Below are 144,179 nucleotides of genomic sequence, written 5' to 3'. Positions count from 1 at the left end.
TCGTCGAGAAAATGCGATTTAAGCAATAAAATTAAAAATGCACCTAAAACCTAAACCAAACTATGCAGGTGCTTATTTCTTCATGTGCAGTGGTCAACGCGGCACTCTCTAGCTGCCAGGAGCACTATTTACTATGCGCGCACAACCAGAGCGACGGGAGGAGCACATTTCAGAAAACGTGCTCAGCTCATCGAGGAAATGCGATTTAAGCAATAAAATTTAAAATGCACCTAAAACCTAAACCAAACGTTGCAGGTGCTTATTTCTTCGTGCGTAGTGCTCAACGCGGCACTCCCTAGCTGCCAGGAGCACTTTTTACTGTGCGCACCCAACCAGAGTGACGGGAGGAGCACATTTCAGAAAACGTGCTCAGCTCGTCGAGAGAATACGATTTAAGCAATAAAATTAAAAATGCACCTAAAACCTAAACCAAACGTTGCAGGTGCTTATTTCTTCGTGCGCAGTGGTCAACGCGGCACTCCCTAGCTGCCAGGAGCTCTTTTTACTGTGCACACCCAACCAGAGCGACGGGAGGAGCACATTTCAGAAAACGTGCTCAGCTCGTCGAGAAACTGCGATTTAAGCAATAAAATTAAAAATGCACCTAAAACCTAAACCAAACGTTGCAGGTGCTTATTTCTTCATGCGCAGTGGTCAACGCGGCACTCTCTAGCTGCCAAGAGCACTTTTTACTGTGCGCACCCAACCAGAGTGACGGGAGGAGCACATTTCAGAAAACGTGCTCAGCTCGTCGAGAAAATGCGATTTAAGCAATAAGATTAAAAATGCACCTAAAACCTAAACCAAACGTTGCAGGTGCTTATTTCTTCTTGCGCAGTGGTCAACGCGGCACTCTCTAGCTGCCAGGAGCACTTTTTACTGTGCGCACCCAACCAGAGCGACGGGAGGAGCACATTTCAGAAAACGTGCTCAGCTCGTCGAGAAAATTCGATTTAAGCAATAAAATTAAAAATGCACCTAAAACCTAAACCAAACGTTGCAGGTGCTTATTTCTTCATGCGCAGTGGTCAACGCGGCACTCCCTAGCTGCCAGGAGCACTTTTTACTATGCGCGCACAACCAGAGCGACGGGAGGAGCACATTTCAGAAAACGTGCTCAGCTCGTCGAGAAAATGCGATTTAAGCAATAAAATTTAAAATGCACCTAAAACCTAAACCAAACGTTGCAGGTGCTTATTTCTTTGTGCGCAGTGGTCAACGCGGCACTCTTTAGCTGCCAAGAGCACTTTTTACTATGCGCACCCAACCAGAGTGACGGGAGGAGCACATTTCAGAAAACGTGCTCAGCTCGTCGAGAAAATGCGATTTAAGCAATAAAATTAAAAATGCACCTAAAACCTAAACCAAACGTTGCAGGTGCTTATTTCTTCATGTGCAGTGGTCAACGCGGCACTCTCTAGCTGCCAAGAGCACTTTTTACTGTGCGCACCCAACCAGAGCGACGGGAGGAGCACATTTCAGAAAACGTGCTCAGCTCGTCGAGAAAATGCGATTTAAGCAATAAGATTAAAAATGCACCTAAAACCTAAACCAAACGTTGCAGGTGCTTATTTCTTCATGTGCAGTGGTCAACGCGGCACTCTCTAGCTGCCAGGAGCACTTTTTACTATGCGCGCACAACCAGAGCGACGGGAGGAGCACATTTCAGAAAACGTGCTCAGCTCGTCGAGAAAATGCGATTTAAGCAATAAAATTAAAAATGCACCTAAAACCTAAACCAAACGTTGCAGGTGCTTATTTCTTCATGCGCAGTGGTCAACGCGGCACTCCCGAGCTGCCAAGAGCACTTTTTACTGTGCGCACCCTACCAGAGCGACGGGAGGAGCACATTTCAGAAAACGTGCTCAGCTCGTCGAGAGAATGCGATTTAAGCAATAAAATTAAAAATGCACCTAAAACCTAAACCAAACGTTGCAGGTGCTTATTTCTTCGTGCGTAGTGCTCAACGCGGCACTCCCTAGCTGCCAGGAGCACTTTTTACTGTGCGCACCCAACCAGAGTGACGGGAGGAGCACATTTCAGAAAACGTGCTCAACTCGTCGAGAAAATGCGATTTAAGCAATAAGATTAAAAATGCACCTAAAACCTAAACCAAACGTTGCAGGTGCTAATTTCTTCATGCGCAGTGGTCAACGCGGCACTCTCTAGCTGCCAGGAGCACTTTTTACTACGCGCACCGAACCAGAGCGACGGGAGGAGCACATTTCAGAAAACGTGCTCAGCTCGTCGAGAGAATGCGATTTAAGCAATAAAATAAAAAATGCACCTAAAACCTAAACCAAACGTTGCAGGTGCTTATTTCTTCGTGCGCAGTGGTCAACGCGGCACTCCCTAGCTGCCAGGAGCTCTTTTTACTGTGTGCACCCAACCAGAGCGACGGGAGGAGCACATTTCAGAAAACGTGCTCAGCTCGTCGAGAAAATGCGATTTAAGCAATAAAATTAAAAATGCAGCTAAAACCTAAACCAAACGTTGCAGGTGCTTATTTCTTCGTGCGTAGTGCTCAACGCGGCACTCCCTAGCTGCCAGGAGCACTTTTTACTGTGCGCACCCAACCAGAGCGACGGGAGGAGCACATTTCAGAAAACGTGCTCAGCTCATCGAGAGAATGCGATTCAAGCAATAAAATAAAAAATGCACCTAAAACCTAAACCAAACGTTGCAGGTGCTTATTTCTTCGTGCGCAGTGGTCAACGCGGCACTCCCTAGCTGCCAGGAGCTCTTTTTACTGTGTGCACCCAACCAGAGCGACGGGAGGAGCACATTTCAGAAAACGTGCTCAGCTCGTCGAGAGAATGCGATTTAAGCAATAAAATAAAAAATGCACCTAAAACCTAAACCAAACGTTGCAGGTGCTTATTTCTTCGTGCGCAGTGGTCGACGCGGAACTCCCTAGCTGCCAGGAGCTCTTTTTACTGTGCGCACCCAACCAGAGCGACGGGAGGAGCCCATTTCAGAAAACGTGCTCAGCTCGTCGAGAAAAGGCGATTTAAGCAGTAAAATTAAAAATGCACCTAAAACCTAAACCAAACGTTGCAGGTGCTTATTTCTTCGTGCGCAGTGCTCAACGCAGCACTCCCTAGCTGCCAGGAGTACTTTTTACTGTGCGCACCCAACCAGAGTGACGGGAGGAGCACATTTCAGAAAACGTGCTCAGCTCGTCGAGAAAATGCGATTTAAGCAATAAAATTAAAAATGCACCTAAAACCTAAACCAAACGTTGCAGGTGCTTATTTCTTCATGCGCAGTGGTCAACGCGGCACTCTCTAGCTGCCAAGAGCACTTTTTACTGTGCGCACCCAACCACAGTGACGGGAGGAGCACATTTCAGGAAACGTGCTCAGCTCGTCGAGAAAATGCGATTTAAGCAATAAAATTAAAAATGCACCTAAAACCTAAACCAAACGTTGCAGGTGCTTATTTCTTCGTGCGCAGTACTCAACGCGGCACTCCCTAGCTGCCAGGAGCACTTTTTACTGTGCGCACCCAACCAGAGTGACGGGAGGAGCACATTTCAGAAAATGTGCTCAGCTCGTCGAGAAAATGCGATTTAAGCAATAAAATTAAAAATGCACCTAAAACCTAAACCAAACGTTGCAGGTGCTTATTTCTTCATGCGCAGTGGTCAACGCGGCACTCTCTAGCTGCCAAGAGCACTTTTTACTGTGCGCACCCAACCACAGTGACGGGAGGAGCACATTTCAGAAAACGTGCTCAGCTCGTCGAGAAAATGCGATTTAAGCAGTAAAATTAAAAATGCACCTAAAACCTAAACCAAACGTTGCAGGTGCTTATTTCTTCGTGCGCAGTGCTCAACGCGGCACTCCCTAGCTGCCAGGAGCTCTTTTTACTGTGCGCACCCAACCAGAGCGACGGGAGGAGCCCATTTCAGAAAACGTGCTCAGCTCGTCGAGAAAATGCGATTTAAGCAGTAAAATTAAAAATGCACCTAAAACCTAAACCAAACGTTGCAGGTGCTTATTTCTTCGTGCGCAGTGCTCAACGCGGCACTCCCTAGCTGCCAGGAGTACTTTTTACTGTGCGCACCCAACCAGAGTGACGGGAGGAGCACATTTCAGAAAACGTGCTCAGCTCGTCGAGAAAATGCGATTTAAGCAATAAAATTAAAAATGCACCTAAAACCTAAACCAAACGTTGCAGGTGCTTATTTCTTCATGGGCAGTGGTCAACGCGGCACTCTCTAGCTGCCAAGAGCACTTTTTACTGTGCGCACCCAACCACAGTGACGGGAGGAGCACATTTCAGGAAACGTGCTCAGCTCGTCGAGAAAATGCGATTTAAGCAATGAAATTAAAAATGCACCTAAAACCTAAACCAAACGTTGCAGGTGCTTATTTCTTCGTGCGCAGTACTCAACGCGGCACTCCCTAGCTGCCAGGAGCACTTTTTACTGTGCGCACCCAACCAGAGTGACGGGAGGAGCACATTTCAGAAAATGTGCTCAGCTCGTCGAGAAAATGCGATTTAAGCAATAAAATTAAAAATGCACTGTTGGAAATTATATACTTTTTATCATTGGATTCTATGAAATTACTATTGTGTGCAAGATTCTCTGCAGTATCTGGCCTCGTGAAAATGACTTGGGGGCATATGGCAGTCATTAGCCGCGCTATACAATAAGCCCCACAGTTAGCTAGACATGTACAGATCATGAGATTGTCATGGGATGGCTGAAGCAGACAAAGGTCTTATTTAAGATGAAGTCATGAGTACGGCACAGCGATGTATTCCCTAGCGATGTATTCCCTACGTCTTTGTTAAGCTAATGGTCATGAGACGTCCATACTGCCCCGTCCATAAGAGTATCCCCTTTGTTCTGTGGGAATGGGATATAACTATGGAATGTTTTTCCTGTCTGGAAACCTACTCGACCACGTACACTTGCCCCTTTGTTTCTCTCTCAATAAATGGCACGGCCGAAACTCAGAGCAGACTGCGAATCACTGCCACACTTGCTGTGTGTCTGTGATCCGTCCTTCTGCGCAGGAGAAAACGCTAAGCCAAGAAAGACCTACCGTCTCTGAGATTGATTTCTGATAAATGTTGTCAACCCAACATTTTTGGGGGCTCGTCCGGGATTTCCTGAAAATCTGCTCGCTGATCCGAAGGGTGTTGAAGACGCCGAACCCGTGCACGGCAGAGGTCACAGGACGCCTGAAGGAAAGCCCTGGGGAGCAATGTTCATCCACCAGGCCGGCGTCCAGTTCAGCATCTCTCGGCAGCGACGATTGACGGAATCTTCAAAAGAAATCTCTCAGAGACTCGGTGAGACCTCTTTGTTGGCCGCGTGGTTGGGGTATTTTAGTCCCCTGGAAAAGGGTACCCGGGTAAGGACGGCGGAGTCCTTGTTGTGAATTCCAAGTGATAGGAATTCGGTCTACAGATGGAACTTGTAGACGGAAATACACCTCGTTGTGTTAAGAAAATTCCGCGGTGTGAATGTGTGTGTGAATGGTAGCACGTATCACTCGCTATTGTGCTGCATGTAACATGGTGGGAAGAAATGGCAAATTTCTGTGGAATTCCTCACCAGAAAACTGGTCGAAGCAGGAATTACCTCAGAAAGTTGTTATTGCACTAAAGAAACATTCCATCTTTAGAAATCCCTATGATTTAAATGTTGAACTAAATTGATTAAAATGGGGGGCCGTCAAAGTGTTACTGACAATGTATCAGGGGATGAGAAGTATACGTTAAATAAGTTACCAAACTTGAGGCTGCAAGTATGATTGTCAGACAATGAAGCCATAGTGCGTAGGCACTGTTAGGCGTGGCTCAAGAAGAGGAGCCTGAGGCAGAAGCTCCTTCTGCTCCTATGCAAAACATGCATCTAATTAAAAAGACCTGAACCCCCCCCATATAATAGCGAAATATGTCATGGTCAGTCAATGAGAACTCCTGTACAAACAAGAAGCATGACCAAGGCTGTTAAATTTCCCCAAAGTATAAATGACGCTGATGTATGCGAATGATACAGTTGTCAAACCTTATTGAAAGGCCACTAATGTGAGAAAAAATAAATAAAAATAGTAAAACCAAAACATCAAATAGAGGAAGACGTTTGCGCAGCATTGTTTGTTGATGTTGTTTGTGCACTGTGTTTTTGTTGTGGGCCTTTGTTTTGTCCTTGTGTTCTCTGCGTGTTTATATGTGTTTATGTGTGTCTATGTGTTAAAATTTTGAAATTGGCTAAAATAATGTGCAAGGAAAGTTACTAGACTGGGGTCTATTTGATTTGCACCGCAAGAAAAAGAAGGAGACATTGAAACTGGAAAATGCATTTTTTGGAGAAATTGGTGTAAAGACAGGCGAAAAAGATGAATAAATACTTAGGAGATGCAACAGGATGATGTTCGAGCAGAATTGAATCAGTTGAAACATGTAGAACTTGGAGGTGAAATATGAATTTTATAAAATTTTGCAGAAATTTTAATCAATCTTTTATTGGCCAAGTTTGAGCATGCCATACAAAGAAGTAATAATTTAACGTAAAAACATGATTTTTTAATTTTGCAATTTCGGGAATGTTGAAAAACTTTCCCAGTGTGATTTGAATGGGCTGAATGATGTGAATTTCAAACTGGGACAATGTAAAGGTGTAATGTAGAATTTGCCTTTAAGAATGAGTGGAAGGAAAATTGCCCTAAATTTGCAAATTTTGTGGAAATGAAAAGCTTATGGAATTAATTGAATGCAAGCATCTCTTGAGTGAATTTTTGGAATATGTCAAAATCGGAATGAGAGGGTTGTATTATCAAGAACCTTGAGATAGGACAGATTCAAATGAGGACTGTGAATTAAAAATGATGTAGTATGACTGTGTGGACAGCTTGAAGAGAGCTCGAGGAGAGTGAGACCAGTGCCTGCGTGCCTGTGTGTGTGCGCGTGTGTGAGATGCAAATGAGCAGGAATGAATGACAACATACAGGTTGAATGGTTGACGTTGTTGGAGACTACTATGTGAAAAGTAGTAGAACAATTTTGAAGAAAGAGTGATTTTGAGCATATTTAATGCTAAGAAAAGAAAATAGGCTTATTTCACAGTGGTTGACTGATTATCATGAATTGAATGGCTCGTTTTACGCTTTCATCTAAAAGTCAAGTCAAGTTTATTTGTATAGCCCTAAATCACAAACAGTCTCAAAGGGCTTCGAATAGACAAAAATTCAAGTTTTTGTCTACAATGATGATAATTGCTTTTTAAACAAAGGAAGTGTAAGGATGAGATTCCTTTCTCCTCATGCAGCATCTAGGCCAGAGAGGAAGTGAAGTCAAGTAACAGAAGTTAGGATGCGTAAAAACCAGAAGTAAACTATCTTGGTTTACTCTCAGCGAAAGGGAGAGCAGGGAACAGGTTATATTAGACACACCACGACCTGTCACAAAGAACAACTGATGTTTTTTTCTGTCATTACTGCAGAGCTTGGGCTCCACGCTATGCTGAAATTGCTAAGCCACTAACAGGAGTGGCTCATGGACAGCCGTTAGCAGTCAAAGATACATTCGCGTGGACACCAAAAGTAGAAGGATTGACAAGATTGAAAATGATATTAGTTCAAACAACAAAGGGTGTGATAATGGATAAGGTGTTATTGACAATGTCAATAACAAAACTGTTTTGCCAAAATGACTTTTAAGGCAACGCCTGTTGTGTCACTTATGTGACAACAGGGGGGAGATGAGTTATTAGTTACCTATTAGTTACCTTTGGTTTAGATTCTTGAAAAAAAAAATTAATTTAAGCATGTCCTGTTTGTGTGAAACATGATCCACATAGGAACCTAAAAGAGACTCTATATGAAAATCACATCCTAGATTCGAATAGTGGAGCCTAACAGGAACATGGAAAAAGTGAACAGCTGAGAAATGGCCTTCGATGTAGTGGCAGTGAATTATAAATTCAGGACAGTTCAGTAATATCTGTAAAGTGAGCATAACACCATTAATACTGAGGTCAAAATAGAGATGATACTAGGCAAAATTTGGAAACTTTATCAGAAATTGAAGGCTCAAATCAGGAAAGGTGGAAAGGTAATAGAGAGAATTGCAAGAAATCAAAGTTAGGAAAACAAAAGATAGATAGTAGCCTGAAAATAGGAGGAGCTTCTAGAAATTACAGTATAATTGAGAGAAATCACAGTTAAGACTTGCAATTTAAGTTTAGGGTAATCTGTCAATTTAAAATGGTTCAAATGAGGTCCATCGCAATACATCCGAGCGCTCATGAAGGAAAAGCGCTGTCCTTCTCAAGTAGATTAGATTATTGATAACAGTAGAATTTGAAGTTTGATTAACAGAAGGCACTATGAAATTTATGTCAAATTGGAAGATGATATTTAAGTTTGGTATCCCAGTCTGTCTTTTTCAGTATCCATCAGTGACTCTGAAACTCGATCCCGAGACTCCACCGACAGCTGAGAACATCAAGAAAAATGGTACATGGCTCTAAGGCACCTTTGACCTTTGCAAGAGCAAAGAAGGACTATATTTGTGCTTGGGGGGGAAGCACAACGCCCTGGAGGAGAACGGCATCCTCGGAGGCGGAGTACAAAGAACGAAGGAACTCACAAGATGAGAATGGACTCAGTTGAAAATGGACTCATCCAAGAGTGAGGGATGAGTTGACTCTGAGACTACAACCAAAGATAACAACAACCTGACAATGAGGTGCGGCGAAAGACACACAAGACCTGAAAGATGCATCAAGCTGCTGAGACGTTATCAAACTTGGTGGAGCTTGGGTCAGAGTGGATGGAAGCTTGCTTGGGCACTGAGTTTGACACAACTGAGGAGTCTTGCTAAAAGATAAATAAATAAATAAGGAACAAAGTGTGTAGTGTTACGAAGAAAGAAAAAGTATCATAATCAGAGGATAAATTTGGATAAAACAGATAGGCTAAAATTGCAAGAAATAAGAGTAGAATCACATTTAGCCCATCCAGCTTAACAATTAGACATTCAGTCATTGACAGTTTGGAGAAGGGAAATAGGGCATTAGGATCTACTAGGATGCAGTCAAAAGGTGATTAGATTGTTCAATGGAGGTAATTAATAAAGTAGAAGTTAATCACACCTCACAGGAAAATTCTGGTGTCAAAACGAAAAGTCTGATAAGATCAAGGAATAACAGCCATGAAAACTTTTGACAGTTAAGAATAACACTACATGAGACTCACACCAAGTGACAGTGAACGCGATGACAAATGTGATAGGACTCGGAAAACAAATGCCTTAACATGGCAAAGTGAAAATAATGTAGTAGAGTAGACTGTTGGAGGAAGACTTTTGAGTATCTCTACCCAGGTGCTCGATCAGAACGATGGAGTAGGACAAGATTATTTAAGGACCTGCTGAGGCTGCTTCTTTCCCCATGCTCATCCATGAACATGCTCAGCAGAACAAATAACTGAATTTTTAGGCATTTAATTGGCAATTTTACGGTAAAGGTCCGGTACGAATGTACGAAATATTCACTTGGGAAGAACATCCAGAAATGAAGGATTTACCGTCAATATTCGCTGATTGCCCGTTCACTTACACATACTAAATTTGTTTGTTGTTGTATGAGTGATAGATGCAAATGGATTGGCGCTTGTGTGGTTAGGAACATGTGTGTGTGTGTTGAGGGCAGTATGAAAGGCCAAAATATTTTGGAGTTGGTATGAAAGGGTCACAGTTGAGGGTAAGATTCCTCTCACCTGAGACGGAAACACCCAAGCGTGATGACTAACAGCCGATGGTTAATCAAAGGCACCATGAACAACAAAAATAGTTCATGGAGAAGGCCGAATTCAGCAACACGGATGGACAAGACAGGACGGATATCGAACACTAGGACGATGGACATATGACATGACGAACCTGGACTCACCCGACAAGGTGACAGACTATGTAGATGACAACCATACATATTAACCATTAAGCTTGCTTGTGGCAAGTGCGAGCTTTGCTTTGTTTCTGTGTGCCACTTGACTTATTGCAGCATCAACCGCCAGCCGAGGAGCAGATTGCTGGTTGTTTTTTTAACTTGCATTACTTTTGCAGGTTGTCGATTGCAGTCTTGGAAAGGTTATGTTGAAGTCACGTGAAAATGTTAACCCTAACCCTATTGATTTTTATGATGATTGAGAAGTTTCAGGACGGAATCCTCGTGCGCCATGATTCATTGTGTGTCCATTTTCATTTAGTAGATACACGTTGCCTGTGTGGTTTTGTGAGTACAAGTGTCCGTTGTTGGTATTGCCGAGTGTGAGGCGCACAGTCAATTTTCAGGAACTTGGGGATGACGGTCCTGGATGAGTGCAAGGTTCGACAGGACTGGCTGCAAGACATATGATGATGTGGTAGGACATTTGCCGGTTCCTTTTTGGATGCCTAATGACACATTGGGTGAATGTGTCAAAGGGGGGTGGGGTTACGTTTGAATGAGTAAGTAGATATAAAATTTAATTGTGACATTCAATGTTTTTCGGATTCACTTGTTTTGAGGCTTTAACAGGACGTGCCAGAATTCAACAGGCAGTGATGGAAGGAGCAGAAGAAGCATCTCGAAAGCAAAGTTAATGGGAGATAACAATCTGGAATGGAAGCAAAGCGTGGTAACAATCTAGCGACAGTAAGGGTTAAGGTCTATCAACGGAAAAGCATGAATGATGACAAATCATAAAGCTAATAGGGATTAGACTGCAGCACAATAGACAACAAATGTTTGAAAGGTAATTAAATAAAATAGGAAATTGGATCAGAAACAAGGAATAGGGAAAATTTCTTAACACATGAATACATTGAAGCTGCTATTAAAGGGAAAGTATTTAAGAACACATTTCGACGAAGATAAGGTACATACACAAATTGGTTGGACAAAACTGACGAAACTGGTACCAATTTGACGATATTGAGAAAAAACCTAAATCAAAGAGGAAATTTGGAGAGAAAATTAGTATTTGGACTGGGAAAGAGTGATTGCTGAGATGTGATTGACAGGACTTCAGACAGTGACAGCTGCAGCAGGAAAGGCTAACTTGAACGGCTAGCAGTTACTCTGCTACAGGAGAAATCGTGCGAGACTGACAGCATGATGAGAAATAAGGGAGATAATTCATAACTCCTGGGGGGAGTGTTGTTTGTTTGTTTGTTTGTTTGTTTGTTTGTTTGTTTTAGGTTCACGCGGGCTTCTGGATCATAGGAGTAGCAGGGACGCTCGGAGGTTCTATTGAACACTCCGATGAGACGACAACCACCAATCATCCCCGTGCCCCGAACAACCCCAAAGGAGAAGAATTGTTTGCTGACGACTGGTTATGGAGATGTCGTTTACTAGGGAACTCCTGAACGCTGACCGGGGCCTGGGAAGAGACTCTGAGGACGGTGAAGTGGACATAAAGATCTTGGATGGACAGCATGCCCTGGGCAGTGATCCCAGAGCAATTCACGACTGAACATTCAGTGGACTGGACTTTGCATCGACAGACACATACATATGCAAGGGGGGCAAAACTAAGAGCATTTCAACTTTGCAGTATGCTGTGATATTGTGTCAATATTATGTCCTTCATCACTTTATCAAATGACCACATGTGGCATTATTTTAATTTGTCACATGACTAAAAGATTCACATCAGCGCCTGCTGTCCAGAATATCAGGTTGGCCCAGCGTGAACAAGATGAGTGGGATCGCCTTGCGTAAATCGCCTACCTGTCTATTTTTCTTGACGATCCAGAACAAAATACATTCCATTATAACGAACATAGCCAAAGCCAGATGAAGGGCTGTAGTTCTGATAAACTCTGGAATGTAAACTTTCATGTTTTTCGATGGTGCTATACTATATTGTGTAAGCATATACTCATGTATACACATATGTACTTATTAGTTGATGTTTTGTTTTCCCAGAATTCCAATGATAAACAGGGGGGAATGTTGGAAATTATATACTTTTTATCATTGGATTCTATGAAATTACTATTGTGTGCAAGATTCTCTGCAGTATCTGGCCTCGTGAAAATGACTTGGGGGCATATGGCAGTCATTAGCCGCGCTATACAATAAGCCCCACAGTTAGCTAGACATGTACAGATCATGAGATTGTCATGGGATGGCTGAAGCAGACAAAGGTCTTATTTAAGATGAAGTCATGAGTACGGCACAGCGATGTATTCCCTAGCGATGTATTCCCTACGTCTTTGTTAAGCTAATGGTCATGAGACGTCCATACTGCCCCGTCCATAAGAGTATCTCCTTTGTTCTGTGGGAATGGGATATAACTATGGAATGTTTTTCCTGTCTGGAAACCTACTCGACCACGTACACTTGCCCCTTTGTTTCTCTCTCAATAAATGGCACGGCCGAAACTCAGAGCAGACTGCGAATCACTGCCACACTTGCTGTGTGTCTGTGATCCGTCCTTCTGCGCAGGAGAAAACGCTAAGCCAAGAAAGACCTACCGTCTCTGAGATTGATTTCTGATAAATGTTGTCAACCCAACATGCACCTAAAACCTAAACCAAACGTTGCAGGTGCTTATTTCTTCGTGCGCAGTGCTCAACGCGGCACTCCCTAGCTGCCAGGAGCATTTTTTACTATGCGCGCACAACCAGAGCGACGGGAGGAGCACATTTCAGAAAACGTGCTCAGCTCGTCGAGAAAATGCGATTTAAGCAATAAAATTTAAAATGCACCTAAAACCTAAACCAAACGTTGCAGGTGCTTATTTCTTTGTGCGCAGTGGTCAACGCGGCACTCTTTAGCTGCCAAGAGCACTTTGTACTATGCGCACCCAACCAGAATGACGGGAGGAGCACATTTCAGAAAACGTGCTCAGCTCGTCGAGAAAATGCGATTTAAGCAATAAAATTAAAAATGCACCTAAAACCTAAACCAAACGTTGCAGGTGGTTATTTCTTCATGCGCAGTGGTCAACGCGGCACTCCCGAGCTGCCAAGACCACTTTTTACTGTGCGCAACCAACCAGAGCGACGGGAGGAGCACATTTCAGAAAACGTGCTCAGCTCGTCGAGAGAATGCGATTTAAGCAATAAAATTAAAAATGCCACTAAAACCTAAACCAAACGTTGCAGGTGCTTATTTCTTCGTGCGCAGTGGTCAACGCGGAACTCCCTAGCTGCCAGGAGCTCTTTTTACTGTGCGCACCCAACCAGAGTGACGGGAGGAGCACATTTCAGAAAACGTGCTCAGCTCGTCGAGAAAATGCGATTTAAGCAATAAGATTAAAAATGCACCTAAAACCTAAACCAAACGTTGCAGGTGCTTATTTCTTCATGTGCAGTGGTCAACGCGGCACTCTCTAGCTGCCAGGAGCACTTTTTACTATGCGCGCACAACCAGAGCGACGGGAGGAGCACATTTCAGAAAACGTGCTCAGCTCGTCGAGAAAATGCGATTTAAGCAATGAAATTAAAAATGCACCTAAAACCTAAACCAAACGTTGCAGGTGCTTATTTCTTCATGCGCAGTGGTCAACGCGGCACTCTCTAGCTGCCAAGAGCACTTTTTACTGTGCGCACCCAACCAGAGCGACGGGAGGAGCACATTTCAGAAAACGTGCTCAGCTCGTCGAGAAAATGCGATTTAAGCAATAAAATTAAAAATGCACCTAAAACCTAAACCAAACGTTGCAGGTGCTTATTTCTTCATGTGCAGTGGTCAACGCGGCACTCTCTAGCTGCCAGGAGCACTTTTTACTATGCGCGCACAACCAGAGCGACGGGAGGAGCACATTTCAGAAAACGTGCTCAGCTCGTCGAGAAAATGCGATTTAAGCAATAAAATTTAAAATGCACCTAAAACCTAAACCAAACGTTGCAGGTGCTTATTTCTTTGTGCGCAGTGGTCAACGCGGCACTTTTTAGCTGCCAAGAGCACTTTTTACTGTGCGCACCCAACCAGAGCGACGGGAGGAGCACATTTCAGAAAACGTGCTCAGCTCGTCGAGAAAATGCGATTTAAGCAATAAAATTAATAATGCAGCTAAAACCTAAACCAAACGTTGCAGGTGCTTATTTCTTCGTGCGTAGTGCTCAACGCGGCACTCCCTAGCTGCCAGGAGCACTTTTTACTGTGCGCACCCAACCAGAGTGACGGGAGGAGCACATTTCAGAAAACGTGCTCAGCTCGTCGAGAAAATGCGATTTAAGCAATAAAATTAAAAATGCACCTAAAACCTAAACCAAACGTTGCAGGTGCTTATTTCTTCGTGCGTAGTGCTCAACGCGGCACTCCCTAGCTGCCAGGAGCACTTTTTACTGTGCGCACCCAACCAGAGTGACGGGAGGAGCACATTTCAGAAAACGTGCTCAGCTCGTCGAGAGAATGCGATTTAAGCAATAAAATTAAAAATGCACCTAAAACCTAAACCAAACGTTGCAGGTGCTTATTTCTTCGTGCGCAGTGGTCAACGCGGCACTCCCTAGCTGCCAGGAGCTCTTTTTACTGTGCGCACCCAACCAGAGCGACGGGAGGAGCACATTTCAGAAAACGTGCTCAGCTTGTCGAGAAAATGCGATTTAAGCAATAAAATTAAAAATGCACCTAAAACCTAAACCAAACGTTGCAGGTGCTTATTTCTTCATGCGCAGTGGTCAACGCGGCACTCTCTAGCTGCCAGGAGCACTTTTTACTATGCGCACCCAACCAGAGCGACGGGAGGAGCACATTTCAGAAAACGTGCTTAGCTCGTCGAGAGAATGCGATTTAAGCAATAAAATAAAAAATGCACCTAAAACCTAAACCAAACGTTGCAGGTGCTTATTTCTTCGTGCGCAGTGCTCAACGCGGCACTCCGTAGCTGCCAGGAGCACTTTTTACTGTGCGCACAAAACCAGAGTGACGGGAGGACACATTTCAGAAAACGTGCTCAGCTCGTCGAGAAAATGCGATTTAAGCAATAAAATTAAAAATGCACCTAAAACCTAAACCAAACGTTGCAGGTGCTTATTTCTTCATGCGCAGTGGTCAACGCGGCACTCTTTAGCTGCCAGGAGCACTTTTTACTATGCGCGCCCAACCAGAGCGACGGGAGGAGCACATTTCAGAAAACGTGCTCAGCTCGTCGAGAAAATGCGATTTAAGCAATAAAATTAAAAAGGCACCTAAAACCTAAACCAAACGTTGCAGGTGCTTATTTCTTCATGCGCAGTGGTCAACGCGGCACTCTCTAGCTGCCAGGAGCACTTTTTACTACGCGCACCCAACCAGAGCGACGGGAGGAGCACATTTCAGAAAACGTGCTCAGCTCGTCGAGAGAATGCGATTTAAGCAATAAAATTAAAAATGCACCTAAAACCTAAACCAAACGTTGCAGGTGCTTATTTCTTCGTGCGCAGTGGTCAACGCGGCACTCCCGAGCTGCCAGGAGCTCTTTTTACTGTGCGCACCCAACCAGAGCGACGGGAGGAGCACATTTCAGAAAACGTGCTCAGCTTGTCGAGAAAATGCGATTTAAGCAATAAAATTAAAAATGCACCTAAAACCTAAACCAAACGTTGCAGGTGCTTATTTCTTCGTGCGCAGTGCTCAACGCGGCACTCCCTAGCTGCCAGGAGCACTTTTTACTATGCGCGCCCAACCAGAGCGACGGGAGGAGCACATTTCAGAAAACGTGCTCAGCTCGTCGAGAAAATGCGATTTAAGCAATAAAATTAAAAATGCACCTAAAACCTAAACCAAACGTTGCAGGTGCTTATTTCTTCGTGCGCAGTGGTCAACGCGGCACTCCCGAGCTGCCAGGAGCTCTTTTTACTGTGCGCACCCAACCATAGCGACGGGAGGAGCACATTTCAGAAAACGTGCTCAGCTTGTCGAGAAAATGCGATTTAAGCAATAAAATTAAAAATGCACCTAAAACCTAAACCAAACGTTGCAGGTGCTTATTTCTTCGTGCGCAGTGCTCAACGCGGCACTCCCTAGCTGCCAGGAGCACTTTTTACTATGCGCGCCCAACCAGAGCGACGGGAGGAGCACATTTCAGAAAACGTGCTCAGCTCGTCGAGAAAATGCGATTTAAGCAATAAAATTAAAAATGCACCTAAAACCTAAACCAAACGTTGCAGGTGCTTATTTCTTCATGCGCAGTGGTCAACGCGGCACTCCCGAGCTGCCAAGAGCACTTTTTACTGTGCGCACCCAACCAGAGCGACGGGAGGAGCACATTTCAGAAAACGTGCTCAGCTCGTCGAGAGAATGCGATTTAAGCAATAAAATTAAAAATGCACCTAAAACCTAAACCAAACGTTGCAGGTGCTTATTTCTTCGTGCGCAGTGGTCAACGCGGAACTCCCTAGCTGCCAGGAGCTCTTTTTACTCTGCGCACCCAACCAGAGCGACGGGAGGAGCACATTTCAGAAAACGTGCTCAGCTCGTCGAGAAAATGCGATTTAAGCAATAAAATTAAAAATGCACCTAAAACCTAAACCAAACGTTGCAGGTGCTTATTTCTTCGTGCGCAGTGCTCAACGCGGCACTCCCTAGCTGCCAGGAGCACTTTTTACTGTGTGCATCCAACCAGAGTGACGGGAGGAGAACATTTCAGAAAACGTGCTCAGCTCGTCGAGAAAAAGCGATTTAAGCAATAAAATTAAAAATGCACCTAAAACCTAAACCAAACGTTGCAGGTGCTTATTTCTTCGTGCGCAGTGGTCAACGCGGCACTCCCTAGCTGCCAGGAGCTCTTTTTACTGTGCGCACCCAACCAGAGCGACGGGAGGAGCACATTTCAGAAAACGTGCTCAGCTCGTCGAGAAAATGCGATTTAAGCAATAAAATTAAAAATGCACCTAACACCTAAACCAAACGTTGCAGGTGCTTATTTCTTCATGCGCAGTGGTCAACGCGGCACTCTCTAGCTGCCAGGAGCACTTTTTACTACGCGCACCCAACCAGAGCGACGGGAGGAGCACATTTCAGAAAACGTGCTCAGCTCGTCGAGAGAATGCGATTTAAGCAATAAAATAAAAAATGCACCTAAAACCTAAACCAAACGTTGCAGGTGCTTATTTCTTCGTGCGCAGTGGTCAACGCGGCACTCCCTAGCTGCCAGGAGCTCTTTTTACTGTGTGTACCCAACCAGAGCGACGGGAGGAGCACATTTCAGAAAACGTGCTCAGCTCGTCGAGAAAATGCGATTTAAGCAATAAAATAAAAAATGCACCTAAAACCTAAACCAAACGTTGCAGGTGCTTATTTCTTCGTGCGCAGTGGTCAACGCGGAACTCCCTAGCTGCCAGGAGCTCTTTTTACTGTGCGCACCCAACCAGAGCGACGGGAGGAGCCCATTTCAGAAAACGTGCTCAGCTCGTCGAGAAAATGCAATTTAAGCAATAAAATTAAAAATGCACCTAAAACCTAAACCAAACGTTGCAGGTGCTTATTTCTTCGTGCGCAGTGCTCAACGCGGCACTCTCTAGCTGCCAGGAGCACTTTTTACTACGCGCACCCAACCAGAGCGACGGGAGGAGCACATTTCAGAAAACGTGCTCAGCTCGTCGAGAGAATGCGATTTAAGCAATAAAATAAAAAATGCACCTAAAACCTAAACCAAACGTTGCAGGTGCTTATTTCTTCGTGCGCAGTGGTCAACGCGGCACTCCCTAGCTGCCAGGAGCACTTTTTACTGTGCGCACAAAACCAGAGTGACGGGAGGACACATTTCAGAAAACGTGCTCAGCTCGTCGAGAAAATGCGATTTAAGCAATAAAATTAAAAATGCACCTAAAACCTAAACCAAACGTTGCAGGTGCTTATTTCTTCATGCGCAGTGGTCAACGCGGCACTCTTTAGCTGCCAGGAGCACTTTTTACTATGCGCGCCCAACCAGAGCGATGGGAGGAGCACATTTCAGAAAACGTGCTCAGCTCGTCGAGAAAATGCGATTTAAGCAATAAAATTAAAAATGCACCTAAAACCTAAACAAACGTTGCAGGTGCTTATTTCTTCATGCGCAGTGGTCAACGCGGCACTCTCTAGCTGCCAGGAGCACTTTTTACTACGCGCACCCAACCAGAGCGACGGGAGGAGTACATTTCAGAAAACGTGCTCAGCTCGTCGAGAGAATGCGATTTAAGCAATAAAATTAAAAATGCACCTAAAACCTAAACCAAACGTTGCAGGTGCTTATTTCTTCGTGCGCAGTGGTCAACGCGGCACTCCCGAGCTGCCAGGAGCTCTTTTTACTGTGCGCACCCAACCAGAGCGACGGGAGGAGCACATTTCAGAAAACGTGCTCAGCTTGTCGAGAAAATGCGATTTAAGCAATAAAATTAAAAATGCACCTAAAACCTAAACCAAACGTTGCAGGTGCTTATTTCTTCGTGCGCAGTGCTCAACGCGGCACTCCCTAGCTGCCAGGAGCACTTTTTACTATGCGCGCCCAACCAGAGCGACGGGAGGAGCACATTTCAGAAAACGTGCTCAGCTCGTCGAGAAAATGCGATTTAAGCAATAAAATTAAAAATGCACCTAAAACCTAAACCAAACGTTGCAGGTGCTTATTTCTTCATGCGCAGTGGTCAACGCGGCACTCCCGAGCTGCCAAGAGCACTTTTTACTGTGCGCACCCAACCAGAGCGACGGGAGGAGCACATTTCAGAAAACGTGCTCAGCTCGTCGAGAGAATGCGATTTAAGCAATAAAATTAAAAATGCACCTAAAACCTAAACCAAACGTTGCAGGTGCTTATTTCTTCGTGCGCAGTGGTCAACGCGGAACTCCCTAGCTGCCAGGAGCTCTTTTTACTCTGCGCACCCAACCAGAGCGACGGGAGGAGCACATTTCAGAAAACGTGCTCAGCTCGTCGAGACAATGCGATTTAAGCAATAAAATTAAAAATGCACCTAAAACCTAAACCAAACGTTGCAGGTGCTTATTTCTTCGTGCGTAGTGCTCAACGCGGCACTCCCTAGCTGCCAGGAGCACTTTTTACTGTGCGCACCCAACCAGAGTGACGGGAGGAGCACATTTCAGAAAACGTGCTCAGCTCCTCGAGAAAATGCGATTTAAGCAATAAAATTAAAAATGCACCTAAAACCTAAACCAAACGTTGCAGGTGCTTATTTCTTCATGCGCAGTGGTCAACGCGGCACTCTCTAGCTGCCAGGAGCACTTTTTACTATGCGCGCACAACCAGAGCGACGGGAGGAGCACATTTCAGAAAACGTGCTGAGCTCGTCGAGAAAATGCGATTTAAGCAATAAAATTTAAAATGCACCTAAAACCTAAACCAAACGTTGCAGGTGCTTATTTCTTTGTGCGCAGTGGTCAACGCGGCACTTTTTAGCTGCCAAGAGCACTTTTTACTATGCGCGCCCAACCAGAGCAACGGGAGGAGCACATTTCAGAAAACGTGCTCAGCTCGTCGAGAGAACGCGATTTAAGCAATAAAATTAAAAATGCACCTAAAACCTAAACCAAACGTTGCAGGTGCTTATTTCTTCGTGCGCAGTGGTCAACGCGGCACTCCCTAGCTGCCAGGAGCTCTTTTTACTGTGCGCACCCAACCAGAGCGACGGGAGGAGCACATTTCGGAAAACGTGCTCAGCTTGTCGACAAAATGCGATTTAAGCAATAAAATTAAAAATGCACCTAAAACCTAAACCAAACGTTGCAGGTGCTTATTTCTTCGTGCGCAGTGGTCAACGCGGCACTCCCTATTTGCCAGGAGCTCTTTTTACTGTGCGCACCCAACCAGAGCGACGGGAGGAGCACATTTCAGAAAACGTGCTCAGCTTGTCGAGAAAATGCGATTTAAGCAATAAAATTAAAAATGCACCTAAAACCTAAACCAAACGTTGCAGGTGCTTATTTCTTCGTGCGCAGTGCTCAACGCGGCACTCCCTAGCTGCCAGGAGCACTTTTTACTATGCGCGCCCAACCAGAGCGACGGGAGGAGCACATTTCAGAAAACGTGCTCAGCTCGTCGAGAAAATGCGATTTAAGCAATAAAATTAAAAATGCACCTAAAACCTAAACCAAACGTTGCAGGTGCTTATTTCTTCATGCGCAGTGGTCAACGCGGCACTCCCGAGCTGCCAAGAGCACTTTTTACTGTGCGCACCCAACCAGAGCGACGGGAGGAGCACATTTCAGAAAACGTGCTCAGCTCGTCGAGAGAATGCGATTTAAGCAATAAAATTAAAAATGCACCTAAAACCTAAACCAAACGTTGCAGGTGCTTATTTCTTCGTGCGCAGTGGTCAACGCGGAACTCCCTAGCTGCCAGGAGCTCTTTTTACTGTGCGCACCCAACCAGAGCGTCGGGAGGAGCACATTTCAGAAAACTTGCTCAGCTCGTCGAGAAAATGCGATTTAAGCAATAAAATTAAAAATGCAGCTAAAACCTAAACCAAACGTTGCAGGTGCTTATTTCTTCGTGCGTAGTGCTCAACGCGGCACTCCCTAGCTGCCAGGAGCACTTTTTACTGTGCGCACCCAACCAGAGTGACGGGAGGAGCACATTTCAGAAAACGTGCTCAGCTCGTCGAGAAAATGCGATTTAAGCAATAAAATTAAAAATGCACCTAAAACCTAAACCAAACGTTGCAGGTGCTTATTTCTTCATGTGCAGTGGTCAACGCGGCACTCTCTAGCTGCCAGGAGCACTTTTTACTATGCGCGCCCAACCAGAGCGACGGGAGAAGCACATTTCAGAAAACGTGCTCAGCTCGTCGAGAAAATGCAATTTAAGCAATAAAATTAAAAATGCACCTAAAACCTAAACCAAACGTTGCAGGTGCTTATTTCTTCATGCGCAGTGGTCAACGCGGCACTCCCGAGCTGCCAAGAGCACTTTTTACTGTGCGCACCCAACCAGAGCGACGGGAGGAGCACATTTCAGAAAACGTGCTCAGCTCGTCGAGAGAATGCGATTTAAGCAATAAAATAAAAAATGCATCTAAAACCTAAACCAAACGTTGCAGGTGCTTATTTCTTCGTGCGCAGTGGTCAACGCGGCACTCCCTAGCTGCCAGGAGCTCTTTTTACTGTGTGCACCCAACCAGAGCGACGGGAGGAGCACATTTCAGAAAACGTGCTCAGCTCGTCGAGAGAATGCGATTTAAGCAATAAAATAAAAAATGCACCTAAATCCTAAACCAAACGTTGCAGGTGCTTATTTCTTCGTGCGCAGTGGTCAACGCGGAACTCCCTAGCTGCCAGGAGCTCTTTTTACTGTGTGCACCCAACCAGAGCGACGGGAGGAGCCCATTTCAGAAAACGTGCTCAGCTCGTCGAGAAAATGCAATTTAAGCAATAAAATTAAAATTGCACCTAAAACCTAAACCAAACGTTGCAGGTGCTTATTTCTTCGTGCGCAGTGCTCAACGCGGCACTCCCTAGCTGCCAGGAGCACTTTTTACTGTGCGCACCCAACCAGAGTGACGGGAGGAGCACATTTCAGAAAACGTGCTCAGCTCGTCGAGAAAATGCGATTTAAGCACAAAAATTAAAAATGCACCTAAAACCTAAACCAAACGTTGCAGGTGCTTATTTCTTCATGCGCAGTGGTCAACGCGGCACTCTCTAGCTGCCAAGAGCACTTTTTACTGTGCGCACCCAACCAGAGTGACGGGAGGAGCACATTTCAGAAAACGTGCTCAGCTCGTCGAGAAAATGCGATTTAAGCAATAAAATTAAAAATGCACCTAAAACCTAAACCAAACGTTGCAGGTGCTTATTTCTTCGTGCGCAGTGCTCAACGCGGCACTCCCTAGCTGCCAGGAGCACTTTTTACTGTGCGCACCCAACCAGAGTGACGGGAGGAGCACATTTCAGAAAACGTGCTCAGCTCGTCGAGAAAATGCGATTTAAGCAATAAAATTAAAAATGCACCTAAAACCTAAACCAAACGTTGCAGGTGCTTATTTCTTCATGTGCAGTTGTCAACGCGGCACTCTCTAGCTGCCAGGAGCACTTTTTACTACGCGCACCCAACCAGAGCGACGGGAGGAGCACATTTCAGAAAACGTGCTTAGCTCGTCGAGAGAATGCGATTTAAGCAATAAAATAAAAAAAGCACCTAAAACCTAAACCAAACGTTGCAGGTGCTTATTTCTTCGTGCGCAGTGCTCAACGCGGCACTCCGTAGCTGCCAGGAGCACTTTTTACTGTGCGCACAAAACCAGAGTGACGGGAGGACACATTTCAGAAAACGTGCTCAGCTCGTCGAGAAAATGCGATTTAAGCAATAAAATTAAAAATGCACCTAAAACCTAAACCAAACGTTGCAGGTGCTTATTTCTTCATGCGCAGTGGTCAACGCGGCACTCTTTAGCTGCCAGGAGCACTTTTTACTATGCGCGCCCAACCAGAGCGACGGGAGGAGCACATTTCAGAAAACGTGCTCAGCTCGTCGAGAAAATGCGATTTAAGCAATAAAATTAAAAAGGCACCTAAAACCTAAACCAAACGTTGCAGGTGCTTATTTCTTCATGCGCAGTGGTCAACGCGGCACTCTCTAGCTGCCAGGAGCACTTTTTACTACGCGCACCCAACCAGAGCGACGGGAGGAGCACATTTCAGAAAACGTGCTCAGCTCGTCGAGAGAATGCGATTTAAGCAATAAAATTAAAAATGCACCTAAAACCTAAACCAAACGTTGCAGGTGCTTATTTCTTCGTGCGCAGTGGTCAACGCGGCACTCCCGAGCTGCCAGGAGCTCTTTTTACTGTGCGCACCCAACCATAGCGACGGGAGGAGAACATTTCAGAAAACGTGCTCAGCTTGTCGAGAAAATGCGATTTAAGCAATACAATTAAAAATGCACCTAAAACCTAAACCAAACGTTGCAGGTGCTTATTTCTTCGTGCGCAGTGCTCAACGCGGCACTCCCTAGCTGCCAGGAGCACTTTTTACTATGCGCGCCCAACCAGAGCGACGGGAGGAGCACATTTCAGAAAACGTGCTCAGCTCGTCGAGAGAATGCGATTTAAGCAATAAAATAAAAAATGCACCTAAAACCTAAACCAAACGTTGCAGGTGCTTATTTCTTCGTGCGCAGTGGTCAACGCGGAACTCCCTAGCTGCCAGGAGCTCTTTTTACTGTGCGCACCCAACCAGAGCGACGGGAGGAGCACATTTTAGAAAACGTGCTCAGCTCGTCGAGAGAATGCGATTTAAGCAATAAAATTAAAAATGCACCTAAAACCTAAACCAAACGTTGCAGGTGCTTATTTCTTCGTGCGCAGTGGTCAACGCGGCACTCCCTAGCTGCCAGGAGCTCTTTTTACTGTGTGCACCCAACCAGAGCGACGGGAGGAGCACATTTCAGAAAACGTGCTCAGCTCGTCGAGAGAATGCGATTTAAGCAATAAAATTAAAAATGCACCTAAAACCTAAACCAAACGTTGCAGGTGCTTATTTCTTCGTGCGCAGTGGTCAACGCGGAACTCCCTAGCTGCCAGGAGCTCTTTTTACTGTGCGCACCCAACCAGAGCGACGGGAGGAGCACATTTCAGAAAACGTGCTCAGCTCGTCGAGAAAATGCGATTTAAGCAATAAAATTAAAAAGGCACCTAAAACCTAAACCAAACGTTGCAGGTGCTTATTTCTTCATGCGCAGTGGTCAACGCGGCACTCTCTAGCTGCCAGGAGCACTTTTTACTACGCGCACCCAACCAGAGCGACGGGAGGAGCACATTTCAGAAAACGTGCTCAGCTCGTCGAGAGAATGCGATTTAAGCAATAAAATTAAAAATGCACCTAAAACCTAAACCAAACGTTGCAGGTGCTTATTTCTTCGTGCGCAGTGGTCAACGCGGCACTCCCGAGCTGCCAGGAGCTCTTTTTACTGTGCGCACCCAACCAGAGCGACGGGAGGAGCACATTTCAGAAAACGTGCTCAGCTTGTCGAGAAAATGCGATTTAAGCAATAAAATTAAAAATGCACCTAAAACCTAAACCAAACGTTGCAGGTGCTTATTTCTTCGTGCGCAGTGCTCAACGCGGCACTCCCTAGCTGCCAGGAGCACTTTTTACTATGCGCGCCCAACCAGAGCGACGGGAGGAGCACATTTCAGAAAACGTGCTCAGCTCGTCGAGAAAATGCGATTTAAGCAATAAAATTAAAAATGCACCTAAAACCTAAACCAAACGTTGCAGGTGCTTATTTCTTCGTGCGCAGTGGTCAACGCGGCACTCCCGAGCTGCCAGGAGCTCTTTTTACTGTGCGCACCCAACCATAGCGACGGGAGGAGCACATTTCAGAAAACGTGCTCAGCTTGTCGAGAAAATGCGATTTAAGCAATAAAATTAAAAATGCACCTAAAACCTAAACCAAACGTTGCAGGTGCTTATTTCTTCGTGCGCAGTGCTCAACGCGGCACTCCCTAGCTGCCAGGAGCACTTTTTACTATGCGCGCCCAACCAGAGCGACGGGAGGAGCACATTTCAGAAAACGTGCTCAGCTCGTCGAGAAAATGCGATTTAAGCAATAAAATTAAAAATGCACCTAAAACCTAAACCAAACGTTGCAGGTGCTTATTTCTTCATGCGCAGTGGTCAACGCGGCACTCCCGAGCTGCCAAGAGCACTTTTTACTGTGCGCACCCAACCAGAGCGACGGGAGGAGCACATTTCAGAAAACGTGCTCAGCTCGTCGAGAGAATGCGATTTAAGCAATAAAATTAAAAATGCACCTAAAACCTAAACCAAACGTTGCAGGTGCTTATTTCTTCGTGCGCAGTGGTCAACGCGGAACTCCCTAGCTGCCAGGAGCTCTTTTTACTCTGCGCACCCAACCAGAGCGACGGGAGGAGCACATTTCAGAAAACGTGCTCAGCTCGTCGAGAAAATGCGATTTAAGCAATAAAATTAAAAATGCACCTAAAACCTAAACCAAACGTTGCAGGTGCTTATTTCTTCGTGCGCAGTGCTCAACGCGGCACTCCCTAGCTGCCAGGAGCACTTTTTACTGTGTGCATCCAACCAGAGTGACGGGAGGAGAACATTTCAGAAAACGTGCTCAGCTCGTCGAGAAAAAGCGATTTAAGCAATAAAATTAAAAATGCACCTAAAACCTAAACCAAACGTTGCAGGTGCTTATTTCTTCGTGCGCAGTGGTCAACGCGGCACTCCCTAGCTGCCAGGAGCTCTTTTTACTGTGCGCACCCAACCAGAGCGACGGGAGGAGCACATTTCAGAAAACGTGCTCAGCTCGTCGAGAAAATGCGATTTAAGCAATAAAATTAAAAATGCACCTAACACCTAAACCAAACGTTGCAGGTGCTTATTTCTTCATGCGCAGTGGTCAACGCGGCACTCTCTAGCTGCCAGGAGCACTTTTTACTACGCGCACCCAACCAGAGCGACGGGAGGAGCACATTTCAGAAAACGTGCTCAGCTCGTCGAGAGAATGCGATTTAAGCAATAAAATAAAAAATGCACCTAAAACCTAAACCAAACGTTGCAGGTGCTTATTTCTTCGTGCGCAGTGGTCAACGCGGCACTCCCTAGCTGCCAGGAGCTCTTTTTACTGTGTGTACCCAACCAGAGCGACGGGAGGAGCACATTTCAGAAAACGTGCTCAGCTCGTCGAGAAAATGCGATTTAAGCAATAAAATAAAAAATGCACCTAAAACCTAAACCAAACGTTGCAGGTGCTTATTTCTTCGTGCGCAGTGGTCAACGCGGAACTCCCTAGCTGCCAGGAGCTCTTTTTACTGTGCGCACCCAACCAGAGCGACGGGAGGAGCCCATTTCAGAAAACGTGCTCAGCTCGTCGAGAAAATGCAATTTAAGCAATAAAATTAAAAATGCACCTAAAACCTAAACCAAACGTTGCAGGTGCTTATTTCTTCGTGCGCAGTGCTCAACGCGGCACTCTCTAGCTGCCAGGAGCACTTTTTACTACGCGCACCCAACCAGAGCGACGGGAGGAGCACATTTCAGAAAACGTGCTCAGCTCGTCGAGAGAATGCGATTTAAGCAATAAAATAAAAAATGCACCTAAAACCTAAACCAAACGTTGCAGGTGCTTATTTCTTCGTGCGCAGTGGTCAACGCGGCACTCCCTAGCTGCCAGGAGCACTTTTTACTGTGCGCACAAAACCAGAGTGACGGGAGGACACATTTCAGAAAACGTGCTCAGCTCGTCGAGAAAATGCGATTTAAGCAATAAAATTAAAAATGCACCTAAAACCTAAACCAAACGTTGCAGGTGCTTATTTCTTCATGCGCAGTGGTCAACGCGGCACTCTTTAGCTGCCAGGAGCACTTTTTACTATGCGCGCCCAACCAGAGCGATGGGAGGAGCACATTTCAGAAAACGTGCTCAGCTCGTCGAGAAAATGCGATTTAAGCAATAAAATTAAAAATGCACCTAAAACCTAAACAAACGTTGCAGGTGCTTATTTCTTCATGCGCAGTGGTCAACGCGGCACTCTCTAGCTGCCAGGAGCACTTTTTACTACGCGCACCCAACCAGAGCGACGGGAGGAGTACATTTCAGAAAACGTGCTCAGCTCGTCGAGAGAATGCGATTTAAGCAATAAAATTAAAAATGCACCTAAAACCTAAACCAAACGTTGCAGGTGCTTATTTCTTCGTGCGCAGTGGTCAACGCGGCACTCCCGAGCTGCCAGGAGCTCTTTTTACTGTGCGCACCCAACCAGAGCGACGGGAGGAGCACATTTCAGAAAACGTGCTCAGCTTGTCGAGAAAATGCGATTTAAGCAATAAAATTAAAAATGCACCTAAAACCTAAACCAAACGTTGCAGGTGCTTATTTCTTCGTGCGCAGTGCTCAACGCGGCACTCCCTAGCTGCCAGGAGCACTTTTTACTATGCGCGCCCAACCAGAGCGACGGGAGGAGCACATTTCAGAAAACGTGCTCAGCTCGTCGAGAAAATGCGATTTAAGCAATAAAATTAAAAATGCACCTAAAACCTAAACCAAACGTTGCAGGTGCTTATTTCTTCATGCGCAGTGGTCAACGCGGCACTCCCGAGCTGCCAAGAGCACTTTTTACTGTGCGCACCCAACCAGAGCGACGGGAGGAGCACATTTCAGAAAACGTGCTCAGCTCGTCGAGAGAATGCGATTTAAGCAATAAAATTAAAAATGCACCTAAAACCTAAACCAAACGTTGCAGGTGCTTATTTCTTCGTGCGCAGTGGTCAACGCGGAACTCCCTAGCTGCCAGGAGCTCTTTTTACTCTGCGCACCCAACCAGAGCGACGGGAGGAGCACATTTCAGAAAACGTGCTCAGCTCGTCGAGACAATGCGATTTAAGCAATAAAATTAAAAATGCACCTAAAACCTAAACCAAACGTTGCAGGTGCTTATTTCTTCGTGCGTAGTGCTCAACGCGGCACTCCCTAGCTGCCAGGAGCACTTTTTACTGTGCGCACCCAACCAGAGTGACGGGAGGAGCACATTTCAGAAAACGTGCTCAGCTCCTCGAGAAAATGCGATTTAAGCAATAAAATTAAAAATGCACCTAAAACCTAAACCAAACGTTGCAGGTGCTTATTTCTTCATGCGCAGTGGTCAACGCGGCACTCTCTAGCTGCCAGGAGCACTTTTTACTATGCGCGCACAACCAGAGCGACGGGAGGAGCACATTTCAGAAAACGTGCTGAGCTCGTCGAGAAAATGCGATTTAAGCAATAAAATTTAAAATGCACCTAAAACCTAAACCAAACGTTGCAGGTGCTTATTTCTTTGTGCGCAGTGGTCAACGCGGCACTTTTTAGCTGCCAAGAGCACTTTTTACTATGCGCGCCCAACCAGAGCAACGGGAGGAGCACATTTCAGAAAACGTGCTCAGCTCGTCGAGAGAACGCGATTTAAGCAATAAAATTAAAAATGCACCTAAAACCTAAACCAAACGTTGCAGGTGCTTATTTCTTCGTGCGCAGTGGTCAACGCGGCACTCCCTAGCTGCCAGGAGCTCTTTTTACTGTGCGCACCCAACCAGAGCGACGGGAGGAGCACATTTCGGAAAACGTGCTCAGCTTGTCGACAAAATGCGATTTAAGCAATAAAATTAAAAATGCACCTAAAACCTAAACCAAACGTTGCAGGTGCTTATTTCTTCGTGCGCAGTGGTCAACGCGGCACTCCCTATTTGCCAGGAGCTCTTTTTACTGTGCGCACCCAACCAGAGCGACGGGAGGAGCACATTTCAGAAAACGTGCTCAGCTTGTCGAGAAAATGCGATTTAAGCAATAAAATTAAAAATGCACCTAAAACCTAAACCAAACGTTGCAGGTGCTTATTTCTTCGTGCGCAGTGCTCAACGCGGCACTCCCTAGCTGCCAGGAGCACTTTTTACTATGCGCGCCCAACCAGAGCGACGGGAGGAGCACATTTCAGAAAACGTGCTCAGCTCGTCGAGAAAATGCGATTTAAGCAATAAAATTAAAAATGCACCTAAAACCTAAACCAAACGTTGCAGGTGCTTATTTCTTCATGCGCAGTGGTCAACGCGGCACTCCCGAGCTGCCAAGAGCACTTTTTACTGTGCGCACCCAACCAGAGCGACGGGAGGAGCACATTTCAGAAAACGTGCTCAGCTCGTCGAGAGAATGCGATTTAAGCAATAAAATTAAAAATGCACCTAAAACCTAAACCAAACGTTGCAGGTGCTTATTTCTTCGTGCGCAGTGGTCAACGCGGAACTCCCTAGCTGCCAGGAGCTCTTTTTACTGTGCGCACCCAACCAGAGCGTCGGGAGGAGCACATTTCAGAAAACTTGCTCAGCTCGTCGAGAAAATGCGATTTAAGCAATAAAATTAAAAATGCAGCTAAAACCTAAACCAAACGTTGCAGGTGCTTATTTCTTCGTGCGTAGTGCTCAACGCGGCACTCCCTAGCTGCCAGGAGCACTTTTTACTGTGCGCACCCAACCAGAGTGACGGGAGGAGCACATTTCAGAAAACGTGCTCAGCTCGTCGAGAAAATGCGATTTAAGCAATAAAATTAAAAATGCACCTAAAACCTAAACCAAACGTTGCAGGTGCTTATTTCTTCATGTGCAGTGGTCAACGCGGCACTCTCTAGCTGCCAGGAGCACTTTTTACTATGCGCGCCCAACCAGAGCGACGGGAGAAGCACATTTCAGAAAACGTGCTCAGCTCGTCGAGAAAATGCAATTTAAGCAATAAAATTAAAAATGCACCTAAAACCTAAACCAAACGTTGCAGGTGCTTATTTCTTCATGCGCAGTGGTCAACGCGGCACTCCCGAGCTGCCAAGAGCACTTTTTACTGTGCGCACCCAACCAGAGCGACGGGAGGAGCACATTTCAGAAAACGTGCTCAGCTCGTCGAGAGAATGCGATTTAAGCAATAAAATAAAAAATGCATCTAAAACCTAAACCAAACGTTGCAGGTGCTTATTTCTTCGTGCGCAGTGGTCAACGCGGCACTCCCTAGCTGCCAGGAGCTCTTTTTACTGTGTGCACCCAACCAGAGCGACGGGAGGAGCACATTTCAGAAAACGTGCTCAGCTCGTCGAGAGAATGCGATTTAAGCAATAAAATAAAAAATGCACCTAAATCCTAAACCAAACGTTGCAGGTGCTTATTTCTTCGTGCGCAGTGGTCAACGCGGAACTCCCTAGCTGCCAGGAGCTCTTTTTACTGTGTGCACCCAACCAGAGCGACGGGAGGAGCCCATTTCAGAAAACGTGCTCAGCTCGTCGAGAAAATGCAATTTAAGCAATAAAATTAAAATTGCACCTAAAACCTAAACCAAACGTTGCAGGTGCTTATTTCTTCGTGCGCAGTGCTCAACGCGGCACTCCCTAGCTGCCAGGAGCACTTTTTACTGTGCGCACCCAACCAGAGTGACGGGAGGAGCACATTTCAGAAAACGTGCTCAGCTCGTCGAGAAAATGCGATTTAAGCACAAAAATTAAAAATGCACCTAAAACCTAAACCAAACGTTGCAGGTGCTTATTTCTTCATGCGCAGTGGTCAACGCGGCACTCTCTAGCTGCCAAGAGCACTTTTTACTGTGCGCACCCAACCAGAGTGACGGGAGGAGCACATTTCAGAAAACGTGCTCAGCTCGTCGAGAAAATGCGATTTAAGCAATAAAATTAAAAATGCACCTAAAACCTAAACCAAACGTTGCAGGTGCTTATTTCTTCGTGCGCAGTGCTCAACGCGGCACTCCCTAGCTGCCAGGAGCACTTTTTACTGTGCGCACCCAACCAGAGTGACGGGAGGAGCACATTTCAGAAAACGTGCTCAGCTCGTCGAGAAAATGCGATTTAAGCAATAAAATTAAAAATGCACCTAAAACCTAAACCAAACGTTGCAGGTGCTTATTTCTTCATGTGCAGTTGTCAACGCGGCACTCTCTAGCTGCCAGGAGCACTTTTTACTACGCGCACCCAACCAGAGCGACGGGAGGAGCACATTTCAGAAAACGTGCTTAGCTCGTCGAGAGAATGCGATTTAAGCAATAAAATAAAAAAAGCACCTAAAACCTAAACCAAACGTTGCAGGTGCTTATTTCTTCGTGCGCAGTGCTCAACGCGGCACTCCGTAGCTGCCAGGAGCACTTTTTACTGTGCGCACAAAACCAGAGTGACGGGAGGACACATTTCAGAAAACGTGCTCAGCTCGTCGAGAAAATGCGATTTAAGCAATAAAATTAAAAATGCACCTAAAACCTAAACCAAACGTTGCAGGTGCTTATTTCTTCATGCGCAGTGGTCAACGCGGCACTCTTTAGCTGCCAGGAGCACTTTTTACTATGCGCGCCCAACCAGAGCGACGGGAGGAGCACATTTCAGAAAACGTGCTCAGCTCGTCGAGAAAATGCGATTTAAGCAATAAAATTAAAAAGGCACCTAAAACCTAAACCAAACGTTGCAGGTGCTTATTTCTTCATGCGCAGTGGTCAACGCGGCACTCTCTAGCTGCCAGGAGCACTTTTTACTACGCGCACCCAACCAGAGCGACGGGAGGAGCACATTTCAGAAAACGTGCTCAGCTCGTCGAGAGAATGCGATTTAAGCAATAAAATTAAAAATGCACCTAAAACCTAAACCAAACGTTGCAGGTGCTTATTTCTTCGTGCGCAGTGGTCAACGCGGCACTCCCGAGCTGCCAGGAGCTCTTTTTACTGTGCGCACCCAACCATAGCGACGGGAGGAGAACATTTCAGAAAACGTGCTCAGCTTGTCGAGAAAATGCGATTTAAGCAATACAATTAAAAATGCACCTAAAACCTAAACCAAACGTTGCAGGTGCTTATTTCTTCGTGCGCAGTGCTCAACGCGGCACTCCCTAGCTGCCAGGAGCACTTTTTACTATGCGCGCCCAACCAGAGCGACGGGAGGAGCACATTTCAGAAAACGTGCTCAGCTCGTCGAGAGAATGCGATTTAAGCAATAAAATAAAAAATGCACCTAAAACCTAAACCAAACGTTGCAGGTGCTTATTTCTTCGTGCGCAGTGGTCAACGCGGAACTCCCTAGCTGCCAGGAGCTCTTTTTACTGTGCGCACCCAACCAGAGCGACGGGAGGAGCACATTTTAGAAAACGTGCTCAGCTCGTCGAGAGAATGCGATTTAAGCAATAAAATTAAAAATGCACCTAAAACCTAAACCAAACGTTGCAGGTGCTTATTTCTTCGTGCGCAGTGGTCAACGCGGCACTCCCTAGCTGCCAGGAGCTCTTTTTACTGTGTGCACCCAACCAGAGCGACGGGAGGAGCACATTTCAGAAAACGTGCTCAGCTCGTCGAGAGAATGCGATTTAAGCAATAAAATTAAAAATGCACCTAAAACCTAAACCAAACGTTGCAGGTGCTTATTTCTTCGTGCGCAGTGGTCAACGCGGAACTCCCTAGCTGCCAGGAGCTCTTTTTACTGTGCGCACCCAACCAGAGCGACGGGAGGAGCACATTTCAGAAAACGTGCTCAGCTCGTCGAGAGAATGCGATTTAAGCAATAAAATAAAAAATGCACCTAAAACCTAAACCAAACGTTGCAGGTGCTTATTTCGTCGTGCGCAGTGGTCAACGCGGCACTCCCTAGCTGCCAGGAGCTCTTTTTACTGTGTGCACCCAACCAGAGCGACGGGAGGAGCACATTTCAGAAAACGTGCTCAGCTCGTCGAGAGAATGCGATTTAAGCAATAAAATAAAAAATGCACCTAAAACCTAAACCAAACGTTGCAGGTGCTTATTTCTTCGTGCGCAGTGGTCAACGCGGAACTCCCTAGCTGCCAGGAGCTCTTTTTACTGTGCGCACCCAACCAGAGCGACGGGAGGAGCCCATTTCAGAAAACGTGCTCAGCTCGTCGAGAAAATGCAATTTAAGCAATAAAATTAAAAATGCACCTAAAACCTAAACCAAACGTTGCAGGTGCTTATTTCTTCGTGCGCAGTGCTCAACGCGGCACTCCCTAGCTGCCAGGACCACTTTTTACTGTGCGCACCCAACCAGAGTGACGGGAGGAGCACATTTCAGAAAACGTGCTCAGCTCGTCGAGAAAATGCGATTTAAGCAATAAAATTAAAAATGCACCTAAAACCTAAACCAAACGTTGCAGGTGCTTATTTCTTCGTGCGCAGTGGTCAACGCGGAACTCCCTAGCTGCCAGGAGCTCTTTTTACTGTGCGCACCCAACCAGAGCGACGGGGGGAGCCCATTTCAGAAAACGTGCTCAGCTCGTCGAGAAAATGCGATTTAAGCAATAAAATTAAAAATGCACCTAAAACCTAAACCAAACGTTGCAGGTGCTTATTTCTTCGTGCGCAGTGCTCAACGCGGCACTCCCTAGCTGCCAGGAGCACTTTTTACTGTGCGCACCCAACCAGAGTGACGGGAGGAGCACATTTCAGAAAACGTGCTCAGCTCGTCGAGAAAATGCGATTTAAGCAATAAAATTAAAAATGCACCTAAAACCTAAACCAAACGTTGCAGGTGCTTATTTCTTCATGCGCAGTGGTCAACGCGGCAATCTCTAGCTGCCAAGAGCACTTTTTACTGTGCGCACCCAACCAGAGTGACGGGAGGAGCACATTTCAGAAAACGTGCTCAGCTCGTCGAGAAAATGCGATTTAAGCAATAAAATTAAAAATGCACCTAAAACCTAAACCAAACGTTGCAGGTGCTTATTTCGTCGTGCGCAGTGCTCAACGCGGCACTCCCTAGCTGCCAGGAGCTCTTTTTACTGTGCGCACCCAACCAGAGCGACGGGAGGAGCACATTTCAGAAAACGTGCTCAGCTTTTCGAGAAAATGCGATTTAAGCAATAAAATTAAAAATGCACCTAAAACCTAAACCAAACGTTGCAGGTGCTTATTTCTTCATGTGCAGTGGTCAACGCGGCACTCTCTAGCTGCCAGGAGCACTTTTTACTATGCGCGCACAACCAGAGCGACGGGAGGAGCACATTTCAGAAAACGTGCTCAGCTCGTCGAGAAAATGCGATTTAAGCAATAAAATTTAAAATGCACCTAAAACCTAAACCAAACGTTGCAGGTGCTTATTTCTTTGTGCGCAGTGGTCAACGCGGCACTTTTTAGCTGCCAAGAGCACTTTTTACTGTGCGCACCCAACCAGAGTGACGGGAGGAGCACATTTCAGAAAACGTGCTCAGCTCGTCGAGAAAATGCGATTTAAGCAATAAAATTAAAAATGCACCTAAAACCTAAACCAAACGTTGCAGGTGCTTATTTCTTCGTGCGCAGTGGTCAACGCGGCACTCCCTAGCTGCCAGGAGCTCTTTTTACTGTGCGCACCCAACCAGAGCGACGGGAGGAGCACATTTCAGAAAACGTGCTCAGCTTGTCGAGAAAATGCGATTTAAGCAATAAAATTAAAAATGCACCTAAAACCTAAACCAAACGTTGCAGGTGCTTATTTCTTCGTGCGCAGTGCTCAACGCGGCACTCCCTAGCTGCCAGGAGCACTTTTTACTATGCGCGCCCAACCAGAGCGACGGGAGGAGCACATTTTAGAAAACGTGCTCAGCTCGTCGAGAAAATGCGATTTAAGCAATAAAATTAAAAATGCACCTAAAACCTAAACCAAACGTTGCAGGTGCTTATTTCTTCATGCGCAGTGGTCAACGCGGCACTCCAGAGCTGCCAAGAGCACTTTTTACTGTGCGCACCCAACCAGAGCGACGGGAGGAGCACATTTCAGAAAACGTGCTCAGCTCGTCGAGAGAATGCGATTTAAGCAATAAAATTAAAAATGCACCTAAAACCTAAACCAAACGTTGCAGGTGCTTATTTCTTCGTGCGCAGTGGTCAACGCGGAACTTCCTAGCTGCCAGGAGCTCTTTTTACTGTGCGCACCCAACCAGAGCGTCGGGAGGAGCACATTTCAGAAAACTTGCTCAGCTCGTCGAGAAAATGCGATTTAAGCAATAAAATTAAAAATGCAGCTAAAACCTAAACCAAACGTTGCAGGTGCTTATTTCTTCGTGCGTAGTGCTCAACGCGGCTCTCCCTAGCTGCCAGGAGCACTTTTTACTGTGCGCACCCAACCAGAGTGACGGGAGGAGCACATTTCAGAAAACGTGCTCAGCTCGTCGAGAAAATGCGATTAAAGCAATAAAATTAAAAATGCACCTAAAACCTAAACCAAACGTTGCAGGTGCTTATTTCTTCATGTGCAGTGGTCAACGCGGCACTCTCTAGCTGCCAGGAGCACTTTTTACTATGCGCGCACAACCAGAGCGACGGGAGGAGCACTTTTCAGAAAACGTGCTCAGCTCGTCGAGAGAATGCGATTTAAGCAATAAAATAAAAAATGCACCTAAAACCTAAACCAAACGTTGCAGGTGCTTATTTCTTCGTGCGCAGTGGTCGACGCGGAACTCCCTAGCTGCCAGGAGCTCTTTTTACTGTGCGCACCCAACCAGAGTGACGGGAGGAGCACATTTCAGAAAACGTGCTCGGCTCGTCGAGAAAATGCGATTTAAGCAATAAAATTAAAAATGCACCTAAAACCTAAACCAAACGTTGCAGGTGCTTATTTCTTCATGTGCAGTGGTCAACGCGGCACTCTCTAGCTGCCAAGAGCACTTTTTACTGTGCGCACCCAACCAGAGCGACGGGAGGAGCACATTTCAGAAAACGTGCTCAGCTCGTCGAGAAAATGCGATTTAAGCAATAAAATTAAAAATGCACCTAAAACCTAAACCAAACGTTGCAGGTGCTTATTTCTTCATGTGCAGTGGTCAACGCGGCATTCTCTAGCTGCCAGGAGCACTTTTTACTATGCGCGCACAGCCAGAGCGACGGGAGGAGCACATTTCAGAAAACGTGCTCGGCTTGTCGAGAAAATGCGATTTAAGCAATAAAATTAAAAATGCACCTAAAACCTAAACCAAACGTTGCAGGTGCTTATTTCTTCTTGCGCAGTGGTCAACGCGGCACTCTCTAGCTGCCAGGAGCACTTTTTACTATGCGCGCCCAACCAGAGCGACGGGAGGAGCACATTTCAGAAAACGTGCTCAGCTCGTCGAGAAAATGCGATTTAAGCAATAAAATTAAAAATGCACCTAAAACCTAAACCAAACGTTGCAGGTGCTTATTTCTTCATGCGCAGTGGTCAACGCGGCACTCCCGAGCTGCCAAGAGCACTTTTTACTGTGCGAACCCAACCAGAGCGACGGGAGGAGCACATTTCAGAAAACGTGCTCAGCTCGTCGAGAGAATGCGATTTAAGCAATAAAATTAAAAATGCACCTAAAACCTAAACCAAACGTTGCAGGTGCTTAATTCTTCGTGCGCAGTGCTCAACGCGGCACTCTCTAGCTGCCAGGAGCCTTTTTTACTACGCGCACCCAACCAGAGCGACGGGAGGAGCACATTTCAGAAAACGTGCTCAGCTCGTCGAGAGAATGCGATTTAAGCAATAAAATTAAAAATGCACCTAAAACCTAAACCAAACGTTGCAGGTGCTTATTTCTTCGTGCGCAGTGGTCAACGCGGAACTCCCTAGCTGCCAGGAGCTCTTTTTACTGTGCGCACCCAACCAGAGCGACGGGAGGAGCCCATTTCAGAAAACGTGCTCAGCTCGTCGAGAAAATGCGATTTAAGCAATAAAATTAAAAATGCACCTAAAACCTAAACCAAATGTTGCAGGTGCTTATTTCTTCGTGCGCAGTGCTCAACGCGGCACTCCCTAGCTGCCAGGAGCAATTTTTACTGTGTGCACCCAACCAGAGTGACGGGAGGAGAACATTTCAGAAAACGTGCTCAGCTCGTCGAGAAAAAGCGATTTAAGCAATAAAATTAAAAATGCACCTAAAACCTAAACCAAACGTTGCAGGTGCTTATTTCTTCGTGCGCAGTGGTCAACGCGGCACTCCCTAGCTGCCAGGAGCTCTTTTTACTGTGCGCACCCAACCAGAGCGACGGGAGGAGCACATTTCAGAAAACGTGCTCAGCTCGTCGAGAAAATGCGATTTAAGCAATAAAATTAAAAATGCACCTAAAACCTAAACCAAACGTTGCAGGTGCTTATTTCTTCATGCGCAGTGGTCAACGCGGCACTCTCTAGCTGCCAGGAGCACTTTTTACTACGCGCACCCAACCAGAGCGACGGGAGGAGCACATTTCAGAAAACGTGCTCAGCTCGTCGAGAGAATGCGATTTAAGCAATAAAATAAAAAATGCACCTAGAACCTAAACCAAACGTTGCAGGTGCTTATTTCTTCGTGCGCAGTGGTCAACGCGGCACTCCCTAGCTGCCAGGAGCTCTTTTTACTGTGTGCACCCAACCAGAGCGACGGGAGGAGCACATTTCAGAAAACGTGCTCAGCTCGTCGAGAGAATGCGATTTAAGCAATAAAATAAAAAATGCACCTAAAACCTAAACCAAACGTTGCAGGTGCTTATTTCTTCGTGCGCAGTGGTCAACGCGGAACTCCCTAGCTGCCAGGAGCACTTTTTACTGTGCGCACCCAACCAGAGCGACGGGAGGAGCACATTTCAGAAAACGTGCTCAGCTCGTCGAGAAAATGCGATTTAAGCAATAAAATTAAAAATGCACCTAAAACCTAAACCAAACGTTGCAGGTGCTTATTTCTTCGTGCGCAGTGGTCAACGCGGCACTCCCTAGCTGCCAGGAGCTCTTTTTACTGTGCGCACCCAACCAGAGCGACGGGAGGAGCACATTTCAGAAAACGTGCTCAGCTTGTCGAGAAAATGCGATTTAAGCAATAAAATTAAAAATGCACCTAAAACCTAAACCAAACGTTGCAGGTGCTTATTTCTTCGTGCGCAGTGCTCAACGCGGCACTCCCTAGCTGCCAGGAGCACTTTTTACTATGCGCGCCCAACCAGAGCGACGGGAGGAGCACATTTCAGAAAACGTGCTCAGCTCGTCGAGAAAATGCGATTTAAGCAATAAAATTAAAAATGCACCTAAAACCTAAACCAAACGTTGCAGGTGCTTATTTCTTCATGTGCAGTGGTCAACGCGGCACTCTCTAGCTGCCAGGAGCACTTTTTACTATGCGCGCACAGCCAGAGCGACGGGAGGAGCTCATTTCAGAAAACGTGCTCAGCTCGTCGAGGAAATGCGATTTAAGCAATAAAATTAAAAATGCACCTAAAACCTAAACCAAACGTTGCAGGTGCTTATTTCTTTGTGCGCAGTGGTCAACGCGGCACTCTTTAGCTGCCAAGAGCACTTTTTACTATGCGCACCCAACCAGAGTGACGGGAGGAGCACATTTCAGAAAACGTGCTCAGCTCGTCGAGAGAATGCGATTTAAGCAATAAAATTAAAAATGCACCTAAAACCTAAACCAAACGTTGCAGGTGGTTATTTCTTCATGCGCAGTGGTCAACGCGGCACTCTCTAGCTGCCAAGAGCACTTTTTACTGTGCGCACCCAACCAGAGCGACGGGAGGAGCACATTTCAGAAAACGTGCTCAGCTTGTCGAGAAAATGCGATTTAAGCAATAAAATTAAAAATGCACCTAAAACCTAAACCAAACGTTGCAGGTGCTTATTTCTTCTTGCGCAGTGGTCAACGCGGCACTCTCTAGCTGCCAGGAGCACTTTTTACTATGCGCGCCCAACCAGAGCGACGGGAGGAGCACATTTCAGAAAACGTGCTCAGCTCGTCGAGAAAATGCGATTTAAGCAATAAAATTAAAAATGCACCTAAAACCTAAACCAAACGTTGCAGGTGCTTATTTCTTCATGTGCAGTGGTCAACGCGGCACTCCCGAGCTGCCAAGAGCACTTTTTACTGTGCGAACCCAACCAGAGCGACGGGAGGAGCACATTTCAGAAAACGTGCTCAGCTCGTCGAGAGAATGCGATTTAAGCAATAAAATTAAAAATGCACCTAAAACCTAAACCAAACGTTGCAGGTGCTTAATTCTTCGTGCGCAGTGCTCAACGCGACACTCTCTAGCTGCCAGGAGCCTTTTTTACTACGCGCACCCAACCAGAGCGACGGGAGGAGCACATTTCAGAAAACGTGCTCAGCTCGTCGAGAGAATGCGATTTAAGCAATAAAATAAAAAATGCACCTAATACCTAAACCAAACGTTGCAGGTGCTTATTTCTTCGTGCGCAGTGGTCAACGCGGCACTCCCTAGCTGCCAGAAGCTCTTTTTACTGTGCGCACCCAACCAGAGCGACGGGAGGAGCACATTTCAGAAAACGTGCTCAGCTCGTCGAGAAAATGCGATTTAAGCAATAAAATTAAAAATGCACCTAAAACCTAAACCAAACGTTGCAGGTGCTTATTTCTTCATGCGCAGTGGTCAACACGGCACTCTCTAGCTGCCAGGAGCACTTTTTACTACGCGCACCCAACCAGAGCGACGGGAGGAGCACATTTCAGAAAACGTGCTCAGCTCGTCGAGAGAATGCGATTTAAGCAATAAAATAAAAAATGCACCTAAAACCTAAACCAAACGTTGCAGGTGCTTATTTCTTCGTGCGCAGTGGTCAACGCGGCACTCCCTAGCTGCCAGGAGCTCTTTTTACTGTGTGCACCCAACCAGAGTGACGGGAGGACCACATTTCAGAAAACGTGCTCAGCTCGTCGAGAAAATGCGATTTAAGCAATAAAATTAAAAATGCACCTAAAACCTAAACCAAACGTTGCAGGTGCTTATTTCTTCATGCGCAGTGGTCAACGCGGCACTCTCTAGCTGCCAAGAGCACTTTTTACTGTGCGCACCCAACCAGAGTGACGGGAGGAGCACATTTCAGAAAACGTGCTCAGCTCGTCGAGAAAATGCGATTTAAGCAATAAGATTAAAAATGCACCTAAAACCTAAACCAAACGTTGCAGGTGCTTATTTCTTCATGCGCAGTGGTCAACGCGGCACTCTCTAGCTGCCAGGAGCACTTTTTACTACCCGCACCCAACCAGAGCGACGGGAGGAGCACATTTCAGAAAACGTGCTCAGCTCGTCGAGAGAATGCGATTTAAGCAATAAAATAAAAATGCACCTAAAACCTAAACCAAACGTTGCAGGTGCTTATTTCTTCGTGCGCAGTGGTCAACGCGGCACTCCCTAGCTGCCAGGAGCTCTTTTTACTGTGTGCACCCAACCAGAGCGACGGGAGGAGCACATTTCAGAAAACGTGCTCAGCTCGTCAAGAGAATGCGATTTAAGCAATAAAATTAAAAATGCACCTAAAACCTAAACCAAACGTTGCAGGTGCTTATTTCTTCGTGCGCAGTGGTCAACGCGGAACTCCCTAGCTGCCAGGAGCTCTTTTTAATGTGCGCACCCAACCAGAGCGACGGGAGGAGCCCATTTCAGAAAACGTGCTCAGCTCGTCGAGAAAATGCGATTTAAGCAATAAAATTAAAAATGCACCTAAAACCTAAACCAAACGTTGCAGGTGCTTATTTCTTCGTGCGCAGTGCTCAACGCGGCACACCCTAGCTGCCAGGAGCACTTTTTACTGTGTGCACCCAACCAGAGCGACGGGAGGAGCACATTTCAGAAAACGTGCTCAGCTCGTCGAGAGAATGCGATTTAAGCAATAAAATTAAAAATGCACCTAAAACCTAAACCAAACGTTGCAGGTGCTTATTTCTTCGTGCGCAGTGGTCAACGCGGAAATCCCTAGCTGCCAGGAGCTCTTTTTACTGTGCGCACCCAACCAGAGCGACGGGAGGAGCCCATTTCAGAAAACGTGCTCAGCTCGTCGAGAAAATGCGATTTAAGCAATAAAATTAAAAATGCACCTAAAACCTAAACCAAACGTTGCAGGTGCTTATTTCTTCGTGCGCAGTGCTCAACGCGGCACTCCCTAGCTGCCAGGAGCACTTTTTACTGTGTGCACCCAACCAGAGTGACGGGAGGAGAACATTTCAGAAAACGTGCTCAGCTCGTCGAGAAAAAGCGATTTAAGCAATAAAATTAAAAATGCACCTAAAACCTAAACCAAACGTTGCAGGTGCTTATTTCTTCGTGCGCAGTGCTCAACGCGGCACTCCCTAGCTGCCAGGACCACTTTTTACTGTGCGCACCCAACCAGAGTGACGGGAGGAGCACATTTCAGAAAACGTGCTCAGCTCGTCGAGAAAATGCGATTTAAGCAATAAAATTAAAAATGCACCTAAAACCTAAACCAAACGTTGCAGGTGCTTATTTCTTCGTGCGCAGTGGTCAACGCGGAACTCCCTAGCTGCCAGGAGCTCTTTTTACTGTGCGCACCCAACCAGAGCGACGGGGGGAGCCCATTTCAGAAAACGTGCTCAGCTCGTCGAGAAAATGCGATTTAAGCAATAAAATTAAAAATGCACCTAAAACCTAAACCAAACGTTGCAGGTGCTTATTTCTTCGTGCGCAGTGCTCAACGCGGCACTCCCTAGCTGCCAGGAGCACTTTTTACTGTGCGCACCCAACCAGAGTGACGGGAGGAGCACATTTCAGAAAACGTGCTCAGCTCGTCGAGAAAATGCGATTTAAGCAATAAAATTAAAAATGCACCTAAAACCTAAACCAAACGTTGCAGGTGCTTATTTCTTCATGCGCAGTGGTCAACGCGGCACTCTCTAGCTGCCAAGAGCACTTTTTACTGTGCGCACCCAACCAGAGTGACGGGAGGAGCACATTTCAGAAAACGTGCTCAGCTCGTCGAGAAAATGCGATTTAAGCAATAAAATTAAAAATGCACCTAAAACCTAAACCAAACGTTGCAGGTGCTTATTTCTTCGTGCGCAGTGCTCAACGCGGCACTCCCTAGCTGCCAGGAGCACTTTTTACTGTGCGCACTCAACCAGAGTGACGGGAGGAGCACATTTCAGAAAACGTGCTCAGCTCGTCGAGAAAATGCGATTTAAGCAATAAAATTAAAAATGCACCTAAAACCTAAACCAAACGTTGCAGGTGCTTATTTCTTCGTGCGCAGTGCTCAACGCGGCACTCCCTAGCTGCCAGGAGCACTTTTTACTGTGCGCACCCAACCAGAGTGACGGGAGGAGCACATTTCAGAAAACGTGCTCAGCTCGTCGAGAAAATGCGATTTAAGCAATAAAATTAAAAATGCACCTAAAACCTAAACCAAACGTTGCAGGTGCTTATTTCTTCATGCGCAGTGGTCAACGCGGCACTCTCTAGCTGCCAAGAGCACTTTTTACTGTGCGCACCCAACCAGAGTGACGGGAGGAGCACATTTCAGAAAACGTGCTCAGCTCGTCGAGAAAATGCGATTTAAGCAATAAAATTAAAAATGCACCTAAAACCTAAACCAAACGTTGCAGGTGCTTATTTCTTCGTGCGCAGTGCTCAACGCGGCACTCCCTAGCTGCCAGGAGCACTTTTTACTGTGTGCACCCAACCAGAGTGACGGGAGGAGCACATTTCAGAAAACGTGCTCAGCTCGTCGAGAAAATGCGATTTAAGCAATCAAATTAAAAATGCACCTAAAACCTAAACCAAACGTTGCAGGTGCTTATTTCTTCATGCGCAGTGGTCAACGCGGCACTCTCTAGCTGCCAAGAGCACTTTTTACTGTGCGCACCCAACCAGAGCGACGGGAGGAGCACATTTCAGAAAACGTGCTCAGCTCGTCGAGAAAATGCGATTTAAGCAATAAAATTAAAAATGCACCTAAAACCTAAACCAAACGTTGCAGGTGCTTATTTCTTCATGTGCAGTGGTCAACGCGGCACTCTCTAGCTGCCAGGAGCACTTTTTACTATGCGCGCACAACCAGAGCGACGGGAGGAGCACATTTCAGAAAACGTGCTGAGCTCGTCGAGAAAATGCGATTTAAGCAATAAAATTTAAAATGCACCTAAAACCTAAACCAAACGTTGCAGGTGCTTATTTCTTCGTGCGCAGTGCTCAACGCGGCACTCCCTAGCTGCCAGGAGCACTTTTTACTATGCGCGCACAACCAGAGCGACGGGAGGACCACATTTCAGAAAACGTGCTCAGCTCGTCGAGAAAATGCGATTTAAGCAATAAAATTAAAAATGCACCTAAAACCTAAACCAAACGTTGCAGGTGCTTATTTCTTCATGCGCAGTGGTCAACGCGGCACTCCCGAGCTGCCAAGAGCACTTTTTACTGTGCGCACCCAACCAGAGCGACGGGAGGAGCACATTTCAGAAAACGTGCTCAGCTCGTCGAGAGAATGCGATTTAAGCAATAAAATTAAAAATGCACCTAAAACCTAAACCAAACGTTGCAGGTGCTTATTTCTTCGTGCGCAGTGGTCAACGCGGAACTCCCTAGCTGCCAGGAGCTCTTTTTACTGTGCGCACCCAACCAGAGCGTCGGGAGGAGCACATTTCAGAAAACTTGCTCAGCTCGTCGAGAAAATGCGATTTAAGCAATAAAATTAAAAATGCAGCTAAAACCTAAACCAAACGTTGCAGGTGCTTATTTCTTCGTGCGTAGTGCTCAACGCGGCACTCCCTAGCTGCCAGGAGCACTTTTTACTGTGCGCACCCAACCAGAGTGACGGGAGGAGCACATTTCAGAAAACGTGCTCAGCTCGTCGAGAAAATGCGATTTAAGCAATAAAATTAAAAATGCACCTAAAACCTAAACCAAACGTTGCAGGTGCTTATTTCTTCATGTGCAGTGGTCAACGCGGCACTCTCTAGCTGCCAGGAGCACTTTTTACTATGCGCGCCCAACCAGAGCGACGGGAGAAGCACATTTCAGAAAACGTGCTCAGCTCGTCGAGAAAATGCAATTTAAGCAATAAAATTAAAAATGCACCTAAAACCTAAACCAAACGTTGCAGGTGCTTATTTCTTCATGCGCAGTGGTCAACGCGGCACTCCCGAGCTGCCAAGAGCACTTTTTACTGTGCGCACCCAACCAGAGCGACGGGAGGAGCACATTTCAGAAAACGTGCTCAGCTCGTCGAGAGAATGCGATTTAAGCAATAAAATAAAAAATGCATCTAAAACCTAAACCAAACGTTGCAGGTGCTTATTTCTTCGTGCGCAGTGGTCAACGCGGCACTCCCTAGCTGCCAGGAGCTCTTTTTACTGTGTGCACCCAACCAGAGCGACGGGAGGAGCACATTTCAGAAAACGTGCTCAGCTCGTCGAGAGAATGCGATTTAAGCAATAAAATAAAAAATGCACCTAAATCCTAAACCAAACGTTGCAGGTGCTTATTTCTTCGTGCGCAGTGGTCAACGCGGAACTCCCTAGCTGCCAGGAGCTCTTTTTACTGTGTGCACCCAACCAGAGCGACGGGAGGAGCCCATTTCAGAAAACGTGCTCAGCTCGTCGAGAAAATGCAATTTAAGCAATAAAATTAAAATTGCACCTAAAACCTAAACCAAACGTTGCAGGTGCTTATTTCTTCGTGCGCAGTGCTCAACGCGGCACTCCCTAGCTGCCAGGAGCACTTTTTACTGTGCGCACCCAACCAGAGTGACGGGAGGAGCACATTTCAGAAAACGTGCTCAGCTCGTCGAGAAAATGCGATTTAAGCACAAAAATTAAAAATGCACCTAAAACCTAAACCAAACGTTGCAGGTGCTTATTTCTTCATGCGCAGTGGTCAACGCGGCACTCTCTAGCTGCCAAGAGCACTTTTTACTGTGCGCACCCAACCAGAGTGACGGGAGGAGCACATTTCAGAAAACGTGCTCAGCTCGTCGAGAAAATGCGATTTAAGCAATAAAATTAAAAATGCACCTAAAACCTAAACCAAACGTTGCAGGTGCTTATTTCTTCGTGCGCAGTGCTCAACGCGGCACTCCCTAGCTGCCAGGAGCACTTTTTACTGTGCGCACCCAACCAGAGTGACGGGAGGAGCACATTTCAGAAAACGTGCTCAGCTCGTCGAGAAAATGCGATTTAAGCAATAAAATTAAAAATGCACCTAAAACCTAAACCAAACGTTGCAGGTGCTTATTTCTTCATGTGCAGTGGTCAACGCGGCACTCTCTAGCTGCCAGGAGCACTTTTTACTACGCGCACCCAACCAGAGCGACGGGAGGAGCACATTTCAGAAAACGTGCTTAGCTCGTCGAGAGAATGCGATTTAAGCAATAAAATAAAAAATGCACCTAAAACCTAAACCAAACGTTGCAGGTGCTTATTTCTTCGTGCGCAGTGCTCAACGCGGCACTCCGTAGCTGCCAGGAGCACTTTTTACTGTGCGCACAAAACCAGAGTGACGGGAGGACACATTTCAGAAAACGTGCTCAGCTCGTCGAGAAAATGCGATTTAAGCAATAAAATTAAAAATGCACCTAAAACCTAAACCAAACGTTGCAGGTGCTTATTTCTTCATGCGCAGTGGTCAACGCGGCACTCTTTAGCTGCCAGGAGCACTTTTTACTATGCGCGCCTAACCAGAGCGACGGGAGGAGCACATTTCAGAAAACGTGCTCAGCTCGTCGAGAAAATGCGATTTAAGCAATAAAATTAAAAAGGCACCTAAAACCTAAACCAAACGTTGCAGGTGCTTATTTCTTCATGCGCAGTGGTCAACGCGGCACTCTCTAGCTGCCAGGAGCACTTTTTACTACGCGCACCCAACCAGAGCGACGGGAGGAGCACATTTCAGAAAACGTGCTCAGCTCGTCGAGAGAATGCGATTTAAGCAATAAAATTAAAAATGCACCTAAAACCTAAACCAAACGTTGCAGGTGCTTATTTCTTCGTGCGCAGTGGTCAACGCGGCACTCCCGAGCTGCCAGGAGCTCTTTTTACTGTGCGCACCCAACCATAGCGACGGGAGGAGAACATTTCAGAAAACGTGCTCAGCTTGTCGAGAAAATGCGATTTAAGCAATACAATTAAAAATGCACCTAAAACCTAAACCAAACGTTGCAGGTGCTTATTTCTTCGTGCGCAGTGCTCAACGCGGCACTCCCTAGCTGCCAGGAGCACTTTTTACTATGCGCGCCCAACCAGAGCGACGGGAGGAGCACATTTCAGAAAACGTGCTCAGCTCGTCGAGAGAATGCGATTTAAGCAATAAAATAAAAAATGCACCTAAAACCTAAACCAAACGTTGCAGGTGCTTATTTCTTCGTGCGCAGTGGTCAACGCGGAACTCCCTAGCTGCCAGGAGCTCTTTTTACTGTGCGCACCCAACCAGAGCGACGGGAGGAGCACATTTTAGAAAACGTGCTCAGCTCGTCGAGAGAATGCGATTTAAGCAATAAAATTAAAAATGCACCTAAAACCTAAACCAAACGTTGCAGGTGCTTATTTCTTCGTGCGCAGTGGTCAACGCGGCACTCCCTAGCTGCCAGGAGCTCTTTTTACTGTGTGCACCCAACCAGAGCGACGGGAGGAGCACATTTCAGAAAACGTGCTCAGCTCGTCGAGAGAATGCGATTTAAGCAATAAAATTAAAAATGCACCTAAAACCTAAACCAAACGTTGCAGGTGCTTATTTCTTCGTGCGCAGTGGTCAACGCGGAACTCCCTAGCTGCCAGGAGCTCTTTTTACTGTGCGCACCCAACCAGAGCGACGGGAGGAGCACATTTCAGAAAACGTGCTCAGCTCGTCGAGAGAATGCGATTTAAGCAATAAAATAAAAAATGCACCTAAAACCTAAACCAAACGTTGCAGGTGCTTATTTCGTCGTGCGCAGTGGTCAACGCGGCACTCCCTAGCTGCCAGGAGCTCTTTTTACTGTGTGCACCCAACCAGAGCGACGGGAGGAGCACATTTCAGAAAACGTGCTCAGCTCGTCGAGAGAATGCGATTTAAGCAATAAAATAAAAAATGCACCTAAAACCTAAACCAAACGTTGCAGGTGCTTATTTCTTCGTGCGCAGTGGTCAACGCGGAACTCCCTAGCTGCCAGGAGCTCTTTTTACTGTGCGCACCCAACCAGAGCGACGGGAGGAGCCCATTTCAGAAAACGTGCTCAGCTCGTCGAGAAAATGCAATTTAAGCAATAAAATTAAAAATGCACCTAAAACCTAAACCAAACGTTGCAGGTGCTTATTTCTTCGTGCGCAGTGCTCAACGCGGCACTCCCTAGCTGCCAGGACCACTTTTTACTGTGCGCACCCAACCAGAGTGACGGGAGGAGCACATTTCAGAAAACGTGCTCAGCTCGTCGAGAAAATGCGATTTAAGCAATAAAATTAAAAATGCACCTAAAACCTAAACCAAACGTTGCAGGTGCTTATTTCTTCGTGCGCAGTGGTCAACGCGGAACTCCCTAGCTGCCAGGAGCTCTTTTTACTGTGCGCACCCAACCAGAGCGACGGGGGGAGCCCATTTCAGAAAACGTGCTCAGCTCGTCGAGAAAATGCGATTTAAGCAATAAAATTAAAAATGCACCTAAAACCTAAACCAAACGTTGCAGGTGCTTATTTCTTCGTGCGCAGTGCTCAACGCGGCACTCCCTAGCTGCCAGGAGCACTTTTTACTGTGCGCACCCAACCAGAGTGACGGGAGGAGCACATTTCAGAAAACGTGCTCAGCTCGTCGAGAAAATGCGATTTAAGCAATAAAATTAAAAATGCACCTAAAACCTAAACCAAACGTTGCAGGTGCTTATTTCTTCATGCGCAGTGGTCAACGCGGCAATCTCTAGCTGCCAAGAGCACTTTTTACTGTGCGCACCCAACCAGAGTGACGGGAGGAGCACATTTCAGAAAACGTGCTCAGCTCGTCGAGAAAATGCGATTTAAGCAATAAAATTAAAAATGCACCTAAAACCTAAACCAAACGTTGCAGGTGCTTATTTCGTCGTGCGCAGTGCTCAACGCGGCACTCCCTAGCTGCCAGGAGCACTTTTTACTGTGCGCACCCAACCAGAGTGACGGGAGGAGCACATTTTAGAAAACGTGCTCAGCTCGTCGAGAAAATGCGATTTAAGCAATAAAATTAAAAATGCACCTAAAACCTAAACTAAACGTTGCAGGTGCTTATTTCTTCGTACGCAGTGCTCAACGCGGCACTCCCTAGCTGCCAGGAGCACTTTTTACTGTGCGCACCCAACCAGAGTGACGGGAGGAGCACATTTCAGAAAACGTGCTCAGCTCGTCGAGAAAATGCGATTTAAGCAATAAAATTAAAAATGCACCTAAAACCTAAACCAAACGTTGCAGGTGCTTATTTCTTCATGCGCAGTGGTCAACGCGGCACTCTCTAGCTGCCAAGAGCACTTTTTACTGTGCGCACCCAACCAGAGTGACGGGAGGAGCACATTTCAGAAAACGTGCTCAGCTCGTCGAGAAAATGCGATTTAAGCAATAAAATTAAAAATGCACCTAAAACCTAAACCAAACGTTGCAGGTGCTTATTTCTTCGTGCGCAGTGCTCAACGCGGCACTCCCTAGCTGCCAGGAGCACTTTTTACTGTGCGCACCCAACCAGAGTGACGGGAGGAGCACATTTCAGAAAACGTGCTCAGCTCGTCGAGAAAATGCGATTTAAGCAATAAAATTAAAAATGCACCTAAAACCTAAACCAAACGTTGCAGGTGCTTATTTCTTCATGCGCAGTGGTCAACGCGGCACTCTCTAGCTGCCAAGAGCACTTTTTACTGTGCGCACCCAACCAGAGCGACGGGAGGAGCACATTTCAGAAAACGTGCTCAGCTCGTCGAGAAAATGCGATTTAAGCAATAAAATTAAAAATGCACCTAAAACCTAAACCAAACGTTGCAGGTGCTTATTTCTTCATGTGCAGTGGTCAACGCGGCACTCTCTAGCTGCCAGGAGCACTTTTTACTATGCGCGCACAACCAGAGCGACGGGAGGAGCACATTTCAGAAAACGTGCTCAGCTCGTCGAGAAAATGCGATTTAAGCAATAAAATTTAAAATGCACCTAAAACCTAAACCAAACGTTGCAGGTGCTTATTTCTTTGTGCGCAGTGGTCAACGCGGCACTTTTTAGCTGCCAAGAGCACTTTTTACTGTGCGCACCCAACCAGAGTGACGGGAGGAGCACATTTCAGAAAACGTGCTCAGCTCGTCGAGAAAATGCGATTTAAGCAATAAAATTAAAAATGCACCTAAAACCTAAACCAAACGTTGCAGGTGCTTATTTCTTCGTGCGCAGTGGTCAACGCGGCACTCCCTAGCTGCCAGGAGCTCTTTTTACTGTGCGCACCCAACCAGAGCGACGGGAGGAGCACATTTCAGAAAACGTGCTCAGCTTGTCGAGAAAATGCGATTTAAGCAATAAAATTAAAAATGCACCTAAAACCTAAACCAAACGTTGCAGGTGCTTATTTCTTCGTGCGCAGTGCTCAACGCGGCACTCCCTAGCTGCCAGGAGCACTTTTTACTATGCGCGCCCAACCAGAGCGACGGGAGGAGCACATTTCAGAAAACGTGCTCAGCTCGTCGAGAAAATGCGATTTAAGCAATAAAATTAAAAATGCACCTAAAACCTAAACCAAACGTTGCAGGTGCTTATTTCTTCATGCGCAGTGGTCAACGCGGCACTCCCGAGCTGCCAAGAGCACTTTTTACTGTGCGCACCCAACCAGAGCGACGGGAGGAGCACATTTCAGAAAACGTGCTCAGCTCGTCGAGAGAATGCGATTTAAGCAATAAAATTAAAAATGCACCTAAAACCTAAACCAAACGTTGCAGGTGCTTATTTCTTCATGCGCAGTGGTCAACGCGGCACTCTCTAGCTGCCAGGAGCACTTTTTACTACGCGCACCCAACCAGAGCGACGGGAGGAGCACATTTCAGAAAACGTGCTCAGCTCGTCGAGAGAATGCGATTTAAGCAATAAAATAAAAAATGCACCTAGAACCTAAACCAAACGTTGCAGGTGCTTATTTCTTCGTGCGCAGTGGTCAACGCGGCACTCCCTAGCTGCCAGGAGCTCTTTTTACTGTGTGCACCCAACCAGAGCGACGGGAGGAGCACATTTCAGAAAACGTGCTCAGCTCGTCGAGAGAATGCGATTTAAGCAATAAAATAAAAAATGCACCTAAAACCTAAACCAAACGTTGCAGGTGCTTATTTCTTCGTGCGCAGTGGTAAACGCGGAACTCCCTAGCTGCCAGGAGCACTTTTTACTGTGCGCACCCAACCAGAGCGACGGGAGGAGCACATTTCAGAAAACGTGCTCAGCTCGTCGAGAAAATGCGATTTAAGCAATAAAATTAAAAATGCACCTAAAACCTAAACCAAACGTTGCAGGTGCTTATTTCTTCGTGCGCAGTGGTCAACGCGGCACTCCCTAGCTGCCAGGAGCTCTTTTTACTGTGCGCACCCAACCAGAGCGACGGGAGGAGCACATTTCAGAAAACGTGCTCAGCTTGTCGAGAAAATGCGATTTAAGCAATAAAATTAAAAATGCACCTAAAACCTAAACCAAACGTTGCAGGTGCTTATTTCTTCGTGCGCAGTGCTCAACGCGGCACTCCCTAGCTGCCAGGAGCACTTTTTACTATGCGCGCCCAACCAGAGCGACGGGAGGAGCACATTTCAGAAAACGTGCTCAGCTCGTCGAGAAAATGCGATTTAAGCAATAAAATTAAAAATGCACCTAAAACCTAAACCAAACGTTGCAGGTGCTTATTTCTTCATGCGCAGTGGTCAACGCGGCACTCCCGAGCTGCCAGGAGCACTTTTTACTATGCGCGCACAACCAGAGCGACGGGAGGAGCACTTTTCAGAAAACGTGCTCAGCTCGTCGAGAGAATGCGATTTAAGCAATAAAATAAAAAATGCACCTAAAACCTAAACCAAACGTTGCAGGTGCTTATTTCTTCGTGCGCAGTGGTCGACGCGGAACTCCCTAGCTGCCAGGAGCTCTTTTTACTGTGCGCACCCAACCAGAGTGACGGGAGGAGCACATTTCAGAAAACGTGCTCGGCTCGTCGAGAAAATGCGATTTAAGCAATAAAATTAAAAATGCACCTAAAACCTAAACCAAACGTTGCAGGTGCTTATTTCTTCATGTGCAGTGGTCAACGCGGCACTCTCTAGCTGCCAAGAGCACTTTTTACTGTGCGCACCCAACCAGAGCGACGGGAGGAGCACATTTCAGAAAACGTGCTCAGCTCGTCGAGAAAATGCGATTTAAGCAATAAAATTAAAAATGCACCTAAAACCTAAACCAAACGTTGCAGGTGCTTATTTCTTCATGTGCAGTGGTCAACGCGGCACTCTCTAGCTGCCAGGAGCACTTTTTACTATGCGCGCACAGCCAGAGCGACGGGAGGAGCTCATTTCAGAAAACGTGCTCAGCTCGTCGAGGAAATGCGATTTAAGCAATAAAATTAAAAATGCACCTAAAACCTAAACCAAACGTTGCAGGTGCTTATTTCTTTGTGCGCAGTGGTCAACGCGGCACTCTTTAGCTGCCAAGAGCACTTTTTACTATGCGCACCCAACCAGAGTGACGGGAGGAGCACATTTCAGAAAACGTGCTCAGCTCGTCGAGAGAATGCGATTTAAGCAATAAAATTAAAAATGCACCTAAAACCTAAACCAAACGTTGCAGGTGGTTATTTCTTCATGCGCAGTGGTCAACGCGGCACTCTCTAGCTGCCAAGAGCACTTTTTACTGTGCGCACCCAACCAGAGCGACGGGAGGAGCACATTTCAGAAAACGTGCTCAGCTTGTCGAGAAAATGCGATTTAAGCAATAAAATTAAAAATGCACCTAAAACCTAAACCAAACGTTGCAGGTGCTTATTTCTTCTTGCGCAGTGGTCAACGCGGCACTCTCTAGCTGCCAGGAGCACTTTTTACTATGCGCGCCCAACCAGAGCGACGGGAGGAGCACATTTCAGAAAACGTGCTCAGCTCGTCGAGAAAATGCGATTTAAGCAATAAAATTAAAAATGCACCTAAAACCTAAACCAAACGTTGCAGGTGCTTATTTCTTTATGCGCAGTGGTCAACGCGGCACTCCCGAGCTGCCAAGAGCACTTTTTACTGTGCGAACCCAACCAGAGCGACGGGAGGAGCACATTTCAGAAAACGTGCTCAGCTCGTCGAGAGAATGCGATTTAAGCAATAAAATTAAAAATGCACCTAAAACCTAAACCAAACGTTGCAGGTGCTTAATTCTTCGTGCGCAGTGCTCAACGCGACACTCTCTAGCTGCCAGGAGCCTTTTTTACTACGCGCACCCAACCAGAGCGACGGGAGGAGCACATTTCAGAAAACGTGCTCAGCTCGTCGAGAGAATGCGATTTAAGCAATAAAATAAAAAATGCACCTAATACCTAAACCAAACGTTGCAGGTGCTTATTTCTTCGTGCGCAGTGGTCAACGCGGCACTCCCTAGCTGCCAGAAGCTCTTTTTACTGTGCGCACCCAACCAGAGCGACGGGAGGAGCACATTTCAGAAAACGTGCTCAGCTCGTCGAGAAAATGCGATTTAAGCAATAAAATTAAAAATGCACCTAAAACCTAAACCAAACGTTGCAGGTGCTTATTTCTTCATGCGCAGTGGTCAACACGGCACTCTCTAGCTGCCAGGAGCACTTTTTACTACGCGCACCCAACCAGAGCGACGGGAGGAGCACATTTCAGAAAACGTGCTCAGCTCGTCGAGAGAATGCGATTTAAGCAATAAAATAAAAAATGCACCTAAAACCTAAACCAAACGTTGCAGGTGCTTATTTCTTCGTGCGCAGTGGTCAACGCGGCACTCCCTAGCTGCCAGGAGCACTTTTTACTGTGTGCACCCAACCAGAGTGACGGGAGGACCACATTTCAGAAAACGTGCTCAGCTCGTCGAGAGAATGCGATTTAAGCAATAAAATAAAAATGCACCTAAAACCTAAACCAAACGTTGCAGGTGCTTATTTCTTCGTGCGCAGTGGTCAACGCGGCACTCCCTAGCTGCCAGGAGCTCTTTTTACTGTGTGCACCCAACCAGAGCGACGGGAGGAGCACATTTCAGAAAACGTGCTCAGCTCGTCAAGAGAATGCGATTTAAGCAATAAAATTAAAAATGCACCTAAAACCTAAACCAAACGTTGCAGGTGCTTATTTCTTCGTGCGCAGTGGTCAACGCGGAACTCCCTAGCTGCCAGGAGCTCTTTTTAATGTGCGCACCCAACCAGAGCGACGGGAGGAGCCCATTTCAGAAAACGTGCTCAGCTCGTCGAGAAAATGCGATTTAAGCAATAAAATTAAAAATGCACCTAAAACCTAAACCAAACGTTGCAGGTGCTTATTTCTTCGTGCGCAGTGCTCAACGCGGCACACCCTAGCTGCCAGGAGCACTTTTTACTGTGTGCACCCAACCAGAGCGACGGGAGGAGCACATTTCAGAAAACGTGCTCAGCTCGTCGAGAGAATGCGATTTAAGCAATAAAATTAAAAATGCACCTAAAACCTAAACCAAACGTTGCAGGTGCTTATTTCTTCGTGCGCAGTGGTCAACGCGGAAATCCCTAGCTGCCAGGAGCTCTTTTTACTGTGCGCACCCAACCAGAGCGACGGGAGGAGCCCATTTCAGAAAACGTGCTCAGCTCGTCGAGAAAATGCGATTTAAGCAATAAAATTAAAAATGCACCTAAAACCTAAACCAAACGTTGCAGGTGCTTATTTCTTCGTGCGCAGTGCTCAACGCGGCACTCCCTAGCTGCCAGGAGCACTTTTTACTGTGTGCACCCAACCAGAGTGACGGGAGGAGAACATTTCAGAAAACGTGCTCAGCTCGTCGAGAAAAAGCGATTTAAGCAATAAAATTAAAAATGCACCTAAAACCTAAACCAAACGTTGCAGGTGCTTATTTCTTCGTGCGCAGTGCTCAACGCGGCACTCCCTAGCTGCCAGGACCACTTTTTACTGTGCGCACCCAACCAGAGTGACGGGAGGAGCACATTTCAGAAAACGTGCTCAGCTCGTCGAGAAAATGCGATTTAAGCAATAAAATTAAAAATGCACCTAAAACCTAAACCAAACGTTGCAGGTGCTTATTTCTTCGTGCGCAGTGGTCAACGCGGAACTCCCTAGCTGCCAGGAGCTCTTTTTACTGTGCGCACCCAACCAGAGCGACGGGGGGAGCCCATTTCAGAAAACGTGCTCAGCTCGTCGAGAAAATGCGATTTAAGCAATAAAATTAAAAATGCACCTAAAACCTAAACCAAACGTTGCAGGTGCTTATTTCTTCGTGCGCAGTGCTCAACGCGGCACTCCCTAGCTGCCAGGAGCACTTTTTACTGTGCGCACCCAACCAGAGTGACGGGAGGAGCACATTTCAGAAAACGTGCTCAGCTCGTCGAGAAAATGCGATTTAAGCAATAAAATTAAAAATGCACCTAAAACCTAAACCAAACGTTGCAGGTGCTTATTTCTTCATGCGCAGTGGTCAACGCGGCACTCTCTAGCTGCCAAGAGCACTTTTTACTGTGCGCACCCAACCAGAGTGACGGGAGGAGCACATTTCAGAAAACGTGCTCAGCTCGTCGAGAAAATGCGATTTAAGCAATAAAATTAAAAATGCACCTAAAACCTAAACCAAACGTTGCAGGTGCTTATTTCTTCGTGCGCAGTGCTCAACGCGGCACTCCCTAGCTGCCAGGAGCACTTTTTACTATGCGCGCACAACCAGAGCGACGGGAGGAGCACATTTCAGAAAACGTGCTCAGCTCGTCGAGAAAATGCGATTTAAGCAATAAAATTTAAAATGCACCTAAAACCTAAACCAAACGTTGCAGGTGCTTATTTCTTCGTGCGTAGTGCTCAACGCGGCACTCCATAGCTGCCAGGAGCACTTTTTACTGTGCGCACCCAACCAGAGTGACGGGAGGAGCACATTTCAGAAAACGTGCTCAGCTCGTCGAGAGAATGCGATTTAAGCAATAAAATTAAAAATGCACCTAAAACCTAAACCAAACGTTGCAGGTGCTTATTTCTTCGTGCGTAGTGCTCAACGCGGCACTCCCTAGCTGCCAGGAGCACTTTTTACTGTGCGCACCCAACCAGAGTGACGGGAGGAGCACATTTCAGAAAACGTGCTCAGCTCGTCGAGAAAATGCGATTTAAGCAATAAAATTAAAAATGCACCTAAAACCTAAACCAAGCGTTGCAGGTGCTTATTTCTTCATGCGCAGTGGTCAACGCGGCACTCCCTAGCTGCCAGGAGCACTTTTTACTGTGCGCACCCAACCAGAGTGACGGGAGGAGCACATTTCAGAAAACGTGCTCAGCTCATCGAGAGAATGCGATTTAAGCAATAAAATTAAAAATGCACCTAAAACCTAAACCAAACGTTGCAGGTGCTTATTTCTTCGTGCGCAGTGGTCAACGCGGCACTCCCTAGCTGCCAGGAGCTCTTTTTACTGTGCACACCCAACCAGAGCGACGGGAGGAGCACATTTCAGAAAACGTGCTCAGCTTGTCGAGAAAATGCGATTTAAGCAATAAAATTAAAAATGCACCTAAAACCTAAACCAAACGTTGCAGGTGCTTATTTCTTCTTGCGCAGTGGTCAACGCGGCACTCTCTAGCTGCCAGGAGCACTTTTTACTATGCGCGCCCAACCAGAGCGACGGGAGGAGCACATTTCAGAAAACGTGCTCAGCTCGTCGAGAAAATGCGATTTAAGCAATAAAATTAAAAATGCACCTAAAACCTAAACCAAACGTTGCAGGTGCTTATTTCTTCATGCGCAGTGGTCAACGCGGCACTCCCGAGCTGGCAAGAGCACTTTTTACTGTGCGCACCCAACCAGAGCGACGGGAGGAGCACATTTCAGAAAACGTGCTCAGCTCGTCGAGAGAATGCGATTTAAGCAATAAAATTAAAAATGCACCTAAAACCTAAACCAAACGTTGCAGGTGCTTATTTCTTCGTGCGCAGTGGTCAACGCGGAACTCCCTAGCTGCCAGGAGCTCTTTTTACTGTGCGAACCCAACCAGAGCGACGGGAGGAGCACATTTCAGAAAACGTGCTCAGCTCGTCGAGAAAATGCGATTTAAGCAATAAAATTAAAAATGCAGCTAAAACCTAAACCAAACGTTGCAGGTGCTTATTTCTTCGTGCGTAGTGCTCAACGCGGCACTCCCTAGCTGCCAGGAGCACTTTTTACTGTGCGCACCCAACCAGAGTGACGGGAGGAGCACATTTCAGAAAACGTGCTCAGCTCGTCGAGAAAATGCGATTTAAGCAATAAAATTAAAAATGCACCTAAAACCTAAACCAAGCGTTGCAGGTGCTTATTTCTTCATGCGCAGTGGTCAACGCGGCACTCTCTAGCTGCCAAGAGCACTTTTTACTGTGCGCACCCAACCAGAGTGACGGGAGGAGCACATTTCAGAAAACATGCTCAGCTCGTCGAGAAAATGCGATTTAAGCAATAAGATTAAAAATGCACCTAAAACCTAAACCAAACGTTGCAGGTGCTTATTTCTTCATGCGCAGTGGTCAACGCGGCACTCTCTAGCTGCCAAGAGCACTTTTTACTGTGCGCACCCAACCAGAGTGACGGGAGGAGCACATTTCAGAAAACGTGCTCAGCTCGTCGAGAAAATGCGATTTAAGCAATAAAATAAAAAATGCACCTAAAACCTAAACCAAACGTTGCAGGTGCTTATTTCTTCGTGCGCAGTGGTCAACGCGGCACTCCCTAGCTGCCAGTAGCTCTTTTTACTGTGCGCACCCAACCAGAGTGACGGGAGGAGCACATTTCAGAAAACGTGCTCAGCTCGTCGAGAAAATGCGATTTGGGCAATAAGATTAAAAATGCACCTAAAACCTAAACCAAACGTTGCAGGTGCTTATTTCTTCATGCGCAGTGGTCAACGCGGCACTCTCTAGCTGCCAGGAGCCTTTTTTACTACGCGCACCCAACCAGAGCGACGGGAGGAGCACATTTCAGAAAACGTGCTCAGCTCGTCGAGAGAATGCGATTTAAGCAATAAAATAAAAAATGCACCTAAAACCTAAACCAAACGTTGCAGGTGCTTATTTCTTCGTGCGCAGTGGTCAACGCGGCACTCCCTAGCTGCCAGGAGCTCTTTTTACTGTGCGCACCCAACCAGAGCGACGGGAGGAGCACATTTCAGAAAACGTGCTCAGCTCGTCGAGAAAATGCGATTTAAGCAATAAAATTAAAAATGCACCTAAAACCTAAACCAAACGTTGCAGGTGCTTATTTCTTCATGTGCAGTGGTCAACGCGGCACTCTCTAGCTGCCAGGAGCACTTTTTACTATGCGCGCACAACAAGAGCGACGGGAGGAGCACATTTCAGAAAACGTGCTCAGCTCGTCGAGAGAATGCGATTTAAGCAATAAAATTAAAAATGCACCTAAAACCTAAACCAAACGTTGCAGGTGCTTATTTCTTCGTGCGCAGTGGTCAACGCGGAACTCCCTAGCTGCCAGGAGCTCTTTTTACTGTGCGCACCCAACCAGAGCGACGGGAGGAGCACATTTCAGAAAACGTGCTCAGCTCGTCGAGAAAATGCGATTTAAGCAATAAAATTAAAAATGCAGCTAAAACCTAAACCAAACGTTGCAGGTGCTTATTTCTTCGTGCGTAGTGCTCAACGCGGCACTCCCTAGCTGCCAGGAGCACTTTTTACTGTGCGCACCCAACCAGAGTGACGGGAGGAGCACATTTCAGAAAACGTGCTCAGCTCGTCGAGAGAATGCGATTTAAGCAATAAAATTAAAAATGCACCTAAAACCTAAACCAAACGTTGCAGGTGCTTATTTATTTGTGCGCAGTGGTCAACGCGGCACTCCCTAGCTGCCAGGAGCTCTTTTTACTGTGCGCACCCAACCAGAGCGACGGGAGGAGCACATTTCAGAAAACGTGCTCAGCTTTTCGAGAAAATGCGATTTAAGCAATAAAATTAAAAATGCACCTAAAACCTAAACCAAACGTTGCAGGTGCTTATTTCTTCGTGCGCAGTGGTCAACGCGGAACTCCCTAGCTGCCAGGAGCTCTTTTTACTGTGCGCACCCAACCAGAGCGACGGGAGGAGCACATTTCAGAAAACTTGCTCAGCTCGTCGAGAAAATGCGATTTAAGCAATAAAATTAAAAATGCAGCTAAAACCTAAACCAAACGTTGCAGGTGCTTATTTCTTCGTGCGTAGTGCTCAACGCGGCACTCCCTAGCTGCCAGGAGCACTTTTTACTGTGCGCACCCAACCAGAGCGACGGGAGGAGCACATTTCAGAAAACGTGCTCAGCTCGTCGAGAGAATGCGATTTAAGCAATAAAATAAAAAATGCACCTAAAACCTAAACCAAACGTTGCAGGTGCTTATTTCTTCGTGCGCAGTGGTCGACGCGGAACTCCCTAGCTGCCAGGAGCTCTTTTTACTGTGCGCACCCAACCAGAGCGACGGGAGGAGCCCATTTCAGAAAACGTGCTCAGCTCGTCGAGAAAATGCGATTGAAGCAATAAAATTAAAAATGCACCTAAAACCTAAACCAGACGTTGCAGGTGCTTATTTCTTCATGCGCAGTGGTCAACGCGGCACTCTTTAGCTGCCAAGAGCACTTTTTACTGTGCGCACCCAACCGCAGTGACGGGAGGAGCACATTTCAGGAAACGTGCTCAGCTCGTCGAGAAAATGCGATTTAAGCAATAAAATTAAAAATGCACCTAAAACCTAAACCAAACGTTGCAGGTGCTTATTTCTTCGTGCGCAGTACTCAACGCGGCACTCCCTAGCTGCCAGGAGCACTTTTTACTGTGCGCACCCAACCAGAGTGACGGGAGGAGCACATTTCAGAAAATGTGCTCAGCTCGTCGAGAAAATGCGATTTAAGCAATAAAATTAAAAATGCACCTAAAACCTAAACCAAACGTTGCAGGTGCTTATTTCTTCGTGCGCAGTGCTCAACGCGGCACTCCCTAGCTGCCAGGAGCACTTTTTACTATGCGCGCACAACCAGAGCGACGGGAGGAGCACATTTCAGAAAACGTGCTCAGCTCGTCGAGAAAATGCGATTTAAGCAATAAAATTTAAAATGCACCTAAAACCTAAACCAAACGTTGCAGGTGCTTATTTCTTTGTGCGCAGTGGTCAACGCGGCACTCTTTAGCTGCCAAGAGCACTTTGTACTATGCGCACCCAACCAGAATGACGGGAGGAGCATATTTCAGAAAACGTGCTCAGCTCGTCGAGAAAATGCGATTTAAGCAATAAAATTAAAAATGCACCTAAAACCTAAACCAAACGTTGCAGGTGCTTATTTCTTCATGCGCAGTGGTCAACGCGGCACTCCCTAGCTGCCAGGAGCACTTTTTACTATGCGCGCACAACCAGAGCGACGGGAGGAGCACATTTCAGAAAACGTGCTCAGCTCGTCGAGAAAATGCGATTTAAGCAATAAAATTTAAAATGCACCTAAAACCTAAACCAAACGTTGCAGGTGCTTATTTCTTCGTGCGCAGTGGTCGACGCGGAACTCTCTAGCTGCCAGGCGCACTTTTTACTATGCGCGCACAACCAGAGCGACGGGAGGAGCACATTTCAGAAAACGTGCTCAGCTCGTCGAGAAAATGCGATTTAAGCAATAAAATTAAAAATGCACCTAAAACCTAAACCAAACGTTGCAGGTGCTTATTTCTTCATGCGCAGTGGTCAACGCGGCACTCTCTAGCTGCCAAGAGCACTTTTTACTGTGCGCACCCAACCAGAGTGACGGGAGGAGCACATTTCAGAAAACGTGCTCAGCTCGTCGAGAAAATGCGATTTAAGCAATAAGATTAAAAATGCACCTAAAACCTAAACCAAACGTTGCAGGTGCTTATTTCTTCTTGCGCAGTGGTCAACGCGGCACTCTCTAGCTGCCAGGAGCACTTTTTACTGTGCGCACCCAACCAGAGCGACGGGAGGAGCACATTTCAGAAAACGTGCTCAGCTCGTCGAGAAAATGCGATTTAAGCAATAAAATTAAAAATGCACCTAAAACCTAAACCAAACGTTGCAGGTGCTTATTTCTTCATGCGCAGTGGTCAACGCGGCACTCCCTAGCTGCCAGGAGCACTTTTTACTATGCGCGCACAACCAGAGCGACGGGAGGAGCACATTTCAGAAAACGTGCTCAGCTCGTCGAGAAAATGCGATTTAAGCAATAAAATTTAAAATGCACCTAAAACCTAAACCAAACGTTGCAGGTGCTTATTTCTTTGTGCGCAGTGGTCAACGCGGCACTCTTTAGCTGCCAAGAGCACTTTTTACTATGCGCACCCAACCAGAGTGACGGGAGGAGCACATTTCAGAAAACGTGCTCAGCTCGTCGAGAAAATGCGATTTAAGCAATAAAATTAAAAATGCACCTAAAACCTAAACCAAACGTTGCAGGTGCTTATTTCTTCATGTGCAGTGGTCAACGCGGCACTCTCTAGCTGCCAAGAGCACTTTTTACTGTGCGCACCCAACCAGAGCGACGGGAGGAGCACATTTCAGAAAACGTGCTCAGCTCGTCGAGAAAATGCGATTTAAGCAATAAGATTAAAAATGCACCTAAAACCTAAACCAAACGTTGCAGGTGCTTATTTCTTCATGTGCAGTGGTCAACACGGCACTCTCTAGCTGCCAGGAGCACTTTTTACTATGCGCGCACAACCAGAGCGACGGGAGGAGCACATTTCAGAAAACGTGCTCAGCTCGTCGAGAAAATGCGATTTAAGCAATAAAATTAAAAATGCACCTAAAACCTAAACCAAACGTTGCAGGTGCTTATTTCTTCGTGCGCAGTGGTCAACGCGGCACTCCCTAGCTGCCAGGAGCACTTTTTACTGTGTGCACCCAACCAGAGTGACGGGAGGACCACATTTCAGAAAACGTGCTCAGCTCGTCGAGAGAATGCGATTTAAGCAATAAAATAAAAATGCACCTAAAACCTAAACCAAACGTTGCAGGTGCTTATTTCTTCGTGCGCAGTGGTCAACGCGGCACTCCCTAGCTGCCAGGAGCTCTTTTTACTGTGTGCACCCAACCAGAGCGACGGGAGGAGCACATTTCAGAAAACGTGCTCAGCTCGTCAAGAGAATGCGATTTAAGCAATAAAATTAAAAATGCACCTAAAACCTAAACCAAACGTTGCAGGTGCTTATTTCTTCGTGCGCAGTGGTCAACGCGGAACTCCCTAGCTGCCAGGAGCTCTTTTTAATGTGCGCACCCAACCAGAGCGACGGGAGGAGCCCATTTCAGAAAACGTGCTCAGCTCGTCGAGAAAATGCGATTTAAGCAATAAAATTAAAAATGCACCTAAAACCTAAACCAAACGTTGCAGGTGCTTATTTCTTCGTGCGCAGTGCTCAACGCGGCACACCCTAGCTGCCAGGAGCACTTTTTACTGTGTGCACCCAACCAGAGCGACGGGAGGAGCACATTTCAGAAAACGTGCTCAGCTCGTCGAGAGAATGCGATTTAAGCAATAAAATTAAAAATGCACCTAAAACCTAAACCAAACGTTGCAGGTGCTTATTTCTTCGTGCGCAGTGGTCAACGCGGAAATCCCTAGCTGCCAGGAGCTCTTTTTACTGTGCGCACCCAACCAGAGCGACGGGAGGAGCCCATTTCAGAAAACGTGCTCAGCTCGTCGAGAAAATGCGATTTAAGCAATAAAATTAAAAATGCACCTAAAACCTAAACCAAACGTTGCAGGTGCTTATTTCTTCGTGCGCAGTGCTCAACGCGGCACTCCCTAGCTGCCAGGAGCACTTTTTACTGTGTGCACCCAACCAGAGTGACGGGAGGAGAACATTTCAGAAAACGTGCTCAGCTCGTCGAGAAAAAGCGATTTAAGCAATAAAATTAAAAATGCACCTAAAACCTAAACCAAACGTTGCAGGTGCTTATTTCTTCGTGCGCAGTGCTCAACGCGGCACTCCCTAGCTGCCAGGACCACTTTTTACTGTGCGCACCCAACCAGAGTGACGGGAGGAGCACATTTCAGAAAACGTGCTCAGCTCGTCGAGAAAATGCGATTTAAGCAATAAAATTAAAAATGCACCTAAAACCTAAACCAAACGTTGCAGGTGCTTATTTCTTCGTGCGCAGTGGTCAACGCGGAACTCCCTAGCTGCCAGGAGCTCTTTTTACTGTGCGCACCCAACCAGAGCGACGGGGGGAGCCCATTTCAGAAAACGTGCTCAGCTCGTCGAGAAAATGCGATTTAAGCAATAAAATTAAAAATGCACCTAAAACCTAAACCAAACGTTGCAGGTGCTTATTTCTTCGTGCGCAGTGCTCAACGCGGCACTCCCTAGCTGCCAGGAGCACTTTTTACTGTGCGCACCCAACCAGAGTGACGGGAGGAGCACATTTCAGAAAACGTGCTCAGCTCGTCGAGAAAATGCGATTTAAGCAATAAAATTAAAAATGCACCTAAAACCTAAACCAAACGTTGCAGGTGCTTATTTCTTCATGCGCAGTGGTCAACGCGGCACTCTCTAGCTGCCAAGAGCACTTTTTACTGTGCGCACCCAACCAGAGTGACGGGAGGAGCACATTTCAGAAAACGTGCTCAGCTCGTCGAGAAAATGCGATTTAAGCAATAAAATTAAAAATGCACCTAAAACCTAAACCAAACGTTGCAGGTGCTTATTTCTTCGTGCGCAGTGCTCAACGCGGCACTCCCTAGCTGCCAGGAGCACTTTTTACTATGCGCGCACAACCAGAGCGACGGGAGGAGCACATTTCAGAAAACGTGCTCAGCTCGTCGAGAAAATGCGATTTAAGCAATAAAATTTAAAATGCACCTAAAACCTAAACCAAACGTTGCAGGTGCTTATTTCTTCGTGCGTAGTGCTCAACGCGGCACTCCATAGCTGCCAGGAGCACTTTTTACTGTGCGCACCCAACCAGAGTGACGGGAGGAGCACATTTCAGAAAACGTGCTCAGCTCGTCGAGAGAATGCGATTTAAGCAATAAAATTAAAAATGCACCTAAAACCTAAACCAAACGTTGCAGGTGCTTATTTCTTCGTGCGTAGTGCTCAACGCGGCACTCCCTAGCTGCCAGGAGCACTTTTTACTGTGCGCACCCAACCAGAGTGACGGGAGGAGCACATTTCAGAAAACGTGCTCAGCTCGTCGAGAAAATGCGATTTAAGCAATAAAATTAAAAATGCACCTAAAACCTAAACCAAGCGTTGCAGGTGCTTATTTCTTCATGCGCAGTGGTCAACGCGGCACTCCCTAGCTGCCAGGAGCACTTTTTACTGTGCGCACCCAACCAGAGTGACGGGAGGAGCACATTTCAGAAAACGTGCTCAGCTCATCGAGAGAATGCGATTTAAGCAATAAAATTAAAAATGCACCTAAAACCTAAACCAAACGTTGCAGGTGCTTATTTCTTCGTGCGCAGTGGTCAACGCGGCACTCCCTAGCTGCCAGGAGCTCTTTTTACTGTGCACACCCAACCAGAGCGACGGGAGGAGCACATTTCAGAAAACGTGCTCAGCTTGTCGAGAAAATGCGATTTAAGCAATAAAATTAAAAATGCACCTAAAACCTAAACCAAACGTTGCAGGTGCTTATTTCTTCTTGCGCAGTGGTCAACGCGGCACTCTCTAGCTGCCAGGAGCACTTTTTACTATGCGCGCCCAACCAGAGCGACGGGAGGAGCACATTTCAGAAAACGTGCTCAGCTCGTCGAGAAAATGCGATTTAAGCAATAAAATTAAAAATGCACCTAAAACCTAAACCAAACGTTGCAGGTGCTTATTTCTTCATGCGCAGTGGTCAACGCGGCACTCCCGAGCTGGCAAGAGCACTTTTTACTGTGCGCACCCAACCAGAGCGACGGGAGGAGCACATTTCAGAAAACGTGCTCAGCTCGTCGAGAGAATGCGATTTAAGCAATAAAATTAAAAATGCACCTAAAACCTAAACCAAACGTTGCAGGTGCTTATTTCTTCGTGCGCAGTGGTCAACGCGGAACTCCCTAGCTGCCAGGAGCTCTTTTTACTGTGCGAACCCAACCAGAGCGACGGGAGGAGCACATTTCAGAAAACGTGCTCAGCTCGTCGAGAAAATGCGATTTAAGCAATAAAATTAAAAATGCAGCTAAAACCTAAACCAAACGTTGCAGGTGCTTATTTCTTCGTGCGTAGTGCTCAACGCGGCACTCCCTAGCTGCCAGGAGCACTTTTTACTGTGCGCACCCAACCAGAGTGACGGGAGGAGCACATTTCAGAAAACGTGCTCAGCTCGTCGAGAAAATGCGATTAAAGCAATAAAATTAAAAATGCACCTAAAACCTAAACCAAGCGTTGCAGGTGCTTATTTCTTCATGCGCAGTGGTCAACGCGGCACTCTCTAGCTGCCAAGAGCACTTTTTACTGTGCGCACCCAACCAGAGTGACGGGAGGAGCACATTTCAGAAAACATGCTCAGCTCGTCGAGAAAATGCGATTTAAGCAATAAGATTAAAAATGCACCTAAAACCTAAACCAAACGTTGCAGGTGCTTATTTCTTCATGCGCAGTGGTCAACGCGGCACTCTCTAGCTGCCAAGAGCACTTTTTACTGTGCGCACCCAACCAGAGTGACGGGAGGAGCACATTTCAGAAAACGTGCTCAGCTCGTCGAGAAAATGCGATTTAAGCAATAAAATAAAAAATGCACCTAAAACCTAAACCAAACGTTGCAGGTGCTTATTTCTTCGTGCGCAGTGGTCAACGCGGCACTCCCTAGCTGCCAGTAGCTCTTTTTACTGTGCGCACCCAACCAGAGTGACGGGAGGAGCACATTTCAGAAAACGTGCTCAGCTCGTCGAGAAAATGCGATTTGGGCAATAAGATTAAAAATGCACCTAAAACCTAAACCAAACGTTGCAGGTGCTTATTTCTTCATGCGCAGTGGTCAACGCGGCACTCTCTAGCTGCCAGGAGCCTTTTTTACTACGCGCACCCAACCAGAGCGACGGGAGGAGCACATTTCAGAAAACGTGCTCAGCTCGTCGAGAGAATGCGATTTAAGCAATAAAATAAAAAATGCACCTAAAACCTAAACCAAACGTTGCAGGTGCTTATTTCTTCGTGCGCAGTGGTCAACGCGGCACTCCCTAGCTGCCAGGAGCTCTTTTTACTGTGCGCACCCAACCAGAGCGACGGGAGGAGCACATTTCAGAAAACGTGCTCAGCTCGTCGAGAAAATGCGATTTAAGCAATAAAATTAAAAATGCACCTAAAACCTAAACCAAACGTTGCAGGTGCTTATTTCTTCATGTGCAGTGGTCAACGCGGCACTCTCTAGCTGCCAGGAGCACTTTTTACTATGCGCGCACAACAAGAGCGACGGGAGGAGCACATTTCAGAAAACGTGCTCAGCTCGTCGAGAGAATGCGATTTAAGCAATAAAATTAAAAATGCACCTAAAACCTAAACCAAACGTTGCAGGTGCTTATTTCTTCGTGCGCAGTGGTCAACGCGGAACTCCCTAGCTGCCAGGAGCTCTTTTTACTGTGCGCACCCAACCAGAGCGACGGGAGGAGCACATTTCAGAAAACGTGCTCAGCTCGTCGAGAAAATGCGATTTAAGCAATAAAATTAAAAATGCAGCTAAAACCTAAACCAAACGTTGCAGGTGCTTATTTCTTCGTGCGTAGTGCTCAACGCGGCACTCCCTAGCTGCCAGGAGCACTTTTTACTGTGCGCACCCAACCAGAGTGACGGGAGGAGCACATTTCAGAAAACGTGCTCAGCTCGTCGAGAGAATGCGATTTAAGCAATAAAATTAAAAATGCACCTAAAACCTAAACCAAACGTTGCAGGTGCTTATTTATTTGTGCGCAGTGGTCAACGCGGCACTCCCTAGCTGCCAGGAGCTCTTTTTACTGTGCGCACCCAACCAGAGCGACGGGAGGAGCACATTTCAGAAAACGTGCTCAGCTTTTCGAGAAAATGCGATTTAAGCAATAAAATTAAAAATGCACCTAAAACCTAAACCAAACGTTGCAGGTGCTTATTTCTTCGTGCGCAGTGGTCAACGCGGAACTCCCTAGCTGCCAGGAGCTCTTTTTACTGTGCGCACCCAACCAGAGCGACGGGAGGAGCACATTTCAGAAAACTTGCTCAGCTCGTCGAGAAAATGCGATTTAAGCAATAAAATTAAAAATGCAGCTAAAACCTAAACCAAACGTTGCAGGTGCTTATTTCTTCGTGCGTAGTGCTCAACGCGGCACTCCCTAGCTGCCAGGAGCACTTTTTACTGTGCGCACCCAACCAGAGCGACGGGAGGAGCACATTTCAGAAAACGTGCTCAGCTCGTCGAGAGAATGCGATTTAAGCAATAAAATAAAAAATGCACCTAAAACCTAAACCAAACGTTGCAGGTGCTTATTTCTTCGTGCGCAGTGGTCGACGCGGAACTCCCTAGCTGCCAGGAGCTCTTTTTACTGTGCGCACCCAACCAGAGCGACGGGAGGAGCCCATTTCAGAAAACGTGCTCAGCTCGTCGAGAAAATGCGATTGAAGCAATAAAATTAAAAATGCACCTAAAACCTAAACCAGACGTTGCAGGTGCTTATTTCTTCATGCGCAGTGGTCAACGCGGCACTCTTTAGCTGCCAAGAGCACTTTTTACTGTGCGCACCCAACCGCAGTGACGGGAGGAGCACATTTCAGGAAACGTGCTCAGCTCGTCGAGAAAATGCGATTTAAGCAATAAAATTAAAAATGCACCTAAAACCTAAACCAAACGTTGCAGGTGCTTATTTCTTCGTGCGCAGTACTCAACGCGGCACTCCCTAGCTGCCAGGAGCACTTTTTACTGTGCGCACCCAACCAGAGTGACGGGAGGAGCACATTTCAGAAAATGTGCTCAGCTCGTCGAGAAAATGCGATTTAAGCAATAAAATTAAAAATGCACCTAAAACCTAAACCAAACGTTGCAGGTGCTTATTTCTTCGTGCGCAGTGCTCAACGCGGCACTCCCTAGCTGCCAGGAGCACTTTTTACTATGCGCGCACAACCAGAGCGACGGGAGGAGCACATTTCAGAAAACGTGCTCAGCTCGTCGAGAAAATGCGATTTAAGCAATAAAATTTAAAATGCACCTAAAACCTAAACCAAACGTTGCAGGTGCTTATTTCTTTGTGCGCAGTGGTCAACGCGGCACTCTTTAGCTGCCAAGAGCACTTTGTACTATGCGCACCCAACCAGAATGACGGGAGGAGCATATTTCAGAAAACGTGCTCAGCTCGTCGAGAAAATGCGATTTAAGCAATAAAATTAAAAATGCACCTAAAACCTAAACCAAACGTTGCAGGTGCTTATTTCTTCATGCGCAGTGGTCAACGCGGCACTCCCTAGCTGCCAGGAGCACTTTTTACTATGCGCGCACAACCAGAGCGACGGGAGGAGCACATTTCAGAAAACGTGCTCAGCTCGTCGAGAAAATGCGATTTAAGCAATAAAATTTAAAATGCACCTAAAACCTAAACCAAACGTTGCAGGTGCTTATTTCTTCGTGCGCAGTGGTCGACGCGGAACTCTCTAGCTGCCAGGCGCACTTTTTACTATGCGCGCACAACCAGAGCGACTGGAGGAGCACATTTCAGAAAACGTGCTCAGCTCGTCGAGAAAATGCGATTTAAGCAATAAAATTAAAAATGCACCTAAAACCTAAACCAAACGTTGCAGGTGCTTATTTCTTCATGCGCAGTGGTCAACGCGGCACTCTCTAGCTGCCAAGAGCACTTTTTACTGTGCGCACCCAACCAGAGTGACGGGAGGAGCACATTTCAGAAAACGTGCTCAGCTCGTCGAGAAAATGCGATTTAAGCAATAAGATTAAAAATGCACCTAAAACCTAAACCAAACGTTGCAGGTGCTTATTTCTTCTTGCGCAGTGGTCAACGCGGCACTCTCTAGCTGCCAGGAGCACTTTTTACTGTGCGCACCCAACCAGAGCGACGGGAGGAGCACATTTCAGAAAACGTGCTCAGCTCGTCGAGAAAATGCGATTTAAGCAATAAAATTAAAAATGCACCTAAAACCTAAACCAAACGTTGCAGGTGCTTATTTCTTCATGCGCAGTGGTCAACGCGGCACTCCCTAGCTGCCAGGAGCACTTTTTACTATGCGCGCACAACCAGAGCGACGGGAGGAGCACATTTCAGAAAACGTGCTCAGCTCGTCGAGAAAATGCGATTTAAGCAATAAAATTAAAAATGCAGCTAAAACCTAAACCAAACGTTGCAGGTGCTTATTTCTTCGTGCGTAGTGCTCAACGCGGCACTCCCTAGCTGCCAGGAGCACTTTTTACTGTGCGCACCCAACCAGAGTGACGGGAGGAGCACATTTCAGAAAACGTGCTCAGCTCGTCGAGAAAATGCGATTTAAGCAATAAAATTAAAAATGCACCTAAAACCTAAACCAAGCGTTGCAGGTGCTTATTTCTTCATGCGCAGTGGTCAACGCGGCACTCTCTAGCTGCCAAGAGCACTTTTTACTGTGCGCACCCAACCAGAGTGACGGGAGGAGCACATTTCAGAAAACGTGCTCAGCTCGTCGAGAAAATGCGATTTAAGCAATAAGATTAAAAATGCACCTAAAACCTAAACCAAACGTTGCAGGTGCTTATTTCTTCATGCGCAGTGGTCAACGCGGCACTCTCTAGCTGCCAGGAGCACTTTTTACTGTGTGCACCCAACCAGAGTGACGGGAGGAGCATATTTCAGAAAACGTGCTCAGCTCGTCGAGAAAATGCGATTTAAGCAATAAAATTAAAAATGCACCTAAAACCTAAACCAAACGTTGCAGGTGCTTATTTCTTCATGCGCAGTGGTCAACGCGGCACTCTCTAGCTGCCAAGAGCACTTTTTACTGTGCGCACCCAACCAGAGTGACGGGAGGAGCACATTTCAGAAAACGTGCTCAGCTCGTCGAGAAAATGCGATTTAAGCAATAAGATTAAAAATGCACCTAAAACCTAAACCAAACGTTGCAGGTGCTTATTTCTTCATGCGCAGTGGTCAACGCGGCACTCTCTAGCTGCCAGGAGCACTTTTTACTACGCGCACCCAACCAGAGCGACGGGAGGAGCACATTTCAGAAAACGTGCTCAGCTCGTCGAGAGAATGCGATTTAAGCAATAAAATAAAAAATGAACCTAAAACCTAAACCAAACGTTGCAGGTGCTTATTTCTTCGTGCGCAGTGGTCAACGCGGCACTCTCTAGCTGCCAAGAGCACTATTTACTGTGCGCACCCAACCAGAGTGACGGGAGGAGCACATTTCAGAAAACGTGCTCAGCTCGTCGAGAAAATGCGATTTAAGCAATAAAATTAAAAATGCACCTAAAACCTAAACCAAACGTTGCAGGTGCTTATTTCTTCATGCGCAGTGGTCAACGCGGCACTCCCTAGCTGCCAGGAGCACTTTTTACTATGCGCGCACAACCAGAGCGACGGGAGGAGCACATTTCAGAAAACGTGCTCAGCTCGTCGAGAAAATGCGATTTAAGCAATAAAATTTAAAATGCACCTAAAACCTAAACCAAACGTTGCAGGTGCTTATTTCTTTGTGCGCAGTGGTCAACGCGGCACTCTTTAGCTGCCAAGAGCACTTTTTACTATGCGCACCCAACCAGAGTGACGGGAGGAGCACATTTCAGAAAACGTGCTCAGCTCGTCGAGAAAATGCGATTTAAGCAATAAAATTAAAAATGCACCTAAAACCTAAACCAAACGTTGCAGGTGCTTATTTCTTCATGTGCAGTGGTCAACGCGGCACTCTCTAGCTGCCAAGAGCACTTTTTACTGTGCGCACCCAACCAGAGCGACGGGAGGAGCACATTTCAGAAAACGTGCTCAGCTCGTCGAGAAAATGCGATTTAAGCAATAAGATTAAAAATGCACCTAAAACCTAAACCAAACGTTGCAGGTGCTTATTTCTTCATGTGCAGTGGTCAACGCGGCACTCTCTAGCTGCCAGGAGCACTTTTTACTATGCGCGCACAACCAGAGCGACGGGAGGAGCACATTTCAGAAAACGTGCTCAGCTCGTCGAGAAAATGCGATTTAAGCAATAAAATTAAAAATGCACCTAAAACCTAAACCAAACGTTGCAGGTGCTTATTTCTTCATGCGCAGTGGTCAACGCGGCACTCCCGAGCTGCCAGGAGCACTTTTTACTATGCGCGCACAACCAGAGCGACGGGAGGAGCACTTTTCAGAAAACGTGCTCAGCTCGTCGAGAGAATGCGATTTAAGCAATAAAATAAAAAATGCACCTAAAACCTAAACCAAACGTTGCAGGTGCTTATTTCTTCGTGCGCAGTGGTCGACGCGGAACTCCCTAGCTGCCAGGAGCTCTTTTTACTGTGCGCACCCAACCAGAGTGACGGGAGGAGCACATTTCAGAAAACGTGCTCGGCTCGTCGAGAAAATGCGATTTAAGCAATAAAATTAAAAATGCACCTAAAACCTAAACCAAACGTTGCAGGTGCTTATTTCTTCATGTGCAGTGGTCAACGCGGCACTCTCTAGCTGCCAAGAGCACTTTTTACTGTGCGCACCCAACCAGAGCGACAGGAGGAGCACATTTCAGAAAACGTGCTCAGCTCGTCGAGAAAATGCGATTTAAGCAATAAAATTAAAAATGCACCTAAAACCTAAACCAAACGTTGCAGGTGCTTATTTCTTCATGTGCAGTGGTCAACGCGGCACTCTCTAGCTGCCAGGAGCACTTTTTACTATGCGCGCACAGCCAGAGCGACGGGAGGAGCTCATTTCAGAAAACGTGCTCAGCTCGTCGAGGAAATGCGATTTAAGCAATAAAATTAAAAATGCACCTAAAACCTAAACCAAACGTTGCAGGTGCTTATTTCTTTGTGCGCAGTGGTCAACGCGGCACTCTTTAGCTGCCAAGAGCACTTTTTACTATGCGCACCCAACCAGAGTGACGGGAGGAGCACATTTCAGAAAACGTGCTCAGCTCGTCGAGAGAATGCGATTTAAGCAATAAAATTAAAAATGCACCTAAAACCTAAACCAAACGTTGCAGGTGGTTATTTCTTCATGCGCAGTGGTCAACGCGGCACTCTCTAGCTGCCAAGAGCACTTTTTACTGTGCGCACCCAACCAGAGCGACGGGAGGAGCACATTTCAGAAAACGTGCTCAGCTTGTCGAGAAAATGCGATTTAAGCAATAAAATTAAAAATGCACCTAAAACCTAAACCAAACGTTGCAGGTGCTTATTTCTTCTTGCGCAGTGGTCAACGCGGCACTCTCTAGCTGCCAGGAGCACTTTTTACTATGCGCGCCCAACCAGAGCGACGGGAGGAGCACATTTCAGAAAACGTGCTCAGCTCGTCGAGAAAATGCGATTTAAGCAATAAAATTAAAAATGCACCTAAAACCTAAACCAAACGTTGCAGGTGCTTATTTCTTTATGCGCAGTGGTCAACGCGGCACTCCCGAGCTGCCAAGAGCACTTTTTACTGTGCGAACCCAACCAGAGCGACGGGAGGAGCACATTTCAGAAAACGTGCTCAGCTCGTCGAGAGAATGCGATTTAAGCAATAAAATTAAAAATGCACCTAAAACCTAAACCAAACGTTGCAGGTGCTTAATTCTTCGTGCGCAGTGCTCAACGCGACACTCTCTAGCTGCCAGGAGCCTTTTTTACTACGCGCACCCAACCAGAGCGACGGGAGGAGCACATTTCAGAAAACGTGCTCAGCTCGTCGAGAGAATGCGATTTAAGCAATAAAATAAAAAATGCACCTAATACCTAAACCAAACGTTGCAGGTGCTTATTTCTTCGTGCGCAGTGGTCAACGCGGCACTCCCTAGCTGCCAGAAGCTCTTTTTACTGTGCGCACCCAACCAGAGCGACGGGAGGAGCACATTTCAGAAAACGTGCTCAGCTCGTCGAGAAAATGCGATTTAAGCAATAAAATTAAAAATGCACCTAAAACCTAAACCAAACGTTGCAGGTGCTTATTTCTTCATGCGCAGTGGTCAACACGGCACTCTCTAGCTGCCAGGAGCACTTTTTACTACGCGCACCCAACCAGAGCGACGGGAGGAGCACATTTCAGAAAACGTGCTCAGCTCGTCGAGAGAATGCGATTTAAGCAATAAAATAAAAAATGCACCTAAAACCTAAACCAAACGTTGCAGGTGCTTATTTCTTCGTGCGCAGTGGTCAACGCGGCACTCCCTAGCTGCCAGGAGCACTTTTTACTGTGTGCACCCAACCAGAGTGACGGGAGGACCACATTTCAGAAAACGTGCTCAGCTCGTCGAGAGAATGCGATTTAAGCAATAAAATAAAAATGCACCTAAAACCTAAACCAAACGTTGCAGGTGCTTATTTCTTCGTGCGCAGTGGTCAACGCGGCACTCCCTAGCTGCCAGGAGCTCTTTTTACTGTGTGCACCCAACCAGAGCGACGGGAGGAGCACATTTCAGAAAACGTGCTCAGCTCGTCAAGAGAATGCGATTTAAGCAATAAAATTAAAAATGCACCTAAAACCTAAACCAAACGTTGCAGGTGCTTATTTCTTCGTGCGCAGTGGTCAACGCGGAACTCCCTAGCTGCCAGGAGCTCTTTTTAATGTGCGCACCCAACCAGAGCGACGGGAGGAGCCCATTTCAGAAAACGTGCTCAGCTCGTCGAGAAAATGCGATTTAAGCAATAAAATTAAAAATGCACCTAAAACCTAAACCAAACGTTGCAGGTGCTTATTTCTTCGTGCGCAGTGCTCAACGCGGCACACCCTAGCTGCCAGGAGCACTTTTTACTGTGTGCACCCAACCAGAGCGACGGGAGGAGCACATTTCAGAAAACGTGCTCAGCTCGTCGAGAGAATGCGATTTAAGCAATAAAATTAAAAATGCACCTAAAACCTAAACCAAACGTTGCAGGTGCTTATTTCTTCGTGCGCAGTGGTCAACGCGGAAATCCCTAGCTGCCAGGAGCTCTTTTTACTGTGCGCACCCAACCAGAGCGACGGGAGGAGCCCATTTCAGAAAACGTGCTCAGCTCGTCGAGAAAATGCGATTTAAGCAATAAAATTAAAAATGCACCTAAAACCTAAACCAAACGTTGCAGGTGCTTATTTCTTCGTGCGCAGTGCTCAACGCGGCACTCCCTAGCTGCCAGGAGCACTTTTTACTGTGTGCACCCAACCAGAGTGACGGGAGGAGAACATTTCAGAAAACGTGCTCAGCTCGTCGAGAAAAAGCGATTTAAGCAATAAAATTAAAAATGCACCTAAAACCTAAACCAAACGTTGCAGGTGCTTATTTCTTCGTGCGCAGTGCTCAACGCGGCACTCCCTAGCTGCCAGGACCACTTTTTACTGTGCGCACCCAACCAGAGTGACGGGAGGAGCACATTTCAGAAAACGTGCTCAGCTCGTCGAGAAAATGCGATTTAAGCAATAAAATTAAAAATGCACCTAAAACCTAAACCAAACGTTGCAGGTGCTTATTTCTTCGTGCGCAGTGGTCAACGCGGAACTCCCTAGCTGCCAGGAGCTCTTTTTACTGTGCGCACCCAACCAGAGCGACGGGGGGAGCCCATTTCAGAAAACGTGCTCAGCTCGTCGAGAAAATGCGATTTAAGCAATAAAATTAAAAATGCACCTAAAACCTAAACCAAACGTTGCAGGTGCTTATTTCTTCGTGCGCAGTGCTCAACGCGGCACTCCCTAGCTGCCAGGAGCACTTTTTACTGTGCGCACCCAACCAGAGTGACGGGAGGAGCACATTTCAGAAAACGTGCTCAGCTCGTCGAGAAAATGCGATTTAAGCAATAAAATTAAAAATGCACCTAAAACCTAAACCAAACGTTGCAGGTGCTTATTTCTTCATGCGCAGTGGTCAACGCGGCACTCTCTAGCTGCCAAGAGCACTTTTTACTGTGCGCACCCAACCAGAGTGACGGGAGGAGCACATTTCAGAAAACGTGCTCAGCTCGTCGAGAAAATGCGATTTAAGCAATAAAATTAAAAATGCACCTAAAACCTAAACCAAACGTTGCAGGTGCTTATTTCTTCGTGCGCAGTGCTCAACGCGGCACTCCCTAGCTGCCAGGAGCACTTTTTACTATGCGCGCACAACCAGAGCGACGGGAGGAGCACATTTCAGAAAACGTGCTCAGCTCGTCGAGAAAATGCGATTTAAGCAATAAAATTTAAAATGCACCTAAAACCTAAACCAAACGTTGCAGGTGCTTATTTCTTCGTGCGTAGTGCTCAACGCGGCACTCCATAGCTGCCAGGAGCACTTTTTACTGTGCGCACCCAACCAGAGTGACGGGAGGAGCACATTTCAGAAAACGTGCTCAGCTCGTCGAGAGAATGCGATTTAAGCAATAAAATTAAAAATGCACCTAAAACCTAAACCAAACGTTGCAGGTGCTTATTTCTTCGTGCGTAGTGCTCAACGCGGCACTCCCTAGCTGCCAGGAGCACTTTTTACTGTGCGCACCCAACCAGAGTGACGGGAGGAGCACATTTCAGAAAACGTGCTCAGCTCGTCGAGAAAATGCGATTTAAGCAATAAAATTAAAAATGCACCTAAAACCTAAACCAAGCGTTGCAGGTGCTTATTTCTTCATGCGCAGTGGTCAACGCGGCACTCCCTAGCTGCCAGGAGCACTTTTTACTGTGCGCACCCAACCAGAGTGACGGGAGGAGCACATTTCAGAAAACGTGCTCAGCTCATCGAGAGAATGCGATTTAAGCAATAAAATTAAAAATGCACCTAAAACCTAAACCAAACGTTGCAGGTGCTTATTTCTTCGTGCGCAGTGGTCAACGCGGCACTCCCTAGCTGCCAGGAGCTCTTTTTACTGTGCACACCCAACCAGAGCGACGGGAGGAGCACATTTCAGAAAACGTGCTCAGCTTGTCGAGAAAATGCGATTTAAGCAATAAAATTAAAAATGCACCTAAAACCTAAACCAAACGTTGCAGGTGCTTATTTCTTCTTGCGCAGTGGTCAACGCGGCACTCTCTAGCTGCCAGGAGCACTTTTTACTATGCGCGCCCAACCAGAGCGACGGGAGGAGCACATTTCAGAAAACGTGCTCAGCTCGTCGAGAAAATGCGATTTAAGCAATAAAATTAAAAATGCACCTAAAACCTAAACCAAACGTTGCAGGTGCTTATTTCTTCATGCGCAGTGGTCAACGCGGCACTCCCGAGCTGGCAAGAGCACTTTTTACTGTGCGCACCCAACCAGAGCGACGGGAGGAGCACATTTCAGAAAACGTGCTCAGCTCGTCGAGAGAATGCGATTTAAGCAATAAAATTAAAAATGCACCTAAAACCTAAACCAAACGTTGCAGGTGCTTATTTCTTCGTGCGCAGTGGTCAACGCGGAACTCCCTAGCTGCCAGGAGCTCTTTTTACTGTGCGAACCCAACCAGAGCGACGGGAGGAGCACATTTCAGAAAACGTGCTCAGCTCGTCGAGAAAATGCGATTTAAGCAATAAAATTAAAAATGCAGCTAAAACCTAAACCAAACGTTGCAGGTGCTTATTTCTTCGTGCGTAGTGCTCAACGCGGCACTCCCTAGCTGCCAGGAGCACTTTTTACTGTGCGCACCCAACCAGAGTGACGGGAGGAGCACATTTCAGAAAACGTGCTCAGCTCGTCGAGAAAATGCGATTTAAGCAATAAAATTAAAAATGCACCTAAAACCTAAACCAAGCGTTGCAGGTGCTTATTTCTTCATGCGCAGTGGTCAACGCGGCACTCTCTAGCTGCCAAGAGCACTTTTTACTGTGCGCACCCAACCAGAGTGACGGGAGGAGCACATTTCAGAAAACATGCTCAGCTCGTCGAGAAAATGCGATTTAAGCAATAAGATTAAAAATGCACCTAAAACCTAAACCAAACGTTGCAGGTGCTTATTTCTTCATGCGCAGTGGTCAACGCGGCACTCTCTAGCTGCCAAGAGCACTTTTTACTGTGCGCACCCAACCAGAGTGACGGGAGGAGCACATTTCAGAAAACGTGCTCAGCTCGTCGAGAAAATGCGATTTAAGCAATAAAATAAAAAATGCACCTAAAACCTAAACCAAACGTTGCAGGTGCTTATTTCTTCGTGCGCAGTGGTCAACGCGGCACTCCCTAGCTGCCAGTAGCTCTTTTTACTGTGCGCACCCAACCAGAGTGACGGGAGGAGCACATTTCAGAAAACGTGCTCAGCTCGTCGAGAAAATGCGATTTGGGCAATAAGATTAAAAATGCACCTAAAACCTAAACCAAACGTTGCAGGTGCTTATTTCTTCATGCGCAGTGGTCAACGCGGCACTCTCTAGCTGCCAGGAGCCTTTTTTACTACGCGCACCCAACCAGAGCGACGGGAGGAGCACATTTCAGAAAACGTGCTCAGCTCGTCGAGAGAATGCGATTTAAGCAATAAAATAAAAAATGCACCTAAAACCTAAACCAAACGTTGCAGGTGCTTATTTCTTCGTGCGCAGTGGTCAACGCGGCACTCCCTAGCTGCCAGGAGCTCTTTTTACTGTGCGCACCCAACCAGAGCGACGGGAGGAGCACATTTCAGAAAACGTGCTCAGCTCGTCGAGAAAATGCGATTTAAGCAATAAAATTAAAAATGCACCTAAAACCTAAACCAAACGTTGCAGGTGCTTATTTCTTCATGTGCAGTGGTCAACGCGGCACTCTCTAGCTGCCAGGAGCACTTTTTACTATGCGCGCACAACAAGAGCGACGGGAGGAGCACATTTCAGAAAACGTGCTCAGCTCGTCGAGAGAATGCGATTTAAGCAATAAAATTAAAAATGCACCTAAAACCTAAACCAAACGTTGCAGGTGCTTATTTCTTCGTGCGCAGTGGTCAACGCGGAACTCCCTAGCTGCCAGGAGCTCTTTTTACTGTGCGCACCCAACCAGAGCGACGGGAGGAGCACATTTCAGAAAACGTGCTCAGCTCGTCGAGAAAATGCGATTTAAGCAATAAAATTAAAAATGCAGCTAAAACCTAAACCAAACGTTGCAGGTGCTTATTTCTTCGTGCGTAGTGCTCAACGCGGCACTCCCTAGCTGCCAGGAGCACTTTTTACTGTGCGCACCCAACCAGAGTGACGGGAGGAGCACATTTCAGAAAACGTGCTCAGCTCGTCGAGAGAATGCGATTTAAGCAATAAAATTAAAAATGCACCTAAAACCTAAACCAAACGTTGCAGGTGCTTATTTATTTGTGCGCAGTGGTCAACGCGGCACTCCCTAGCTGCCAGGAGCTCTTTTTACTGTGCGCACCCAACCAGAGCGACGGGAGGAGCACATTTCAGAAAACGTGCTCAGCTTTTCGAGAAAATGCGATTTAAGCAATAAAATTAAAAATGCACCTAAAACCTAAACCAAACGTTGCAGGTGCTTATTTCTTCGTGCGCAGTGGTCAACGCGGAACTCCCTAGCTGCCAGGAGCTCTTTTTACTGTGCGCACCCAACCAGAGCGACGGGAGGAGCACATTTCAGAAAACTTGCTCAGCTCGTCGAGAAAATGCGATTTAAGCAATAAAATTAAAAATGCAGCTAAAACCTAAACCAAACGTTGCAGGTGCTTATTTCTTCGTGCGTAGTGCTCAACGCGGCACTCCCTAGCTGCCAGGAGCACTTTTTACTGTGCGCACCCAACCAGAGCGACGGGAGGAGCACATTTCAGAAAACGTGCTCAGCTCGTCGAGAGAATGCGATTTAAGCAATAAAATAAAAAATGCACCTAAAACCTAAACCAAACGTTGCAGGTGCTTATTTCTTCGTGCGCAGTGGTCGACGCGGAACTCCCTAGCTGCCAGGAGCTCTTTTTACTGTGCGCACCCAACCAGAGCGACGGGAGGAGCCCATTTCAGAAAACGTGCTCAGCTCGTCGAGAAAATGCGATTGAAGCAATAAAATTAAAAATGCACCTAAAACCTAAACCAGACGTTGCAGGTGCTTATTTCTTCATGCGCAGTGGTCAACGCGGCACTCTTTAGCTGCCAAGAGCACTTTTTACTGTGCGCACCCAACCGCAGTGACGGGAGGAGCACATTTCAGGAAACGTGCTCAGCTCGTCGAGAAAATGCGATTTAAGCAATAAAATTAAAAATGCACCTAAAACCTAAACCAAACGTTGCAGGTGCTTATTTCTTCGTGCGCAGTACTCAACGCGGCACTCCCTAGCTGCCAGGAGCACTTTTTACTGTGCGCACCCAACCAGAGTGACGGGAGGAGCACATTTCAGAAAATGTGCTCAGCTCGTCGAGAAAATGCGATTTAAGCAATAAAATTAAAAATGCACCTAAAACCTAAACCAAACGTTGCAGGTGCTTATTTCTTCGTGCGCAGTGCTCAACGCGGCACTCCCTAGCTGCCAGGAGCACTTTTTACTATGCGCGCACAACCAGAGCGACGGGAGGAGCACATTTCAGAAAACGTGCTCAGCTCGTCGAGAAAATGCGATTTAAGCAATAAAATTTAAAATGCACCTAAAACCTAAACCAAACGTTGCAGGTGCTTATTTCTTTGTGCGCAGTGGTCAACGCGGCACTCTTTAGCTGCCAAGAGCACTTTGTACTATGCGCACCCAACCAGAATGACGGGAGGAGCATATTTCAGAAAACGTGCTCAGCTCGTCGAGAAAATGCGATTTAAGCAATAAAATTAAAAATGCACCTAAAACCTAAACCAAACGTTGCAGGTGCTTATTTCTTCATGCGCAGTGGTCAACGCGGCACTCCCTAGCTGCCAGGAGCACTTTTTACTATGCGCGCACAACCAGAGCGACGGGAGGAGCACATTTCAGAAAACGTGCTCAGCTCGTCGAGAAAATGCGATTTAAGCAATAAAATTTAAAATGCACCTAAAACCTAAACCAAACGTTGCAGGTGCTTATTTCTTCGTGCGCAGTGGTCGACGCGGAACTCTCTAGCTGCCAGGCGCACTTTTTACTATGCGCGCACAACCAGAGCGACGGGAGGAGCACATTTCAGAAAACGTGCTCAGCTCGTCGAGAAAATGCGATTTAAGCAATAAAATTAAAAATGCACCTAAAACCTAAACCAAACGTTGCAGGTGCTTATTTCTTCATGCGCAGTGGTCAACGCGGCACTCTCTAGCTGCCAAGAGCACTTTTTACTGTGCGCACCCAACCAGAGTGACGGGAGGAGCACATTTCAGAAAACGTGCTCAGCTCGTCGAGAAAATGCGATTTAAGCAATAAGATTAAAAATGCACCTAAAACCTAAACCAAACGTTGCAGGTGCTTATTTCTTCTTGCGCAGTGGTCAACGCGGCACTCTCTAGCTGCCAGGAGCACTTTTTACTGTGCGCACCCAACCAGAGCGACGGGAGGAGCACATTTCAGAAAACGTGCTCAGCTCGTCGAGAAAATGCGATTTAAGCAATAAAATTAAAAATGCACCTAAAACCTAAACCAAACGTTGCAGGTGCTTATTTCTTCATGCGCAGTGGTCAACGCGGCACTCCCTAGCTGCCAGGAGCACTTTTTACTATGCGCGCACAACCAGAGCGACGGGAGGAGCACATTTCAGAAAACGTGCTCAGCTCGTCGAGAAAATGCGATTTAAGCAATAAAATTTAAAATGCACCTAAAACCTAAACCAAACGTTGCAGGTGCTTATTTCTTTGTGCGCAGTGGTCAACGCGGCACTCTTTAGCTGCCAAGAGCACTTTTTACTATGCGCACCCAACCAGAGTGACGGGAGGAGCACATTTCAGAAAACGTGCTCAGCTCGTCGAGAAAATGCGATTTAAGCAATAAAATTAAAAATGCACCTAAAACCTAAACCAAACGTTGCAGGTGCTTATTTCTTCATGTGCAGTGGTCAACGCGGCACTCTCTAGCTGCCAAGAGCACTTTTTACTGTGCGCACCCAACCAGAGCGACGGGAGGAGCACATTTCAGAAAACGTGCTCAGCTCGTCGAGAAAATGCGATTTAAGCAATAAGATTAAAAATGCACCTAAAACCTAAACCAAACGTTGCAGGTGCTTATTTCTTCATGTGCAGTGGTCAACACGGCACTCTCTAGCTGCCAGGAGCACTTTTTACTATGCGCGCACAACCAGAGCGACGGGAGGAGCACATTTCAGAAAACGTGCTCAGCTCGTCGAGAAAATGCGATTTAAGCAATAAAATTAAAAATGCACCTAAAACCTAAACCAAACGTTGCAGGTGCTTATTTCTTCGTGCGCAGTGGTCAACGCGGCACTCCCTAGCTGCCAGGAGCACTTTTTACTGTGTGCACCCAACCAGAGTGACGGGAGGACCACATTTCAGAAAACGTGCTCAGCTCGTCGAGAGAATGCGATTTAAGCAATAAAATAAAAATGCACCTAAAACCTAAACCAAACGTTGCAGGTGCTTATTTCTTCGTGCGCAGTGGTCAACGCGGCACTCCCTAGCTGCCAGGAGCTCTTTTTACTGTGTGCACCCAACCAGAGCGACGGGAGGAGCACATTTCAGAAAACGTGCTCAGCTCGTCAAGAGAATGCGATTTAAGCAATAAAATTAAAAATGCACCTAAAACCTAAACCAAACGTTGCAGGTGCTTATTTCTTCGTGCGCAGTGGTCAACGCGGAACTCCCTAGCTGCCAGGAGCTCTTTTTAATGTGCGCACCCAACCAGAGCGACGGGAGGAGCCCATTTCAGAAAACGTGCTCAGCTCGTCGAGAAAATGCGATTTAAGCAATAAAATTAAAAATGCACCTAAAACCTAAACCAAACGTTGCAGGTGCTTATTTCTTCGTGCGCAGTGCTCAACGCGGCACACCCTAGCTGCCAGGAGCACTTTTTACTGTGTGCACCCAACCAGAGCGACGGGAGGAGCACATTTCAGAAAACGTGCTCAGCTCGTCGAGAGAATGCGATTTAAGCAATAAAATTAAAAATGCACCTAAAACCTAAACCAAACGTTGCAGGTGCTTATTTCTTCGTGCGCAGTGGTCAACGCGGAAATCCCTAGCTGCCAGGAGCTCTTTTTACTGTGCGCACCCAACCAGAGCGACGGGAGGAGCCCATTTCAGAAAACGTGCTCAGCTCGTCGAGAAAATGCGATTTAAGCAATAAAATTAAAAATGCACCTAAAACCTAAACCAAACGTTGCAGGTGCTTATTTCTTCGTGCGCAGTGCTCAACGCGGCACTCCCTAGCTGCCAGGAGCACTTTTTACTGTGTGCACCCAACCAGAGTGACGGGAGGAGAACATTTCAGAAAACGTGCTCAGCTCGTCGAGAAAAAGCGATTTAAGCAATAAAATTAAAAATGCACCTAAAACCTAAACCAAACGTTGCAGGTGCTTATTTCTTCGTGCGCAGTGCTCAACGCGGCACTCCCTAGCTGCCAGGACCACTTTTTACTGTGCGCACCCAACCAGAGTGACGGGAGGAGCACATTTCAGAAAACGTGCTCAGCTCGTCGAGAAAATGCGATTTAAGCAATAAAATTAAAAATGCACCTAAAACCTAAACCAAACGTTGCAGGTGCTTATTTCTTCGTGCGCAGTGGTCAACGCGGAACTCCCTAGCTGCCAGGAGCTCTTTTTACTGTGCGCACCCAACCAGAGCGACGGGGGGAGCCCATTTCAGAAAACGTGCTCAGCTCGTCGAGAAAATGCGATTTAAGCAATAAAATTAAAAATGCACCTAAAACCTAAACCAAACGTTGCAGGTGCTTATTTCTTCGTGCGCAGTGCTCAACGCGGCACTCCCTAGCTGCCAGGAGCACTTTTTACTGTGCGCACCCAACCAGAGTGACGGGAGGAGCACATTTCAGAAAACGTGCTCAGCTCGTCGAGAAAATGCGATTTAAGCAATAAAATTAAAAATGCACCTAAAACCTAAACCAAACGTTGCAGGTGCTTATTTCTTCATGCGCAGTGGTCAACGCGGCACTCTCTAGCTGCCAAGAGCACTTTTTACTGTGCGCACCCAACCAGAGTGACGGGAGGAGCACATTTCAGAAAACGTGCTCAGCTCGTCGAGAAAATGCGATTTAAGCAATAAAATTAAAAATGCACCTAAAACCTAAACCAAACGTTGCAGGTGCTTATTTCTTCGTGCGCAGTGCTCAACGCGGCACTCCCTAGCTGCCAGGAGCACTTTTTACTATGCGCGCACAACCAGAGCGACGGGAGGAGCACATTTCAGAAAACGTGCTCAGCTCGTCGAGAAAATGCGATTTAAGCAATAAAATTTAAAATGCACCTAAAACCTAAACCAAACGTTGCAGGTGCTTATTTCTTCGTGCGTAGTGCTCAACGCGGCACTCCATAGCTGCCAGGAGCACTTTTTACTGTGCGCACCCAACCAGAGTGACGGGAGGAGCACATTTCAGAAAACGTGCTCAGCTCGTCGAGAGAATGCGATTTAAGCAATAAAATTAAAAATGCACCTAAAACCTAAACCAAACGTTGCAGGTGCTTATTTCTTCGTGCGTAGTGCTCAACGCGGCACTCCCTAGCTGCCAGGAGCACTTTTTACTGTGCGCACCCAACCAGAGTGACGGGAGGAGCACATTTCAGAAAACGTGCTCAGCTCGTCGAGAAAATGCGATTTAAGCAATAAAATTAAAAATGCACCTAAAACCTAAACCAAGCGTTGCAGGTGCTTATTTCTTCATGCGCAGTGGTCAACGCGGCACTCCCTAGCTGCCAGGAGCACTTTTTACTGTGCGCACCCAACCAGAGTGACGGGAGGAGCACATTTCAGAAAACGTGCTCAGCTCATCGAGAGAATGCGATTTAAGCAATAAAATTAAAAATGCACCTAAAACCTAAACCAAACGTTGCAGGTGCTTATTTCTTCGTGCGCAGTGGTCAACGCGGCACTCCCTAGCTGCCAGGAGCTCTTTTTACTGTGCACACCCAACCAGAGCGACGGGAGGAGCACATTTCAGAAAACGTGCTCAGCTTGTCGAGAAAATGCAATTTAAGCAATAAAATTAAAAATGCACCTAAAACCTAAACCAAACGTTGCAGGTGCTTATTTCTTCTTGCGCAGTGGTCAACGCGGCACTCTCTAGCTGCCAGGAGCACTTTTTACTATGCGCGCCCAACCAGAGCGACGGGAGGAGCACATTTCAGAAAACGTGCTCAGCTCGTCGAGAAAATGCGATTTAAGCAATAAAATTAAAAATGCACCTAAAACCTAAACCAAACGTTGCAGGTGCTTATTTCTTCATGCGCAGTGGTCAACGCGGCACTCCCGAGCTGGCAAGAGCACTTTTTACTGTGCGCACCCAACCAGAGCGACGGGAGGAGCACATTTCAGAAAACGTGCTCAGCTCGTCGAGAGAATGCGATTTAAGCAATAAAATTAAAAATGCACCTAAAACCTAAACCAAACGTTGCAGGTGCTTATTTCTTCGTGCGCAGTGGTCAACGCGGAACTCCCTAGCTGCCAGGAGCTCTTTTTACTGTGCGAACCCAACCAGAGCGACGGGAGGAGCACATTTCAGAAAACGTGCTCAGCTCGTCGAGAAAATGCGATTTAAGCAATAAAATTAAAAATGCAGCTAAAACCTAAACCAAACGTTGCAGGTGCTTATTTCTTCGTGCGTAGTGCTCAACGCGGCACTCCCTAGCTGCCAGGAGCACTTTTTACTGTGCGCACCCAACCAGAGTGACGGGAGGAGCACATTTCAGAAAACGTGCTCAGCTCGTCGAGAAAATGCGATTTAAGCAATAAAATTAAAAATGCACCTAAAACCTAAACCAAGCGTTGCAGGTGCTTATTTCTTCATGCGCAGTGGTCAACGCGGCACTCTCTAGCTGCCAAGAGCACTTTTTACTGTGCGCACCCAACCAGAGTGACGGGAGGAGCACATTTCAGAAAACATGCTCAGCTCGTCGAGAAAATGCGATTTAAGCAATAAGATTAAAAATGCACCTAAAACCTAAACCAAACGTTGCAGGTGCTTATTTCTTCATGCGCAGTGGTCAACGCGGCACTCTCTAGCTGCCAAGAGCACTTTTTACTGTGCGCACCCAACCAGAGTGACGGGAGGAGCACATTTCAGAAAACGTGCTCAGCTCGTCGAGAAAATGCGATTTAAGCAATAAAATAAAAAATGCACCTAAAACCTAAACCAAACGTTGCAGGTGCTTATTTCTTCGTGCGCAGTGGTCAACGCGGCACTCCCTAGCTGCCAGTAGCTCTTTTTACTGTGCGCACCCAACCAGAGTGACGGGAGGAGCACATTTCAGAAAACGTGCTCAGCTCGTCGAGAAAATGCGATTTGGGCAATAAGATTAAAAATGCACCTAAAACCTAAACCAAACGTTGCAGGTGCTTATTTCTTCATGCGCAGTGGTCAACGCGGCACTCTCTAGCTGCCAGGAGCCTTTTTTACTACGCGCACCCAACCAGAGCGACGGGAGGAGCACATTTCAGAAAACGTGCTCAGCTCGTCGAGAGAATGCGATTTAAGCAATAAAATAAAAAATGCACCTAAAACCTAAACCAAACGTTGCAGGTGCTTATTTCTTCGTGCGCAGTGGTCAACGCGGCACTCCCTAGCTGCCAGGAGCTCTTTTTACTGTGCGCACCCAACCAGAGCGACGGGAGGAGCACATTTCAGAAAACGTGCTCAGCTCGTCGAGAAAATGCGATTTAAGCAATAAAATTAAAAATGCACCTAAAACCTAAACCAAACGTTGCAGGTGCTTATTTCTTCATGTGCAGTGGTCAACGCGGCACTCTCTAGCTGCCAGGAGCACTTTTTACTATGCGCGCACAACAAGAGCGACGGGAGGAGCACATTTCAGAAAACGTGCTCAGCTCGTCGAGAGAATGCGATTTAAGCAATAAAATTAAAAATGCACCTAAAACCTAAACCAAACGTTGCAGGTGCTTATTTCTTCGTGCGCAGTGGTCAACGCGGAACTCCCTAGCTGCCAGGAGCTCTTTTTACTGTGCGCACCCAACCAGAGCGACGGGAGGAGCACATTTCAGAAAACGTGCTCAGCTCGTCGAGAAAATGCGATTTAAGCAATAAAATTAAAAATGCAGCTAAAACCTAAACCAAACGTTGCAGGTGCTTATTTCTTCGTGCGTAGTGCTCAACGCGGCACTCCCTAGCTGCCAGGAGCACTTTTTACTGTGCGCACCCAACCAGAGTGACGGGAGGAGCACATTTCAGAAAACGTGCTCAGCTCGTCGAGAGAATGCGATTTAAGCAATAAAATTAAAAATGCACCTAAAACCTAAACCAAACGTTGCAGGTGCTTATTTATTTGTGCGCAGTGGTCAACGCGGCACTCCCTAGCTGCCAGGAGCTCTTTTTACTGTGCGCACCCAACCAGAGCGACGGGAGGAGCACATTTCAGAAAACGTGCTCAGCTTTTCGAGAAAATGCGATTTAAGCAATAAAATTAAAAATGCACCTAAAACCTAAACCAAACGTTGCAGGTGCTTATTTCTTCGTGCGCAGTGGTCAACGCGGAACTCCCTAGCTGCCAGGAGCTCTTTTTACTGTGCGCACCCAACCAGAGCGACGGGAGGAGCACATTTCAGAAAACTTGCTCAGCTCGTCGAGAAAATGCGATTTAAGCAATAAAATTAAAAATGCAGCTAAAACCTAAACCAAACGTTGCAGGTGCTTATTTCTTCGTGCGTAGTGCTCAACGCGGCACTCCCTAGCTGCCAGGAGCACTTTTTACTGTGCGCACCCAACCAGAGCGACGGGAGGAGCACATTTCAGAAAACGTGCTCAGCTCGTCGAGAGAATGCGATTTAAGCAATAAAATAAAAAATGCACCTAAAACCTAAACCAAACGTTGCAGGTGCTTATTTCTTCGTGCGCAGTGGTCGACGCGGAACTCCCTAGCTGCCAGGAGCTCTTTTTACTGTGCGCACCCAACCAGAGCGACGGGAGGAGCCCATTTCAGAAAACGTGCTCAGCTCGTCGAGAAAATGCGATTGAAGCAATAAAATTAAAAATGCACCTAAAACCTAAACCAGACGTTGCAGGTGCTTATTTCTTCATGCGCAGTGGTCAACGCGGCACTCTTTAGCTGCCAAGAGCACTTTTTACTGTGCGCACCCAACCGCAGTGACGGGAGGAGCACATTTCAGGAAACGTGCTCAGCTCGTCGAGAAAATGCGATTTAAGCAATAAAATTAAAAATGCACCTAAAACCTAAACCAAACGTTGCAGGTGCTTATTTCTTCGTGCGCAGTACTCAACGCGGCACTCCCTAGCTGCCAGGAGCACTTTTTACTGTGCGCACCCAACCAGAGTGACGGGAGGAGCACATTTCAGAAAATGTGCTCAGCTCGTCGAGAAAATGCGATTTAAGCAATAAAATTAAAAATGCACCTAAAACCTAAACCAAACGTTGCAGGTGCTTATTTCTTCGTGCGCAGTGCTCAACGCGGCACTCCCTAGCTGCCAGGAGCACTTTTTACTATGCGCGCACAACCAGAGCGACGGGAGGAGCACATTTCAGAAAACGTGCTCAGCTCGTCGAGAAAATGCGATTTAAGCAATAAAATTTAAAATGCACCTAAAACCTAAACCAAACGTTGCAGGTGCTTATTTCTTTGTGCGCAGTGGTCAACGCGGCACTCTTTAGCTGCCAAGAGCACTTTGTACTATGCGCACCCAACCAGAATGACGGGAGGAGCATATTTCAGAAAACGTGCTCAGCTCGTCGAGAAAATGCGATTTAAGCAATAAAATTAAAAATGCACCTAAAACCTAAACCAAACGTTGCAGGTGCTTATTTCTTCATGCGCAGTGGTCAACGCGGCACTCCCTAGCTGCCAGGAGCACTTTTTACTATGCGCGCACAACCAGAGCGACGGGAGGAGCACATTTCAGAAAACGTGCTCAGCTCGTCGAGAAAATGCGATTTAAGCAATAAAATTTAAAATGCACCTAAAACCTAAACCAAACGTTGCAGGTGCTTATTTCTTCGTGCGCAGTGGTCGACGCGGAACTCTCTAGCTGCCAGGCGCACTTTTTACTATGCGCGCACAACCAGAGCGACTGGAGGAGCACATTTCAGAAAACGTGCTCAGCTCGTCGAGAAAATGCGATTTAAGCAATAAAATTAAAAATGCACCTAAAACCTAAACCAAACGTTGCAGGTGCTTATTTCTTCATGCGCAGTGGTCAACGCGGCACTCTCTAGCTGCCAAGAGCACTTTTTACTGTGCGCACCCAACCAGAGTGACGGGAGGAGCACATTTCAGAAAACGTGCTCAGCTCGTCGAGAAAATGCGATTTAAGCAATAAGATTAAAAATGCACCTAAAACCTAAACCAAACGTTGCAGGTGCTTATTTCTTCTTGCGCAGTGGTCAACGCGGCACTCTCTAGCTGCCAGGAGCACTTTTTACTGTGCGCACCCAACCAGAGCGACGGGAGGAGCACATTTCAGAAAACGTGCTCAGCTCGTCGAGAAAATGCGATTTAAGCAATAAAATTAAAAATGCACCTAAAACCTAAACCAAACGTTGCAGGTGCTTATTTCTTCATGCGCAGTGGTCAACGCGGCACTCCCTAGCTGCCAGGAGCACTTTTTACTATGCGCGCACAACCAGAGCGACGGGAGGAGCACATTTCAGAAAACGTGCTCAGCTCGTCGAGAAAATGCGATTTAAGCAATAAAATTTAAAATGCACCTAAAACCTAAACCAAACGTTGCAGGTGCTTATTTCTTTGTGCGCAGTGGTCAACGCGGCACTCTTTAGCTGCCAAGAGCACTTTTTACTATGCGCACCCAACCAGAGTGACGGGAGGAGCACATTTCAGAAAACGTGCTCAGCTCGTCGAGAAAATGCGATTTAAGCAATAAAATTAAAAATGCACCTAAAACCTAAACCAAACGTTGCAGGTGCTTATTTCTTCATGTGCAGTGGTCAACGCGGCACTCTCTAGCTGCCAAGAGCACTTTTTACTGTGCGCACCCAACCAGAGCGACGGGAGGAGCACATTTCAGAAAACGTGCTCAGCTCGTCGAGAAAATGCGATTTAAGCAATAAGATTAAAAATGCACCTAAAACCTAAACCAAACGTTGCAGGTGCTTATTTCTTCATGTGCAGTGGTCAACACGGCACTCTCTAGCTGCCAGGAGCACTTTTTACTATGCGCGCACAACCAGAGCGACGGGAGGAGCACATTTCAGAAAACGTGCTCAGCTCGTCGAGAAAATGCGATTTAAGCAATAAAATTAAAAATGCACCTAAAACCTAAACCAAACGTTGCAGGTGCTTATTTCTTCATGCGCAGTGGTCAACGCGGCACTCCCGAGCTGCCAAGAGCACTTTTTACTGTGCGCACCCAACCAGAGCGACGGGAGGAGCACATTTCAGAAAACGTGCTCAGCTCGTCGAGAGAATGCGATTTAAGCAATAAAATTAAAAATGCACCTAAAACCTAAACCAAACGTTGCAGGTGCTTATTTCTTCGTGCGCAGTGGTCAACGCGGAACTCCCTAGCTGCCAGGAGCTCTTTTTACTGTGCGCACCCAACCAGAGCGACGGGAGGAGCACATTTCAGAAAACTTGCTCAGCTCGTCGAGAAAATGCGATTTAAGCAATAAAATTAAAAATGCAGCTAAAACCTAAACCAAACGTTGCAGGTGCTTATTTCTTCGTGCGTAGTGCTCAACGCGGCACTCCCTAGCTGCCAGGAGCACTTTTTACTGTGCGCACCCAACCAGAGTGACGGGAGGAGCACATTTCAGAAAACGTGCTCAGCTCGTCGAGAAAATGCGATTTAAGCAATAAAATTAAAAATGCACCTAAAACCTAAACCAAGCGTTGCAGGTGCTTATTTCTTCATGCGCAGTGGTCAACGCGGCACTCTCTAGCTGCCAAGAGCACTTTTTACTGTGCGCACCCAACCAGAGTGACGGGAGGAGCACATTTCAGAAAACGTGCTCAGCTCGTCGAGAAAATGCGATTTAAGCAATAAGATTAAAAATGCACCTAAAACCTAAACCAAACGTTGCAGGTGCTTATTTCTTCATGCGCAGTGGTCAACGCGGCACTCTCTAGCTGCCAGGAGCACTTTTTACTGTGTGCACCCAACCAGAGTGACGGGAGGAGCATATTTCAGAAAACGTGCTCAGCTCGTCGAGAAAATGCGATTTAAGCAATAAAATTAAAAATGCACCTAAAACCTAAACCAAACGTTGCAGGTGCTTATTTCTTCATGCGCAGTGGTCAACGCGGCACTCTCTAGCTGCCAAGAGCACTTTTTACTGTGCGCACCCAACCAGAGTGACGGGAGGAGCACATTTCAGAAAACGTGCTCAGCTCGTCGAGAAAATGCGATTTAAGCAATAAGATTAAAAATGCACCTAAAACCTAAACCAAACGTTGCAGGTGCTTATTTCTTCATGCGCAGTGGTCAACGCGGCACTCTCTAGCTGCCAGGAGCACTTTTTACTACGCGCACCCAACCAGAGCGACGGGAGGAGCACATTTCAGAAAACGTGCTCAGCTCGTCGAGAGAATGCGATTTAAGCAATAAAATAAAAAATGAACCTAAAACCTAAACCAAACGTTGCAGGTGCTTATTTCTTCGTGCGCAGTGGTCAACGCGGCACTCTCTAGCTGCCAAGAGCACTATTTACTGTGCGCACCCAACCAGAGTGACGGGAGGAGCACATTTCAGAAAACGTGCTCAGCTCGTCGAGAAAATGCGATTTAAGCAATAAAATTAAAAATGCACCTAAAACCTAAACCAAACGTTGCAGGTGCTTATTTCTTCATGCGCAGTGGTCAACGCGGCACTCCCTAGCTGCCAGGAGCACTTTTTACTATGCGCGCACAACCAGAGCGACGGGAGGAGCACATTTCAGAAAACGTGCTCAGCTCGTCGAGAAAATGCGATTTAAGCAATAAAATTTAAAATGCACCTAAAACCTAAACCAAACGTTGCAGGTGCTTATTTCTTTGTGCGCAGTGGTCAACGCGGCACTCTTTAGCTGCCAAGAGCACTTTTTACTATGCGCACCCAACCAGAGTGACGGGAGGAGCACATTTCAGAAAACGTGCTCAGCTCGTCGAGAAAATGCGATTTAAGCAATAAAATTAAAAATGCACCTAAAACCTAAACCAAACGTTGCAGGTGCTTATTTCTTCATGTGCAGTGGTCAACGCGGCACTCTCTAGCTGCCAAGAGCACTTTTTACTGTGCGCACCCAACCAGAGCGACGGGAGGAGCACATTTCAGAAAACGTGCTCAGCTCGTCGAGAAAATGCGATTTAAGCAATAAGATTAAAAATGCACCTAAAACCTAAACCAAACGTTGCAGGTGCTTATTTCTTCATGTGCAGTGGTCAACGCGGCACTCTCTAGCTGCCAGGAGCACTTTTTACTATGCGCGCACAACCAGAGCGACGGGAGGAGCACATTTCAGAAAACGTGCTCAGCTCGTCGAGAAAATGCGATTTAAGCAATAAAATTAAAAATGCACCTAAAACCTAAACCAAACGTTGCAGGTGCTTATTTCTTCATGCGCAGTGGTCAACGCGGCACTCCCGAGCTGCCAAGAGCACTTTTTACTGTGCGCACCCAACCAGAGCGACGGGAGGAGCACATTTCAGAAAACGTGCTCAGCTCGTCGAGAGAATGCGATTTAAGCAATAAAATTAAAAATGCCCCTAAAACCTAAACCAAACGTTGCAGGTGCTTATTTCTTCGTGCGCAGTGGTCAACGCGGAACTCCCTAGCTGCCAGGAGCTCTTTTTACTGTGCGCACCCAACCAGAGCGACGGGAGGAGCACATTTCAGAAAACTTGCTCAGCTCGTCGAGAAAATGCGATTTAAGCAATAAAATTAAAAATGCAGCTAAAACCTAAACCAAACGTTGCAGGTGCTTATTTCTTCGTGCGTAGTGCTCAACGCGGCACTCCCTAGCTGCCAGGAGCACTTTTTACTGTGCGCACCCAACCAGAGTGACGGGAGGAGCACATTTCAGAAAACGTGCTCAGCTCGTCGAGAAAATGCGATTTAAGCAATAAGATTAAAAATGCACCTAAAACCTAAACCAAACGTTGCAGGTGCTAATTTCTTCATGCGCAGTGGTCAACGCGGCACTCTCTAGCTGCCAGGAGCACTTTTTACTACGCGCACCGAACCAGAGCGACGGGAGGAGCACATTTCAGAAAACGTGCTCAGCTCGTCGAGAGAATGCGATTTAAGCAATAAAATTTAAAATGCACCTAAAACCTAAACCAAACGTTGCAGGTGCTTATTTCTTTGTGCGCAGTGGTCAACGCGGCACTCTTTAGCTGCCAAGAGCACTTTTTACTATGCGCACCCAACCAGAGTGACGGGAGGAGCACATTTCAGAAAACGTGCTCAGCTCGTCGAGAAAATGCGATTTAAGCAATAAAATTAAAAATGCACCTAAAACCTAAACCAAACGTTGCAGGTGCTTATTTCTTCATGTGCAGTGGTCAACGCGGCACTCTCTAGCTGCCAAGAGCACTTTTTACTGTGCGCACCCAACCAGAGCGACGGGAGGAGCACATTTCAGAAAACGTGCTCAGCTCGTCGAGAAAATGCGATTTAAGCAATAAGATTAAAAATGCACCTAAAACCTAAACCAAACGTTGCAGGTGCTTATTTCTTCATGTGCAGTGGTCAACGCGGCACTCTCTAGCTGCCAGGAGCACTTTTTACTATGCGCGCACAACCAGAGCGACGGGAGGAGCACATTTCAGAAAACGTGCTCAGCTCGTCGAGAAAATGCGATTTAAGCAATAAAATTAAAAATGCACCTAAAACCTAAACCAAACGTTGCAGGTGCTTATTTCTTCATGCGCAGTGGTCAACGCGGCACTCCCGAGCTGCCAAGAGCACTTTTTACTGTGCGCACCCAACCAGAGCGACGGGAGGAGCACATTTCAGAAAACGTGCTCAGCTCGTCGAGAGAATGCGATTTAAGCAATAAAATTAAAAATGCCCCTAAAACCTAAACCAAACGTTGCAGGTGCTTATTTCTTCGTGCGCAGTGGTCAACGCGGAACTCCCTAGCTGCCAGGAGCTCTTTTTACTGTGCGCACCCAACCAGAGCGACGGGAGGAGCACATTTCAGAAAACTTGCTCAGCTCGTCGAGAAAATGCGATTTAAGCAATAAAATTAAAAATGCAGCTAAAACCTAAACCAAACGTTGCAGGTGCTTATTTCTTCGTGCGTAGTGCTCAACGCGGCACTCCCTAGCTGCCAGGAGCACTTTTTACTGTGCGCACCCAACCAGAGTGACGGGAGGAGCACATTTCAGAAAACGTGCTCAGCTCGTCGAGAAAATGCGATTTAAGCAATAAGATTAAAAATGCACCTAAAACCTAAACCAAACGTTGCAGGTGCTAATTTCTTCATGCGCAGTGGTCAACGCGGCACTCTCTAGCTGCCAGGAGCACTTTTTACTACGCGCACCGAACCAGAGCGACGGGAGGAGCACATTTCAGAAAACGTGCTCAGCTCGTCGAGAGAATGCGATTTAAGCAATAAAATAAAAAATGCACCTAAAACCTAAACCAAACGTTGCAGGTGCTTATTTCTTCGTGCGCAGTGGTCAACGCGGCACTCCCTAGCTGCCAGGAGCTCTTTTTACTGTGTGCACCCAACCAGAGCGACGGGAGGAGCACATTTCAGAAAACGTGCTCAGCTCGTCGAGAGAATGCGATTTAAGCAATAAAATTAAAAATGCACCTAAAACCTAAACCAAACGTTGCAGGTGCTTATTTCTTCGTGCGCAGTGGTCAACGCGGAACTCCCTAGCTGCCAGGAGCTCTTTTTACTGTGCGCACCCAACCAGAGCGACGGGAGGAGCACATTTCAGAAAACTTGCTCAGCTCGTCGAGAAAATGCGATTTAAGCAATAAAATTAAAAATGCAGCTAAAACCTAAACCAAACGTTGCAGGTGCTTATTTCTTCTTGCGCAGTGGTCAACGCGGCACTCTCTAGCTGCCAGGAGCACTTTTTACTATGCGCGCCCAACCAGAGCGACGGGAGGAGCACATTTCAGAAAACGTGCTCAGCTCGTCGAGAAAATGCGATTTAAGCAATAAAATTAAAAATGCACCTAAAACCTAAACCAAACGTTGCAGGTGCTTATTTCTTCATGCGCAGTGGTCAACGCGGCACTCCCGAGCTGGCAAGAGCACTTTTTACTGTGCGCACCCAACCAGAGCGACGGGAGGAGCACATTTCAGAAAACGTGCTCAGCTCGTCGAGAGAATGCGATTTAAGCAATAAAATTAAAAATGCACCTAAAACCTAAACCAAACGTTGCAGGTGCTTATTTCTTCGTGCGTAGTGCTCAACGCGGCACTCCCTAGCTGCCAGGAGCACTTTTTACTGTGCGCACCCAACCAGAGTGACGGGAGGAGCACATTTCAGAAAACGTGCTCAGCTCGTCGAGAAAATGCGATTTAAGCAATAAAATTAAAAATGCACCTAAAACCTAAACCAAGCGTTGCAGGTGCTTATTTCTTCATGCGCAGTGGTCAACGCGGCACTCTCTAGCTGCCAAGAGCACTTTTTACTGTGCGCACCCAACCAGAGTGACGGGAGGAGCACATTTCAGAAAACGTGCTCAGCTCGTCGAGAAAATGTGATTTAAGCAATAAAATTAAAAATGCACCTAAAACCTAAACCAAGCGTTGCAGGTGCTTATTTCTTCATGCGCAGTGGTCAACGCGGCACTCTCTAGCTGCCAAGAGCACTTTTTACTGTGCGCACCCAACCAGAGTGACGGGAGGAGCACATTTCAGAAAACGTGCTCAGCTCGTCGAGAAAATGCGATTTAAGCAATAAGATTAAAAATGCACCTAAAACCTAAACCAAACGTTGCAGGTGCTTATTTCTTCATGCGCAGTGGTCAACGCGGCACTCTCTAGCTGCCAGGAGCACTTTTTACTGTGTGCACCCAACCAGAGTGACGGGAGGAGCACATTTCAGAAAACGTGCTCAGCTCGTCGAGAAAATGCGATTTAAGCAATAAAATTAAAAATGCACCTAAAACCTAAACCAAACGTTGCAGGTGCTTATTTCTTCATGCGCAGTGGTCAACGCGGCACTCTCTAGCTGCCAAGAGCACTTTTTACTGTGCGCACCCAACCAGAGTGACGGGAGGAGCACATTTCAGAAAACGTGCTCAGCTCGTCGAGAAAATGCGATTTAAGCAATAAGATTAAAAATGCACCTAAAACCTAAACCAAACGTTGCAGGTGCTTATTTCTTCATGCGCAGTGGTCAACGCGGCACTCTCTAGCTGCCAGGAGCACTTTTTACTACGCGCACCCAACCAGAGCGACGGGAGGAGCACATTTCAGAAAACGTGCTCAGCTCGTCGAGAGAATGCGATTTAAGCAATAAAATAAAAAATGAACCTAAAACCTAAACCAAACGTTGCAGGTGCTTATTTCTTCGTGCGCAGTGGTCAACGCGGCACTCCCTAGCTGCCAGGAGCTCTTTTTACTGTGTGCACCCAACCAGAGCGACGGGAGGAGCACATTTCAGAAAACGTGCTCAGCTCGTCGAGAGAATGCGATTTAAGCAATAAAATTAAAAATGCACCTAAAACCTAAACCAAACGTTGCAGGTGCTTATTTCTTCGTGCGCAGTGGTCAACGCGGAACTCCCTAGCTGCCAGGAGCTCTTTTTACTGTGCGCACCCAACCAGAGCGACGGGAGGAGCCCATTTCAGAAAACGTGCTCAGCTCGTCGAGAAAATGCGATTTAAGCAATAAAATTAAAAATGCACAGAAAACCTAAACCAAACGTTGCAGGTGCTTATTTCTTCGTGCGCAGTGCTCAACGCGGCACTCCCTAGCTGCAGGAGCACTTTTTACTGTGTGCACCCAACCAGAGTGACGGGAGGAGAACATTTCAGAAAACGTGCTCAGCTCGTCGAGAAAATGCGATTTAAGCAATAAAATTAAAAATGCACCTAAAACCTAAACCAAACGTTGCAGGTGCTTATTTATTCGTGCGCAGTGGTCAACGCGGAACTCCCTAGCTGCCAGGAGCTCTTTTTACTGTGCGCACCCAACCAGAGCGACGGGAGGAGCACATTTCAGAAAACGTGCTCAGCTCGTCGAGAGAATGCGATTTAAGCAATAAAATTAAAAATGCACCTAAAACCTAAACCAAACGTTGCAGGTGCTTATTTCTTCATGTGCAGTGGTCAACGCGGCACTCTCTAGCTGCCAAGAGCACTTTTTACTGTGCGCACCCAACCAGAGCGACGGGAGGAGCACATTTCAGAAAACGTGCTCAGCTCGTCGAGAAAATGCGATTTAAGCAATAAGATTAAAAATGCACCTAAAACCTAAACCAAACGTTGCAGGTGCTTATTTCTTCATGTGCAGTGGTCAACGCGGCACTCTCTAGCTGCCAGGAGCACTTTTTACTATGCGCGCACAACCAGAGCGACGGGAGGAGCACATTTCAGAAAACGTGCTCAGCTCGTCGAGAAAATGCGATTTAAGCAATAAAATTAAAAATGCACCTAAAACCTAAACCAAACGTTGCAGGTGCTTATTTCTTCATGCGCAGTGGTCAACGCGGCACTCCCGAGCTGCCAAGAGCACTTTTTACTGTGCGCACCCAACCAGAGCGACGGGAGGAGCACATTTCAGAAAACGTGCTCAGCTCGTCGAGAGAATGCGATTTAAGCAATAAAATTAAAAATGCCCCTAAAACCTAAACCAAACGTTGCAGGTGCTTATTTCTTCGTGCGCAGTGGTCAACGCGGAACTCCCTAGCTGCCAGGAGCTCTTTTTACTGTGCGCACCCAACCAGAGCGACGGGAGGAGCACATTTCAGAAAACTTGCTCAGCTCGTCGAGAAAATGCGATTTAAGCAATAAAATTAAAAATGCAGCTAAAACCTAAACCAAACGTTGCAGGTGCTTATTTCTTCGTGCGTAGTGCTCAACGCGGCACTCCCTAGCTGCCAGGAGCACTTTTTACTGTGCGCACCCAACCAGAGTGACGGGAGGAGCACATTTCAGAAAACGTGCTCAGCTCGTCGAGAAAATGCGATTTAAGCAATAAGATTAAAAATGCACCTAAAACCTAAACCAAACGTTGCAGGTGCTAATTTCTTCATGCGCAGTGGTCAACGCGGCACTCTCTAGCTGCCAGGAGCACTTTTTACTACGCGCACCGAACCAGAGCGACGGGAGGAGCACATTTCAGAAAACGTGCTCAGCTCGTCGAGAGAATGCGATTTAAGCAATCAAATAAAAAATGCACCTAAAACCTAAACCAAACGTTGCAGGTGCTTATTTCTTCGTGCGCAGTGGTCAACGCGGCACTCCCTAGCTGCCAGGAGCTCTTTTTACTGTGTGCACCCAACCAGAGCGACGGGAGGAGCACATTTCAGAAAACGTGCTCAGCTCGTCGAGAGAATGCGATTTAAGCAATAAAATTAAAAATGCACCTAAAACCTAAACCAAACGTTGCAGGTGCTTATTTCTTCGTGCGCAGTGGTCAACGCGGAACTCCCTAGCTGCCAGGAGCTCTTTTTACTGTGCGCACCCAACCAGAGCGACGGGAGGAGCACATTTCAGAAAACTTGCTCAGCTCGTCGAGAAAATGCGATTTAAGCAATAAAATTAAAAATGCAGCTAAAACCTAAACCAAACGTTGCAGGTGCTTATTTCTTCTTGCGCAGTGGTCAACGCGGCACTCTCTAGCTGCCAGGAGCACTTTTTACTATGCGCGCCCAACCAGAGCGACGGGAGGAGCACATTTCAGAAAACGTGCTCAGCTCGTCGAGAAAATGCGATTTAAGCAATAAAATTAAAAATGCACCTAAAACCTAAACCAAACGTTGCAGGTGCTTATTTCTTCATGCGCAGTGGTCAACGCGGCACTCCCGAGCTGGCAAGAGCACTTTTTACTGTGCGCACCCAACCAGAGCGACGGGAGGAGCACATTTCAGAAAACGTGCTCAGCTCGTCGAGAGAATGCGATTTAAGCAATAAAATTAAAAATGCACCTAAAACCTAAACCAAACGTTGCAGGTGCTTATTTCTTCGTGCGTAGTGCTCAACGCGGCACTCCCTAGCTGCCAGGAGCACTTTTTACTGTGCGCACCCAACCAGAGTGACGGGAGGAGCACATTTCAGAAAACGTGCTCAGCTCGTCGAGAAAATGCGATTTAAGCAATAAAATTAAAAATGCACCTAAAACCTAAACCAAGCGTTGCAGGTGCTTATTTCTTCATGCGCAGTGGTCAACGCGGCACTCTCTAGCTGCCAAGAGCACTTTTTACTGTGCGCACCCAACCAGAGTGACGGGAGGAGCACATTTCAGAAAACGTGCTCAGCTCGTCGAGAAAATGTGATTTAAGCAATAAAATTAAAAATGCACCTAAAACCTAAACCAAGCGTTGCAGGTGCTTATTTCTTCATGCGCAGTGGTCAACGTGGCACTCTCTAGCTGCCAAGAGCACTTTTTACTGTGCGCACCCAACCAGAGTGACGGGAGGAGCACATTTCAGAAAACGTGCTCAGCTCGTCGAGAAAATGCGATTTAAGCAATAAGATTAAAAATGCACCTAAAACCTAAACCAAACGTTGCAGGTGCTTATTTCTTCATGCGCAGTGGTCAACGCGGCACTCTCTAGCTGCCAGGAGCACTTTTTACTGTGTGCACCCAACCAGAGTGACGGGAGGAGCACATTTCAGAAAACGTGCTCAGCTCGTCGAGAAAATGCGATTTAAGCAATAAAATTAAAAATGCAGCTAAAACCTAAACCAAACGTTGCAGGTGCTTATTTCTTCGTGCGTAGTGCTCAACGCGGCACTCCCTAGCTGCCAGGAGCACTTTTTACTGTGCGCACCCAACCAGAGTGACGGGAGGAGCACATTTCAGAAAACGTGCTCAGCTCGTCGAGAAAATGCGATTTAAGCAATAAGATTAAAAATGCACCTAAAACCTAAACCAAACGTTGCAGGTGCTAATTTCTTCATGCGCAGTGGTCAACGCGGCACTCTCTAGCTGCCAGGAGCACTTTTTACTACGCGCACCGAACCAGAGCGACGGGAGGAGCACATTTCAGAAAACGTGCTCAGCTCGTCGAGAGAATGCGATTTAAGCAATAAAATAAAAAATGCACCTAAAACCTAAACCAAACGTTGCAGGTGCTTATTTCTTCGTGCGCAGTGGTCAACGCGGCACTCCCTAGCTGCCAGGAGCTCTTTTTACTGTGTGCACCCAACCAGAGCGACGGGAGGAGCACATTTCAGAAAACGTGCTCAGCTCGTCGAGAGAATGCGATTTAAGCAATAAAATTAAAAATGCACCTAAAACCTAAACCAAACGTTGCAGGTGCTTATTTCTTCGTGCGCAGTGGTCAACGCGGAACTCCCTAGCTGCCAGGAGCTCTTTTTACTGTGCGCACCCAACCAGAGCGACGGGAGGAGCACATTTCAGAAAACTTGCTCAGCTCGTCGAGAAAATGCGATTTAAGCAATAAAATTAAAAATGCAGCTAAAACCTAAACCAAACGTTGCAGGTGCTTATTTCTTCTTGCGCAGTGGTCAACGCGGCACTCTCTAGCTGCCAGGAGCACTTTTTACTATGCGCGCCCAACCAGAGCGACGGGAGGAGCACATTTCAGAAAACGTGCTCAGCTCGTCGAGAAAATGCGATTTAAGCAATAAAATTAAAAATGCACCTAAAACCTAAACCAAACGTTGCAGGTGCTTATTTCTTCATGCGCAGTGGTCAACGCGGCACTCCCGAGCTGGCAAGAGCACTTTTTACTGTGCGCACCCAACCAGAGCGACGGGAGGAGCACATTTCAGAAAACGTGCTCAGCTCGTCGAGAGAATGCGATTTAAGCAATAAAATTAAAAATGCACCTAAAACCTAAACCAAACGTTGCAGGTGCTTATTTCTTCGTGCGTAGTGCTCAACGCGGCACTCCCTAGCTGCCAGGAGCACTTTTTACTGTGCGCACCCAACCAGAGTGACGGGAGGAGCACATTTCAGAAAACGTGCTCAGCTCGTCGAGAAAATGCGATTTAAGCAATAAAATTAAAAATGCACCTAAAACCTAAACCAAGCGTTGCAGGTGCTTATTTCTTCATGCGCAGTGGTCAACGCGGCACTCTCTAGCTGCCAAGAGCACTTTTTACTGTGCGCACCCAACCAGAGTGACGGGAGGAGCACATTTCAGAAAACGTGCTCAGCTCGTCGAGAAAATGTGATTTAAGCAATAAAATTAAAAATGCACCTAAAACCTAAACCAAGCGTTGCAGGTGCTTATTTCTTCATGCGCAGTGGTCAACGCGGCACTCTCTAGCTGCCAAGAGCACTTTTTACTGTGCGCACCCAACCAGAGTGACGGGAGGAGCACATTTCAGAAAACGTGCTCAGCTCGTCGAGAAAATGCGATTTAAGCAATAAGATTAAAAATGCACCTAAAACCTAAACCAAACGTTGCAGGTGCTTATTTCTTCATGCGCAGTGGTCAACGCGGCACTCTCTAGCTGCCAGGAGCACTTTTTACTGTGTGCACCCAACCAGAGTGACGGGAGGAGCACATTTCAGAAAACGTGCTCAGCTCGTCGAGAAAATGCGATTTAAGCAATAAAATTAAAAATGCACCTAAAACCTAAACCAAACGTTGCAGGTGCTTATTTCTTCATGCGCAGTGGTCAACGCGGCACTCTCTAGCTGCCAAGAGCACTTTTTACTGTGCGCACCCAACCAGAGTGACGGGAGGAGCACATTTCAGAAAACGTGCTCAGCTCGTCGAGAAAATGCGATTTAAGCAATAAGATTAAAAATGCACCTAAAACCTAAACCAAACGTTGCAGGTGCTTATTTCTTCATGCGCAGTGGTCAACGCGGCACTCTCTAGCTGCCAGGAGCACTTTTTACTACGCGCACCCAACCAGAGCGACGGGAGGAGCACATTTCAGAAAACGTGCTCAGCTCGTCGAGAGAATGCGATTTAAGCAATAAAATAAAAAATGAACCTAAAACCTAAACCAAACGTTGCAGGTGCTTATTTCTTCGTGCGCAGTGGTCAACGCGGCACTCCCTAGCTGCCAGGAGCTCTTTTTACTGTGTGCACCCAACCAGAGCGACGGGAGGAGCACATTTCAGAAAACGTGCTCAGCTCGTCGAGAGAATGCGATTTAAGCAATAAAATTAAAAATGCACCTAAAACCTAAACCAAACGTTGCAGGTGCTTATTTCTTCGTGCGCAGTGGTCAACGCGGAACTCCCTAGCTGCCAGGAGCTCTTTTTACTGTGCGCACCCAACCAGAGCGACGGGAGGAGCCCATTTCAGAAAACGTGCTCAGCTCGTCGAGAAAATGCGATTTAAGCAATAAAATTAAAAATGCACAGAAAACCTAAACCAAACGTTGCAGGTGCTTATTTCTTCGTGCGCAGTGCTCAACGCGGCACTCCCTAGCTGCAGGAGCACTTTTTACTGTGTGCACCCAACCAGAGTGACGGGAGGAGAACATTTCAGAAAACGTGCTCAGCTCGTCGAGAAAATGCGATTTAAGCAATAAAATTAAAAATGCACCTAAAACCTAAACCAAACGTTGCAGGTGCTTATTTATTCGTGCGCAGTGGTCAACGCGGAACTCCCTAGCTGCCAGGAGCTCTTTTTACTGTGCGCACCCAACCAGAGCGACGGGAGGAGCACATTTCAGAAAACGTGCTCAGCTCGTCGAGAGAATGCGATTTAAGCAATAAAATTAAAAATGCACCTAAAACCTAAACCAAACGTTGCAGGTGCTTATTTCTTCATGTGCAGTGGTCAACGCGGCACTCTCTAGCTGCCAAGAGCACTTTTTACTGTGCGCACCCAACCAGAGCGACGGGAGGAGCACATTTCAGAAAACGTGCTCAGCTCGTCGAGAAAATGCGATTTAAGCAATAAGATTAAAAATGCACCTAAAACCTAAACCAAACGTTGCAGGTGCTTATTTCTTCATGTGCAGTGGTCAACGCGGCACTCTCTAGCTGCCAGGAGCACTTTTTACTATGCGCGCACAACCAGAGCGACGGGAGGAGCACATTTCAGAAAACGTGCTCAGCTCGTCGAGAAAATGCGATTTAAGCAATAAAATTAAAAATGCACCTAAAACCTAAACCAAACGTTGCAGGTGCTTATTTCTTCATGCGCAGTGGTCAACGCGGCACTCCCGAGCTGCCAAGAGCACTTTTTACTGTGCGCACCCAACCAGAGCGACGGGAGGAGCACATTTCAGAAAACGTGCTCAGCTCGTCGAGAGAATGCGATTTAAGCAATAAAATTAAAAATGCCCCTAAAACCTAAACCAAACGTTGCAGGTGCTTATTTCTTCGTGCGCAGTGGTCAACGCGGAACTCCCTAGCTGCCAGGAGCTCTTTTTACTGTGCGCACCCAACCAGAGCGACGGGAGGAGCACATTTCAGAAAACTTGCTCAGCTCGTCGAGAAAATGCGATTTAAGCAATAAAATTAAAAATGCAGCTAAAACCTAAACCAAACGTTGCAGGTGCTTATTTCTTCGTGCGTAGTGCTCAACGCGGCACTCCCTAGCTGCCAGGAGCACTTTTTACTGTGCGCACCCAACCAGAGTGACGGGAGGAGCACATTTCAGAAAACGTGCTCAGCTCGTCGAGAAAATGCGATTTAAGCAATAAGATTAAAAATGCACCTAAAACCTAAACCAAACGTTGCAGGTGCTAATTTCTTCATGCGCAGTGGTCAACGCGGCACTCTCTAGCTGCCAGGAGCACTTTTTACTACGCGCACCGAACCAGAGCGACGGGAGGAGCACATTTCAGAAAACGTGCTCAGCTCGTCGAGAGAATGCGATTTAAGCAATCAAATAAAAAATGCACCTAAAACCTAAACCAAACGTTGCAGGTGCTTATTTCTTCGTGCGCAGTGGTCAACGCGGCACTCCCTAGCTGCCAGGAGCTCTTTTTACTGTGTGCACCCAACCAGAGCGACGGGAGGAGCACATTTCAGAAAACGTGCTCAGCTCGTCGAGAGAATGCGATTTAAGCAATAAAATTAAAAATGCACCTAAAACCTAAACCAAACGTTGCAGGTGCTTATTTCTTCGTGCGCAGTGGTCAACGCGGAACTCCCTAGCTGCCAGGAGCTCTTTTTACTGTGCGCACCCAACCAGAGCGACGGGAGGAGCACATTTCAGAAAACTTGCTCAGCTCGTCGAGAAAATGCGATTTAAGCAATAAAATTAAAAATGCAGCTAAAACCTAAACCAAACGTTGCAGGTGCTTATTTCTTCTTGCGCAGTGGTCAACGCGGCACTCTCTAGCTGCCAGGAGCACTTTTTACTATGCGCGCCCAACCAGAGCGACGGGAGGAGCACATTTCAGAAAACGTGCTCAGCTCGTCGAGAAAATGCGATTTAAGCAATAAAATTAAAAATGCACCTAAAACCTAAACCAAACGTTGCAGGTGCTTATTTCTTCATGCGCAGTGGTCAACGCGGCACTCCCGAGCTGGCAAGAGCACTTTTTACTGTGCGCACCCAACCAGAGCGACGGGAGGAGCACATTTCAGAAAACGTGCTCAGCTCGTCGAGAGAATGCGATTTAAGCAATAAAATTAAAAATGCACCTAAAACCTAAACCAAACGTTGCAGGTGCTTATTTCTTCGTGCGCAGTGGTCAACGCGGAACTCCCTAGCTGCCAGGAGCTCTTTTTACTGTGCGCACCCAACCAGAGCGACGGGAGGAGCCCATTTCAGAAAACGTGCTCAGCTCGTCGAGAAAATGCGATTTAAGCAATAAAATTAAAAATGCACAGAAAACCTAAACCAAACGTTGCAGGTGCTTATTTCTTCGTGCGCAGTGCTCAACGCGGCACTCCCTAGCTGCAGGAGCACTTTTTACTGTGTGCACCCAACCAGAGTGACGGGAGGAGAACATTTCAGAAAACGTGCTCAGCTCGTCGAGAAAATGCGATTTAAGCAATAAAATTAAAAATGCACCTAAAACCTAAACCAAACGTTGCAGGTGCTTATTTATTCGTGCGCAGTGGTCAACGCGGAACTCCCTAGCTGCCAGGAGCTCTTTTTACTGTGCGCACCCAACCAGAGCGACGGGAGGAGCACATTTCAGAAAACCTGCTCAGCTCGTCGAGAGAATGCGATTTAAGCAATAAAATTAAAAATGCACCTAAAACCTAAACCAAACGTTGCAGGTGCTTATTTCTTCGTGCGCAGTGGTCAACGCGGCACTCCCTAGCTGCCAGGAGCTCTTTTTACTGTGCACACCCAACCAGAGCGACGGGAGGAGCACATTTCAGAAAACGTGCTCAGCTTGTCGAGAAAATGCGATTTAAGCAATAAAATTAAAAATGCATCTAAAACCTAAACCAAACGTTGCAGGTGGTTATTTCTTCTTGCGCAGTGGTCAACGCGGCACTCTCTAGCTGCCAGGAGCACTTTTTACTATGCGCGCCCAACCAGAGCGACGGGAGGAGCACATTTCAGAAAACGTGCTCAGCTCGTCGAGAAAATGCGATTTAAGCAATAAAATTAAAAATGCACCTAAAACCTAAACCAAACGTTGCAGGTGCTTATTTATTCGTGCGCAGTGGTCAACGCGGAACTCCCTAGCTGCCAGGAGCTCTTTTTACTGTGCGCACCCAACCAGAGCGACGGGAGGAGCACATTTCAGAAAACGTGCTCAGCTCGTCGAGAGAATGCGATTTAAGCAATAAAATTAAAAATGCACCTAAAACCTAAACCAAACGTTGCAGGTGCTTATTTCTTCGTGCGCAGTGGTCAACGCGGCACTCCCTAGCTGCCAGGAGCTCTTTTTACTGTGCACACCCAACCAGAGCGACGGGAGGAGCACATTTCAGAAAACGTGCTCAGCTTGTCGAGAAAATGCGATTTAAGCAATAAAATTAAAAATGCACCTAAAACCTAAACCAAACGTTGCAGGTGGTTATTTCTTCTTGCGCAGTGGTCAACGCGGCACTCTCTAGCTGCCAGGAGCACTTTTTACTATGCGCGCCCAACCAGAGCGACGGGAGGAGCACATTTCAGAAAACGTGCTCAGCTCGTCGAGAAAATGCGATTTAAGCAATAAGATTAAAAATGCACCTAAAACCTAAACCAAACGTTGCAGGTGCTTATTTCTTCTTGCGCAGTGGTCAACGCGGCACTCTCTAGCTGAGGAGCACTTTTTACTGTGCGCACCCAACCAGAGCGACGGGAGGAGCACATTTCAGAAAACGTGCTCAGCTCGTCGAGAAAATGCGATTTAAGCAATAAAATTAAAAATGCACCTAAAACCTAAACCAAATGTTGCAGGTGCTTATTTCTTCATGCGCAGTGGTCAACGCGGCACTCCCTAGCTGCCAGGAGCACTTTTTACTATGCGCGCACAACCAGAGCGACGGGAGGAGCACATTTCAGAAAACGTGCTCAGCTCGTCGAGAAAATGCGATTTAAGCAATAAAATTTAAAATGCACCTAAAACCTAAACCAAACGTTGCAGGTGCTTATTTCTTTGTGCGCAGTGGTCAACGCGGCACTCTTTAGCTGCCAAGAGCACTTTTTACTATGCGCACCCAAACAGAGTGACGGGAGGAGCACATTTCAGAAAACGTGCTCAGCTCGTCGAGAAAATGCGATTTAAGCAATAAAATTAAAAATGCACCTAAAACCTAAACCAAACGTTGCAGGTTCTTATTTCTTCATGTGCAGTGGTCAACGCGGCACTCTCTAGCTGCCAAGAGCACTTTTTACTGTGCGCACCCAACCAGAGCGACGGGAGGAGCACATTTCAGAAAACGTGCTCAGCTCGTCGAGAAAATGCGATTTAAGCAATAAAATTAAAAATGCACCTAAAACCTAAACCAAACGTTGCAGGTGCTTATTTCTTCATGTGCAGTGGTCAACGCGGCACTCTCTAGCTGCCAGGAGCACTTTTTACTATGCGCGCACAACCAGAGCGACGGGAGGAGCACATTTCAGAAAACGTGCTCAGCTCGTCGAGGAAATGCGATTTAAGCAATAAAATTTAAAATGCACCTAAAACCTAAACCAAACGTTGCAGGTGCTTATTTCTTCGTGCGTAGTGCTCAACGCGGCACTCGCTAGCTGCCAGGAGCACTTTTTACTGTGCGCACCCAACCAGAGTGACGGGAGGAGCACATTTCAGAAAACGTGCTCAGCTCGTCGAGAGAATGCGATTTAAGCAATAAAATTAAAAAAGCACCTAAAACCTAAACCAAACGTTGCAGGTGCTTATTTCTTCGTGCGCAGTGGTCAACGCGGCACTCCCTAGCTGCCAGGAGCTCTTTTTACTGTGCACACCCAACCAGAGCGACGGGAGGAGCACATTTCAGAAAACGTGCTCAGCTTGTCGAGAAAATGCGATTTAAGCAATAAAATTAAAAATGCACCTAAAACCTAAACCAAACGTTGCAAGTGCTTATTTCTTCTTGCGCAGTGGTCAACGCGGCACTCTCTAGCTGCCAGGAGCACTTTTTACTATGCGCGCCCAACCAGAGCGACGGGAGGAGCACATTTCAGAAAACGTGCTCAGCTCGTCGAGAAAATGCGATTTAAGCAATAAAATTAAAAATGCACCTAAAACCTAAACCAAACGTTGCAGGTGCTTATTTCTTCATGCGCAGTGGTCAACGCGGCACTCCCGAGCTGGCAAGAGCACTTTTTACTGTGCGCACCCAACCAGAGCGACGGGAGGAGCACATTTCAGAAAACGTGCTCAGCTCGTCGAGAGAATGCGATTTAAGCAATAAAATTAAAAATGCACCTAAAACCTAAACCAAACGTTGCAGGTGCTTATTTCTTCGTGCGCAGTGGTCAACGCGGAACTCCCTAGCTGCCAGGAGCTCTTTTTACTGTGCGCACCCAACCAGAGCGACGGGAGGAGCACATTTCAGAAAACGTGCTCAGCTCGTCGAGAAAATGCGATTTAAGCAATAAAATTAAAAATGCAGCTAAAACCTAAACCAAACGTTGCAGGTGCTTATTTCTTCGTGCGTAGTGCTCAACGCGGCACTCCCTAGCTGCCAGGAGCACTTTTTACTGTGCGCACCCAACCAAAGGGACGGGAGGAGCACATTTCAGAAAACGTGCTCAGCTCGTCGAGAAAATGCGATTTAAGCAATAAAATTAAAAATGCACCTAAAACCTAAACCAAGCGTTGCAGGTGCTTATTTCTTCATGCGCAGTGGTCAACGCGGCACTCTCTAGCTGCCAAGAGAAATTTTTACTGTGCGCACCCAACCAGAGTGACGGGAGGAGCACATTTCAGAAAACGTGCTCAGCTCGTCGAGAAAATGCGATTTAAGCAATAAGATTAAAAATGCACCTAAAACCTAAACCAAACGTTGCAGGTGCTTATTTCTTCATGCGCAGTGGTCAACGCGGCACTCTCTAGCTGCCAAGAGCACTTTTTACTGTGTGCACCCAACCAGAGTGACGGGAGGAGCACATTTCAGAAAACGTGCTCAGCTCGTCGAGAAAATGCGATTTAAGCAATAAAATAAAAAATGCACCTAAAACCTAAACCAAACGTTGCAGGTGCTTATTTCTTCGTGCGCAGTGGTCAACGCGGTACTCCCTAGCTGCCAGTAGCTCTTTTTACTGTGCGCACCCAACCAGAGTGACGGGAGGAGCACATTTCAGAAAACGTGCTCAGCTCGTCGAGAAAATGCGATTTAAGCAATAAGATTAAAAATGCACCTAAAACCTAAACCAAACGTTGCAGGTGCTTATTTCTTCATGCGCAGTGGTCAACGCGGCACTCTCTAGCTGCCAGGAGCCTTTTTTACTACGCGCACCCAACCAGAGCGACGGGAGGAGCACATTTCAGAAAACGTGCTCAGCTCGTCGAGAGAATGCGATTTAAGCCATAAAATAAAAAATGCACCTAAAACCTAAACCAAACGTTGCAGGTGCTTATTTCTTCGTGCGCAGTGGTCAACGCGGAACTCCCTAGCTGCCAGGAGCTCTTTTTACTGTGCGCACCCAACCAGAGCGACGGGAGGAGCACATTTCAGAAAACGTGCTCAGCTCGTCGAGAAAATGCGATTTAAGCAATAAAATAAAAAATGCACCTAAAACCTAAACCAAACGTTGCAGGTGCTTATTTCTTCATGCGCAGTGGTCAACGCGGCACTCTCTAGCTGCCAGGAGCACATTTTACTACGCGCACCCAACCAGAGCGACGGGAGGAGCACATTTCAGAAAACGTGCTCAGCTCGTCGAGAGAATGTGATTTAAGCAATAAAATAAAAAATGCACCTAAAACCTAAACCAAACGTTGCAGGTGCTTATTTCTTCGTGCGCAGTGGTCAACGCGGCACTCCTTAGCTGCCAGGAGCTCTTTTTACTGTGCGCACCCAACCAGAGTGACGGGAGGAGCACATTTCAGAAAACGTGCTCAGCTCGTCGAGAGAATGCGATTTAAGCAATAAAATTAAAAATGCACCTAAAACCTAAACCAAACGTTGCAGGTGCTTATTTCTTCGTGCGCAGTGGTCAACGTGGCACTCCCTAGCTGCCAGGAGCTCTTTTTACTGTGCACACCCAACCAGAGCGACGGGAGGAGCACATTTCAGAAAACGTGCTCAGCTCGTCGAGAAAATGCGATTTAAGCAATAAAATTAAAAATGCACCTAAAACCTAAACCAAACGTTGCAGGTGCTTATTTCTTCATGCGCAGTGGTCAACGCGGCACTCCCGAGCTGGCAAGAGCACTTTTTACTGTGCGCACCCAACCAGAGCGACGGGAGGAGCACATTTCAGAAAACGTGCTCAGCTCGTCGAGAGAATGCGATTTAAGCAATAAAATTAAAAATGCACCTAAAACCTAAACCAAACGTTGCAGGTGCTTATTTCTTCGTGCGCAGTGGTCAACGCGGAACTCCCTAGCTGCCAGGAGCTCTTTTTACTGTGCGCACCCAACCAGAGCGACGGGAGGAGCACATTTCAGAAAACGTGCTCAGCTCGTCGAGAAAATGCGATTTAAGCAATGAAATTAAAAATGCAGCTAAAACCTAAACCAAACGTTGCAGGTGCTTATTTCTTCGTGCGTAGTGCTCAACGCGGCACTCCCTAGCTGCCAGGAGCACTTTTTACTGTGCGCACCCAACCAGAGTGACGGGAGGAGCACATTTCAGAAAACGTGCTCAGCTCGTCGAGAAAATGCGATTTAAGCAATAAAATTAAAAATGCACCTAAAACCTAAACCAAGCGTTGCAGGTGCTTATTTCTTCATGCGCAGTGGTCAACGCGGCACTCTCTAGCTGCCAGGAGCACATTTTACTACGCGCACCCAACCAGAGCGACGGGAGGAGCACATTTCAGAAAACGTGCTCAGCTCGTCGAGAGAATGCGATTTAAGCAATAAAATAAAAAATGCACCTAAAACCTAAACCAAACGTTGCAGGTGCTTATTTCTTCGTGCGCAGTGCTCAACGCGGCACTCCCTAGCTGCCAGGAGTACTTTTTACTGTGCGCACCCAACCAGAGCGACGGGAGGAGCACATTTCAGAAAACGTGCTCAGCTCGTCGAGAAAATGCGATTTAAGCAATAAAATTAAAAATGCAGCTAAAACCTAAACCAAACGTTGCAGGTGCTTATTTCTTCGTGCGTAGTGCTCAACGCGGCACTCCCTAGCTGCCAGGAGCACTTTTTACTGTGCGCACCCAACCAGAGTGACGGGAGGAGCACATGTCAGAAAACGTGCTCAGCTCGTCGAGAAAATGCGATTTAAGCAATAAAATTAAAAATGCACCTAAAACCTAAACCAAGCGTTGCAGGTGCTTATTTCTTCATGCGCAGTGGTCAACGCGGCACTCTCTAGCTGCCAAGAGCACTTTTTACTGTGCGCACCCAACCAGAGTGACGGGAGGAGCACATTTCAGAAAACGTGCTCAGCTCGTCGAGAAAATGCGATTTAAGCAATAAAATAAAAAATGCACCTAAAACCTAAACCAAACGTTGCAGGTGCTTATTTCTTCGTGCGCAGTGGTCAACGCGGCACTCCCTAGCTGCCAGTAGCTCTTTTTACTGTGCGCACCCAACCAGAGTGACGGGAGGAGCACATTTCAGAAAACGTGCTCAGCTCGTCGAGAAAATGGGATTTAAGCAATAAGATTAAAAATGCACCTAAAACCTAAACCAAACGTTGCAGGTGCTTATTTCTTCATGCGCAGTGGTCAACGCGGCACTCTCTAGCTGCCAGGAGCCTTTTTTACTACGCGCACCCAACCAGAGCGACGGGAGGAGCACATTTCAGAAAACGTGCTCAGCTCGTCGAGAGAATGCGATTTAAGCAATAAAATAAAAAATGCACCTAAAACCTAAACCAAACGTTGCAGGTGCTTATTTCTTCGTGCGCAGTGGTCAACGCGGCACTCCCTAGCTGCCAGGAGCTCTTTTTACTGTGCGCACCCAACCAAAACGACGGGAGGAGCACATTTCAGAAAACGTGCTCAGCTCGTCGAGAAAATGCGATTTAAGCAATAAAATTAAAAATGCACCTAAAACCTAAACCAAACGTTGCAGGTGCTTATTTCTTCATGTGCAGTGGTCAACGCGGCACTCTCTAGCTGCCAGGAGCACTTTTTACTATGCGCGCACAACCAGAGCGACGGGAGGAGCACATTTCAGAAAACGTGCTCAGCTCGTCGAGAGAATGCGATTTAAGCAATAAAATTAAAAATGCACCTAAAACCTAAACCAAACGTTGCAGGTGCTTATTTCTTCGTGCGCAGTGGTCAACGCGGAACTCCCTAGCTGCCAGGAGCTCTTTTTACTGTGCGCACCCTACCAGAGCGACGGGAGGAGCACATTTCAGAAAGCGTGCTCAGCTCGTCGAGAAAATGCGATTTAAGCAATAAATTTAAAATGCAGCTAAAACCTAAACCAAACGTTGCAGGTGCTTATTTCTTCGTGCGTAGTGCTCAACGCGGCACTCCCTAGCTGCCAGGAGCACTTTTTACTGTGCGCACCCAACCAGAGTGACGGGAGGAGCACATTTCAGAAAACGTGCTCAGCTCGTCGAGAGAATGCGATTTAAGCAATAAAATTAAAAATGCACCTAAAACCTAAACCAAACGTTGCAGGTGCTTATTTCTTCGTGCGCAGTGGTCAACGCGGCACTCCCTAGCTGCCAGGAGCTCTTTTTACTGTGCGCACCCAACCAGAGCGACGGGAGGAGCACATTTCAGAAAACGTGCTCAGCTTGTCGAGAAAATGCGATTTAAGCAATAAAATTAAAAATGCACCTAAAACCTAAACCAAACGTTGCAGGTGCTTATTTCTTCGTGCGCAGTGGTCAACGCGGAACTCCTTAGCTGCCAGGAGCTCTTTTTACTGTGCGCACCCAACCAGAGCGACGGGAGGAGCACATTTCAGAAAACGTGCTCAGCTCGTCGAGAAAATGCGATTTAAGCAATAAAATTAAAAATGCAGCTAAAACCTAAACCAAACGTTGCAGGTGCTTATTTCTTCGTGCGTAGTGCTCAACGCGGCACTCCCGAGCTGCCAAGAGCACTTTTTACTGTGCGCAACCAACCAGAGTGACGGGAGGAGCACATTTCAGAAAACGTGCTCAGCTCGTCGAGAAAATGCGATTTAAGCAATAAGATTAAAAATGCACCTAAAACCTAAACCAAACGTTGCAGGTGCTTATTTCTTCTTGCGCAGTGGTCAACGCGGCACTCTCTAGCTGCCAGGAGCACTTTTTACTGTGCGCACCCAACCAGAGCGACGGGAGGAGCACATTTCAGAAAACGTGCTCAGCTCGTCGAGAAAATGCGATTTAAGCAATAAAATTAAAAATGCACCTAAAACCTAAACCAAACGTTGCAGGTGCTTATTTCTTCATGCGCAGTGGTCAACGCGGCACTCCCTAGCTGCCAGGAGCACTTTTTACTATGCGCGCACAACCAGAGCGACGGGAGGAGCACATTTCAGAAAACGTGCTCAGCTCGTCGAGAAAATGCGATTTAAGCAATAAAATTAAAAATGCACCTAAAACCTAAACCAAACGTTGCAGGTGCTTATTTCTTCATGCGCAGTGGTCAACGCGGCACTCCCGAGCTGCCAAGAGCACTTTTTACTACGCGCACCCAACCAGAGCGACGGGAGGAGCACATTTCAGAAAACGTGCTCAGCTCGTCGAGAGAATGTGATTTAAGCAATAAAATTAAAAATGCACCTAAAACATAAACCAAACGTCGCAGGTGCTTATTTCTTCGTGCGCAGTGGTCAACGCGGAACTCCCTCGCTGCCAGGAGCTCTTTTTACTGTGCGCACCCAACCAGAGCGACGGGAGGAGCACATTTCAGAAAACGTGCTCAGCTCGTCGAGAAAATGCAATTTAAGCAATAAAATTAAAAATGCACCTAAAACCTAAACCAAACGTTGCAGGTGCTTATTTCTTCATGCGCAGTGGTCAACGCGGCACTCCCGAGCTGCCAAGAGCACTTTTTACTGTGCGCACCCAACCAGAGCGACGGGAGGAGCACATTTCAGAAAACGTGCTCAGCTCGTCGAGAGAATGCGATTTAAGCAATAAAATTAAAAATGCACCTAAAACCTAAACCAAACGTTGCAGGTGCTTATTTCTTCGTGCGCAGTGGTCAACGCGGAACTCCCTAGCTGCCAGGAGCTCTTTTTACTGTGCGCACCCAACCAGAGCGACGGGAGGAGCACATTTCAGAAAACGTGCTCAGCTCGTCGAGAAAATGCGATTTAAGCAATAAAATTAAAAATGCAGCTAAAACCTAAACCAAACGTTGCAGGTGCTTATTTCTTCGTGCGTAGTGCTCAACGCGGGACTCCCTAGCTGCCAGGAGCACTTTTTACTGTGCGCACCCAACCAGAGTGACGGGAGGAGCACATTTCAGAAAACGTGCTCAGCTCGTCGAGAAAATGCGATTTAAGCAATAAAATTAAAAATGCACCTAAAACCTAAACCAAACGTTGCAGGTGCTTATTTCTTCATGCGCAGTGGTCAACGCAGCACTCTCTAGCTGCCAAGAGCACTTTTTACTGTGCGCACCCAACCAGAGTGACGGGAGGAGCACATTTCAGAAAACGTGCTCAGCTCGTCGAGAAAATGCGATTTAAGCAATAAGATTAAAAATGCACCTAAAACCTAAATCAAACGTTGCAGGTGCTTATTTCTTCATGCGCAGTGGTCAACGCGGCACTCTCTAGCTGCCAGGAGCACTTTTTACTGTGCGCACCCAACAAGAGTGACGGGAGGAGCACATTTCAGAAAACGTGCTCAGCTCGTCGAGAAAATGCGATTTAAGCAATAAAATTAAAAATGCACCTAAAACCTAAACCAAACGTTGCAGGTGCTTATTTCTTCATGCGCAGTGGTCAACGCGGCACTCTCTAGCTGCCAGGAGCACTTTTTACTGTGCGCACCCAACCAGAGTGACGGGAGGAGCACATTTCAGAAAACGTGCTCAGCTCGTCGAGAAAATGCGATTTAAGCAATAAGATTAAAAATGCACCTAAAACCTAAACCAAACGTTGCAGGTGCTTATTTCTTCGTGCGCAGTGGTCAACGCGGAACTCCCTAGCTGCCAGGAGCTCTTTTTACTGTGCGCACCCAACCAGAGCAACGGGAGGAGCACATTTCAGAAAACGTGCTCAGCTCGTCGAGAAAATGCGATTTAAGCAATATAATTAAAAATGCAGCTAAAACCTAAACCAAACGTTGCAGGTGCTTATTTCTTCGTGCGCAGTGCTCAACGCGGCACTCCCTAGGTGCCAGGAGCACTTTTTTACTGTGCGCACCCAACCAGAGTGACGGGAGGAGCACATTTCAGAAAACGTGCTCAGCTCGTCGAGAAAATGCGATTTAAGCAATAAAATTAAAAATGCACCCAAAACCTAAACCAAACGTTGCAGGTGGTTATTTCTTCAAGCGCAGTGGTCAACGCGGCACTCTCTAGCTGCCAAGAGCACTTTTTACTATGCGCACCCAACCAGAGTGACGGGAGGAGCACATTTCAGAAAACGTGCTCAGCTCGTCGAGAAAATGCGATTTAAGCAATAAAATTAAAAATGCTCCTAAAACCTAAACCAAACGTTGCAGGTGCTTATTTCTTCATGCGCAGTGGTCAACGCGGCACTCTCTAGCTGCCAGGAGCACTTTTTACTACGCGCACCCAACCAGAGCGACGGGAGGAGCACATTTAAGAAAACGTGCTCAGCTCGTCGAGAGAATGCGATTTAAGCAATAAAATTAAAAATGCACCTAAAACCTAAACCAAACGTTGCAGGTGCTTATTTCTTCGTGCGCAGTGGTCAACGCGGCACTCCCTAGCTGCCAGGAGCTCTTTTTACTGTGCGCACCCAACCAGAGCGACGGGAGGAGCACATTTCAGAAAACGTGCTCAGCTCGTCGAGAAAATGCGATGTAAACAATAAAATTAAAAATGCACCTAAAACCTAAACCAAACGTTGCAGGTGCTTATTTCTTCGTGTGCAGTGGTCAACGCGGCACTCCCTAGCTGCCAGGAGCACTTTTTAATGTGCGCACCCAACCAGAGTGACGGAAGGAGCACATTTCAGAAAACGTACTCAGCTCGTCGAGAAAATGTGATTTAAGCAATAAAATTAAAAATGCACCTAAACCCTAAACCAAACGTTGCAGGTGGTTATTTCTTCATGTGCAGTGGTCAACGCGGCACTCTCTAGCTGCCAAGAGCACTTTTTACTGTGCGCACCCAACCAGAGTGACGGGAGGAGCACATTTCAGAAAACGTGCTCAGCTCGTCGAGAAAATGCGATTTAAGCAATAAAATTAAAAATGCACCTAAAACCTAAACCAAACGTTGCAGGTGCTTATTTCTTCATGCGCAGTGGTCAACGCGGCACTCTCTAGCTGCCAGGAGCACTTTTTACTATGCACGACCAAGCAGAGCGACGGGAGGAGCACATTTCAGAAAACGTGCTCAGCTCGTCGAGAAAATGCGATTTAAGCAATAAAATTAAAAATGCACCTAAAACCTAAACCAAACGTTGCAGGTGCTTATTTCTTCATGCGCAGTGGTCAACGCGGCACTCCCGAGCTGCCAAGAGCACTTTTTACTGTGCGCACCCAACCAGAGCGACGGGAGGAGCACATTTCAGAAAACGTGCTCAGCTCGTCGAGAGAATGCGATTTAAGCAATAAAATTAAAAATGCACCTAAAACCTAAACCAAACGTTGCAGGTGCTTATTTCTTCGTGCGCAGTGGTCAACGCGGAACTCCCTAGCTGCCAGGAGCTCTTTTTACTGTGCGCACCCAACCAGAGCGACGGGAGGAGCACATTTGAGAAAACGTGCTCAGCTCGTCGAGAGAATGCGATTTAAGCAATAAAATAAAAAATGCACCTAAAACCTAAACCAAACGTTGCAGGTGCTTATTTCTTCGTGCGCAGTGGTCAACGCGGAACTCCCTAGCTGCCAGGAGCTCTTTTTACTGTGCGCACCCAACCAGAGCGACGGGAGGAGCCCATTTCAGAAAAGGTGCTCAGCTCGTCGAGAAAATGCGATTTAAGCAATAAAAATAAAAATGCACCTAAAACCTAAACCAAACGTTGCAGGTGCTTATTTCTTCGTGCGCAGTGCTCAACGCGGCACTCCCTAGCTGCCAGGAGCACTTTTTACTGTGCGCACCCAACCAGAGTGACGGGATGAGCACATTTCAGAAAACGTGCTCAGCTCGTCGAGAAAATGCGATTTAAGCAATAAAATTAAAAATGCAGCTAAAACCTAAACCAAACGTTGCAGGTGCTTATTTCTTCGTGCGTAGTGCTCAACGCGGCACTCCCTAGCTGCCAGGAGCACTTTTTACTGTGCGCACCCAACCAGAGTGACGGGAGGAGCACATTTCAGAAAACGTGCTCAGCTCGTCGAGAAAATGCGATTTAAGCAATAAAATTAAAAATGCACCTAAAATCTAAACCAAACGTTGCAGGTGCTTATTTCTTCGTGCGCAGTGCTCAACGCGGCACTCCCTAGCTGCCAGGAGCACTTTTTACTGTGCGCACCCAACCAGAGTGACGGGAGGAGCACATTTCAGAAAACGTGCTCAGCTCGTCGAGAAAGTGCGATTTAAGCAATAAAATTAAAAATGCACCTAAAACCTAAACCAAACGTTGCAGGTGCTTATTTCTTCATGTGCAGTGGTCAACGCGGCACTCTCTAGCTGCCAAGAGCACTTTTTACTGTGCGCACCCAACCAGAGCGACGGGAGGAGCACATTTCAGAAAACGTGCTCAGCTCGTCGAGAAAATGCGATTTAAGCAATAAAATTAAAAATGCACCTAAAACCTAAACCAAACGTTGCAGGTGCTTATTTCTTCATGTGCAGTGGTCAACGCGGATCTCTAGCTGCCAGGAGCACTTTTTACTATGCGCGCACAGCCAGAGCGACGGGAGGAGCTCATTTCAGAAAACGTGCTCAGCTCGTCGAGGAAATGCGATTTAAGCAATAAAATTTAAAATGCACCTAAAACCTAAACCAAACGTTGCAGGTGCTTATTTCTTCATGTGCAGTGGTCAACGCGGCACTCCCTAGCTGCCAAGAGCACTTTTTACTATGCGCACCCAACCAGAGTGACGGGAGGAGCACATTTCAGAAAACGTGCTCAGCTCGTCGAGAAAATGCGATTTAAGCAATAAGATTAAAAATGCACCTAAAACCTAAACCAAACGTTGCAGGTGCTTATTTCTTCATGCGCAGTGGTCAACGCGGCACTCTCTAGCTGCCAGGAGCCTTTTTTACTACGCGCACCCAACCAGAGCGACGGGAGGAGCACATTTCAGAAAACGTGCTCAGCTCGTCGAGAGAATGCGATTTAAGCAATAAAATAAAAAATGCACCTAAAACCTAAACCAAACGTTGCAGGTGCTTATTTCTTCGTGCGCAGTGGTCAACGCGGCACTCCCTAGCTGCCAGGAGCTCTTTTTACTGTGCGCACCCAACCAGAGCGACGGGAGGAGCACATTTCAGGAAACGTGCTCAGCTCGTCGAGAAAATGCGATTTAAGCAATAAAATTAAAAATGCACCTAAAACCTAAACCAAACGTTGCAGGTGCTTATTTCTTCATGCGCAGTGGTCAACGCGGCACTCCCTAGCTGCCAGGAGCACTTTTTACTACGCGCACCCAACCAGAGTGACGGGAGGAGCACATTTCAGAAAACGTGCTCAGCTCGTCGAGAAAATGCGATTTAAGCAATAAAATTAAAAATGCACCTAAAACCTAAACCAAACGTTGCAGGTGCTTATTTCTTCATGCGCAGTGGTCAACGCGGCACTCTCTAGCTGCCAGGAGCTCTTTTTACTGTGCGCACCCAACCAGAGCGACGGGAGGAGCACATTTCAGAAAACGTGCTCAGCTCGTCGAGAGAATGCGATTTAAGCAATAAAATAAAAAATGCACCTAAAACCTAAATCAAACGTTGCAGGTGCTTATTTCTTCGTGCGCAGTGGTCAACGCGGCACTCCCTAGCTGCCAGGAGCACTTTTTACTGTGCGCACCCAACCAGAGTGACGGGAGGAGCACATTTCAGAAAACGTGCTCAGCTCGTCGAGAAAATGCGATTTAAGCAATAAAATTAAAAATGCACCTAAAACCTAAACCAAACGTTGCAGGTGCTTATTTCTTCATGTGCAGTGGTCAACGCGGCACTCTCTAGCTGCCAAGAGCACTTTTTACTGTGCGCACCTAACCAGAGCGACGGGAGGAGCACATTTCAGAAAACGTGCTCAGCTCGTCGAGAAAATGCGATTTAAGCAATAAAATTAAAAATGCACCTAAAACCTAAACCAAACGTTGCAGGTGCTTATTTCTTCATGTGCAGTGGGCAACGCGGCACTCTCCAGCTGCCAGGAGCACTTTTTACTATGCGCGCACAACCAGAGCGACGGGAGGAGCACATTTCAGAAAACGTGCTCAGCTCGTCGAGAGAATGCGATTTAAGCAATAAAATTAAAAATGCACCTAAAACCTAAACCAAACGTTGCAGGTGCTTATTTCTTCGTGCGCAGTGCTCAACGCGGAACTCCCTAGCTGCCAGGAGCACTTTTTACTGTGCGCACCCAACCAGAGTGACGGGAGGAGCACATTTCAGAAAACGTGCTCAGCTCGTCGAGAAAATGCGATTTAAGCAATAAAATTAAAAATGCACCTAAAACCTAAACCAAGCGTTGCAGGTGCTTATTTCTTCATGCGCAGTGGTCAACGCGGCACTCTCTAGCTGCCAAGAGCACTTTTTACTGTGCGCACCCAACCAGAGTGACGGGAGGAGCACATTTCAGAAAACGTGCTCAGCTCGTCGAGAAAATGCGATTTAAGCAATAAAATAAAAAATGCACCTAAAACCTAAACCAAACGTTGCAGGTGCTTATTTCTTCGTGCGCAGTGGTCAACGCGGCACTCCCTAGCTGCCAGTAGCTCTTTTTACTGTGCGCACCCAACCAGAGTGACGGGAGGAGCACATTTCAGAAAACGTGCTCAGCTCGTCGAGAAAATGGGATTTAAGCAATAAGATTAAAAATGCACCTAAAACCTAAACCAAACGTTGCAGGTGCTTATTTCTTCATGCGCAGTGGTCAACGCGGCACTCTCTAGCTGCCAGGAGCCTTTTTTACTACGCGCACCCAACCAGAGCGACGGGAGGAGCACATTTCAGAAAACGTGCTCAGCTCGTCGAGAGAATGCGATTTAAGCAATAAAATAAAAAATGCACCTAAAACCTAAACCAAACGTTGCAGGTGCTTATTTCTTCGTGCGCAGTGGTCAACGCGGCACTCCCTAGCTGCCAGGAGCTCTTTTTACTGTGCGCACCCAACCAAAACGACGGGAGGAGCACATTTCAGAAAACGTGCTCAGCTCGTCGAGAAAATGCGATTTAAGCAATAAAATTAAAAATGCACCTAAAACCTAAACCAAACGTTGCAGGTGCTTATTTCTTCATGTGCAGTGGTCAACGCGGCACTCTCTAGCTGCCAGGAGCACTTTTTACTATGCGCGCACAACCAGAGCGACGGGAGGAGCACATTTCAGAAAACGTGCTCAGCTCGTCGAGAGAATGCGATTTAAGCAATAAAATTAAAAATGCACCTAAAACCTAAACCAAACGTTGCAGGTGCTTATTTCTTCGTGCGCAGTGGTCAACGCGGAACTCCCTAGCTGCCAGGAGCTCTTTTTACTGTGCGCACCCTACCAGAGCGACGGGAGGAGCACATTTCAGAAAGCGTGCTCAGCTCGTCGAGAAAATGCGATTTAAGCAATAAATTTAAAATGCAGCTAAAACCTAAACCAAACGTTGCAGGTGCTTATTTCTTCGTGCGTAGTGCTCAACGCGGCACTCCCTAGCTGCCAGGAGCACTTTTTACTGTGCGCACCCAACCAGAGTGACGGGAGGAGCACATTTCAGAAAACGTGCTCAGCTCGTCGAGAGAATGCGATTTAAGCAATAAAATTAAAAATGCACCTAAAACCTAAACCAAACGTTGCAGGTGCTTATTTCTTCGTGCGCAGTGGTCAACGCGGCACTCCCTAGCTGCCAGGAGCTCTTTTTACTGTGCGCACCCAACCAGAGCGACGGGAGGAGCACATTTCAGAAAACGTGCTCAGCTTGTCGAGAAAATGCGATTTAAGCAATAAAATTAAAAATGCACCTAAAACCTAAACCAAACGTTGCAGGTGCTTATTTCTTCGTGCGCAGTGGTCAACGCGGAACTCCTTAGCTGCCAGGAGCTCTTTTTACTGTGCGCACCCAACCAGAGCGACGGGAGGAGCACATTTCAGAAAACGTGCTCAGCTCGTCGAGAAAATGCGATTTAAGCAATAAAATTAAAAATGCAGCTAAAACCTAAACCAAACGTTGCAGGTGCTTATTTCTTCGTGCGTAGTGCTCAACGCGGCACTCCCGAGCTGCCAAGAGCACTTTTTACTGTGCGCAACCAACCAGAGTGACGGGAGGAGCACATTTCAGAAAACGTGCTCAGCTCGTCGAGAAAATGCGATTTAAGCAATAAGATTAAAAATGCACCTAAAACCTAAACCAAACGTTGCAGGTGCTTATTTCTTCTTGCGCAGTGGTCAACGCGGCACTCTCTAGCTGCCAGGAGCACTTTTTACTGTGCGCACCCAACCAGAGCGACGGGAGGAGCACATTTCAGAAAACGTGCTCAGCTCGTCGAGAAAATGCGATTTAAGCAATAAAATTAAAAATGCACCTAAAACCTAAACCAAACGTTGCAGGTGCTTATTTCTTCATGCGCAGTGGTCAACGCGGCACTCCCTAGCTGCCAGGAGCACTTTTTACTATGCGCGCACAACCAGAGCGACGGGAGGAGCACATTTCAGAAAACGTGCTCAGCTCGTCGAGAAAATGCGATTTAAGCAATAAAATTAAAAATGCACCTAAAACCTAAACCAAACGTTGCAGGTGCTTATTTCTTCATGCGCAGTGGTCAACGCGGCACTCCCGAGCTGCCAAGAGCACTTTTTACTACGCGCACCCAACCAGAGCGACGGGAGGAGCACATTTCAGAAAACGTGCTCAGCTCGTCGAGAGAATGTGATTTAAGCAATAAAATTAAAAATGCACCTAAAACATAAACCAAACGTCGCAGGTGCTTATTTCTTCGTGCGCAGTGGTCAACGCGGAACTCCCTCGCTGCCAGGAGCTCTTTTTACTGTGCGCACCCAACCAGAGCGACGGGAGGAGCACATTTCAGAAAACGTGCTCAGCTCGTCGAGAAAATGCAATTTAAGCAATAAAATTAAAAATGCACCTAAAACCTAAACCAAACGTTGCAGGTGCTTATTTCTTCATGCGCAGTGGTCAACGCGGCACTCCCGAGCTGCCAAGAGCACTTTTTACTGTGCGCACCCAACCAGAGCGACGGGAGGAGCACATTTCAGAAAACGTGCTCAGCTCGTCGAGAGAATGCGATTTAAGCAATAAAATTAAAAATGCACCTAAAACCTAAACCAAACGTTGCAGGTGCTTATTTCTTCGTGCGCAGTGGTCAACGCGGAACTCCCTAGCTGCCAGGAGCTCTTTTTACTGTGCGCACCCAACCAGAGCGACGGGAGGAGCACATTTCAGAAAACGTGCTCAGCTCGTCGAGAAAATGCGATTTAAGCAATAAAATTAAAAATGCAGCTAAAACCTAAACCAAACGTTGCAGGTGCTTATTTCTTCGTGCGTAGTGCTCAACGCGGGACTCCCTAGCTGCCAGGAGCACTTTTTACTGTGCGCACCCAACCAGAGTGACGGGAGGAGCACATTTCAGAAAACGTGCTCAGCTCGTCGAGAAAATGCGATTTAAGCAATAAAATTAAAAATGCACCTAAAACCTAAACCAAACGTTGCAGGTGCTTATTTCTTCATGCGCAGTGGTCAACGCAGCACTCTCTAGCTGCCAAGAGCACTTTTTACTGTGCGCACCCAACCAGAGTGACGGGAGGAGCACATTTCAGAAAACGTGCTCAGCTCGTCGAGAAAATGCGATTTAAGCAATAAGATTAAAAATGCACCTAAAACCTAAATCAAACGTTGCAGGTGCTTATTTCTTCATGCGCAGTGGTCAACGCGGCACTCTCTAGCTGCCAGGAGCACTTTTTACTGTGCGCACCCAACAAGAGTGACGGGAGGAGCACATTTCAGAAAACGTGCTCAGCTCGTCGAGAAAATGCGATTTAAGCAATAAAATTAAAAATGCACCTAAAACCTAAACCAAACGTTGCAGGTGCTTATTTCTTCATGCGCAGTGGTCAACGCGGCACTCTCTAGCTGCCAGGAGCACTTTTTACTGTGCGCACCCAACCAGAGTGACGGGAGGAGCACATTTCAGAAAACGTGCTCAGCTCGTCGAGAAAATGCGATTTAAGCAATAAGATTAAAAATGCACCTAAAACCTAAACCAAACGTTGCAGGTGCTTATTTCTTCGTGCGCAGTGGTCAACGCGGAACTCCCTAGCTGCCAGGAGCTCTTTTTACTGTGCGCACCCAACCAGAGCAACGGGAGGAGCACATTTCAGAAAACGTGCTCAGCTCGTCGAGAAAATGCGATTTAAGCAATATAATTAAAAATGCAGCTAAAACCTAAACCAAACGTTGCAGGTGCTTATTTCTTCGTGCGCAGTGCTCAACGCGGCACTCCCTAGGTGCCAGGAGCACTTTTTTACTGTGCGCACCCAACCAGAGTGACGGGAGGAGCACATTTCAGAAAACGTGCTCAGCTCGTCGAGAAAATGCGATTTAAGCAATAAAATTAAAAATGCACCCAAAACCTAAACCAAACGTTGCAGGTGGTTATTTCTTCAAGCGCAGTGGTCAACGCGGCACTCTCTAGCTGCCAAGAGCACTTTTTACTATGCGCACCCAACCAGAGTGACGGGAGGAGCACATTTCAGAAAACGTGCTCAGCTCGTCGAGAAAATGCGATTTAAGCAATAAAATTAAAAATGCTCCTAAAACCTAAACCAAACGTTGCAGGTGCTTATTTCTTCATGCGCAGTGGTCAACGCGGCACTCTCTAGCTGCCAGGAGCACTTTTTACTACGCGCACCCAACCAGAGCGACGGGAGGAGCACATTTAAGAAAACGTGCTCAGCTCGTCGAGAGAATGCGATTTAAGCAATAAAATTAAAAATGCACCTAAAACCTAAACCAAACGTTGCAGGTGCTTATTTCTTCGTGCGCAGTGGTCAACGCGGCACTCCCTAGCTGCCAGGAGCTCTTTTTACTGTGCGCACCCAACCAGAGCGACGGGAGGAGCACATTTCAGAAAACGTGCTCAGCTCGTCGAGAAAATGCGATGTAAACAATAAAATTAAAAATGCACCTAAAACCTAAACCAAACGTTGCAGGTGCTTATTTCTTCGTGTGCAGTGGTCAACGCGGCACTCCCTAGCTGCCAGGAGCACTTTTTAATGTGCGCACCCAACCAGAGTGACGGAAGGAGCACATTTCAGAAAACGTACTCAGCTCGTCGAGAAAATGTGATTTAAGCAATAAAATTAAAAATGCACCTAAACCCTAAACCAAACGTTGCAGGTGGTTATTTCTTCATGTGCAGTGGTCAACGCGGCACTCTCTAGCTGCCAAGAGCACTTTTTACTGTGCGCACCCAACCAGAGTGACGGGAGGAGCACATTTCAGAAAACGTGCTCAGCTCGTCGAGAAAATGCGATTTAAGCAATAAAATTAAAAATGCACCTAAAACCTAAACCAAACGTTGCAGGTGCTTATTTCTTCATGCGCAGTGGTCAACGCGGCACTCTCTAGCTGCCAGGAGCACTTTTTACTATGCACGACCAAGCAGAGCGACGGGAGGAGCACATTTCAGAAAACGTGCTCAGCTCGTCGAGAAAATGCGATTTAAGCAATAAAATTAAAAATGCACCTAAAACCTAAACCAAACGTTGCAGGTGCTTATTTCTTCATGCGCAGTGGTCAACGCGGCACTCCCGAGCTGCCAAGAGCACTTTTTACTGTGCGCACCCAACCAGAGCGACGGGAGGAGCACATTTCAGAAAACGTGCTCAGCTCGTCGAGAGAATGCGATTTAAGCAATAAAATTAAAAATGCACCTAAAACCTAAACCAAACGTTGCAGGTGCTTATTTCTTCGTGCGCAGTGGTCAACGCGGAACTCCCTAGCTGCCAGGAGCTCTTTTTACTGTGCGCACCCAACCAGAGCGACGGGAGGAGCACATTTGAGAAAACGTGCTCAGCTCGTCGAGAGAATGCGATTTAAGCAATAAAATAAAAAATGCACCTAAAACCTAAACCAAACGTTGCAGGTGCTTATTTCTTCGTGCGCAGTGGTCAACGCGGAACTCCCTAGCTGCCAGGAGCTCTTTTTACTGTGCGCACCCAACCAGAGCGACGGGAGGAGCCCATTTCAGAAAAGGTGCTCAGCTCGTCGAGAAAATGCGATTTAAGCAATAAAAATAAAAATGCACCTAAAACCTAAACCAAACGTTGCAGGTGCTTATTTCTTCGTGCGCAGTGCTCAACGCGGCACTCCCTAGCTGCCAGGAGCACTTTTTACTGTGCGCACCCAACCAGAGTGACGGGATGAGCACATTTCAGAAAACGTGCTCAGCTCGTCGAGAAAATGCGATTTAAGCAATAAAATTAAAAATGCAGCTAAAACCTAAACCAAACGTTGCAGGTGCTTATTTCTTCGTGCGTAGTGCTCAACGCGGCACTCCCTAGCTGCCAGGAGCACTTTTTACTGTGCGCACCCAACCAGAGTGACGGGAGGAGCACATTTCAGAAAACGTGCTCAGCTCGTCGAGAAAATGCGATTTAAGCAATAAAATTAAAAATGCACCTAAAATCTAAACCAAACGTTGCAGGTGCTTATTTCTTCGTGCGCAGTGCTCAACGCGGCACTCCCTAGCTGCCAGGAGCACTTTTTACTGTGCGCACCCAACCAGAGTGACGGGAGGAGCACATTTCAGAAAACGTGCTCAGCTCGTCGAGAAAATGCGATTTAAGCAATAAAATTAAAAATGCACCTAAAACCTAAACCAAACGTTGCAGGTGCTTATTTCTTCATGTGCAGTGGTCAACGCGGCACTCTCTAGCTGCCAAGAGCACTTTTTACTGTGCGCACCCAACCAGAGCGACGGGAGGAGCACATTTCAGAAAACGTGCTCAGCTCGTCGAGAAAATGCGATTTAAGCAATAAAATTAAAAATGCACCTAAAACCTAAACCAAACGTTGCAGGTGCTTATTTCTTCATGTGCAGTGGTCAACGCGGATCTCTAGCTGCCAGGAGCACTTTTTACTATGCGCGCACAGCCAGAGCGACGGGAGGAGCTCATTTCAGAAAACGTGCTCAGCTCGTCGAGGAAATGCGATTTAAGCAATAAAATTTAAAATGCACCTAAAACCTAAACCAAACGTTGCAGGTGCTTATTTCTTCATGTGCAGTGGTCAACGCGGCACTCCCTAGCTGCCAAGAGCACTTTTTACTATGCGCACCCAACCAGAGTGACGGGAGGAGCACATTTCAGAAAACGTGCTCAGCTCGTCGAGAAAATGCGATTTAAGCAATAAGATTAAAAATGCACCTAAAACCTAAACCAAACGTTGCAGGTGCTTATTTCTTCATGCGCAGTGGTCAACGCGGCACTCTCTAGCTGCCAGGAGCCTTTTTTACTACGCGCACCCAACCAGAGCGACGGGAGGAGCACATTTCAGAAAACGTGCTCAGCTCGTCGAGAGAATGCGATTTAAGCAATAAAATAAAAAATGCACCTAAAACCTAAACCAAACGTTGCAGGTGCTTATTTCTTCGTGCGCAGTGGTCAACGCGGCACTCCCTAGCTGCCAGGAGCTCTTTTTACTGTGCGCACCCAACCAGAGCGACGGGAGGAGCACATTTCAGGAAACGTGCTCAGCTCGTCGAGAAAATGCGATTTAAGCAATAAAATTAAAAATGCACCTAAAACCTAAACCAAACGTTGCAGGTGCTTATTTCTTCATGCGCAGTGGTCAACGCGGCACTCCCTAGCTGCCAGGAGCACTTTTTACTACGCGCACCCAACCAGAGTGACGGGAGGAGCACATTTCAGAAAACGTGCTCAGCTCGTCGAGAAAATGCGATTTAAGCAATAAAATTAAAAATGCACCTAAAACCTAAACCAAACGTTGCAGGTGCTTATTTCTTCATGCGCAGTGGTCAACGCGGCACTCTCTAGCTGCCAGGAGCTCTTTTTACTGTGCGCACCCAACCAGAGCGACGGGAGGAGCACATTTCAGAAAACGTGCTCAGCTCGTCGAGAGAATGCGATTTAAGCAATAAAATAAAAAATGCACCTAAAACCTAAATCAAACGTTGCAGGTGCTTATTTCTTCGTGCGCAGTGGTCAACGCGGCACTCCCTAGCTGCCAGGAGCACTTTTTACTGTGCGCACCCAACCAGAGTGACGGGAGGAGCACATTTCAGAAAACGTGCTCAGCTCGTCGAGAAAATGCGATTTAAGCAATAAAATTAAAAATGCACCTAAAACCTAAACCAAACGTTGCAGGTGCTTATTTCTTCATGTGCAGTGGTCAACGCGGCACTCTCTAGCTGCCAAGAGCACTTTTTACTGTGCGCACCTAACCAGAGCGACGGGAGGAGCACATTTCAGAAAACGTGCTCAGCTCGTCGAGAAAATGCGATTTAAGCAATAAAATTAAAAATGCACCTAAAACCTAAACCAAACGTTGCAGGTGCTTATTTCTTCATGTGCAGTGGGCAACGCGGCACTCTCCAGCTGCCAGGAGCACTTTTTACTATGCGCGCACAACCAGAGCGACGGGAGGAGCACATTTCAGAAAACGTGCTCAGCTCGTCGAGAGAATGCGATTTAAGCAATAAAATTAAAAATGCACCTAAAACCTAAACCAAACGTTGCAGGTGCTTATTTCTTCGTGCGCAGTGGTCAACGCGGAACTCCCTAGCTGCCAGGAGCTCTTTTTACTGTGCGCACCCAACCAGAGTGACGGGAGGAGCACATTTCAGAAAACGTGCTCAGCTCGTCGAGAAAATGCGATTTAAGCAATAAAATTAAAAATGCACCTAAAACCTAAACCAAACGTTGCAGGTGCTTATTTCTTCGTGCGCAGTGCTCAACGCGGCACTCCCTAGCTGCCAGGAGCACTTTTTACTGTGCGCACCCAACCAGAGTGACGGGAGGAGCACATTTCAGAAAACGTGCTCAGCTCGTCGAGAAAATGCGATTTAAGCAATAAAATTAAAAATGCACCTAAAACCTAAACCAAACGTTGCAGGTGCTTATTTCTTCATGTGCAATGGTCAACGCGGCACTCTCTAGCTGCCAAGAGCACTTTTTACTGTGCGCACCCAACCAGAGTGACGGGAGGAGCACATTTCAGAAAACTTGCTCAGCTCGTCGAGAAAATGCGATTTAAGCAATAAAATTAAAAATGCAGCTAAAACCTAAACCAAACGTTGCAGGTGCTTATTTCTTCGTGCGTAGTGCTCAACGCGGCACTCCCTAGCTGCCAGGAGCACTTTTTACTGTGCGCACCCAACCAGAGTGACGGGAGGAGCACATTTCAGAAAACGTGCTCAGCTCGTCGAGAAAATGCGATTTAAGCAATAAAATTAAAAATGCACCTAAAACCTAAACCAAGCGTTGCAGGTGCTTATTTCTTCATGCGCAGTGGTCAACGCGGCACTCTCTAGCTGCCAAGAGCACTTTTTACTGTGCGCACCCAACCAGAGTGACGGGAGGAGCACATTTCAGAAAACGTGCTCAGCTCGTCGAGAAAATGCGATTTAAGCAATAAGATTAAAAATGCACCTAAAACCTAAACCAAACGTTGCAGGTGCTTATTTCTTCATGCGCAGTGGTCAACGCGGCACTCTCTAGCTGCCAGGAGCACTTTTTACTACGCGCACCCAACCAGAGCGACGGGAGGAGCACATTTCAGAAAACGTGCTCAGCTCGTCGAGAGAATGCGATTTAAGCAATAAAATAAAAAATGCACCTAAAACCTAAACCAAACGTTGCAGGTGCTTATTTCTTCGTGCGCAGTGGTCAACGCGGCACTCCCTAGCTGCCAAGAGCTCTTTTTACTGTGCGCACCCAACCAGAGCGACGGGAGGAGCACATTTCAGAAAACGTGCTCAGCTCGTCGAGAGAATGCGATTAAAGCAATAAAATTAAAAATGCACCTAAAACCTAAACCAAACGTTGCAGGTGCTTATTTCTTCATGCGCAGTGGTCAACGCGGCACTCTCTAGCTGCCAGGAGCACTTTTTACTACGCGCACCCACCCAGAGCGAAAGGAGGAGCACATTTCAGAAAACGTGCTCAGCTCGTCGAGAGAATGCGATTTAAGCAATAAAATAAAAAATGCACCTAAAACCTAAACCAAACGTTGCAGGTGCTTATTTCTTCGTGCGCAGTGGTCAACGCGGCACTCCCTAGCTGCCAGGAGCTCTTTTTACTGTGTGCACCCAACCAGAGCGACGGGAGGAGCACATTTCAGAAAACGTGCTCAGCTCGTCGAGAGAATGCGATTTAAGCAATAAAATAAAAAATGCACCTAAAACCTAAACCAAACGTTGCAGGTGCTTATTTCTTCGTGCGCAGTGGTCAACGCGGAACTCCCTAGCTGCCAGGAGCTCTTTTTACTGTGCGCACCCAACCAGAGCGACGGGAGGAGCCCATTTCAGAAAACGTGCTCAGCTCGTCGAGAGAATGCGATTTAAGCAATAAAATTAAAAATGCACCTAAAACCTAAACCAAACGTTGCAGGTGCTTATTTCTTCGTGCGCAGTGGTCAACGCGGAACTCCCTAGCTGCCAGGAGCTCTTTTTACTGTGTAAACCCAACCAGAGCGACGGGAGGAGCACATTTCAGAAAACGTGCTCAGCTCGTCGAGAAAATGCGATTTAAGCAATAAAATTAAAAATGCAGCTAAAACCTAAACCAAACGTTGCAGGTGCTTATTTCTTCGTGCGTAGTGCTCAACGCGGCACTCCCTAGCTGCCAGGAGCACTTTTTACTGTGCGCACCCAACCAGAGTGACGGGAGGAGCACATTTCAGAAAACGTGCTCAGCTCGTCGAGAAAATGCGATTTAAGCAATAAAATTAAAAATGCACCTAAAACCTAAACCAAGCGTTGCAGGTGCTTATTTCTTCATGCGCAGTGGTCAACGCGGCACTCTCTAGCTGCCAAGAGCACTTTTTACTGTGCGCACCCAACCAGAGTGACGGGAGGAGCACATTTCAGAAAACGTGCTCAGCTCGTCGAGAAAATGCCATTTAAGCAATAAGATTAAAAATGCACCTAAAACCTAAACCAAACGTTGCAGGTGCTTATTTCTTCATGCGCAGTGGTCAACGCGGCAATCTCTAGCTGCCAAGAGCACTTTTTACTGTGCGCACCCAACCAGAGTGACGGGAGGAGCACATTTCAGAAAACGTGCTCAGCTCGTCGAGAGAATGCGATTTAAGCAATAAAATTAAAAATGCACCTAAAACCTAAACCAAACGTTGCAGGTGCTTATTTCTTCATGCGCAGTGGTCAACGCGGCGCTCTCTAGCTGCCAGGAGCACTTTTTACTATGCGCGCCCAACCAGAGCGACGGGAGGAGCACATTTCAGAAAACGTGCTCAGCTCGTCGAGAAAATGCGATTTAAGCAATAAAATTAAAAATGCACCTAAAACCTAAACCAAACGTTGCAGGTGCTTATTTCTTCATGCGCAGTGGTCAACGCGGCACTCCCGAGCTTGCAAGAGCACTTTTTACTGTGCGCACCCAACCAGAGCGACGGGAGGAGCACATTTCAGAAAACGTGCTCAGCTCGTCGAGAAAATGCGATTTAAGCAATAAGATTAAAAATGCACCTAAAACCTAAACCAAACGTTGCAGGTGCTTATTTCTTCATGCGCAGTGGTCAACGCGGCACTCTCTAGCTGCCAAGAGCACTTTTTACTGTGCGCACCCAACCAGAGTGACGGGAGGAGCACATTTCAGAAAACGTGCTCAGCTCGTCGAGAAAATGCGATTTAAGCAATAAAATAAAAAATGCACCTAAAACCTAAACCAAACGGTGCAGGTGCTTATTTCTTCGTGCGCAGTGGTCAACGCGGCACTCCCTAGCTGCCAGTAGCTCTTTTTACTGTGCGCACCCAACCAGAGTGACGGGAGGAGCACATTTCAGAAAACGTGCTCAGCTCGTCGAGAAAATGCGATTTAAGCAATAAGATTAAAAATGCACCTAAAACCTAAACCAAACGTTGCAGGTGCTTATTTCTTCATGCGCAGTGGTCAACGCGGCACTCTCTAGCTGCCAGGAGCCTTTTTTACTACGCGCACCCAACCAGAGCGACGGGAGGAGCACATTTCAGAAAACGTGCTCAGCTCGTCGAGAGAATGCGATTTAAGCAATAAAATAAAAAATGCACCTAAAACCTAAACCAAACGTTGCAGGTGCTTATTTCTTCGTGCGCAGTGGTCAACGCGGCACTCCCTAGCTGCCAGGAGCTCTTTTTACTGTGTAAACCCAACCAGAGCGACGGGAGGAGCACATTTCAGAAAACGTGCTCAGCTCGTCGAGAGAATGCGATTTAAGCAATAAAATAAAAAATGCACCTAAAACCTAAACCAAACGTTGCAGGTGCTTATTTCTTCGTGCGCAGCGGTCAACGCGGAACTCCCTAGCTGCCAGGAGCTCTTTTTACTGTGCGCACCCAACCAGAGCGACGGGAGGAGCCCATTTCAGAAAACGTGCTCAGCTCGTCGAGAAAATGCAATTTAAGCAATAAAATTAAAAATGCACCTAAAACCAAAACCAAACGTTGCAGGTGCTTATTTCTTCGTGCGCAGTGGTCAACGCGGCACTCCCTAGCTGCCAGGAGCACTTTTTACTGTGCGCACCCAACCAGAGTGACGGGAGGAGCACATTTCAGAAAACGTGCTCAGCTCGTCGAGAAAATGCGATTTAAGCAATAAAATTAAAAATGCACCTAAAACCTAAACCAAACGTTGCAGGTGCCTATTTCTTCATGCGCAGTGGTCAACGCGGCACTCTCTAGCTGCCAAGAGCACTTTTTACTGTGCGCACCCAACCAGAGTGACGGGAGGAGCACATTTCAGAAAACGTGCTCAGCTCATCGAGAAAATGCGATTTAAGCAATAAAATTAAAAATGCACCTAAAACCTAAATCAAACGTTGCAGGTGCTTATTTCTTCGTGCGCAGTGCTCAACGCGGCACTCCCTAGCTGCCAGGAGCACTTTTTATTGTGCGCACCCAACCAGAGTGACGGGAGGAGCACATTTCAGAAAACGTGCTCAGCTCGTCGAGAAAATGCGATTTAAGCAATAAAATTAAAAATGCACCTAAAACCTAAACCAAACGTTGCAGGTGCTTATTTCTTCATGTGCAGTGGTCAACGCGGCACTCTCTAGCTGCCAAGAGCACTTTTTACTGTGCGCACCCAACCAGAGCGACGGGAGGAGCACATTTCAGAAAACGTGCTCAGCTCGTCGAGAAAATTCGATTTAAGCAATAAAATTAAAAATGCACCTAAAACCTAAACCAAACGTTGCAGGTGCTTATTTCTTCATGTGCAGTGGTCAACGCGGCACTCTCTAGCTGCCAGGAGCACTTTTTACTATGCGCGCACAACCAGAGCGACGGGAGGAGCACATTTCAGAAAACGTGCTCAGCTCGTCGAGAGAATGCGATTTAAGCAATAAAATTAAAAATGCACCTAAAACCTAAACCAAACGTTGCAGGTGCTTATTTCTTCGTGCGCAGTGGTCAACGCGGAACTCCCTAGCTGCCAGGAGCTCTTTTTACTGTGCGCACCCAACCAGAGCGACGGGAGGAGCATATTTAAGAAAACGTGCTCAGCTCGTCGAGAAAATGCGATTTAAGCAATAAAATTAAAAATGCAGCTAAACCCTAAACCAAACGTTGCAGGTGCTTATTTCTTCGTGCGTAGTGCTCAACGCGGCACTCCCTAGCTGCCAGGAGCACTTTTTACTGTGCGCACCCAACCAGAGTGACGGGAGGAGCACATTTCAGAAAACGTGCTAAGCTCGTCGAGAGAATGCGATTTAAGCAATAAAATTAAAAATGCACCTAAAACCTAAACCAAACGTTGCAGGTGCTTATTTCTTCGTGCGCAGTGGTCAACGCGGCACTCCCTAGCTGCCAGGAGCTCTTTATACTGTGCGCACCCAACCAGAGCGACGGGAGGAGCACATTTCAGAAAACGTGCTCAGCTTGTCGAGAATATGCGATTTAAGCAATAAAATTAAAAATGCACCTAAAACCTAAACCAAACGTTGCAGGTGCTTATTTCTTCTTGCGCAGTGGTCAACGCGGCACTCTCTAGCTGCCAGGAGCACTTTTTACTGTGCGCACCCAACCAGAGTGACGGGAGGAGCACATTTCAGAAAACCTGCTCAGCTCGTCGAGAAAATGCGATTTAAGCAATAAAATTAAAAATGCACCTAAAACCTAAACCAAACGTTGCAGGTGCTTATTTCTTCATGCGCAGTGGTCAACGCGGCACTCTCTAGCTGCCAAGAGCACTTTTTACTGTGCGCACCCAACCAGAGCGACGGGAGGAGCACATTTCAGAAAACGTGCTCAGCTCGTTGAGGAAATGCGATTTAAGCAATAAAATTTAAAATGCACCTAAAACCTAAACCAAACGTTGCAGGTGCTTATTTCTTTGTGCGCTGTGGTCAACGCGGCACTCTTAGCTGCCAGGAGCACTTTTTACTATGCGCGCACAACCAGAGCGACGGGAGGAGCACATTTCAGAAAACGTGCTCAGCTCGTCGAGAAAATGCGATTTAAGCAATAAAATTAAAAATGCACCTAAAACCTAAACCAAACGTTGCAGGTGCTTATTTCTTCATGCGCAGTGGTCAACGCGGCACTCTCTAGCTGCCAAGAGCACTTTTTACTGTGCGCACCCAACCAGAGTGACGGGAGGAGCACATTTCAGAAAACGTGCTCAGCTCGTCGAGAAAATGCGATTTAAGCAATAAGATTAAAAATGCACCTAAAACCTAAACCAAACGTTGCAGGTGCTTATTTCTTCTTGCGCAGTGGTCAACGCGGCACTCTCTAGCTGCCAGGAGAACTTTTTACCGTGCGCACCCAACCAGAGCGACGGGAGGAGCACATTTCAGAAAACGTGCTAAGCTCGTCGAGAGAATGCGATTTAAGCAATAAAATTAAAAATGCACCTAAAACCTAAACCAAACGTTGCAGGTGCTTATTTCTTCATGCGCAGTGGTCAACGCGGCACTCCCTAGCTGCCAGGAGCACTTTTTACTATGCGCGCACAACCAGAGCGACGGGAGGAGCACATTTAAGAAAACGTGCTCAGCTCGTCGAGAAAATGCGATTTAAGCAATAAAATTTAAAATGCACCTAAAACCTAAACCAAACGTTGCAGGTGCTTATTTCTTTGTGCGCAGTGGTCAACGCGGCACTCTTTAGTTGCCAAGAGCACTTTTTACTATGCGCACCCAACCAGAGTGACGGGAGGAGCACATTTCAGAAAACGTGCTCAGCTCGTCGAGAAAATGCGATTTAAGCAATAAAATTAAAAATGCACCTAAAACCTAAACCAAACGTTGCGGGTGCTTATTTCTTCATGCGCAGTGGTCAACGCGGCACTCCCGAGCTGCCAAGAGCACTTTTTACTGTGCGCACCCAACCAGAGCGACGGGAGGAGCACATTTCAGAAAACGTGCTAAGCTCGTCGAGAGAATGCGATTTAAGCAATAAAATTAAAAATGCACCTAAAACCTAAACCAAACGTTGCAGGTGCTTATTTCTTCGTGCGCAGTGGTAAACGCGGCACTCCCTAGCTGCCAGGAGCTCTTTATACTGTGCGCACCCAACCAGAGCGACGGGAGGAGCACATTTCAGAAAACGTGCTCAGCTTGTCGAGAAAATGCGATTTAAGCAATATAATTAAAAATGCACCTAAAACCTAAACCAAACGTTGCAGGTGCTTATTTCTTCTTGCGCAGTGGTCAACGCGGCACTCTCTAGCTGCCAGGAGCACTTTTTACTATGTGCACCCAACCAGAGCGACGGGAGGAGCACATTTCAGAAAACGTGCTCAGCTCGTTGAGGAAATGCGATTTAAGCAATAAAATTTAAAATGCACCTAAAACCTAAACCAAACGTTGCAGGTGCTTATTTCTTTGTGCGCTGTGGTCAACGCGGCACTCTTAGCTGCCAGGAGCACTTTTTACTATGCGCGCACAACCAGAGCGACGGGAGGAGCACATTTCAGAAAACGTGCTCAGCTCGTCGAGAAAATGCGATTTAAGCAATAAAATTAAAAATGCACCTAAAACCTAAACCAAACGTTGCAGGTGCTTATTTCTTCATGCGCAGTGGTCAACGCGGCACTCTCTAGCTGCCAAGAGCACTTTTTACTGTGCGCACCCAACCAGAGTGACGGGAGGAGCACATTTCAGAAAACGTGCTCAGCTCGTCGAGAAAATGCGATTTAAGCAATAAGATTAAAAATGCACCTAAAACCTAAACCAAACGTTGCAGGTGCTTATTTCTTCTTGCGCAGTGGTCAACGCGGCACTCTCTAGCTGCCAGGAGCACTTTTTACTGTGCGCACCCAACCAGAGCGACGGGAGGAGCACATTTCAGAAAACGTGCTCAGCTCGTCGAGAAAATGCGATTTAAGCAATAAAATTAAAAATGCACCTAAAACCTAAACCAAACGTTGCAGGTGCTTATTTCTTCATGCGCAGTGGTCAACGCGGCACTCCCTAGCTGCCAGGAGCACTTTTTACTATGCGCGCACAACCAGAGCGACGGGAGGAGCACATTTAAGAAAACGTGCTCAGCTCGTCGAGAAAATGCGATTTAAGCAATAAAATTTAAAATGCACCTAAAACCTAAACCAAACGTTGCAGGTGCTTATTTCTTTGTGCGCAGTGGTCAACGCGGCACTCTTTAGTTGCCAAGAGCACTTTTTACTATGCGCACCCAACCAGAGTGACGGGAGGAGCACATTTCAGAAAACGTGCTCAGCTCGTCGAGAAAATGCGATTTAAGCAATAAAATTAAAAATGCACCTAAAACCTAAACCAAACGTTGCGGGTGCTTATTTCTTCATGCGCAGTGGTCAACGCGGCACTCCCGAGCTGCCAAGAGCACTTTTTACTGTGCGCACCCAACCAGAGCGACGGGAGGAGCACATTTCAGAAAACGTGCTAAGCTCGTCGAGAGAATGCGATTTAAGCAATAAAATTAAAAATGCACCTAAAACCTAAACCAAACGTTGCAGGTGCTTATTTCTTCGTGCGCAGTGGTCAACGCGGCACTCCCTAGCTGCCAGGAGCTCTTTATACTGTGCGCACCCAACCAGAGCGACGGGAGGAGCACATTTCAGAAAACGTGCTCAGCTTGTCGAGAAAATGCGATTTAAGCAATAAAATTAAAAATGCACCTAAAACCTAAACCAAACGTTGCAGGTGCTTATTTCTTCTTGCGCAGTGGTCAACGCGGCACTCTCTAGCTGCCAGGAGCACTTTTTACTATGCGCGCCCAACCAGAGCGACGGGAGGAGCACATTTCAGAAAACGTGCTCAGCTCGTCGAGAAAATGCGATTTAAGCAATAAAATTAAAAATGCACCTAAAACCTAAACCAAACGTTGCGGGTGCTTATTTCTTCATGCGCAGTGGTCAACGCGGCACTCCCGAGCTGCCAAGAGCACTTTTTACTGTGCGCACCCAACCAGAGCGACGGGAGGAGCACATTTCAGAAAACGTGCTCAGCTCGTCGAGAGAATGCGATTTAAGCAATAAAATTAAAAATGCACCTAAAACCTAAACCAAACGTTGCAGGTGCTTATTTCTTCGTGCGCAGTGGTCAACGCGAAACTCCCTAGCTGCCAGGAGCTCTTTTTACTGTGCGCACCCAACCAGAGCGACGGGAGGAGCACATTTCAGAAAACTTGCTCAGCTCGTCGAGAAAATGCGATTTAAGCAATAAAATTAAAAATGCAGCTAAAACCTAAACCAAACGTTACAGGTGCTTATTTCTTCGTGCGTAGTGCTCAACGCGGCACTCCCTAGCTGCCAGGAGCTCTTTTTACTGTGCGCACCCAACCAGAGTGACGGGAGGAGCACATTTCAGAAAACGTGCTCAGCTCGTCGAGAAAATGCGATTTAAGCAATAAAATTAAAAATGCACCTAAAACCTAAACCAAGCGTTGCAGGTGCTTATTTCTTCATGCGCAGTGGTCAACGCGGCACTCTCTAGCTGCCAAGAGCACTTTTTACTGTGCGCACCCAACCAGAGTGACGGGAGGAGCACATTTCAGAAAACGTGCTCAGCTCGTCGAGAAAATGCGATTTAAGCAATAAAATTAAAAATGCACCTAAAACCTAAACCAAACGTTGCAGGTGCTTATTTCTTCGTGCGCAGTGCTCAACGCGGCACTCCCTAGCTGCCAGGAGCACTTTTTACTGTGCGCACCCAACCAGAGTGACGGGAGGAGCACATTTCAGAAAACGTGCTCAGCTCGTCGAGAAAATGCGATTTAAGCAATAAAATTAAAAATGCACCTAAAACCTAAACCAAACGTTGCAGGTGCTTATTTCTTCGTGTGCAGTGGTCAACGCGGCACTCTCTAGCTGCCAAGAGCACTTTTAACTGTGCGCACCCAACCAGAGCGACGGGAGGAGCACATTTCAGAAAACGTGCTCAGCTCGTCGAGAAAATGCGATTTAAGCAATAAAATTAAAAATGCACCTAAAACCTAAACCAAACGTTGCAGGTGCTTATTTCTTCATGTGCAGTGGTCAACGCGGCACTCTCTAGCTGCCAGGAGCACTTTTTACTATGCGCGCACAACCAGAGCGACGGGAGGAGCACATTTCAGAAAACGTGCTCAGCTCGTCGAGAGAATGCGATTTAAGCAATAAAATTAAAAATGCACCTAAAACCTAAACCAAACGTTGCAGGTGCTTATTTCTTCGTGCGCAGTGGTCAACGCGGAACTCCCTAGCTGCCAGGAGCTCTTTTTACTGTGCGCACCCAACCAGAGCGACGGGAGGAGCACATTTCAGAAAACGTGCTCAGCTCGTCGAGAAAATGCGATTTAAGCAATAAAATTAAAAATGCAGCTAAAACCTAAACCAAACGTTGCAGGTGCTTATTTCTTCGTGCGTAGTGCTCAACGCGGCACTCCCTAGCTGCCAGGAGCACTTTTTACTGTGCGCACCCAACCAGAGTGACGGGAGGAGCACATTTCAGAAAACGTGCTCAGCTCGTCGAGAGAATGCGATTTAAGCAATAAAATTAAAAATGCACCTAAAACCTAAACCAAACGTTGCAGGTGCTTATTTCTTCGTGCGCAGTGGTCAACGCGGCACTCCCTAGCTGCCAGGAGCTCTTTTTACTGTGCGCACCCAACCAGAGCGACGGGAGGAGCACATTTCAGAAAACGTGCTCAGCTTGTCGAGAAAATGCGATTTAAGCAATAAAATTAAAAATGCACCTAAAACCTAAACCAAACGTTGCAGGTGCTTATTTCTTCTTGCGCAGTGGTCAACGCGGCACTCTCTAGCTGCCAGGAGCACTTTTTACTATGCGCGCCCAACCAGAGCGACGGGAGGAGCACATTTCAGAAAACGTGCTCAGCTCGTCGAGAAAATGCGATTTAAGCAATAAAATTCAAAATGCACCTAAAACCTAAACCAAACGTTGCAGGTGCTTATTTCTTCATGCGCAGTGGTCAACGCGGCACTCTCTAGCTGCCAAGAGCACTATTTACTGTGCGCACCCAACCAGAGTGACGGGAGGAGCACATTTCAGAAAACGTGCTCAGCTCGTCGAGAAAATGCGATTTAAGCAATAAAATTAAAAATGCACCTAAAACCTAAACCAAACGTTTCAGGTGCTTATTTCTTCGTGCGCAGTGGTCAACGCGGAACTCTCTAGCTGCCAGGAGCTCTTTTTACTGTGTGCACCCAACCAGAGCGACGGGAGGAGCACATTTCAGAAAACGTGCTCAGCTCGTCGAGAGAATGCGATTTAAGCAATAAAATTAAAAATGCACCTAAAACCTAAACCAAACGTTGCAGGTGCTTATTTCTTCGTGCGCAGTGCTCAACGCGGCACACCCTAGCTGCCAGGAGCACTTTTTACTGTGTGCACCCAACCAGAGTGACGGGAGGAGCACATTTCAGAAAACGTGCTCAGCTCGTCGAGAAAATGCGATTTAAGCAATAAAATTAAAAATGCACCTAAAACCTAAACCAAACGTTGCAGGTGCTTATTTATTCGTGCGCAGTGGTCAACGCGGAACTCCCTAGCTGCCAGGAGCTCTTTTTACTGTGTGCACCCAACCAGAGTGACGGGAGGAGCACATTTCAGAAAACGTGCTCAGCTCGTCGAGAAAACGCGATTTAAGCAATAAAATTAAAAATGCACCTAAAACCTAAACCAAACGTTGCAGGTGCTTATTTCTTCGTGCGCAGTGCTCAACGCGGCACTCCCTAGCTGCCAGGAGCACTTTTTACTGTGCGCACCCAACCAGAGTGACGGGAGGAGCACATTTCAGAAAACGTGCTCAGCTCGTCGAGAAAATGCGATTTAAGCAATAAAAGTAAAAATGCACCTAAAACCTAAACCAAACGTTGCAGGTGCTTATTTCTTCATGCGCAGTGGTCAACGCGGCACTCTCTAGCTGCCAAGAGCACTTTTTACTGTGCGCACCCAACCAGAGTGACGGGAGGAGCACATTTCAGAAAACGTGCACAGCTCGTCGAGAAAATGCGATTTAAGCAATAAAATTAAAAATGCACCTAAAACCTAAACCAAACGTTGCAGGTGCTTATTTCTTCATGTGCAGTGGTCAACGCGGCACTCTCTAGCTGCCAAGAGCACTTTTTACTGTGCGCACCCAACCAGAGCGACGGGAGGAGCACATTTCAGAAAACGTGCTCAGCTCGTCGAGAAAATGCGATTTAAGCAATAAAATTAAAAATGCACCTAAAACCTAAACCAAACGTTGCAGAAGCTTATTTCTTCATGTGCAGTGGTCAACGCGGCACTCTCTAGCTGCCAGGAGCACTTTTTACTATGCGCGCACAACCAGAGCGACGGGAGGAGCACATTTCAGAAAACGTGCTCAGCTCGTCGAGGAAATGCGATTTAAGCAATAAAATTTAAAATGCACCTAAAACCTAAACCAAACGTTGCAGGTGCTTATTTCTTCGTGCGTAGTGCTCAACGCGGCACTCCCTAGCTGCCAGGAGCACTTTTTACTGTGCGCACCCAACCAGAGTGACGGGAGGAGCACATTTCAGAAAACGTGCTCAGCTCGTCGAGAGAATGCGATTTAAGCAATAAAATTAAAAATGCACCTAAAACCTAAACCAAACGTTGCAGGTGCTTATTTCTTCGTGCGCAGTGGTCAACGCGGCACTCCCTAGCTGCCAGGAGCTCTTTTTACTGTGCACACCCAACCAGAGCGACGGGAGGAGCACATTTCAGAAAACGTGCTCAGCTTGTCGAGAAAATGCGATTTAAGCAATAAAATTAAAAATGCACCTAAAACCTAAACCAAACGTTGCAGGTGCTTATTTCTTCTTGCGCAGTGGTCAACGCGGCACTCTCTAGCTGCCAGGAGCACTTTTTACTATGCGCGCCCAACCAGAGCGACGGGAGGAGCACATTTCAGAAAACGTGCTCAGCTCGTCGAGAAAATGCGATTTAAGCAATAAAATTAAAAATGCACCTAAAACCTAAACCAAACGTTGCAGGTGCTTATTTCTTCATGTGCAGTGGTCAACGCGGCACTCCCGAGCTGGCAAGAGCACTTTTTACTGTGCGCACCCAACCAGAGCGACGGGAGGAGCACATTTCAGAAAACGTGCTCAGCTCGTCGAGAGAATGCGATTTAAGCAATAAAATTAAAAATGCACCTAAAACCTAAACCAAACGTTGCAGGTGCTTATTTCTTCGTGCGCAGTGGTCAACGCGGAACTCCCTAGCTGCCAGGAGCTCTTTTTACTGTGCGCACCCAACCAGAGCGACGGGAGGAGCACATTTCAGAAAACGTGCTCAGCTCGTCGAGAAAATGCGATTTAAGCAATAAAATTAAAAATGCAGCTAAAACCTAAACCAAACGTTGCAGGTGCTTATTTCTTCTTGCGCAGTGGTCAACGCGGCACTCTCTAGCTGCCAGGAGCACTTTTTACTATGTGCACCCAACCAGAGCGACGGGAGGAGCACATTTCAGAAAACGTGCTCAGCTCGTTGAGGAAATGCGATTTAAGCAATAAAATTTAAAATGCACCTAAAACCTAAACCAAACGTTGCAGGTGCTTATTTCTTTGTGCGCTGTGGTCAACGCGGCACTCTTAGCTGCCAGGAGCACTTTTTACTATGCGCGCACAACCAGAGCGACGGGAGGAGCACATTTCAGAAAACGTGCTCAGCTCGTCGAGAAAATGCGATTTAAGCAATAAAATTAAAAATGCACCTAAAACCTAAACCAAACGTTGCAGGTGCTTATTTCTTCATGCGCAGTGGTCAACGCGGCACTCTCTAGCTGCCAAGAGCACTTTTTACTGTGCGCACCCAACCAGAGTGACGGGAGGAGCACATTTCAGAAAACGTGCTCAGCTCGTCGAGAAAATGCGATTTAAGCAATAAGATTAAAAATGCACCTAAAACCTAAACCAAACGTTGCAGGTGCTTATTTCTTCTTGCGCAGTGGTCAACGCGGCACTCTCTAGCTGCCAGGAGCACTTTTTACTGTGCGCACCCAACCAGAGCGACGGGAGGAGCACATTTCAGAAAACGTGCTCAGCTCGTCGAGAAAATGCGATTTAAGCAATAAAATTAAAAATGCACCTAAAACCTAAACCAAACGTTGCAGGTGCTTATTTCTTCATGCGCAGTGGTCAACGCGGCACTCCCTAGCTGCCAGGAGCACTTTTTACTATGCGCGCACAACCAGAGCGACGGGAGGAGCACATTTAAGAAAACGTGCTCAGCTCGTCGAGAAAATGCGATTTAAGCAATAAAATTTAAAATGCACCTAAAACCTAAACCAAACGTTGCAGGTGCTTATTTCTTTGTGCGCAGTGGTCAACGCGGCACTCTTTAGTTGCCAAGAGCACTTTTTACTATGCGCACCCAACCAGAGTGACGGGAGGAGCACATTTCAGAAAACGTGCTCAGCTCGTCGAGAAAATGCGATTTAAGCAATAAAATTAAAAATGCACCTAAAACCTAAACCAAACGTTGCGGGTGCTTATTTCTTCATGCGCAGTGGTCAACGCGGCACTCCCGAGCTGCCAAGAGCACTTTTTACTGTGCGCACCCAACCAGAGCGACGGGAGGAGCACATTTCAGAAAACGTGCTAAGCTCGTCGAGAGAATGCGATTTAAGCAATAAAATTAAAAATGCACCTAAAACCTAAACCAAACGTTGCAGGTGCTTATTTCTTCGTGCGCAGTGGTCAACGCGGCACTCCCTAGCTGCCAGGAGCTCTTTATACTGTGCGCACCCAACCAGAGCGACGGGAGGAGCACATTTCAGAAAACGTGCTCAGCTTGTCGAGAAAATGCGATTTAAGCAATAAAATTAAAAATGCACCTAAAACCTAAACCAAACGTTGCAGGTGCTTATTTCTTCTTGCGCAGTGGTCAACGCGGCACTCTCTAGCTGCCAGGAGCACTTTTTACTATGCGCGCCCAACCAGAGCGACGGGAGGAGCACATTTCAGAAAACGTGCTCAGCTCGTCGAGAAAATGCGATTTAAGCAATAAAATTAAAAATGCACCTAAAACCTAAACCAAACGTTGCGGGTGCTTATTTCTTCATGCGCAGTGGTCAACGCGGCACTCCCGAGCTGCCAAGAGCACTTTTTACTGTGCGCACCCAACCAGAGCGACGGGAGGAGCACATTTCAGAAAACGTGCTCAGCTCGTCGAGAGAATGCGATTTAAGCAATAAAATTAAAAATGCACCTAAAACCTAAACCAAACGTTGCAGGTGCTTATTTCTTCGTGCGCAGTGGTCAACGCGGAACTCCCTAGCTGCCAGGAGCTCTTTTTACTGTGCGCACCCAACCAGAGCGACGGGAGGAGCACATTTCAGAAAACTTGCTCAGCTCGTCGAGAAAATGCGATTTAAGCAATAAAATTAAAAATGCAGCTAAAACCTAAACCAAACGTTACAGGTGCTTATTTCTTCGTGCGTAGTGCTCAACGCGGCACTCCCTAGCTGCCAGGAGCTCTTTTTACTGTGCGCACCCAACCAGAGTGACGGGAGGAGCACATTTCAGAAAACGTGCTCAGCTCGTCGAGAAAATGCGATTTAAGCAATAAAATTAAAAATGCACCTAAAACCTAAACCAAGCGTTGCAGGTGCTTATTTCTTCATGCGCAGTGGTCAACGCGGCACTCTCTAGCTGCCAAGAGCACTTTTTACTGTGCGCACCCAACCAGAGTGACGGGAGGAGCACATTTCAGAAAACGTGCTCAGCTCGTCGAGAAAATGCGATTTAAGCAATAAAATTAAAAATGCACCTAAAACCTAAACCAAACGTTGCAGGTGCTTATTTCTTCGTGCGCAGTGCTCAACGCGGCACTCCCTAGCTGCCAGGAGCACTTTTTACTGTGCGCACCCAACCAGAGTGACGGGAGGAGCACATTTCAGAAAACGTGCTCAGCTCGTCGAGAAAATGCGATTTAAGCAATAAAATTAAAAATGCACCTAAAACCTAAACCAAACGTTGCAGGTGCTTATTTCTTCGTGTGCAGTGGTCAACGCGGCACTCTCTAGCTGCCAAGAGCACTTTTTACTGTGCGCACCCAACCAGAGCGACGGGAGGAACACATTTCAGAAAACGTGCTCAGCTCGTCGAGAAAATGCGATTTAAGCAATAAAATTAAAAATGCACCTAAAACCTAAACCAAACGTTGCAGGTGCTTATTTCTTCATGTGCAGTGGTCAACGCGGCACTCTCTAGCTGCCAGGAGCACTTTTTACTATGCGCGCACAACCAGAGCGACGGGAGGAGCACATTTCAGAAAACGTGCTCAGCTCGTCGAGAGAATGCGATTTAAGCAATACAATTAAAAATGCACCTAAAACCTAAACCAAACGTTGCAGGTGCTTATTTCTTCGTGCGCAGTGGTCAACGCGGAACTCCCTAGCTGCCAGGAGCTCTTTTTACTGTGCGCACCCAACCAGAGCGACGGGAGGAGCACATTTCAGAAAACGTGCTCAGCTCGTCGAGAAAATGCGATTTAAGCAATAAAATTAAAAATGCAGCTAAAACCTAAACCAAACGTTGCAGGTGCTTATTTCTTCGTGCGTAGTGCTCAACGCGGCACTCCCTAGCTGCCAGGAGCACTTTTTACTGTGCGCACCCAACCAGAGTGACGGGAGGAGCACATTTCAGAAAACGTGCTCAGCTCGTCGAGAGAATGCGATTTAAGCAATAAAATTAAAAATGCACCTAAAACCTAAACCAAACGTTGCAGGTGCTTATTTCTTCGTGCGCAGTGGTCAACGCGGCACTCCCTAGCTGCCAGGAGCTCTTTTTACTGTGCGCACCCAACCAGAGCGACGGGAGGAGCACATTTCAGAAAACGTGCTCAGCTTGTCGAGAAAATGCGATTTAAGCAATAAAATTAAAAATGCACCTAAAACCTAAACCAAACGTTGCAGGTGCTTATTTCTTCTTGCGCAGTGGTCAACGCGGCACTCTCTAGCTGCCAGGAGCACTTTTTACTATGCGCGCCCAACCAGAGCGACGGGAGGAGCACATTTCAGAAAACGTGCTCAGCTCGTCGAGAAAATGCGATTTAAGCAATAAAATTCAAAATGCACCTAAAACCTAAACCAAACGTTGCAGGTGCTTATTTCTTCATGCGCAGTGGTCAACGCGGCACTCTCTAGCTGCCAAGAGCACTATTTACTGTGCGCACCCAACCAGAGTGACGGGAGGAGCACATTTCAGAAAACGTGCTCAGCTCGTCGAGAAAATGCGATTTAAGCAATAAAATTAAAAATGCACCTAAAACCTAAACCAAACGTTTCAGGTGCTTATTTCTTCGTGCGCAGTGGTCAACGCGGAACTCTCTAGCTGCCAGGAGCTCTTTTTACTGTGTGCACCCAACCAGAGCGACGGGAGGAGCACATTTCAGAAAACGTGCTCAGCTCGTCGAGAGAATGCGATTTAAGCAATAAAATTAAAAATGCACCTAAAACCTAAACCAAACGTTGCAGGTGCTTATTTCTTCGTGCGCAGTGCTCAACGCGGCACACCCTAGCTGCCAGGAGCACTTTTTACTGTGTGCACCCAACCAGAGTGACGGGAGGAGCACATTTCAGAAAACGTGCTCAGCTCGTCGAGAAAATGCGATTTAAGCAATAAAATTAAAAATGCACCTAAAACCTAAACCAAACGTTGCAGGTGCTTATTTATTCGTGCGCAGTGGTCAACGCGGAACTCCCTAGCTGCCAGGAGCTCTTTTTACTGTGTGCACCCAACCAGAGTGACGGGAGGAGCACATTTCAGAAAACGTGCTCAGCTCGTCGAGAAAACGCGATAAAATTAAAAATGCACCTAAAACCTAAACCAAACGTTTCAGGTGCTTATTTCTTCGTGCGCAGTGGTCAACGCGGAACTCTCTAGCTGCCAGGAGCTCTTTTTACTGTGTGCACCCAACCAGAGCGACGGGAGGAGCACATTTCAGAAAACGTGCTCAGCTCGTCGAGAGAATGCGATTTAAGCAATAAAATTAAAAATGCACCTAAAACCTAAACCAAACGTTGCAGGTGCTTATTTCTTCGTGCGCAGTGCTCAACGCGGCACACCCTAGCTGCCAGGAGCACTTTTTACTGTGTGCACCCAACCAGAGTGACGGGAGGAGCACATTTCAGAAAACGTGCTCAGCTCGTCGAGAAAATGCGATTTAAGCAATAAAATTAAAAATGCACCTAAAACCTAAACCAAACGTTGCAGGTGCTTATTTATTCGTGCGCAGTGGTCAACGCGGAACTCCCTAGCTGCCAGGAGCTCTTTTTACTGTGTGCACCCAACCAGAGTGACGGGAGGAGCACATTTCAGAAAACGTGCTCAGCTCGTCGAGAAAACGCGATTTAAGCAATAAAATTAAAAATGCACCTAAAACCTAAACCAAACGTTGCAGGTGCTTATTTCTTCGTGCGCAGTGCTCAACGCGGCACTCCCTAGCTGCCAGGAGCACTTTTTACTGTGCGCACCCAACCAGAGTGACGGGAGGAGCACATTTCAGAAAACGTGCTCAGCTCGTCGAGAAAATGCGATTTAAGCAATAAAAGTAAAAATGCACCTAAAACCTAAACCAAACGTTGCAGGTGCTTATTTCTTCATGCGCAGTGGTCAACGCGGCACTCTCTAGCTGCCAAGAGCACTTTTTACTGTGCGCACCCAACCAGAGTGACGGGAGGAGCACATTTCAGAAAACGTGCACAGCTCGTCGAGAAAATGCGATTTAAGCAATAAAATTAAAAATGCACCTAAAACCTAAACCAAACGTTGCAGGTGCTTATTTCTTCATGTGCAGTGGTCAACGCGGCACTCTCTAGCTGCCAAGAGCACTTTTTACTGTGCGCACCCAACCAGAGCGACGGGAGGAGCACATTTCAGAAAACGTGCTCAGCTCGTCGAGAAAATGCGATTTAAGCAATAAAATTAAAAATGCACCTAAAACCTAAACCAAACGTTGCAGAAGCTTATTTCTTCATGTGCAGTGGTCAACGCGGCACTCTCTAGCTGCCAGGAGCACTTTTTACTATGCGCGCACAACCAGAGCGACGGGAGGAGCACATTTCAGAAAACGTGCTCAGCTCGTCGAGGAAATGCGATTTAAGCAATAAAATTTAAAATGCACCTAAAACCTAAACCAAACGTTGCAGGTGCTTATTTCTTCGTGCGTAGTGCTCAACGCGGCACTCCCTAGCTGCCAGGAGCACTTTTTACTGTGCGCACCCAACCAGAGTGACGGGAGGAGCACATTTCAGAAAACGTGCTCAGCTCGTCGAGAGAATGCGATTTAAGCAATAAAATTAAAAATGCACCTAAAACCTAAACCAAACGTTGCAGGTGCTTATTTCTTCGTGCGCAGTGGTCAACGCGGCACTCCCTAGCTGCCAGGAGCTCTTTTTACTGTGCACACCCAACCAGAGCGACGGGAGGAGCACATTTCAGAAAACGTGCTCAGCTTGTCGAGAAAATGCGATTTAAGCAATAAAATTAAAAATGCACCTAAAACCTAAACCAAACGTTGCAGGTGCTTA

Source organism: Syngnathus floridae, chromosome 1 (genome assembly GCF_059516105.1).
Source record: "Syngnathus floridae isolate MCC-2025c chromosome 1, RoL_Sflo_1.0, whole genome shotgun sequence".
Classification (NCBI taxonomy): domain Eukaryota; kingdom Metazoa; phylum Chordata; class Actinopteri; order Syngnathiformes; family Syngnathidae; genus Syngnathus; species Syngnathus floridae.
The sequence above is the reverse complement of the archived record's forward strand: the minus strand, read 5'-3'. Positions refer to the sequence as shown.